Here is a 110774-nt window from a genome sequence, read left to right as displayed (position 1 = left end):
AGAACTCGATGACAGGAACACGTGGACAGTTTTCAGCAAGTCGCAACCTTGAATACAGAAATAAACACTTTTCAAAAAAAACGCTCTAAATCATGTGAAAACAGAAAAAAACTTTTAAAACAAGCTCAATCATGTTGAAATACAGAAATAATCACTTTTCCATAAACAAGCTCTAAATCATGTTTGATGCACTCTGTAAGTGGACATTTTTGCAGTACTGTTAGAACTCGATGACAGGAACACTGTGGACAGTTTTCAGCAAGCTGCAACTGAATTACAGAAAAAACACTTTTCCAAAACAAGCTCTAAATCATGTTGAAAAACTGAAAAACACTTTTATAAACAAGCTCTAATCATGTTGAAAAACAGAAATAACACTTTTCAAAAACAAGCTCCAAATCATGTGAAATACAGAAATAATCACTTTTCCATAAACAAGCTCTAAATCATGTTGATGCACTTGTAAGTGACATTTTTGCAGTACTGTTAGAACTCGATGACAGGAACACTGTGGACAGTTTTCAGCAACTGCAACCTTGAATTACAGAAATAAACACTTTTCCAAAACAAGACTCTAAATCATGTTGAAAACTGAAAAAACACTTTTTCAAACAAGCTCTAAATCATGTTGAAAACAGAAAATAAAAACACTTTTTCAAAAACAGCTCCAAATCATGTTGAAAAACAGAAATAAACACTTTTCAAAACAAGCTCTAAACATGTTTGATGCACTCTGAAAGTGATTTTTGCAGTACTGTTAGAACTCGATGACAGGAACACTGTGGACAGTTTTCAGCAATCTGCAACTGAATTACAGAAATAAACACTTTTCAAAAACAAGCTCTAAATCATGTTGAAAACTGAAAAAACACTTTTCAAAACAAGCTCTAAATCATGTTGAAAACAGAAATAAACACTTTTTCAAAAACCGACCCAAATCATGTTGAAATACAGAAATAATCACTTTTCCATAAAACAAGCTCAAATCAGTTTGATGCACTCTGTAAGTGAATTTTGCAGTACTGTTAGAACTCGATTGACAGGAACACTGTGGACAGTTTTCAGCAAGCTGCAAGAATTACAGAAATAAACACTTTTCAAAACAACTCTAAATCATGTTAAACGAAAAAACATTTCATAAAAAGCTCAAATCATGTTGAAAAACAGAAATAAACACTTTTTCAAAAACCAGCTCCAAATCATGTTGAAATACAGAAATAATCACTTTTCATAAACAAGCTCCTAAATCAGTTTGATGCACTCTGTAAGTGACATTTTTGCAGTACTGTTAGAACTCGATGAAGGAACACTGTGGACAGTTTTCAGCAAGCTGCACCTTGATTACAGAAATAAACACTTTTCCACAAACAAGCTCTAAATCATGTTGAAAAACTGAAAAAACACTTTTTCAAAAACAAGCTCTAAATCATGTTGAAAAACAGAAATAAACACTTTTTCAAAAACAGCTCCAAATCATGTTGAAATACAGAAATAATCACTTTCCATAAACAAGCTCTAAATCATGTTTGATGCACTCTGTAAGTGACATTTTTGCAGTACTGTTAGAACTCGATGACAGGAACACTGTGGACAGTTTTCAGCAATCGCAACCTTGAATTACAGAAATAACACTTTTCCAAAAACAAGCTCTAAATCATGTTGAAAAACTGAAAAAACATTTTTCAAAAACAAGCTCTAAATCATGTGAAAAACAGAAAAAAAAACACTTTTTCAAAAAACAGCTCCAAATCTGTTGAAATACAGAATAACACTTTTCCATAAACAAGCTCTAAATCATGTTTGATGCACTCTGTAAGTGACATTTTGCAGTACTGTTAGAACTCGATGACAGGAACACTGTGGACAGTTTTTAGCAAGCTGCAACCTTATTACAGAAATAACACTTTTCAAAAAACAAGCTCTAAATCATGTTGAAAAACTGAAAAAACACTTTTTCAAAAACAAGCTCTAAATCATGTTGAAAAACAGAAATAAACACTTTTTCAAAAACAAGCTCCAAATCATGTGAAATACAGAAATAATCACTTTTCATAAACAAGCTCTAATCATGTTTGATGCACTGTTTATGCAATCTGAGTGAATGAATTTTTGCAGTACTGTTAGAACTCGATGACAGGAAACACTGTGGACAGTTTTCAGAAGCTGCAACCTTGAATTACAGAAATAAACACTTTTCCAAAAACAAGCTCTAAATCATGTTGAAAAACTGAAAAACACTTTTCATAAACAAGCTTAAATCATGTTGAAAACAGAAAAAACACTTTTTCAAAACAAGTCTCAAATCATGTTGAATACAGAAATAATCACTTTTCCATAAACAAGCTCTAAATCAGTTGATGCACTCTGTAATGACATTTTGCAGTACTGTTAGAACTCGATGACAGGACACTGTGGACAGTTTTCGCAATGAACCTTACAGAAAACTTTTAAAAGCTCTAATCAGGACCTCTGATGATTCATTTTGAACTATGACAGAACACTGTGGACAGTTTTCAGCAAGCTGCAACTTAATTACAGAAATAAACACTTTTCCAAAAACAAGCTCTAAATCATGTTGAAAAACTGAAAAAACACTTTTTCAAAAACAAGCTCTAAATCATGTTGAAAAACAGAAATAAACACTTTTTCAAAAACAAGCTCCAAATCATGTTGAAATACAGAAATAATCACTTTTCCATAAACAAGCTCTAAATCATGTTTGATGCACTCTGTAAGTGACATTTTGCAGTACTGTTAGAACTCGATGACAGGAACACTGTGGACAGTTTTCAGCAAGCTGCAACCTTGAATTACAGAAATAAACACTTTTCCAAAAACAAGCTCTAAATCATGTTGAAAAACAGAAATAAAAACTTTTCAAAAAACCAAGCTCCAAATCATGTTGAAATACAGAAATAATCACTTTTCCATAAACAAGCTCTAAATCATGTTTGATGCACTCTGTAAGTGAAATTTTGCAGTACTGTTATAGAACTCGATGACAGGAACACTGTGGACAATTTCAGCAAGCTGCAACCTTGAATTACAGAAATAAACTTTCCAAAAACAAGCTCTAAATCATGTTGAAAACTGAAAAAACACTTTTTCAAAACAAGTCTAAATCATGTGAAAACAGAAATAAACACTTTTTCAAAAACCAGCTCCAAATCATGTTGAAATACAGAAATAATCACTTTCCCTAAACAAGCTTAAATCAGTTTGATGCACTCTGTAAGTGAAATTTTGCAGACTGTTAGAAACTCGATGACAGGAACACTGTGGACAGTTTTCAGCAAGCTGCAACCTTGAATTACCGAAATAAACACTTTTCCAAAAACAAGCTCTAAATCATGTGAAAAACTGAAAAAAACACTTTTCATAAACAAGCTCTAAATCATGTTGAAAAACAGAAATAAACACTTTTTCAAAAAACAGCTCCAAATCATGTTGAAATACAGAAATAATCACTTTTCCATAAACAAGCTCTAAATCATGTTTGATGCACTCTGTAAGTGACATTTTTGCAGTACTGTTAGAACTCGATGACAGGAACACTGTGGACAGTTTTCAGCAAGCTGCAACCTTGAATTACAGAAATAAACACTTTTCCAAAAACAAGCTCTAAATCATGTTTGATGCTCTCTGTAAGTGAAATTTTTGCAGTACTGTTAGAACTCGATGACAGGAACACTGTGGACAGTTTTCAGCAATCTGCAACCTTGAATACAGAATAAACACTTTCCAAAACAAGTCTAATCATGTTGAAAACTGAAAAAAACACTTTTTCATAAACAAGCTCTAAATCATGTTGAAAAACAGAAATAACACTTTTTCAAAAACAACTCCAATCATGTTGAAATACAGAAATAATCACTTTCCATAAACAAGCTCTAAATCATGTTTGATGCACTCTGTAAGTGACATTTTGCAGTACTGTTAGAACTCGATGACAGGAACACTGTGGACAGTTTTCAGCAAGCTGCAACCTGAATTACAGAAATAAACACTTTTCCAAAAACATCAAGCTTAAATCATGTTGAAAAACAGAAATAAAAACTTTTCAAAAACAGCTCCAAATCATGTTGAAATACAGAAATAATCACTTTTCCATAAACAAGCTCTAAATCATGTTTGATGCACTCTGTAAGTGACAATTTTGCAGTACTGTTAGAAAACTCGATGACAGGAACACTGTGGACAGTTTTCAGCAAGCTGCAACCTTGAATTACAGAATAAACACTTTTCCAAAAACAAGCTCTAAATCATGTGAAAAACTGAAAAAACACTTTTTCATAAACAAGCTCTAAATCATGTTGAAAAACAGAAATAAACACTTTTTCAAAAACAGCTCCAAATCATGTTGAAATACAGAAATAATCACTTTTCCATAAACAAGCTCTAAATCATGTTTGATGCACTCTGTAGTGACATTTTGCGACTGTTAGAACTCGAGACAGGAACACTGTGGACAGTTTTCAGCAAGCTGCAACCTTGAATTACAGAAATAAACACTTTTCAGAAACAAAGCTCTTAATCATGTTGAAAAACTGAAAAAACACTTTTTCATAAACAAGCTCTAATCATTGAAAAACAGAAATAAACTTTTCAAAACCAGCTCCAAATCATGTTGAAATACAGAAATAATCACTTTTCCATAAACAAGCTCTAAATCCTGTTTGATGCACTCTGTAAGTGAATTTTGCAGTACTGTTAGAACTCGATGACAGGAACACTGTGACAGTTTTCAGCAACTGCAACTGAATTACAGAAATAAACACTTTTCCAAAACAAGCGCTAAATCATGTTGAAAACTGAAAAAACACTTTTCAAAAACAAGCTCTAAATCATGTTGAAAACAGAAATAAACACTTTCAAAAACAGCTCAAATCATGTTGAAATACAGAAATAATCACTTTTCCATAAACAAGCTCTAAATCATGTTTGATGCACTCTGAAGTGACTTTTTTGCAGTACTGTTAGAACTCGATGACAGGAACACTGTGGACAGTTTTCAGCAAGCTGCAACCTTGAATTACAGAAATAAACACTTTTCCAAAAACAAGCTCTAAATCATGTTGAAAAACTGAAAAAAACACTTTTTCAAAAACAAGCTCTAAATCATGTTGAAAAACAGAAATAAACACTTTTTCAAAAACCAGCTCCAAATCATGTTGAAAACAGAAATAATCACTTTTCCATAAACAAGCTCTAATCATGTTTGATGCACTCTGTAAGTGACATTTTTGCAGAACTGTTAGAACTCGATGACAGGAACACTCTGGACAGTTTTCAGCAAGCTGCAACCTTGAATTACAGAAATAAACACTTTTCCAAAAACAAGCTCTAAATCATGTTGAAAACTGAAAAAACACTTTTTCATAAACAAGCTCTAAATCATGGTGAAAACAGAAATAAACACTTTTTCAAAAACAGCTCCAAATCATGTTGAAATACAGAAATAATCACTTTTCATAAACAAGCTCTAAATCATGTTTGATGCACTCTGTAAAGTGAATTTTGCAGTACTGTTAGAACTCGATGACAGGAACACTGTGGACAGTTTTCAGCAACTGCACCTTGAATTACAGAAATAAACACTTTTCCAAAAACAAGCTCTAAATCATGTTGAAAAACAGAAAAAAACACTTTTTCAAAAACAGCTCCAAATCATGTTGAAATACAGAATAATCACTTTTCCATAAACAAGCTCTAAATCATGTTTGATGCACTCTGTAAGTGACATTTTGCAGTACTGTTAGAACTCGATGACAGGAACACTGTGGACAGTTTTCAGCAAGCTGCAACCTTGAATTACAGAAATAAAAACTTTTCCAACTTAAATCGTGAAAACTGAAAAAAACTTTAACCAGCTCTAAATCATGTTGAAAAACAGAAATAAACACTTTTTCAAAAACAAGCTCCAAATCATGTTGAAATACAGAAATAATCACTTTTCCATAAACAAGCTCTAAATCATGTTTGATGCACTCTGTAAGTGAATTTTTTCCGTATCGTTAGAACTCGATGAAGGAACACTGTGGACAGTTTCAGCAGCTGCAAACCTTGAATTACAGAAATAAACACTTTTCCAAAAACAAGCTCTAAATCTGTTGAAAAACTGAAAAAACACTTTTTCAAAACAAGCTCTAAATCATGTTGAAAAACAGAAATAAAACACTTTTCAAAAACCAGCTCCAAATCACTGTTGAAAAAACAGAAATAATCACTTTTCCATAAACAAGCTCTAAATCATGTTTGATGCACTCTGTAAGTGAATTTTGCAGTATACGTTAGAAACTCGATGACAGGAACACTGTGGACAGTTTTCAGCAAGCTGCAACCTTGAATTACAGAAATAAACACTTTCCAAAACAAGCTCTAAATCAGTGAAACTGAACTTTTCAAAACAGTCTAATTGAAAACCGAAATAAACACTTTTTCAAAAACAAGCTCCAAATCATGTTGAAATACAGAAATAATCACTTTTCCAAAAACAAGCTCTAAATCACGTTTGATGCACTCTGTAAGTGACATTTTTGAGTACTGTTAGAAAACTCGATGACAGGAACACTGTGGACAGTTTTCAGCAAGCTGCAACCTTGAATTACAGAAATAAACACTTTTCAAAAACAAGCTCTAAATCATGTTGAAAAACTGAAAAAAAACACTTTTTCATAAACAAGCCCTAAATCATGTTGAAAACAGAAATAAACACTTTTTCAAAAACAGCTCCAAATCATGTTGAAATACAGAAATAATCACTTTTCCATAAACAAGCTCTAAATCAGTTTGATGCACTCTGTAAGTGAATTTTGCAGTACTGTTAGAACTCGATGACAGGAACATGTGGACAGTTTTCACAAGCTGCAACCTTGAATTACAGAAATAAACACTTTTCCAAAAAACAAGCTCTAAATCAGTTGATGCCTCTGTAAGGAAATTTTTGCAGTACTGTTAGAACTCGATGACAGGAACACTGTGGATAGTTTTCAGCAATGCTGCAACCTTGAATACAGAAATAAACACTTTTCCAAAAACAAGCTCTAAATCATGTTGAAAAACTGAAAAAACCACTTTTCATAAACAAGCTCTAAATCATGTTGAAAACAGAAATAAACACTTTTTCAAAAACAAGCTCCAAATCATGTTGAAATACAGAGAATAATCACTTTTCCATAAAAAAGCTCTAAATCACTTTGATGCAATCTGTAAGTGAATTTTTGCAGTACTGTTAGAAACTCGATGACAGGAACACTGTGGACAGTTTTCAGCAATGCGCAACCTTGAATTACAGAAATAAACACTTTTCCAAAACAAGCTCTAAATCATGTTGAAAAAACAGAAATAAACACTTTTTCAAAAAACAGCTCAAATCATGTTGAATTGAAATACAGAAATAATCACTTTTCCATAAAAAAGCTCTAAAATCATGTTTGTGCACTCTGCTAAGTGAAATTTTTGCAGTACTGTTAGAACTCGATGACAGGAACACTGTGGACAGTTTTCAGGAAGCTGCAACCTTGAATTACAGAAAAAACACTTTTCCAAAAACAAGCTCTAAATCATGTTGAAAAACTGAAAAAACCTTTTTCATAAACAAGCTCTAAATCATGTTGAAAACAGAAATAAACACTTTTTCAAAAACAGCTCCAAATCATGTTGAATACAGAAATAATCACTTTTCCATAAACAGCTCTAAATCATGTTTGATGCACTCGTAAGTGACATTTTGCAGTACTGTTAGAACTCGATGACAGGAACACTGTGGACAGTTTTCAGCAACTGCAACTTGAATTACAGAAATAAAACACTTTTCAAAACAAGCTCTAAATATGTTGAAAAACAGAAATAAACACTTTTTCAAAAACAAGCTCCAATCATGTTGAATACAGAAATAATCACTTCCATAAACAAGCTCTAAATCACGTTTGATGCACTCTGTAAGTGAATTTTGCAGACTGTTAGAACTCGATGACAGGAACACTTGGACAGGTTTCAGCAAGCTGCAACCTTGAATTACAGAATAAACACTTTTCCAAAAACAAGCTCTAATCTTGTTGAGAAAACTGAAAAAACACTTTTTCATAACAAGCTCTAAATCATGTTGAAAACAGAAAAAAACTTTTCAAACCAGCTCCAAATCATGTTGAAATACAGAAAATCACTTTCCATAAACAAGTCTAAACACGTTTGATGCACTCTGTAAGTGACATTTTGCAGTACTGTTAGAACTCGATAAGGAACACTGTGGACAGTTTTCAGCATGCAACCTTGACTTACAGAATAAAACACTTTTCAAAACAAGCTCTAAATCAGTTGATGCTCTCTGTAGTGAAATTTTTGCAGTACTGTTAGAACTCGTGACAGGAACACTGTGGACAGTTTTCAGCAATCTGCAACCTTGAATTACAGAAATAAACCACTTTTCCAAAAACAAGCTCTAAATCATGTTGAAAAACTGAAAAAAAACACTTTTTCATAAACAAGCTCAATCATGTTGAAAAACAGAATAAACACTTTTTCAAAAAACAGCTCCAAATCATGTTGAAATACAGAAATAATCACTTTTCCATAAAAAAGCTCTAAATCATGTTTGATGCACTCTGTAAGGAATTTTTGCAGTACTGTTAGAAACTCGATGACAGGAACACTGTGGACAGTTTTCAGCAAGCTGCAACCTTGAATTACAGAAATAACACTTTTACAAAAACAAGCTCTAAATCAGTTTGAAAAAAACAGAAATAAACACTTTTTCAAAAACAGCTCCAAATCATGTTGAAAACAGAAATAATCACTTTTCCATAACAAGCTCTAAATCATGTTTGATGCACTCTGTAAGTGACATTTTTGCAGTACTGTTAGAACTCGATGACAGGAATGTGGACATTTTCAGCAAGCTGCAACCTTGAATTACAGAAATAAACACTTTTCCAAAAACAAGCTCTAAATCATGTTGAAAAACTGAAAAAAAACACTTTTCCAAAACAAGCTCTAAATCATGTTGAAAACAGAAATAAACACTTTTCAAAAACAGCTCCAAATCATGTTGAAATACAGAAATAATCACTTTTCCATAAACAAGCTCTAAATCAGTTTGATGCACTCTGTAAGTGACATTTTGCAGACTGTTTAGAACCGATGACAGACACCTGGGACAGTTTTCAGCAAGCTGCAACCTTGAATTACAGAATAAACACTTTTCAAAACAAGCTTTCTAAATCATGTGAAAACGAAAAACACTTTTTCATAAACAAGCTCTAAATCATGTTGAAAACAGAATAAACACTTTTTCAAAAACACAGCTCCAAATCATGTTGAATACAGAAATAAACACTTTTCCATAAACAAGCTCTAATCACGTTTGATGCACTCTGTAAGTAACATTTTTGCAGTACTGTTAGAACTCGATGACAGGAACACTGTGGACAGTTTTTCAGCAACTGCAACCTTGAATTACAGAATAAACACTTTTCCAAAACAAGCTCTAAATCATGTGAAAAACAGAAAAAAAAACACTTTTTCAAAAACAAGCTCCAAATCTGTTGAAATACAGAAATAATCACTTTTCCATATATAACAAGTCTAAATCAGTTTGATGCACTCGTAAGTGAATTTTGCAGTACTGTTAGAACTCGATGACAGGAACACTGTGGACAGTTTTCAGCAACTGCAACCTTGAATTACAGAAATAAACACTTTTCTCAAAAACAAGCTCTAAATCATGTTGAAAAACTCGAAAAAAAACACTTTTCATAAACAAGCTCTAAATCATGTTGAAAACAGAAATAAACACTTTTTCAAAAAACAGCTCCAAATCATGTTGAAATACAGAAATAATCACTTTTCCATAAACAAGCTCTAAATCAGTTTGATGCACTCTGTAAGTGACATTTTGCAGTACTGTTAGACTCGATGACAGGAACACTGTGGACCGTTTTCAGCAAACTGCAACCTGAATTACAGAAATAAACACTTTTCAAAAACAAGCTCTAAATCATGTTGAAAAACAGAAAAACACTTTTTCAAAAACAAGCTCCAATCATGTTGAAATACAGAAATAACACTTTTCCAAAACAAGTCTAAATCATGTTTGATGCACTCTGTAAGTGACATTTGCAGTACTGTTAGAACTCGATGACAGGAACACTGTGGACAGTTTTCAGCAAGCTGCAACCTTGAATTACGAAATAAACACTTTCCAAAAACAAGCTAAATCATGTTGAAAAAACGAAAAAACACTTTTTCATAAACAGCTCTAAATCATGTTGAAAAATCGAAATAAACACCCTTTTTCAAAAAACCAGCTCCACAATCATGTTTCTAACAGTACTGCAAAAATGTCACTTACAGAGTGCATCAAACATGATTTAGAGCTTGTTTATGGAAAAGTGATTATTTCTGTATTTCAACATGATTTGGAGCTGGTTTTTGAAAAAGTGTTTATTTCTGTTTTTCAACATGATTTAGAGCTTGTTTATGAAAAAGTGTTTTTTCAGTTTTTCAACATGATTTAGAGCTTGTTTTTGGAAAAGTGTTTATTTCTGTAATTCAAGGTTGCAGCTTGCTGAAAACTGTCCACAGTGTTCCTGTCATCGAGTTCTAACAGTACTGCAAAAATGTCACTTACAGAGTGCATCAAACATGATTTAGAGCTTGTTTATGGAAAAGTGATTATTTCTGTATTTCAACATGATTTGGAGCTTGTTTTTGAAAAAGTGTTTATTTCTGTTTTTCAACATGATTTAGAGCTTGTTTATGAAAAAGTGTTTTTTCAGTTTTTCAACATGATTTAGAGCTTGTTTTTGGAAAAGTGTTTATTTCTGTAATTCAAGGTTGCAGCTTGCTGAAAACTGTCCACAGTGTTCCTGTCATCGAGTTCTAACAGTACTGCAAAAATGTCACTTACAGAGTGCATCAAACATGATTTAGAGCTTGTTTATGGAAAAGTGATTATTTCTGTATTTCAACATGATTTGGAGCTTGTTTTTGAAAAAGTGTTTATTTCTGTTTTTCAACATGATTTAGAGCTTGTTTATGAAAAAGTGTTTTTTCAGTTTTTCAACATGATTTAGAGCTTGTTTTTGGAAAAGTGTTTATTTCTGTAATTCAAGGTTGCAGCTTGCTGAAAACTGTCCACAGTGTTCCTGTCATCGAGTTCTAACAGTACTGCAAAAATGTCACTTACAGAGTGCATCAAACATGATTTAGAGCTTGTTTATGGAAAAGTGATTATTTCTGTATTTCAACATGATTTGGAGCTGGTTTTTGAAAAAGTGTTTATTTCTGTTTTTCAACATGATTTAGAGCTTGTTTATGAAAAAGTGTTTTTTCAGTTTTTCAACATGATTTAGAGCTTGTTTTTGGAAAAGTGTTTATTTCTGTAATTCAAGGTTGCAGCTTGCTGAAAACTGTCCACAGTGTTCCTGTCATCGAGTTCTAACAGTACTGCAAAAATGTCACTTACAGAGTGCATCAAACATGATTTAGAGCTTGTTTATGGAAAAGTGATTATTTCTGTATTTCAACATGATTTGGAGCTGGTTTTTGAAAAAGTGTTTATTTCTGTTTTTCAACATGATTTAGAGCTTGTTTATGAAAAAGTGTTTTTTCAGTTTTTCAACATGATTTAGAGCTTGTTTTTGGAAAAGTGTTTATTTCTGTAATTCAAGGTTGCAGCTTGCTGAAAACTGTCCACAGTGTTCCTGTCATCGAGTTCTAACAGTACTGCAAAAATGTCACTTACAGAGTGCATCAAACATGATTTAGAGCTTGTTTATGGAAAAGTGATTATTTCTGTATTTCAACATGATTTGGAGCTGGTTTTTGAAAAAGTGTTTATTTCTGTTTTTCAACATGATTTAGAGCTTGTTTATGAAAAAGTGTTTTTTCAGTTTTTCAACATGATTTAGAGCTTGTTTTTGGAAAAGTGTTTATTTCTGTAATTCAAGGTTGCAGCTTGCTGAAAACTGTCCACAGTGTTCCTGTCATCGAGTTCTAACAGTACTGCAAAAATGTCACTTACAGAGTGCATCAAACATGATTTAGAGCTTGTTTATGGAAAAGTGATTATTTCTGTATTTCAACATGATTTGGAGCTGGTTTTTGAAAAAGTGTTTATTTCTGTTTTTCAACATGATTTAGAGCTTGTTTATGAAAAAGTGTTTTTTCAGTTTTTCAACATGATTTAGAGCTTGTTTTTGGAAAAGTGTTTATTTCTGTAATTCAAGGTTGCAGCTTGCTGAAAACTGTCCACAGTGTTCCTGTCATCGAGTTCTAACAGTACTGCAAAAATGTCACTTACAGAGTGCATCAAACATGATTTAGAGCTTGTTTATGGAAAAGTGATTATTTCTGTATTTCAACATGATTTGGAGCTGGTTTTTGAAAAAGTGTTTATTTCTGTTTTTCAACATGATTTAGAGCTTGTTTATGAAAAAGTGTTTTTTCAGTTTTTCAACATGATTTAGAGCTTGTTTTTGGAAAAGTGTTTATTTCTGTAATTCAAGGTTGCAGCTTGCTGAAAACTGTCCACAGTGTTCCTGTCATCGAGTTCTAACAGTACTGCAAAAATGTCACTTACAGAGTGCATCAAACATGATTTAGAGCTTGTTTATGGAAAAGTGATTATTTCTGTATTTCAACATGATTTGGAGCTTGTTTTTGAAAAAGTGTTTATTTCTGTTTTTCAACATGATTTAGAGCTTGTTTATGAAAAAGTGTTTTTTCAGTTTTTCAACATGATTTAGAGCTTGTTTTTGGAAAAGTGTTTATTTCTGTAATTCAAGGTTGCAGCTTGCTGAAAACTGTCCACAGTGTTCCTGTCATCGAGTTCTAACAGTACTGCAAAAATGTCACTTACAGAGTGCATCAAACATGATTTAGAGCTTGTTTATGGAAAAGTGATTATTTCTGTATTTCAACATGATTTGGAGCTTGTTTTTGAAAAAGTGTTTATTTCTGTTTTTCAACATGATTTAGAGCTTGTTTATGAAAAAGTGTTTTTTCAGTTTTTCAACATGATTTAGAGCTTGTTTTTGGAAAAGTGTTTATTTCTGTAATTCAAGGTTGCAGCTTGCTGAAAACTGTCCACAGTGTTCCTGTCATCGAGTTCTAACAGTACTGCAAAAATGTCACTTACAGAGTGCATCAAACATGATTTAGAGCTTGTTTATGGAAAAGTGATTATTTCTGTATTTCAACATGATTTGGAGCTGGTTTTTGAAAAAGTGTTTATTTCTGTTTTTCAACATGATTTAGAGCTTGTTTATGAAAAAGTGTTTTTTCAGTTTTTCAACATGATTTAGAGCTTGTTTTTGGAAAAGTGTTTATTTCTGTAATTCAAGGTTGCAGCTTGCTGAAAACTGTCCACAGTGTTCCTGTCATCGAGTTCTAACAGTACTGCAAAAATGTCACTTACAGAGTGCATCAAACATGATTTAGAGCTTGTTTATGGAAAAGTGATTATTTCTGTATTTCAACATGATTTGGAGCTGGTTTTTGAAAAAGTGTTTATTTCTGTTTTTCAACATGATTTAGAGCTTGTTTATGAAAAAGTGTTTTTTCAGTTTTTCAACATGATTTAGAGCTTGTTTTTGGAAAAGTGTTTATTTCTGTAATTCAAGGTTGCAGCTTGCTGAAAACTGTCCACAGTGTTCCTGTCATCGAGTTCTAACAGTACTGCAAAAATGTCACTTACAGAGTGCATCAAACATGATTTAGAGCTTGTTTATGGAAAAGTGATTATTTCTGTATTTCAACATGATTTGGAGCTGGTTTTTGAAAAAGTGTTTATTTCTGTTTTTCAACATGATTTAGAGCTTGTTTATGAAAAAGTGTTTTTTCAGTTTTTCAACATGATTTAGAGCTTGTTTTTGGAAAAGTGTTTATTTCTGTAATTCAAGGTTGCAGCTTGCTGAAAACTGTCCACAGTGTTCCTGTCATCGAGTTCTAACAGTACTGCAAAAATGTCACTTACAGAGTGCATCAAACATGATTTAGAGCTTGTTTATGGAAAAGTGATTATTTCTGTATTTCAACATGATTTGGAGCTTGTTTTTGAAAAAGTGTTTATTTCTGTTTTTCAACATGATTTAGAGCTTGTTTATGAAAAAGTGTTTTTTCAGTTTTTCAACATGATTTAGAGCTTGTTTTTGGAAAAGTGTTTATTTCTGTAATTCAAGGTTGCAGCTTGCTGAAAACTGTCCACAGTGTTCCTGTCATCGAGTTCTAACAGTACTGCAAAAATGTCACTTACAGAGTGCATCAAACATGATTTAGAGCTTGTTTATGGAAAAGTGATTATTTCTGTATTTCAACATGATTTGGAGCTTGTTTTTGAAAAAGTGTTTATTTCTGTTTTTCAACATGATTTAGAGCTTGTTTATGAAAAAGTGTTTTTTCAGTTTTTCAACATGATTTAGAGCTTGTTTTTGGAAAAGTGTTTATTTCTGTAATTCAAGGTTGCAGCTTGCTGAAAACTGTCCACAGTGTTCCTGTCATCGAGTTCTAACAGTACTGCAAAAATGTCACTTACAGAGTGCATCAAACATGATTTAGAGCTTGTTTATGGAAAAGTGATTATTTCTGTATTTCAACATGATTTGGAGCTTGTTTTTGAAAAAGTGTTTATTTCTGTTTTTCAACATGATTTAGAGCTTGTTTATGAAAAAGTGTTTTTTCAGTTTTTCAACATGATTTAGAGCTTGTTTTTGGAAAAGTGTTTATTTCTGTAATTCAAGGTTGCAGCTTGCTGAAAACTGTCCACAGTGTTCCTGTCATCGAGTTCTAACAGTACTGCAAAAATGTCACTTACAGAGTGCATCAAACATGATTTAGAGCTTGTTTATGGAAAAGTGATTATTTCTGTATTTCAACATGATTTGGAGCTTGTTTTTGAAAAAGTGTTTATTTCTGTTTTTCAACATGATTTAGAGCTTGTTTATGAAAAAGTGTTTTTTCAGTTTTTCAACATGATTTAGAGCTTGTTTTTGGAAAAGTGTTTATTTCTGTAATTCAAGGTTGCAGCTTGCTGAAAACTGTCCACAGTGTTCCTGTCATCGAGTTCTAACAGTACTGCAAAAATGTCACTTACAGAGTGCATCAAACATGATTTAGAGCTTGTTTATGGAAAAGTGATTATTTCTGTATTTCAACATGATTTGGAGCTTGTTTTTGAAAAAGTGTTTATTTCTGTTTTTCAACATGATTTAGAGCTTGTTTTTGGAAAAGTGTTTATTTCTGTAATTCAAGGTTGCAGCTTGCTGAAAACTGTCCACAGTGTTCCTGTCATCGAGTTCTAACAGTACTGCAAAAATTTCACTTACAGAGTGCATCAAACATGATTTAGAGCTTGTTTATGGAAAAGTGATTATTTCTGTATTTCAACATGATTTGGAGCTTGTTTTTGAAAAAGTGTTTATTTCTGTTTTTCAACATGATTTAGAGCTTGTTTATGAAAAAGTGTTTTTTCAGTTTTTCAACATGATTTAGAGCTTGTTTTTGGAAAAGTGTTTATTTCTGTAATTCAAGGTTGCAGCTTGCTGAAAACTGTCCACAGTGTTCCTGTCATCGAGTTCTAACAGTACTGCAAAAATGTCACTTACAGAGTGCATCAAACATGATTTAGAGCTTGTTTATGGAAAAGTGATTATTTCTGTATTTCAACATGATTTGGAGCTTGTTTTTGAAAAAGTGTTTATTTCTGTTTTTCAACATGATTTAGAGCTTGTTTATGAAAAAGTGTTTTTTCAGTTTTTCAACATGATTTAGAGCTTGTTTTTGGAAAAGTGTTTATTTCTGTAATTCAAGGTTGCAGCTTGCTGAAAACTGTCCACAGTGTTCCTGTCATCGAGTTCTAACAGTACTGCAAAAATGTCACTTACAGAGTGCATCAAACATGATTTAGAGCTTGTTTATGGAAAAGTGATTATTTCTGTATTTCAACATGATTTGGAGCTTGTTTTTGAAAAAGTGTTTATTTCTGTTTTTCAACATGATTTAGAGCTTGTTTATGAAAAAGTGTTTTTTCAGTTTTTCAACATGATTTAGAGCTTGTTTTTGGAAAAGTGTTTATTTCTGTAATTCAAGGTTGCAGCTTGCTGAAAACTGTCCACAGTGTTCCTGTCATCGAGTTCTAACAGTACTGCAAAAATGTCACTTACAGAGTGCATCAAACATGATTTAGAGCTTGTTTATGGAAAAGTGATTATTTCTGTATTTCAACATGATTTGGAGCTTGTTTTTGAAAAAGTGTTTATTTCTGTTTTTCAACATGATTTAGAGCTTGTTTATGAAAAAGTGTTTTTTCAGTTTTTCAACATGATTTAGAGCTTGTTTTTGGAAAAGTGTTTATTTCTGTAATTCAAGGTTGCAGCTTGCTGAAAACTGTCCACAGTGTTCCTGTCATCGAGTTCTAACAGTACTGCAAAAATGTCACTTACAGAGTGCATCAAACATGATTTAGAGCTTGTTTATGGAAAAGTGATTATTTCTGTATTTCAACATGATTTGGAGCTGGTTTTTGAAAAAGTGTTTATTTCTGTTTTTCAACATGATTTAGAGCTTGTTTATGAAAAAGTGTTTTTTCAGTTTTTCAACATGATTTAGAGCTTGTTTTTGGAAAAGTGTTTATTTCTGTAATTCAAGGTTGCAGCTTGCTGAAAACTGTCCACAGTGTTCCTGTCATCGAGTTCTAACAGTACTGCAAAAATGTCACTTACAGAGTGCATCAAACATGATTTAGAGCTTGTTTATGGAAAAGTGATTATTTCTGTATTTCAACATGATTTGGAGCTGGTTTTTGAAAAAGTGTTTATTTCTGTTTTTCAACATGATTTAGAGCTTGTTTATGAAAAGTGTTTTTCAGTTTTCAACATGATTTAGAGCTTGTTTTTGGAAAAGTGTTTATTTCTGTAATTCAAGGTTGCAGCTTGCTGAAAACTGTCCACAGTGTTCCTGTCATCGAGTTCTAACAGTACTGCAAAAATTTCACTTACAGAGTGCATCAAACATGATTTAGAGCTTGTTTATGGAAAAGTGATTATTTCTGTATTTCAACATGATTTGGAGCTTGTTTTTGAAAAAGTGTTTATTTCTGTTTTTCAACATGATTTAGAGCTTGTTTATGAAAAAGTGTTTTTTCAGTTTTTCAACATGATTTAGAGCTTGTTTTTGGAAAAGTGTTTATTTCTGTAATTCAAGGTTGCAGCTTGCTGAAAACTGTCCACAGTGTTCCTGTCATCGAGTTCTAACAGTACTGCAAAAATTTCACTTACAGAGTGCATCAAACATGATTTAGAGCTTGTTTATGGAAAAGTGATTATTTCTGTATTTCAACATGATTTGGAGCTTGTTTTTGAAAAAGTGTTTATTTCTGTTTTTCAACATGATTTAGAGCTTGTTTATGAAAAAGTGTTTTTTCAGTTTTTCAACATGATTTAGAGCTTGTTTTTGGAAAAGTGTTTATTTCTGTAATTCAAGGTTGTAGCTTGCTGAAAACTGTCCACAGTGTTCCTGTCATCGAGTTCTAACAGTACTGCAAAAATGTCACTTACAGAGTGCATCAAACATGATTTAGAGCTTGTTTATGGAAAAGTGATTATTTCTGTATTTCAACATGATTTGGAGCTGGTTTTTGAAAAAGTGTTTTTTCAGTTTTTCAACATGATTTAGAGCTTGTTTATGAAAAAGTGTTTTTTCAGTTTTTCAACATGATTTAGAGCTTGTTTTTGGAAAAGTGTTTATTTCTGTAATTCAAGGTTGCAGCTTGCTGAAAACTGTCCACAGTGTTCCTGTCATCGAGTTCTAACAGTACTGCAAAAATTTCACTTACAGAGTGCATCAAACATGATTTAGAGCTTGTTTATGGAAAAGTGATTATTTCTGTATTTCAACATGATTTGGAGCTGGTTTTTGAAAAAGTGTTTATTTCTGTTTTTCAACATGATTTAGAGCTTGTTTATGAAAAAGTGTTTTTTCAGTTTTTCAACATGATTTAGAGCTTGTTTTTGGAAAAGTGTTTATTTCTGTAATTCAAGGTTGCAGCTTGCTGAAAACTGTCCACAGTGTTCCTGTCATCGAGTTCTAACAGTACTGCAAAAATGTCACTTACAGAGTGCATCAAACATGATTTAGAGCTTGTTTATGGAAAAGTGATTATTTCTGTATTTCAACATGATTTGGAGCTTGTTTTTGAAAAAGTGTTTATTTCTGTTTTTCAACATGATTTAGAGCTTGTTTATGAAAAAGTGTTTTTTCAGTTTTTCAACATGATTTAGAGCTTGTTTTTGGAAAAGTGTTTATTTCTGTAATTCAAGGTTGCAGCTTGCTGAAAACTGTCCACAGTGTTCCTGTCATCGAGTTCTAACAGTACTGCAAAAATTTCACTTACAGAGTGCATCAAACATGATTTAGAGCTTGTTTATGGAAAAGTGATTATTTCTGTATTTCAACATGATTTGGAGCTTGTTTTTGAAAAAGTGTTTATTTCTGTTTTTCAACATGATTTAGAGCTTGTTTATGAAAAAGTGTTTTTTCAGTTTTTCAACATGATTTAGAGCTTGTTTTTGGAAAAGTGTTTATTTCTGTAATTCAAGGTTGCTAGCTTGCTGAAAACTGTCCACAGTGTTCCTGTCATCGAGTTCTAACAGTACTGCAAAAATGTCACTTACAGAGTGCATCAAACATGATTTAGAGCTTGTTTATGGAAAAGTGATTATTTCTGTATTTCAACATGATTTGGAGCTTGTTTTTGAAAAAGTGTTTATTTCTGTTTTTCAACATGATTTAGAGCTTGTTTATGAAAAAGTGTTTTTTCAGTTTTTCAACATGATTTAGAGCTTGTTTTTGGAAAAGTGTTTATTTCTGTAATTCAAGGTTGCAGCTTGCTGAAAACTGTCCACAGTGTTCCTGTCATCGAGTTCTAACAGTACTGCAAAAATGTCACTTACAGAGTGCATCAAACATGATTTAGAGCTTGTTTATGGAAAAGTGATTATTTCTGTATTTCAACATGATTTGGAGCTTGTTTTTGAAAAAGTGTTTATTTCTGTTTTTCAACATGATTTAGAGCTTGTTTTTGGAAAAGTGTTTATTTCTGTAATTCAAGGTTGCAGCTTGCCGAAAACTGTCCACAGTGTTCCTGTCATCGAGTTCTAACAGTACTGCAAAAATTTCACTTACAGAGTGCATCAAACATGATTTAGAGCTTGTTTATGGAAAAGTGATTATTTCTGTATTTCAACATGATTTGGAGCTTGTTTTTGGAAAAGTGTTTATTTCTGTAATTCAAGGTTGCAGCTTGCTGAAAACTGTCCACAGTGTTCCTGTCATCGAGTTCTAACAGTACTGCAAAAATTTCACTTACAGAGTGCATCAAACATGATTTAGAGCTTGTTTATGGAAAAGTGATTATTTCTGTATTTCAACATGATTTGGAGCTGGTTTTTGAAAAAGTGTTTATTTCTGTTTTTCAACATGATTTAGAGCTTGTTTATGAAAAAGTGTTTTTTCAGTTTTTCAACATGATTTGGAGCTTGTTTTTGGAAAAGTGTTTATTTCTGTAATTCAAGGTTGCAGCTTGCTGAAAACTGTCCACAGTGTTCCTGTCATCGAGTTCTAACAGTACTGCAAAAATGTCACTTACAGAGTGCATCAAACATGATTTAGAGCTTGTTTATGGAAAAGTGATTATTTCTGTATTTCAACATGATTTGGAGCTTGTTTTTGAAAAAGTGTTTATTTCTGTTTTTCAACATGATTTAGAGCTTGTTTTTGGAAAAGTGTTTATTTCTGTAATTCAAGGTTGCAGCTTGCCGAAAACTGTCCACAGTGTTCCTGTCATCGAGTTCTAACAGTACTGCAAAAATTTCACTTACAGAGTGCATCAAACATGATTTAGAGCTTGTTTATGGAAAAGTGATTATTTCTGTATTTCAACATGATTTGGAGCTTGTTTTTGGAAAAGTGTTTATTTCTGTAATTCAAGGTTGCAGCTTGCTGAAAACTGTCCACAGTGTTCCTGTCATCGAGTTCTAACAGTACTGCAAAAATTTCACTTACAGAGTGCATCAAACATGATTTAGAGCTTGTTTATGGAAAAGTGATTATTTCTGTATTTCAACATGATTTGGAGCTGGTTTTTGAAAAAGTGTTTATTTCTGTTTTTCAACATGATTTAGAGCTTGTTTATGAAAAAGTGTTTTTTCAGTTTTTCAACATGATTTGGAGCTTGTTTTTGGAAAAGTGTTTATTTCTGTAATTCAAGGTTGCAGCTTGCTGAAAACTGTCCACAGTGTTCCTGTCATCGAGTTCTAACAGTACTGCAAAAATGTCACTTACAGAGTGCATCAAACATGATTTAGAGCTTGTTTATGGAAAAGTGATTATTTCTGTATTTCAACATGATTTGGAGCTTGTTTTTGAAAAAGTGTTTATTTCTGTTTTTCAACATGATTTAGAGCTTGTTTTTGGAAAAGTGTTTATTTCTGTAATTCAAGGTTGCAGCTTGCCGAAAACTGTCCACAGTGTTCCTGTCATCGAGTTCTAACAGTACTGCAAAAATTTCACTTACAGAGTGCATCAAACATGATTTAGAGCTTGTTTATGGAAAAGTGATTATTTCTGTATTTCAACATGATTTGGAGCTGGTTTTTGAAAAAGTGTTTATTTCTGTTTTTCAACATACCTTAAGGGAAGTGTGAGACGGGAGACATATGATCGGTGAAGATTCTCCCATTGCGAATGTACGGTCCCTTACTAGACGTCCGACTTCGTCTCAGAAAATCGCGGACGGCGTCGGGCCGAGGGCGGGGGGGAGCTCTTTCAGGAAGTCATCGAAGAAATCGTCTCGGACGTTCAGTCACCGTTTTATAAAAATAACAAATTTTTGACTTGGACTCTGCATTCTCGAAAATTCCCACCAGGGGGCAAATAAATCATATTGCAGGCGCACGAACACGGGGCAAACGAGCGCGGCCTTTTCTCCTAAACGGAAAATATTTCGAAGCCGAAACTCGGCGAGCGTAGGTTTGGAGTAAAGGGAAGTTGGCCCCGAACAAGATGGCGTCGAGGCCTCTGCGCTTTTTGAGTTATGGCCATTTTTCTGGGATTAAAGGTCAAAAACGCAAAGTAGGGTGCAATTTGACCGCTTCACGTCAAAGTACATAAGCATACGGTGTCAGGAAAAAAAGAACCAGCCGTTTATCTATCGTAATTTAAGAGAAATCGTACATTGTCCATTTGGTGATGTTCACGAAGAGGAATTTTTTTTTCAAAAAATTCACAGATCCAGTTGCAGTTTGTTCACACGAACATTTTTAAAGTGGGTCTCGAAGCTCTGCGAGAATTCTGTGATTTTATGTGATTTTATGAAGTAACACACACTCATTTAACCCTCTGTTAATAAGTCAGTTCTTAACATAAAGACTTAAAACTCAATATTAAATAAGAGCCTACCCCAAGGAGGGTATGTGTTCACGTTCAGCTTCCTATGTCAACTGGAAGTACCTTAAAATGGTGCATAGGGTCAGGTTTGAAGGGTAATAAAGGTCAGATCTTTTCAAAACTTCACTTGTGTGATTAGACAACCCTCATGAAGTGTAATCAGTCATTTTTCCCAACAGATGTCAAAGAAAAGCTCTCTCACACAAACACACACACACACAAAAAGGAAGGATGGAGTGAAAAAGTACGGTGCTTAAAGACACACAAAGCCTGCAATGGCATGACTATTATCTCCAGGCCGTGCCGAGTTCAACGAGATGTCCCGCTTGACCGTAGCTCGCTCGGTCTGAGCGCAGCGACCGTTACAAGAAAATGGACCCAAATGACCTTTTGACCTCATGTCAATTTTATTTGCTTTTGGGAGACAGAGAGAGAACCGTTAAGGTTAGAAGCACAATTTCACCTCAGGAATGTTCTTAAGGTCCTCCCGATCTGTGCAAGCCTAACCTTGACCTTGTGGCATTAACCCTTAACAGTTAAAAGCTGGTGTTTACATCAAACAATTTACAATGACATGTCGCCCCATAGGAATACATTGACTGCACCTCTCAATTCAACCTGAAGCCTATGTGGGTTATGAATGTCTTATGAACCTGTCTTTGATGTCAGTCCATCAGGCCACCATGAGGTCTACCTGTGTCGATTCTAAGCTTCCTGGAGCAACCGGAAGTGGTTAAATCACCCTAAAAGTGTTTGCCATAGCCAACCTGCAGTTTGAGAGAAATAGTGCATTCAGCCCTATGTAAATCAGTCAATTTTTAACATACAGACTTAAAACTCAGGATTCTGTAACAGCCTACTCCAGTGATGATATGTGTTTATTTATAGCTTCCTGTGACAACCGGAAGTGCCATAACTGGTGTCAAATGGGCTGTTTCGAAGGGTTAAAAATGTCAAATCTTTCCAAAACTTCATATATGTGAATAGACAACCCTCATGAACTGTAAATCAGTCCTTCATCCCATCAGATTTCAAAAATAAAAAATACACACCGACACAGAAATGATGGAGGGACACACTGAGGGGCTAAGAGGCAGACAGTGCCTGCAGTAGTTACTTTTGTTCCAACTTTTAAAGAACCGTCAGACCTAGAGTTCTGAAAATTTACAAACCTGTTCTAGACCTCAGGTCGATTGTGCACGGTGAATTATATGGCTCTAGAAGGTTCTCGGATCGATAAAAAGCATCGTGTATTTGCCATGTTTTCAATTCATTTTGACCTCAACGAAACGGACGACATTTAGAAAAGTCCCAGAGTCTCAAGACTAGGTGCGTTGAAACCGGCTCGGCCCATAGAGACAGACCCCAACGAGCCTGTTTGATTGCTCATTCAAGGACCCCGTAGCAAGGCAATGAAAAAAGTGGCATTTCAGCACCAATTAGGGTTTTGCTCGGGCACCGAATGACCTATCGAGCCGAAACTTGGGATTCGAGGTCGCTTCACATAGGGCTAAACATAATGTGTGAACTGGACCCGCAGCTAGAACATAACTACGTATTATTTGTTTTATTATGGTTTAAATAGAAGGCGCTGTGAATTTTGGGCCTGCTCTGAAATATGTTATAGTTGGCTTCTAAAGGAGTTGGAAAAAGTGAGTTTGGAGTCAGATGGTATCAGTTTGGTGTCTGAAAATATCTATTTGACTGATGGACACTGACTTGCTCGTTGACTTTTGTACATTTGCAATATGTTTCAACGGGGAGGTACCATGAGGAAAAAGCGACATGATGAAATTTCACGAAACGAGCGATGGAGAGGAACCACTATCACTGCCCGGCCATCCTGAGGTCATCAGACCGTTGACTTTTGCATTTCTAAAGTATTTAAGAGAATGTACGTTACATTTGCAATATGATTCAACATCACATCATATTGCAAATGCACGTTACATTTGCAATATGATGTGCTGTTGAATCATATTGCAAATGTAACGTGCATTCTTTAAATACTTTAGAAATACAAAAGTCAACGTCCTGATGACCTCAGGATGGCCGGGCAGTGATAGTGGTTCCTCTCCAACGCTCGTTGCGTGAAATTTCATCATGTCGCTTTTTCCTCATGGTACCTCCCCGTTGAAACATATTGCAAATGTACAAAAGTCGACTAGCAAGTCAACTAGCAAGTGTCAACAAAAGTCAACTAGCAAGTGTCCATCAGTCAATTGGATATTTTCAGACACCAAACTGATACCATCTGACTCCAAACTCACTTTTTACAACTCCTTTAGAAGCCAACTATCACATATTTCAGAGCAGGCCCAAAATTCACAGCGCCTTCCATGAATGCACCAAAATAGCATTCTGAAATCACCACTAAAATGACATTGCCATATTCTCCAGGCCGTGCCGAGTTCAACGGGATGCCCCGCTTGACCGTAGCTCGCTCGTTCTGAGCGCAGCGACCGTTACAAGAGAACGGACACGAATGACCTTTTGACCTCAATGTCAATTTCATTTGCTTTTGGGAGACAGAGAGAGAACCGTTAAGGTTAGAAGCACAATTTCACCTCAGGAACAATCCTAAGGTCCTCCCGATCTGTGCAAGCCTAACCTTGACCTTGTGGCATTAACCCTTCACAGTTAAAAGAAGGCGTTTACATCAAACATTTTACAATGACATTTCGCCCCATAGGAATACATTGACTGCTCCTCTAAATTCAACCTGAAGCCTATGTGGGTTATGAATGTCTTATGAACCTGTCTTTGATAACAATCCATCAGGCTACTATGAGGTCTACCTGTGTTGATTTTAAGCTACCTGGAGCAACCGGAAGTGGTTAAAATCACCCTAAAAAGTGTCCAGATATACATGACTTGCAATTTTGAAAATCACTGCATTCAACCCTATGTAGATCAGTCAATTCTTAACGTATAGACTTAAAACTCAGGATTCTGTAACAGCATACCCCAGTCAAGATATGTGTTTACCTATAGCTTCCTGTGCCAACCGGAAGTGCCTTAAAATGGTGTCATGGTGCTGTTTCGAAGGGTTAAAAAGGTCAGAACTTTTCAAAACTTCATTTGTGTGATTAGACAAGCCTCATGAACTGTAAATCAGTCATTTCTCTAAGCAGATGTCAAAGGAAAGCTCTCTCTCACACAAAAACACACACACAAAGCAATGATGGAGTGAAAAAGTACGGTGATTAAAGACACACAAAGCCGGCAATGGCATTCCCATTATCCCTAGGCCGTGCCGAGTTCAACGAGATGCCCCGCTTGACCGTAGCTCACTCGGTCTGAGAGCAGCGACCGTTACAAGAGAACGGACACGAATGACCTTTTGACCTCAATGTCAATTTTATTTGCTTTTGGGAGACAGAGAGAGAACCGTTAAGGTTAGAAGCACAATTTCACCTCAGGAACAATCCTAAGGTCCTCCCGATCTGTGCAAGCCTAACTTTGACCTTGTGGCATTAACCCTTCACAGTTAAAAGAAGGTGTTTACATCAAACAGTTTACAATGACATTTCGCCCCATAGGAATACATTGACTGCTCCCCTAAATTCAACCTGAAGCCTATGTGGGTTATGAATGTCTTATGAACCTGTCTTTGATGACAGTCCATTAGGCCACCATGAGGTCTACCTGTGTCGATTCTAAGCTTCCTGGAGCAACCGGAAGTGGTTAAAATCACCCTAAAAGTGTTTGCAATAAGCACCCTGCAATTTGAGAGAAATAGTGCATTCAGCCCTATGTAAATCAGTCAATTTTTAACATATAGACTTAAAACTCAGGATTCTGTAACATCATACTCCAGTGAGTATATGTCTTTACTTTCAGCTTCCTGTGCCAACCGGAAGTGCCATAATTGGTGTCAAATGGGCTGTTTTGAATGGTTAAAAATGTCAAATCTTTCCAAAACTTCATATTTGTGATTAGGCAACCCTCCTGAACTGTAAATCAGTCATTAGTCCCATCAGATTTCAAAGAAAAATTTACACACCCAAACAGAAATGATGGAGGGACACACTGAGGGGCTAAGAGGCAGACAGTGCCTGTGGTAGTTACTTTTGTTCCAACTTTTAAAGAACCGTCAGACCTAGAGTTCTGAAAATTTACAAACCTGTTCTAGACCTCAGGTCGATTGTGCACGGTGAGTTATGTGGCTCTAGAAGGTTCTCAGACCGATAAACAGCCTCGTGTATTTGCTATGTTTTCAATTCATTTTCAGCTCAACGAAACGGACGACATTTAGAAAAGTCCCAGAGTCTCAAGACTAGGTGCATTGAAACCGGCTCGGCCCATAGAGATGGACCTCAACGATTCTGTCCGATTGCTCATTCAAGCACCCCGTAGCAAGGCATGGAAAAAAGTGGATTTTCAGCACCAATTAGGGTTTTGCTCGGGTACCGAATGACCTATCGAGCCGAAACTTGGGATTCCAGGTCGCCTCACATAGGGCTAAACATAATGTGAATATTGGACCCACAGCTAGAACATAACTACGTATTATTTGTTTTATTATGGTTTAAATGGAAGGCGCTGTGAATTTTGGGCCTGCTCTGAAATATGTGATAGTTGGCTTCTAAAGGAGTTGGTAAAAGTGAGTTTGGTGTCAGATGGTATCAGTTTGGTGTCTGAATATATCTAATTGACTGATGGACACCGACTTGCTACTTGACTTTTGTACATTTGCAATATGTTTCAACGGGGGGGTACCATCACAAAAAGCGACATGATGAAATTTAACACAACGAGCGATGGAGAGGAACCACTATCACTGCCCGGCCATCCTGAGGTCATCAGACCGTTGACTTTTGCATTTCTAAAGTATTTAAGAGAATGTACGTTACATTTGCAATATGATTCAACATCACATCATATTGCAAATGCACGTTAGATTTGCAATATGATTCAACACATCATATTGCAAATGTAACAGTGTGTGTTATGTTTGCAATATGATTCAACACATCATATTGCAAACGTAACAGTGTGTGTTATGTTTGCAATATGATTCAACACATCATATTGCAAATGTAACAGTGTGTGTTATGTTTGCAATATGATCCAACACATCATATTGCAAACGTAACAGTGTGTGTTATGTTTGCAATATGATTCAACACATCATATTGCAAATGTAACAGTGTGTGTTTGCAATATGATTCAACAGTGTGTTATGTTTGCAATATGATGTGATGTTTTTCACTGTTGAATCATATGCAAATGTAACGTGCATTCTTTAAATAAACCCTATGTGGGTTATGAATGTCTTATGAACCTGTCTTCAATGACAATCCATCAAGCCACTATGAGGTCTACCTGTGTTGATTCTAAGCTTCCTGGAGCAACCGGAAGTGATAAAATCACCCTAAAAGGGTTTTGCCATACCCAACCAGCAGTTTGTGATATATAGTGCATTCAACCCTGTGTAAATCAGTCAGTTCTTAACGTATAGACTTAAAACTCAGGATTCTGTAAAAGCATACCCCGATCAGGATAGGTATTTACTTATAGCTTCCTGTGCCAACCGGAAGTGCCTTAAAATGGGGTCATAGGTGCTGTTTCAAAGGGTTAAAAAAGTCAGATCTTTCCAAAACTTTAAGTGTGTGATTAGGCAACCCTCATGAAGTGTAAATCAGTCATTTCTCTAAACAGATGTCAAAGAAAAGCTCACACACACACACACAAGTCCAAACTGTTCGTGCACCTGGTATTTTTTTGGGGTTACCAGGTGCCAAGTTTCAAGATGGTTGAAATTGCGTTTAGGGGCATCCAGACCTCCATACCCGCTCTGGGAGCACTATTCTACGGCCAAAAATCAATGGGTCCTGGCCTGAGTGATTTATGGAGGTTTGGGGGGTGATACGTTTTTTCTAATTTATTCACATTTTTGACTTCGTATTAAATCAGATTGCAAATGCACAAAACATATTCCTTAAGTACAAGTAAACATTTATAAAAAATTATGATAGTAAAATGTGACTAAAGTATTTTCATACAGTTCTTATATATGTGTAATTGACGTAAAAATCGAAAGAATTTCAAAAAACGGTCCAGAAAGCACTTTTTTAAATGGAATATACGTTTTTTCCACATTTTTAACATTTTTGACTTGTAACTTTTGACTTTTGACTTCCTATGAAATCACATTCCAAATGCATAAAACATATTCCTTAAGTACAAGTAAACATTTATAAAAAATGATGACAGTAAAATGTGACTAAAGTATTTTCATACAGTTCTTATACATGTGTAATTGACATAAAAATCGAAAGAATTTCAAAAAACGGTCCAGAAAGCACTTTTTTAAAGGGGGTGATACATTTTTTCCAAATATTTGACATTTTTGACTTTTGACTTTTGACTTCCTATGAAATCACATTCCAAATGCACAAAACATATTCCTTAAGTCCAAATAAAAATGTCCAAAAAATTATGTTAATAAAATTTGACAAAAGTATTTTCATACAGTTCTTACACATGTGTAATTGACATAAAAATCGAAAGAATTTCGAAAAACGGTCCAGAAAGCACTTTTTTAAAGGGGGTGATACGTTTTTTCCAAATTTTTGACATTTTTGACTTTTGACTTTTGACTTCCTAAGAAATCACATTCCAAATGCACAAAACATATTCCTTAAGTCCAAATAAAAATGTAAAAAAAATTATGTTAATAAAATTTGACAAAAGTATTTTCATACAGTTCTTACACATGTGTAATTGACATAAAAATCGAAAGAATTTCGAAAAACGGTCCAGAAAGCACTTTTTTAAGGGGGTGATAAGTTTTTGCCAAAACTTTCAATATTTCAAAATTTCAAAATATGACTCTTGGGTCTTGACTTGCGTTACAGTAAGCCTATGAAAAATTAAGATGGAACACACTCGCCCACTATAGGATTTTTGGGGTGTTACACAGCTCATTTACAATATGGCATTTGTCATCAACTTTGGACGAAACAGCGCCGGATGTAATATGAAATCCCACACAATCCCATCGTGTATATGGTCCGCTCGGTGCCAATAAGTTGCCATGTTATTTTGTACAATTGAGGGGGGACTTCCCTTACATCATAAATGTTTTCTTACTTTTGCTGAGCTTCCATCAGAATGTTGTACAAGGAGTCCTTGGTCCAGAATAAATCGTTGTTTGGTTTTGGAATGTCCATTTCTTCTGTCGAATTCGCGCCACAATGCTAGCCAAGGTTGCTAACATTTCCATCCTCTCTTGGCGCAAAGAACGGAAAACTCCAAAAGTCCCAATAAACGTTGAATAAACTGATAAAACTCGGTTGAAAAAACCTACTTTATGATGTTATTATCATATGTATCAAATAAAATCAGAGCCGGAGATATTCGCCGTGTATACCGAACGCATTTCAGAAGACAATGTCGAGGTCCATCGCGCGCCGTCGAAGACAAAGAAATACCAGACCTGTCACTCCAAAAGCTCTTGTTCGGCCTCAGATCAAGCTAGACACCCCATTCCACCTTCCACTGCCTGTTGACATCTAGTGGAAGGCGTATGAAGTGCAAACAGATCGATAAATAAAAGCCAGTTGAATAGGCAGGCCCTGAAACAGAGCCTCGTTTTCAGATTTTTCACTTTCTGTATGGAAGTTTGCTGCCAAATTAGTTCTGCTTCACTCACAGATATAATTCAAACAGTTTTAGAAACTTGAGAGTGTTTTCTATCCAATAGTAATAATAATATGCATATTGTATGATCTAGAGCAGAGTACGAGGCCATTTCATTTGGGCACGATTTTTTCCAAAGTGAAAACAGCGCCCCCGTATTGACAAGAATTAAGGAGAGGTTTATCTAAAGTTCCATGTATAATAGTTGTATATTTTATCAATGTTCATTATGAGTATTACTGTAAATTGATGTGGCTCTCTGCAAAATCACCAGATGTTTTGGAGGCAAAACATTACTGAACATAATGCGCCAATGTAAACTGAGATATTTGGATATAAATATGAACTTTATCGAACAAAACATACATGTATTGTGTAACATGAAGTCCTATGAGTGTCATCTGATGAAGATCATCAAAGGTTAGGGATTAATCTTAACTCTATTTCTGCTTTTTGTGACTCCTCTGGAAAAATGGCTGTGTTTTTCTGTGAATAGGTGCTGACCTAACATAATGATATGTTGTGCTTTCGTCATAAAGCTTTTTTGAAATCGGACACTGTGGCTGGATTAACAACAAGTTTATCTTAAAAATGGTGTAAAATACTTGTATGTATGAGGAATTTTAAGTATGAGATTTCTGTTGTTTTGAATTTGGCGCCCTGCACTTTCACTGGCTGTCGTCATATCGATCCCGTTAATGGGATCCCAGCCATAAATAGTTAATTAATAAGGTCCCCAGAACCAGTGGAAGAAACTAGCACCATAACATTTTGCATTTATTAAGGATCCCCATTAGTTCCTGCCAAGGCAGCAGCTACTCTTCCTGTGAACCAGCAACATTAAGGTGGTTATATATAATAACAAATGTTACATGACATTACATTTCATAGCCCTTTTTACAACACCGGAACCCAACACTGCTCCTCTGGACCATACCCCTCCCAGTCCACCAGGTACTGGAGCCGACCGACACTACGTCAGGAGTCCAGGAGGGATCTGACAGCATAGGCGGGACCTCCCTCGACATCCAGGGGAGGCAGAGGGGTGTAGTGGGGGACAGCTTCAGCCAGGGAACCAGGAACCACGGGCCTGAGGAGGGAGACATGAAAAGAGGGTGAGATTCGGTAGTTAGTGGAGAGCTGTAATCTATTTGTCACCTCGTTAACCCTCCGGAGAACCGGCCCCAAAAACTGGGTGCTCAGCTTTTTACAGTGCAGGCGGAGTGGGAAGATCCTGATGGAGAGCTAGGATGGAACACGGGAGCCTCACTGCGGTGGCGATCCGCCTGCTCCTTCTAGCAGAGGACGCCGTGCTGAAGCCTTACGTGGGCATTGTTCCAAACGTCTTCTTTGCGCCTGAACCACTCGTCCACCACATGAGCTTCGGTCTGGCTCAGGGGCCATGGAGCCAGGGATGGCTGATAACCCAGAACACGCTGGAAGAGAGTCAGCCCGGTGAGGAGTGATGCAATAAATTCGGGGAATACTCCTACCAGGGAAGGAATCCGGCCCAATCCCCCTGCCGGACCTGGCAGTGACTCCTCAGGAACCTCCCCAGCTCCTGCTTCATCCTTTTTACCTGCCCGTTAGACTGAGGCCGGTACCCAGAAGTGAGACTGACCGTGACCTCCAGATTCTCCATAAAGGCTTTCCATATCCGTGACATGAATTGGGGGCCATGGTCGGAGACGATGTCCTCTAGAAGGCCATAGTGCAGGAAGACCTGCTGGAACCGTGCCCCAGCGAATTGAGAGAATCTGCACACAACAACCAAAATGGTGGTGAAATCCATCAGAGGGGAGAAAAGTAATAATGTCTATGGACAGATGTGACCAAGGCTGCTGAGGCACAGGAAGGGGAAGTAGTTTCTCTGCTGGAGCATGCTGGGGAGTTTTTGTATTGAGTATATACTGAGCATGAGTTGACATAGTAGGCAATGTCCTGCGCCAAAGTGGGCCACCAGTATTTATCACAAAGGGAGTGGTTTCTTTGTGATGGCCAGGAGTGCCACCGGCTACAGTGTCCTTTAGCAGTGGTTTCTTTTCAGCAATTCGACCATAAAAGTCTGATTCACGCAGTCTCCTCTGAACAGTTGATGTTGAGATGTGTCTGTTACTTAAGAACAAGTGTATCTTTAATTCTGTGTAAAACATGTATCTTTCATCAAAGTTTTTGATGAGTATTTCTGTTATTTGACGTGGCTCTCTGCAATTACTCCGGATATTTTAGAGGCATTTCTGAACATGGCGCCAATGTAAACCGAGATTTGTGGATATAAATATGCACATTATCGAACAAAACATAAATGTATTGTGTAACATGATGTCCTATGAGTGTCATCTGATGAAGATCATCAAAGGTTAGTGATTAATTTGATCTCTATTTCATCTTTTTGTGAGTACTATCTTTTGCTGGGAAAACGGCTGTTTTTTTGTGGCTATGTACTGAGCTAACATAATTGTTTGGTGTGCTTTCCCCATGAATCCTTTTTGAAATCAGACATGTTGGCTGGATTCACAACATGTGTAGCTTTAATTTGGTGTCTTTCATGTGTGATTACATGAAAGATTGATTTTTATAGTAATATATTTGAATTTGGCGCGCTACATATTTTCTGGATTTTGGCCAAGTGGGACGCTACTGTCCCACCTATCCCAGAGAAATTAATGCAACCGCTTTGTCAGATTTCAAAAAAGCTTTACGGAAAAGCAAACCATGCAATAATCTGAATACGGCGCTCAGAGACCAAAACAAGCCAAACATATACCCGCCATGTTGCGGAATCAACCGAAGTTAGAAATAGCATTATAAATATTCACCTACCTTGGATGATCTTCATCAGAATCCACTCCCAGGAATCCCAGTTCCACAATAAATGTTTGATTAGTTCGATAAAGTCCATAATTTATGTCCAAATACCTCCTTGTTGATCGCGCCTTCATTTCACAATTCCAAATTCATGACGCGCGATCACTAGGTCCAGACGGAAATCCAAAAAGTTCCGTTACAGTCCGTAGAAACATGTCAAACGATGTATAGAATCAATCTTTAGGATGTTTAACATAAATCTTCAATAATGTTCCAACCGGATAATTCCTTTGTCTTTAGAATTGCAATGGAACGCAAGTTGCTCTCACGTGAATGCGCATGGTCAGCTCATGCCACTCTGGCAGACCTCTGACTCATTCAGCTCCCATTCCGCCCTCCTTTACAGTAGAAGCATCAAACAAGGTTCTAAAGACTGTTGACATCTAGTGGAAGCCTTAGGAAGTGCAATATGACCCAATAGACACTGTATATTTGATAGGCGACGAGTTGAAAAATTACAAACCTCAGATTTCCCACTTCCTGGTTGGGTTTTCTCAGGTTTTCACCTGCCATATGAGTTCTGTTACTCACAGACATCATTCAAACAGTTTTAGAAACTTCAGAGTGTTTTCTATCCAAATCTACTAATAATATGCATATTTTAGCAACTGGGCCTGAGTAGCAGGTAGTTTACTCTGGGCACGCTTTTCATCCAAACATGAAAATGCTGCCCCAAATCCCAAACAGGTTACCCTCACTAGGGTATGTGGGACTAGCGTCCCACCTCGTCAACAGCCAGTGAAACTGCAGTGCTGGCTGTTGACAATACACTTGTTTTACAAGTATTTTACACCATTTTAAAGATACACTTGTTGTAAATCCAGCCACAGTGTCCGATTTCAAAAAGGCTTTACGATGAAAGCATACCAAATTATTATGTTAGGTCAGAGCCAAGTCACAGAAAAACAGCCATTTTTCCAGCCAAAGAGAGGAGTCACAAAAAGCAGAAATAGAGATTAACTTCTTATGGCTGCAGGGGCAGTATTGAGTAGCTTGGATGAAAGGTGCACAGAGGTGCCCAGAGTAAACGGCCTGCTCCTCTGTCATAGTTGCTAATGTATGCATATATTATTAGTATTGGATAGAAAACACTCTGAAGTTTCTAAAACTGTTTGAATTATGTCTGTGAGTATAACTAAACTCATATGGCAGGCAAAAACCTGAGAAAAAATCCAAACAGGAAGTGGAAATTTTCAACCAAGATCCTATTGAAATCACAGCGAGATATGGATGAGTTTGCACTTCCTACGGCTTCCACTAGATATCAACAGTCTGTAGAACCTTGTCTGATGCCTCTACTGTGAAGGGGGGCCAAATGAGAGGGGAATTAGTCAGGTCTGCCATGACCTGACCATTCTTTGACCATGCGCGTTCACATGAGGGAGCTCTGTTCCATCGCTCATCTGAAGTCAATGTAATTCTCCAGTTGGAACGTTATTCAAGATTTATGTTAAAAACATTCTAAAGAATGATTCAATACATCGTTTGACATGTTTCTACTGACTGTTACGGAACTTTTGGATATTTCGTCAGCTTTTAGTGAACGCGCTTCCTGACGTGGGATTTGTTTACCAAACACGCTACAAAAATAGCTATTTGGACATAACTGATGGACATTACCGAACAAAACAAACATTTCTTGTGGAAGTGGGAGTCCTGGGAGTGCATTCCGACAAAGATCAGCAAAGGTAAGTGAAGATTTATAATACTTTTAATCAGTTTTGTTGACTGCACAATTTGGCGGGTAACTGTATGGCTTGCTTTTGTGGCTGAACGCTGTTTTCAGATTATTGAATATTGTGTTTTGCCGTAAAGATTCTTGAAATCTGACACAGCGGTTGCATTAAATTAATCACTAACCTTTGATGATCTTCATCAGATGACACTCATAGGACTTCATGTTACACAATACATGAATGTTTTGTTCGGTAAAGTTCATATTATATAAAAAAAAAATCTGTTTATATTGGCGCGTTGTGGTCAGAAATGCATTGTCTCAAACAAACATCCGTTGAAAGTGCAAAGAGCCACATAAAATTACAGAAATACTCATCATAAACATTGATAAACTATACAAGTGTTATTCATGGAAATATAGATAAACTACTCCTTAATGCAACCGCTGTTTCAGATTTCAAAAATGCTTCACGGCGAAAGCCCACTTTGCGATTATGTTAGCTAGCCACAGAAACGCATACAGCTATTTTAGCCATTCTAGCCAAGGAGTGTCACAAAAGTCAGAAATAGCATTAAAATGAATCACATACCTTTGATGATATTCATCTGGTGGCACTCCCAGGTCTCCATGTTAGACAATAAATGTTTGTTTTGTTCGATAATGTCCCTCTTTATGAGCAAAAACCTCCTCTTTATTCGCATTTTTCCAGTAATTCGAATGCAGAAGGCACATGCACTAATTCCAGGATGAAAAGTTTTTAAAAAGTACAATAAAAGTTAGTAGAAACATGCCAAACGATGTTTAAAATCAATCCTCTGGTTGTTTTTGTCATAAATAATCAATAATATTTCAACCGGACAAAAGCTTTGTCAATAGGAAAGGAGAAACAAGAAAGGCGCGTTCATGATCAGGGCGCATGGCTGATGAATGTAAATTTCCACTGGTCACTGATTGAAAGTGGTGTATCTCCCTCATTTTTCAGAGTAAAAGCCTGAAACAATGCCTAAAGACTGGTCACATGTAGAGGAAGGTACAGAGCTCGTGAACTGGGTCCTAAGTCTTTGTATGGTGGATAGGCTTTCAATGGAAAAACAGCCTTTCAAAATAATAGTACTTCCTGGTTGGATTTTCCTCGGGTTTTCGCCTGCCATATCAGTTCTGTTATACTCACAGACATTTTTTTAACAGTTTTGGAAACTTTAGAGTTTTCTATCCAAATCTACTAATTATATGCATATCCTATATTCTGGGAATGAGTAGCAGACAGTTTAATTTTGGCAGGCTTTTCATCCAAAATTCCGAATGCTGCCCCATACCCTAGTGAAGTTAATTGAGGACCTTGAGGCTGAGGAATGTAACTGTTTTTCATAAATGTTGTGTTTTGTATTGATTGCTGTTTTGTTTTTCAATGTACTGGTTGTTGTATAGTTCTGATCAGGGCACCCTTGGAAATGAGACCATGGTGTGCTAAGCCAATCACACAGATGTACTTTTTTTGCTTACTCACCCGTTGTTGTACTCTGGCTGATGAGACCTGAAGTGATGAAGGAAACGGATGCATACAGGTCACGAAGAATTCACACTACACAACACTAATATTTATGAAGATAATGTTTGGTCTTTGGGATTCTATGTTAATATATATATATATATATATATATATATATATATATATATATATATATATATATATATATATATATTCTACACACAATAACCCATAATGACAAAGCAAAACAGGTTTTTAGAAATGTTAACAAATTTATCAAATAAAAAAAAACAGAAATATCACATTTACATAAGTATTCAGACCCTTTACTCAGAACTTTGTTGAAGGACCTTTGGCAGCAATAACAGCCTCAAGTCTTCTTGTGTATGTCGCTACAACCTTGGCACACCTGCATTTGGGGTGTTTCTCCTCTCAAGCAGATCCTCTCAAGCTCTGTCAGGTTGGAAGGGGAGCGTTGCTGCACAGCTGTTTTCAGGTCTCTCCAGAGATGTTAGATCAGGTTCAAGTCCGGACTCTGGCTGGGCCACTCAAGGACATTAAGAGACTTGTCCCGAAGCCACTCCTGTGTTGTCTAGGCAGTGTGCTTAGGGTTGTTGTCCTGTTGGAAAGCGAACCTTCGCCCCTGTCTGAGGTCCTGAGCCCTCTGGAGCAGGTTTTCATCAAGGATCTCTCTGTACTTTGCTCCGTTCATATTTTCCTCGATCCTGACTTGTCTCCCAGTCCCTACCGCTGAAAAACATCCCCACAGCATGATGCTGCCACCACCATGCTTCACCGTAGGGATGGTGCCATGTTTCCTCCAGACGTGACGTTTGGCATTCAGGCCAAAGAGTTCAATCTTGGTTTCATCAGACCAGAACATCTTGTTTCTCATGGTCTGAGAGTCTTTAGGTGCCTTTTGGCAAACTCCAAGAGGGTTATCATCTGCTTTCTACTGAGTAGTGGCTTCCGTTTGTCCACTCTACCATATAGACGTGATTGGTGGACTGCTGCAGAGACGGTTGTCCTTTTGGAAGGTTCTCCCATCTCTACAGAGGAACTCTGGAGCTCTGTCAAAGTGACCATCGGGTTCTTGGTCACCTCCCTGACCAAGGCCCTTCTCCCCCAATTGCTCAGTTTGGCCGGGTGGCCAGCTCTGACATGCACTGTCAACTTTGGGACCTTATATAGACAGTTTTGTGCCTTTTCAAATCATGTCCAATCAATTGAATTTACCACAGGTGGACTCCAATCAAGTTGTAGAAACATCAAGGATGGAATCAGGATGTACTTGAGCTGAATTTGGAGTCTCATAGCAAAGGGTCTGAATACTTATGTATACTTTCTGAATGCACTGTATGCTGTGCAGCTGAGAGTTGACCTGATGAGACTTTCCCAGCTAGCTAGTTTATGCTGAACAACAGCAGGATGGCACTAGTTAAAACTTGTAAAATAACTTTAGCGTCATCCTGATAAGCCCTTCCCAGCTAGCTAGTTCATGCTGGTTAAAATTTGTAAAAGAAAGTTATTTTTTTTGGTTGGATGAGTAATTGGCTCCCTCCCAGTTAGGGGGAGTGATGAGCTCTAAAGCAGAGTCTCACAAATGATATGATAGCATTTGTAGATAATTGGCACTCTTTCTGGGACTCACCCACAAACAGGACCAAGCCTGGCCTGTTGAGGAGTGACGGACTCCATCCTAGCTGGAGGGGTGCTCTCATCTTATCTACGAACACAGACAGGGCTCTAACTCCCCAAGCTCCACAATGAAATAGGGTGCAGGCCAGGCAGCAGGCTGTTAGCCAGCCTGCCAGCTTGGTGGAGTCTGCCACTAGCACAGTCAGTGTAGTCAGCTCAGATATCCCCATTGAGACCGTGTCTGTGCCTCGACCTAGGTTGGGCAAAACTAAACATGGCAGTGTTTGCCTTAGCAATCTCACTGGAATAAAGACCTCCTCCATTCCTGCCATTATTGAAAGAGATTGTGAAACCTCACATCTCAAAATAGGGCTACTTAATGTTAGATCCCTCACTTCAAAGGCAGTTATAGTCAATTAACTAATCACTGATCAAAATCTTGATGTGATTGGCCTGACTGAAAGATAGTTTAAGCCTGATGCATTTACTGTGTTAAATGAGACCTCACCTCCTGATTACACTAGTGACCATATCCCCCGCGCATCCCGCAAAGGTGGAGGTGTTGCTAACATTTATGATAACAAATTTCAATTTATGAAACGTTTTCGTTTTCGTCTTTTGAGCTTCTAGTCATGAAATCTATGCAGCTTACTCATTTTTTATTTTTATAGCTACTGTTTACAGGCCTCCTGGGCCCTATACAGCGTAGCCTGACAGCGTAGCCTGACTGCCATTAGGTACCGAGATGAGATCCTCAGACCCCTTGTGAGACCATATGCTGACACATTTACATTTGTGGCCTGCTGGAGGTCATTTTGCAGGGCTCTGGCAGTGCTCCTCCTTGCACAAAGGCGGAGGTAGCGGTCCTGCTGCTGGGTTGTTGCCCTCCTACGGCCTCCTCCACGTCTCCTGATGTACTGGCCTGTCTCCTGGTAGCGCCTCCATGCTCTGGACACTACGCTGACAGACACAGCAAACCTTCTTGCCACAGCTCGCATTGATGTGCCATCCTGGATGAGCTGCACTACCTGAGCCACTTGTGTGGGTTGTAGACTCCGTCTTATGCTACCACTAGAGTGAAAGCACCGCCAGCATTCAAAAGTGACCAAAACATCAGCCAGGAAGCATAGGAACTGAGAAGTGGTCTGTGGTCACCACCTGCAGAACCACTCCTTTATTGGGGGTGTCTTGCTAATTGCCTATAATTTCCACCTTTTGTCTAATCCATTTGCACAACAGCATGTGAAATTTATTGTCAATCAGTGTTGCTTCCTAAGTGGACAGTTTGATTTCACAGAAGTGTGATTGACTTGGAGTTACATTGTGTTGTTTAAGTGTTCCCTTTATTTTTTTGAGCAGTGTATAAAAAAACTATCGGCCTATATCGAATTTCAAATTCCTCAAATTTTTATTTTGAAAATGCTGTTGCGCAGCAACTCACTGCCTTCCTGAAGACAAACAATGTATATAAAATGCTTCAGTCTGGTGTTAGACCCCATCATAGCACTGAGGCTGCACTTGTGAAGGTGGTAAATGACCTTTTAACTTCTCTGGGATATGTGGGACGGTAGCGTCCCACTTGGCAAAAACAGAGAAAAAATGTAGCGCGCCAAATTCAAATATATTACTATAAAAATCAATCTTTCATGAAATCACACATGAAAGACACCAAATTAAAGCTACACATGTTGTGAATCCGGCCAACATGTCTGATTTCAAAAAGGATTTACGGCGAAAGCAAACCAAACGACTATGTTAGCTCAGTACATAGCCACAGAAAAACACAGCCATTTTCCCAGCAAAAGATAGTAGTCACAAAAAGATGAAATAGAGATTAAATTAATCACTAACCTTTGATGATCTTCATCAGACGACACTCATAGGACATCATGTTACACAATACATTTATGTTTTGTTCGATAATGTGCATATTTATATCCACAAATCTCGGTTTACATTGGCGCCATGTTCAGAAATGCCTCCAAAATATCCGGAGAAATTGCATAGAGCCACGTCAAATAACAGAAATACTCATCAAAAACTTTGATGAAAGATACATGTTTTACATATAATTAAAGATACACTTGTTCTTAATGCAAACGCTGTGTCAGATTTCAAAAAAACTTTACGTAAAAAGCACATTATGCAATAATCTGAGACGGCGCTCAAAAATAACAACATTTCTCCGCCATGTTGGAGTCAACAGAAATACGAAATTACATCATAAATATTCCCTTACCGTTGATCATCTTCATCAGAATGCACTCCCAGGAATCCTAGTTCCACAATAAATTGTTGTTTTGTTCGATAATGTCCATTACTTATGTCTAAGTAGCTACTTTTGCTAGCATGTTTAGTGCACATGTCCAAACGCTCGCGCAGATGCAGGCGAACTCGGACGAAAACTTCAAAAAGTTATATAACAGGTCGAATAAACTGGTCAAACTAAGTAGAGAATCAATCTTCAGGATGTTGTTATCATATATATCCAATAACGTTCCAGCCGGAGCATTCCTTCCTGTCTGTAGAAGTTATGGAACGCAAGGCGATATCATGAGGAAAGCGCGTGAGCAAGAACTGGCAATCTACCAGACCACTGACTCCTTCCCCTCTCATTCGGCCCCACAACACAGCATAAGCTTCATTCCACGTTCTACAGACTGTTGACATCTAGTGGAAGGCGTAGGAAGTGCAAACAGATCCATATCTTACATGGAATTGAATAGGCGATGAGTTGAACGTTGACAAGTCTCAGAATTCTCACTTCCTGTTTGGATTTTTTCGCAGGTTTTTGCCTGCCATATCAGTTCTGTTATACTCAGACATCATTCAAACAGTTTTAGAAACTTCAGAGTGTTTTATATCCAATAGTATTAATAATATGCATATATTAGTATCTAGGACAGAGTAGGAGGCAGTTCACTAGGGGCACGCAATTCATCCAAAAGTGAAAATACTGCCCCCTATATCAAAGAAGTTAATGGCGTCAGACCGAGGCTCTGCATCTGTCCTCGTGCTCCTAGACCTTAGTGCTGTTTTTGATACCATTGATCACCACATTCTTTTGGAGAGATTGGAAAAACAAATTGGTCTACACGGACAAGTTCTGGCCTGGTTTAGATCTTATCTGTTGGAAAGATATCAGTTTGTCTCTGTGAATGGTTTGTCCTCTGACAAATCAACTGTAAATTTCGGTGTTCCTCAAGGTTCCGTTTTAGGACCACTATTGTTTTCACTATATATTTTACCTCTTGTTGATGTCATTCGGAAACATAATGTTAACTTTCACTGCTTTGCAGATGACACACAAATGTACATTTTGACGAAACATGGTGAAGCCCCAACATTGCCATCGCTGGAAGTGTGTTTTTCAGACATAAGGAAGTGGATGGCGGCAAATTTTAAACTCGGACAAAACAGAGATGCTTGTTCTAGGTCCCAAGAAACAAACAGATCTTCTGCTGAATCTGACAATTAATCCTGATGGTTGTACAGTCGTCTCAAAAAAAACTATGAAGGACCTCGGCGTTACTCTGGACCCTGATCTCTCTTTTGACGAACATATCTAGACTGTTTCAAGGACAGCTTTTTTCCATCTACGTAACATTGCAAAAATCAGACACTTTCTGTACAAAAATGATGCATAAAAATTAAGCAATGCTTTTGTCACTTCTAGGTTAGACTACTGCAATGCTCTACTTAAATCTACCCGGATAAAGCACTTAATAAACTTCAGTTAGTGCAAAATAAGGCTGCTAGAATCTTGGCTAAAACCAAAAAATGTGATCATATTACTCCAGTGCTAGCCTCTACACTGGCTTCCTGTTAAAGGCAAGGGCTAATTTCAAGGTTTTACTGCTAACCTACAAAGCATTACATGGGCTTGCTCCTACCTATCTTTCCAATTTGGTTCTGCAGTACATATCTACATGTACGCTAAGGTCACAAAACGCAGGCCTCCTAATTGTCCCTAGAATTTCTAAGCAAATAGCTGGAGGCAGGGCTTTCTCCTATAGAGCTCAATTTTTATGAAATGGTCTGCCTACCCATATGAAAGACGCAGACTCGGTCTCAACTTTTAAGTCTTTATTGAAGACTCATCTCTTCAGTAGGTCCTATGATTGAGTGTAGTCTGGCCGAGGAGTGTGAAGGTGAACAGAAAGGCTCTGGAGCAACGCATCGCCCTTGCTGTCTCTCCCTGGCCGGTTCCCCTCTCTCCACTGGGATTCTCTGCCTCTAACCCTATTACAGGGGCTGAGTCACTGAAGTGATCTTCCTGTCTGGGTTGGCGCCCCCCCTTGGGTTGTGCCGTGGCAGAGATCTTTGTGGGCTATACTCGGCCTTGTCTCAGGATGGTAAGTTGGTGGAGGAAGATATCCCTCTACTGGTGTTGGGACTGTGCTTTGGCAAAGTGGGTGGGGTTATATCCTGCCTGTTTGGCCCTGTCCAGGGGTATCGTCGGACGGGGCCACAGTGTCTCCCGACACCCTCTTGGCTCAGCCTCCAGTATTTATGCTGCAGTGGTTTATGTGTCGATGGGCTAGGGTCAGTCTGTTATATCTGGAGTATTTCTCCTGTCTTATCCGGTGTCCTGTGTGAATTTAAGTATGCTCTCTCTAATTCTTTCTTTCTCTCTCTCGGAGGACCTGAGCCCTAGGATCATGCCGCAGGACTCCCTGGCCTGATGACTCCTTGCTGTCCCCAGTCCACCTGGCCGTGCTGCTGCTCCAGTTTCAACTGTTCTGCCTGCGGCTATGGAACCCTGACCTGTTCACCGGACGTGCTACCTGTCCACGACCTGCTGTTTCAACTTTCTAGAGACAGCAGGAGCGTTAGAAATACTCTGAATGATCGGCTATGAAAATCCAACTGACATTTGCACCCCCTTACAACCACTGTGATTATTATTATATGACCCTGCTGGTCATCTATGAACATTTGAACATCTTGGCCATGTTCTGTTATAATCTCTACCTGGCACAGCCAGAAGAGGACTGGCCACCCCTCATAGCCTGGTTCCTCTCTAGGTTAATCCCTAGGTTCTGACCTTTCTAGGGAGTTTTTCCTAGCCGTGCTTCTGACTGTGCTTCTACACCTGCATTGCTTGCTGTTTGGGGTTTTAGGCTGGGTTTCTGTACATTACTTTTAGATATCAGCTGATGTAAGAAGGGCTTCATAAATCAATTTCATTTGATGACGCTGGAGGAAACACGTATAAATGTATCTGTATCCACAGTAAACAAGTCCTATTTCGACAAGGCTCAGCAAGGAAAAAGCCACTGCTCCAAAACCTCCATATAAAGCAAGACTACGGTTTGCAACTGCACATGGGGACAAAGACTGTACTTTTTTGAGAAATGTCCTCTGAACTCATTAAACAAAAATAGAACTGTTTGGCCATAATGACCATCAAAATGTTTGGAGGAAAAAGGGGGAGGCTTACAAGCCGGAGAACACCATCCCAACCGTGAAGCACGGGGTGGCAGCATCATGTTGTGGGGGTGCTTTGCTGCAGGAGGGACTGGTGCACTACACAAAATAGATGGCATCATGAGGATGGAAAATTATGTGGATATATTGAAGCAACATCTCAAGACATCAGTCAGGAAGATAAAGCTTGATCGCAAATGGGTCTTCCAAATGGACAATGACCCCAAGCACACTTCCAAAGTTGTTGCAAAATGGCTTAAGGACAACAAAGTAAAGGTATTGGAGAGGCCATCACAAAGCCCTGACCTCAATCCTATAGAAAATTTGTGGGCAAAACTGAAAAAGCGTGTGCGAGCAAGGAGGCCTACAAACCTGACTCAGTTACACCAGCTCTGTCAGGAGGAATGGGCCAAAATTCACCCAACTTATTGTGGGAAGCTTGTGGAAGGCTACCCGAAACATTTGACCCAAGTTAAACAATTTAAAGGTAATGCTACCAAATACTAATTGAGTGTATGCAAACTTCTGACCGACTGGGAATGTGATGAAAGTAACAAAAGCTGAAATAAATCATTCTCTCTACTATTATTCTGACATTTCACATTCTTAAAATAAAGTGGTGATCCTAACTGACCTAAGACAGGGAATTTTTAATAGGATTAAATGTCAGGAATTGTGAAAAACTGAGCTTAAATGTATTTGGCTAAGGTGTATCTAAACTTCCGACTTCAACTGTATCATCAGTTTTGGCCACCAGACGTGTCCGTATAACTTCTCCCTATCAAACATTGTGACAACCAACCACATACTCTGTGAAATCCAACTTTGCGATGGGGCTGGTTGTCACAAGTGGACAGCATTTGTTTGATTGCATATAACTCCATGTTGGAATAAGATATAATGATAAGAAGGGTTCCCATTTCAACGTAAGACCTTGGTCCTTCTCCAAATATTGAACAGAGTCTTGTAAGATATACTGGTGCTGAGAAATACACACAAGAGTAAAAAGTGTGACAACCCGGTGCAAATATCTACCCCCTCTGTCTTTTAAAAGGCTGACCATAGTGTTGTAGCCTGACCAAGTTAATATTTATGGGTATGTGAGGCAATGAAAACATCAAAATGGTAGCTTTGAGGTGTTGGTCCTGTTTCATGTTGTGAGATGCTTTTCCACATCTAATCGCCTGCCATATTGAGAGATGAAACTGTGAAAAATGAATGAATGAGAATTGCTGGAGCCTAGATAGAGATGACAATCTGGATATGTGAATAACTTCTATTTGCCACCCTGGGGTTTTAACCAACAATTTGATTATTGCCGTTCATTCATATTTAAGGAATACTAGCTTTTTCATACAGAAATTTGCTTCCTGTAGCTCTAACTCCAAAATGTTTTGGGACACTGTAAAGTCCATGGAGAACAAGAGCACCTCCTCCAAGCTGCCCACTGCACTGAGGCTATGTAACACTGTCACCACCGATAAATCCACGATAATCAAGAATTTCAATAAGCATTTCTCAACAGCTGGCTATGCTTTCCTCCTGGCTACCCCAACTCCGACCAACAGCTCCGTACCCCCTGCAGCTACTTGCCCAAGCCTCCCAAGCTTCTCCTTCACCAAAATCGAGATAGCAGATGTTCTGAAAGAGCTGCAAAACCAGGACCCATACAAATCAGCTGGGCCAGACAATCTGGAACCTCTCTTTCTACAATTATCCGCCGCCATTGTTGCAACCCCTATTACCAGTCTGTTCAACCTCTTTCGTATCGTCTGAGATCCCTAAAGATTGGAAAGCTACCGCCGTCATCCCCCTCTTCAAAGGGGGTGACACTCTAGACCCAAACTGTTATAGACCTATATCCATCCTGCCCTGCCTTTCTAAAGTCTTCGAAAGCCAAGTTAATAAACAGATCACTGACCATTTCGACTCCCACCACACCTTCTCCGCTGTGAAATCCGGTTTTCGAGCTGGTCACGGGTGCACCTCAGCCACGCTCAAGGTACTAAACGATATCATAAAACTTAAAAATAAAGGAGCCACACACTCTAGGAGCTCAGATGCAAAAATTGAATTACCAACGTTTCGACAGCCAAGCTGTCTTCATCAGGGTATAATCACAAACACTGCAGGATGACTCGTTTATATAGTGTCAGAAGACACACAGGTGTCTGTAATCATGGCCAAGAGTGGCCTAATATCATTGGTTAATTCTCAAATATTAAAATGGCATACAAAGAGCAGCATACAAAAAACAAATGGATAGCATATGATCATAGATTCATTTTATACTACACAAGCTTACAAACAATTACAATGGCAAAGTCACAATAATCACAAGAATGGCTTCAGATCAAAGTTTACGTTGAGACCGAAGGGAGCAAGGGTCTTTAAGTTAAAAATCCAAGCAGCCTCTCATTTTAACAATAAATTATCACGGTCACCCCCTCTTCTAGGGAGGGTGACATGTTCGATGCCAAAATAACGCAGAGACGAAATCGAGTGGCCTGCCTCCAAAAAGTGAGCCGCAACTGGGTAAGTCAAGTTTTTGCACCTACTGGTGCTACGATGCTCTGAGATACATACTTTTAATTCGCGCTTTGTTTTACCCACATCATTTTTACCACAAGGACAAGTTATAAGATAAATAACTGCCTTAGTGGAGCACGTAATAACCCCTTTGATTGGGATCGATTTCCCTGTTTGTGGGTGTTTGAAGGATCTGCATTTATAAGTGCCATTACATTGAGCACACTTGTAATTTCCATCCAGTAGAGGCGAAATAGACGTTGTTCAGGAATATCTTGGGGTGGTAAATCAGAGTGTACCTGAGATTTGGTCTCTGAGATTTCTGCCCCGCGAAAATACGACCAATCTGCGTTTGGTGTCACAGCCTGCAGTGTTGAAAAATGCTACTCTCTTTGTTTACTCTTATGCTATCATAAGATAATAGCATCTTATGCTTTCGCCGAAAAGCCCTTTTGAAATCTGACATGTTGGCTGGATTCACAACGAGTGTAGCTTTAATTTGGTATCTTACATGTGTGATTTAACTTCTTCTGGCTGCAGCCCGGTGTCGGTACACTTATGACAACAGCCAGCTCAAGTGCAGGGCGCGAAATTCAAAATATATATTTTTTAAATATTTAACTTTCACACATTAACAAGTCCAATACAGCAAATGAAAGGTACACATCTTGTGAATCCAGCCAACATGTCCGATTTTTTAAATATTTTACAGCGAAAACAGCACGTATATTTATGTTAGCTCACCACCAAATACAAAAAAGGACAGACATTTTTCACAGCACAGGTAGCACGCACAAAGCCAACCAAACTAACCAAGAACCAACCAAACTAACCAAGAAACAACTTCATCAGATGACAGTCTTATAACATGTTATACAATAAATCTATGTTTTGTTCGAAAAATGTGCATATTTCAGGTATAAATCATAGTTTACATTGCAGCTACAATCAGAAATTGCACCGAAAGCAGCCAGAATAATTACAGACACCAACGTCAAATACCTAATTACGCATCATAAAACATTTCTGAAAAATACATAGTGTACAGCAAATGAAAGACAGGCATCTTGTGATTCCAGCCAATATTTCCGATTTATTAAGTGTTTTACAGCAAAAACACAATATAGTGTTATATTAGCTTACCACAATAGCCAGAAACACAAGCCATTTCCCAGCAGTAAAAGTTAGCGATCGTGACAAACCAGTAAAAGATATATAATTTTTGACTAACCTTGATATTCTTCATCAGATGACAGTCCTATAACATCAGGTTATACATACACTTATGTTTTGTTCGAAAATGTGCATAGTTAGAGCTGAAATCAGTGGTTATACATTGTGCTAACTTAGCTACTTTTTCCCACAACGTCCGGATTTTTTTCTGACACTTTTTCTGACACACATATTCTGACCAAATAGCTATTCATAAACATAACTAAAAAATACATGTTGTATAGGAAATGATAGATCCATTAGTTCTTAATGAAATCGCCGTGTTAGAATTCTAAAAATATCTTCATTACGACATACAGCGTTGGGTATAGATAGAGTACCCAAATGCTGGGCGCCGACGACTAGTTCACATGTACGACAGATATATGAAATAGCATCATAAAATGTTTCCTACTTTTGCTGATCTTCCATCAGAATGTTGTACAAGGTGTCCTTTGTCAAGAACAATTGTTGTTTGGATTTAGAACGGCCTCTTTCCCTCTCGATTTAGCAAGCACACTAGCCAAGTGGCACGAATCTCTCCATGTCAACAAACGGAAGAGAACGGAACACGGCAAAACTCCCGAAAAAAATTCAATAATCTGATTAAACTATATTGAAAAAACATACTTTACGATGATATGGTCACATGTATCAAATAAAATCAAAGCCGAAGATAGTAGTCGCCTATAACGGCAGCTAAACAGAAGGCAAATCCAGGTCTCGTCTACGCAGACGACACCATTCTGTATACTTCTGGCGCTTCTTTGGACACTGTGTTAACTAACCTCCAAATGAGCTTCAATGCCATACAATACTCATTCCGTGGCCTCCAACTGCTCTTAAACGCTAGTAAAACCAAATGCATGCTTTTCAACCATTCGCTGCCCGCACCCGCCCGCCCGACTAGCATCCCTACTCTGGACGGTTCTGACTTAGAATATGTGGACAACTACAAATACCTAGAAAACTCTCCTTCCAGACTCATATTAAACATCTCCAATCCAAAATTAAATATAGAATCCGCTTCCTATTTCATAACAAAGCCTCCTTCACTCACGCCGCCAAACATACCCTCGTAAAACTGACTATCCTACTGATCCTCGACTTCGGCAATGTCATTTACAAAATAGCCTCCAACACTCTACTCAGCAAACTGGATGCAGTCTATCACAGTGCCATCCGTTTTGTCACCAAAGCCCCATATACCACCCACCACTGCGACCTGTATGCTCTAGTCGTCTGGCCCTCGCTACATATTCGTCGCCAGACCCTCTGGCCCAAGGTCATCTACAAGTCTATGCTAGGTAAAGCTCCGCCTTATCTTAGCTCACTGGTCACGATAACAACACCCACGCATAGCACGCGCTCCAGCAGGTATATTTCACTGGTCATCCCCAAAGCCAACACCCTCTTTGGCCGCCTTTCCCTCCAGTTCTCTGCTGCCAATGACTGGAACGAATTGCAAAAATCGCTGAAGCTGGAGACTTATATTTCCCTCACTAACATTAAACATCGGCTGTCTGAGCAGCTAACCGATCGCTGCAGCTGTACATAGCTCATCTGTAAATAGCCCACCCAATCTACCTACCTCATCCCCATATTGTTTTCATTTACTTTTCTGCTCTTTTGCACACCAGTATTTCTGCTTGCACATCACCATCTGCTCATCTATCACTCCATTGTTAATTTGATAAATAGTAATTACTTTGCTACTATGGCCTATTTATTGCCTTACCTCCTTACGCCATTTGCACACACTCTATATAGACTTTCTTTTTTTTCTATTGCTGTCACGTTCCTGACCTGTTTTCGCTTGTTTTGTATTTATTTAGTATGGTCAGGGCATGAGTTGGATGGGTTGTCTATGTGTGATTTTCTATGTTGGATATTTTGTGTTCGGCCTGGTATGATTCTCAATCAGAGGCAGCTGTCAATCGTTGTCCCTGATTGAGAATCATACTTAGGCAGCCGGGGTTTCACGTGTGGTTTGTGGGTGTTTGTTGCCGTGTTAGTGTTTTTTCACCACACGGTACTGTTTCGGTTTTCTGCACATCGTTTATTGTTTTTGTATTTCAGTGTTCAGTTCGGTTAATAAATCATCATGAGCACTTACCACTCTGCATATTGGTCCGATCCTTCTCGCCTCTCCTCGTCCGATGAGGAGGACGAAATAGACAATCGTTACAATTGCGTTATTGACTGCACGCTTGTTTATTCAATGTGTAACTCTGTGTTGTTGTTTGTGTTGCACTGCTTTGCTTTATCTTGACCAGGTTGCAGTTGTAAATGAGAACTTGTTCTCAACTAGTTTACCTATTTAAATAAAAGTGAAATAAAATATAAAAATACTCTCTCTCACACAACCGCCTTAAGAGCTCCCTGAACCAAAGTGTAGAAAAGGGAAGTTTGGTTATTGGGACTGACTCCTGAATGTTTCTGCCACTGTCTCTGCAACCTTCACTGTACTTCACCTGCATCACCTGTACACAACACTGGAATGAAAGGCCTAGAACATTGAATAAGGATAGCACTCGTACTGTATATCTTGGATATGATCGGATGACCTAACCAATAAACTATTGTCCACGGATGATTGGGCATGAGCGGAGAACATAGTTAGGTAGATTTTGGATCCAATATGGACTTACTAAGATAGGTAAGGTAAGAAGGACACACGGACACACACACACACACACCCACACACATTACAGGTTCATCTATACGGATGTGAGTTAAAGCTCCAAAGAGAGAATAGTCTGGCAACATTAACCAGCTATCAATTTTTGTGGTGTGTGTTTTTCATCACCTGAATTACCCTTCATGGATAATAATGGACCACTTGACTTGTGTGTCATCCAGCATAAGAATTAATGAGCTCTTTATACCAAACTATGAGGGAGAGGGGGGGGCGGTTTCTCGGACACAGATTAAACCTAGTTCTGGATTTAAAATATTTTTAATGGATATTCCCTATGGATATTGATCTTGCTTTTAAGACCAGGATTAGGTGACATTGGCCCTATCAATACAGGAAAAAACATACAATTGAGATATAGGAATACAATATGTCACTGATGGGGAGGCAAACTCATGAACTAGCTAACATAATGACCAATTGAGTAATGAGAACAAGTGTGAGTTTTGTTTTAGCCAATTTCCTAACCTTAATTCAGAGTTGAGCAAAAACGTAATACCTAGAACTCCGCACCCACAGAAGAGGTCCTTTCTGCACTTTGTCTATATGGCTCACATTATCTAGCCCTGCACATACAGTGCTGTCCATATGGAACATAGGACACTAGGGACTTTCTAATCCCATAAAAAATACTGTGAGGCCTTTTCCTCTCCCCATGTGGGAGCCTGAGAGCAGGAGTCAAAGTTGAGACATCAGGGGGACAGGTGGTGGCTTGCTGCCCCAGAGAGGATACCAGGGAAGGCCAGCAGAGATGTGTTGATGGAGGAAGGCTGGACACAAAGCGTGAAAAGACCTGGGCCCACTGCTGGCAAGAGAGAAAGAGCTGCTCAGTCAGCGCGCTGCACCCACTCCGTAGGCCGATGAAAAGATAATTCCCCCAGCACGGACCTCATGCGGCGTCAAACCGTTTGTGTGCGCTGACAGAGCAAGATCAAGCAGAAAGGATATGAGTGGGAAACTTCAAAACCTGCTCATGTTTCTGGCTCTGTGAAAGGATTTGTATAACACATTCAGATTTGATGGACTTTCCCATGTTCTCCTGGACAGCCCTTTTTTTGTTGACGTGTTCAAATAATGAATCTCTTATGTGGCCGGGCTCTTTTCCCCCCTGACCCACACCATGTTTCTAGTTGTGGTGTAGGGATGCTGTGCGGATCATTCCATCACATGCAGCAGTCCCGAGCATATGGAGAACCGCTGATTTGTCGACTTCCAAGGACCAGGGTGAGTAGCACTGGGGCTGTTTTTTACCTTGACAACCTTGAACAACTCAACTCCACTGATAGCCAGGGAAGCTCAACAAGCATTGACCAAGGGAACCCAGCTGCTTGAAAAGTTGCTGTTTCTCCACAACAAAAACCCTTATCTGATCATCATAAGATACCATATGTATATTATCATCATCTGATAAAAGTGTTTTAGACGTTGAGAAAACAAAGACAGCACTTTGAGAAATCAGCTGATGTAAGAAGGGCTATATAAATACATTTGATTTGATTTGACAAGACTTAGCCCATTGTGCTTAGTAATGTTGCGGTGACAACCAAGCCAGTTGATTATATCAATATTTGTCTGTTTTGTCCATGGTTTTACCAAATAATAGTATCTTAACGAGTCTGTATTTGAAATAGATAATGTTCAGACTCCAAAAGGCTAGCAATATAATTATCTTTATGTTTTTAACCCTATTGCTGTTGGCAAAAACTAGGATTTACAAGGTAACCCTTTTTTAATTAGATTGAAGGTGGATTTCTTGCACCTTATTATTCATAGAAGTTAAGGTTTGTCTCACTGTGATTTCTGAAATAACTAACAAAATCATGTTACTTTTTTATTCCCATGATGTACACTCAACTGTAGCTCTTATTAAAAAATATGTATGATATGGAAGATGGCAAAGACTGATGAAAAACATTGTTTTTCTCCAGGTGCTGAAATGGAACAAATATGTTTGATCCTTTTGCTTATAAGTAAGGCATTATCAGTTGGAGCACAATTCAATGGATACAACTGTGATGCCAACTTCCACAGCCGCTTCCCTGGTGAGAAAATAAATACATTATATTCATTTAAATTCAATACAACTTCAATGCAGGTTATTCATATAACTTTATGAATATAACATAGAACTTTAACTTAACTCTTATTGGACTGATGCATGTAACATATTTAGGATAGTTAATAGTTGCTATTTCTTATTTTTTCAGGAAGTTTACATGGTTTACAAGTTCTGTCTTCAGAAAAACAGTGGAACCTTTATTTACACTTATAATCAAATACAATTTTTTGTTAGCTGTTCAAATGTCTGACGGCCTGGTGGTAGAAGCTGTCTTGGAGCCTTTGGTCCAAGACCCGATGATACGATACTGCTTGCTAGATGGTAACAGGGTTAACAGTCCATGGTCCGGGTGATTGTAGTCCTTGACGACCTTCAGGTCTTCCTCAAGCATCGCCTGCTGTAGATGTCTTGGATGGCAGGGAGCTCGCCCCAAGTGAACTATTGGGCCATCTGCACCACCCTCTGTAGAGCTTTGCGGTTGTGGGCGGTGCAGTTGCCATACCAGGCGGTGATGCAACCCATCAAGATGCTCTTGATATAGACATTTCCAAATAAAGCTCAAATCAATAAAATTATCAGTGTTTTATTTTCAACGCCAGTGTGAGCCTTCTTTAGTCTTTTTCTTTAGCCTTGTTTAATTATCCCTCTTTGGAAAAAAAATGCATGTAAGGCCATAATATGATTTTGTGCTGTGATAATAACTGTTGTTGTTTTCTCTGCTCTCTCCCAGCGGAGCGGGACATAAGTGTGTACTGTGGGGTGCAGACAATCACCCTCAAGATCAACTTTTGTCCGGTTCTCTTCTCCGGCTACACCGACACTGACCTGGCCCTCAACGGTCGCCATGGAGATGCCCACTGCCGTGGTTTCATCAATAACAACACCTTCCCCACCGTGGTCCTCTTCAGCATTAGCCTTGCCACCCTGGAGACATGTGGCAATGCCCTGGTGGTAAGTTGCCCATGCTTATTCCAACCACCTGTTTATAATGCCTTCTATCACACCTATGGGTCAGTTTCCTGGAAACAGATTCAGTTCTGGCCTAAAAAGCACTTTCGATGGAGATTTATTTATTGAGCATGTCTTGAAGTCCAGGACTAAGGTTAATCTGTATCCGGAAAACCCTAAAAGAGTCCATGACAGATCATGGCTCCTCTTACCGTGGCTCCAACCACAGAGTACTTACATCACGCCCAACGCTTCAATTCTTCTAAAAGGCAGCAAAAACAAAAGGAGATGAACAACTAAATAAAATGTCCTACTATTAGGAATCATCTGAAAAATGTACACACAGTCATCTACAGTGTCTATGTTTTGATGTTGACAATCTATATTTTAGTATCCAACAGTGGTTCAGTAATTGTAGTGGTGGTTGGGGTTGGGAGAATGGAAGCGGTGAGAGGTGACTGCTTGTTCCTAGAAACAGCGGGAGAGATTCGCGAGGAGCCTTTACTAAGGTTGCTTTCTTCCACATTTTGTTGTTTTGATTGTAGGGTGGTTCCTGGGCCGCTGATGCTGTGATAAAGGGAATTGAGTTAGGGATTAGCACGATGAGGGGGCATTAGCTTAATAGTATGGTTGATGTTATCACCACTGGCCCTCTCTACTGATGGGACATTGACTCCCATAATGGTGGGGATGGGATGGGGCAGGCATTCACCACTGATTTTGTGTTGCAGGTTTCCACGGCTCAGGGGCCTAATGCTTATGGGAACCTCTCACTGGTGCAGATTGGGAACATATCCGGGTACATCGATACACCAGATCCCCCGACTATCATTAGCTACCTGCCAGGTCTGCTCTACAAATTCAGCTGTAGCTACCCTCTGGAATACCTGGTGAACAATACACAGCTGGCTTCGTAAGTGCTGTGAAATAATCCCTCAAGTTTCTATGATGATTTTTATCCATTCACATGTCTACAATTCCTCTAAATTCATAATCAAATTAATAATAGAGATAATTCAAAGTCAGTGAAAAGTCATATGAATGTGTCAAAATTGTGTTGTCAATGGACTTAATGGATTACCATTTTAGATATACTGTACATAGGGATGCAGTAAACTGAAAATGACAAATGAAAAATTATTGGAGAGCACAATGAAGATATCACATGATTTGAGAAGGTCATAGAATCTAAGTTTTATGTTAAAAGAGAATGATGTATCACACTGACATATGGTCCATTTATCAAGATATCTGAAAGTATACTAAGATAAACAATATGCAAATGTGACTCAATGTTGGTATATAAACCAGGCAATAAAACATGTTTAGCATAACTTTAATTTTCATGTTTATTCAAGGTCAGCTGCTGCAATATCAGTGAAGGACAGCAATGGTACTTTTGTCAGTACTTTGAGTCTACTGCTTTACAATGTAAGTACATTTTACAAATTACACAATTGCATTTTCGCTATGATACACTTTCACTGCTAGATTTACTAACCATATTATACGTGCAAAGTTTGCACCCGGGAATAAAATGTGCATAGAGTGCCTTCAGAAACTATTCACACCCCTTGACCTTTTCCACATTTTGTTGTATTACAAGGTGGTATACAAATGGTTTTAATTGTACTCTGTAATGTCAAAGTGGAAGAAACATTCTAACATTTGTAAAAAATAATAATAATAATAATAATAACATGTCTTGATTAGATACTGTACACCTTCAACCCCCTGAGTCAATACATGTTAGAATAACCTTTGGCAGCAATTACAGCTGTGAGTCTCTCTGGATAAGTCTCTCAGAGCTTTCCACACCACCTGGATTGTACAACATACACCCATTATTATTTTCAAAATTCTTCAAGCTCTGTAAAATTGGTTGTTGATCATCGCTAGACAACCATTTTCAGGTCTTTCCATAGATTTTCAAGCAGATTTAAGTCAAAACTTTAACTCGGCCACACAGGAACATTCGTTGTCTTCTTGGTAAGCAACTCCAGTGTAGATTTGCCCTTGTGTTTTAGGTTATTGTCCTGCTGAAAGGTAAATTCATATCCCAGTGTCTGGTGGAAAGCAGAATGAACCAGGTTTTCCACTAGGATTTTGCCTGTGCTTAGCTCCATTCCATACATTTTTTATCCTGAAAAACTACCCTGTCATTAATAATGACAAACATACCCATAACATTATGCAGCCACCACTATGCTTGAAAGTATGGAGAGTGGTACTCAGTAATGTGTTGAATTGAATTTGCACCAAACATCATTATTCTGGATAAAAAGTGAATTAATTTGCCACATTTTTTGCAGTATTACTTTAGTGCAAATAGGATGCATGTTTATGGATATTTTATATTCTGTACAGGCTTACTTCTTTTCACTCTGTCAATTAGGTTAGTATTGTGGAGTAACTACAATGTTGGTGATCCATCCTCAGTTTTCTCCTATCACAGTCATTAAACTCTGTAATAGTTTTGGAGTCAGCATTGGTCAGCATAGTGAAATCACTGAGCGGTTTCCTTCCTCTCCGGTAATTGAGTTAGGAGGGATGCCTGTATCTTTGTAGTTACTGGGTGTATTGATACACATCCAAAGTGTAATTAATTACTTCACCACCCTCAAAGGGATATCCAATGTCAGATTTTTTATTTATACCCATCTACCAATAGGTGCCCTTCTTTGCGAGGCATTGGAAAACCTCCTTGTCTTTGTGGTTGAATTTGTGTTTGAAATTCACTGCTCGACCTTACAGATAATTGTATGCGTGGGGTACAGAGATGAGGTAGTCATTCAAAAATCATGTTAAACGCTATTATTGCACACAGAGTGAGTCCATGCATGTTATTATGTGACTCGTCAAGCAAATAATTGGTCCTGAACTTATTTAGGCTTGCCATAACTAAGGGGTTGAATATTTATTGACTCAAGATATTTCAGCTTTTCATTTTTTATTAATTTATTCAATAAAATACGAAAAACATAATTTCAATTAGACATTATAGGGTATGGTGTGTAGGCCAGTAACAAACAATCTCAATTTAATCAAATTCAGGCTGTAACACAACAAAATGCGGAAAAAGTCAATGGGTTTGAATATTTTCTGAAGGCACTGTAGAGCAAAATGGTCAAATAAAAGTCAATCATAAACAATGTACCACAAATATATAACCATAAAGACACTATATTCATTTTATCTCCTTCTGAAATGCAAATCAAAGTTATGTCATATCTTAATAGAAGTTCTATCACATCCAGACGAAGGAAGTATTGAGTAGTTTTCATGACTGGGAATTTTACAGTGAATAGGAAATACAGGGGTAGTGTAGCTATTATACATTTACAGGTTAAATAACTGTGCATACAGATTATTCCAGTAATGAAGGTTTGTGCCAATTTACCCTACATTTATTGCAAAAATGAATAATAATAATAATAATAATAATGAAAAAAGGGTATTTTTTTCGAACTCAGATTACAAATCCAGTGCAATTCATGAATCCTGTCCTCATCTAAATGTTAATATGAAGGATTAAAACAATTGTGAATTGTTGATTTCTTTGTGTGTTTGTCTCTGTAAAGGACTCGTCATACGTTCAGCAGCTGTCAATCCCTATGGCGGGGCTCACACTGAAGACACGTGTGTTTGCAGCAGTCAAAGCTACCAACTTGGACAGGAGGTAACCAATACTTTAATTTCATCAAGAACTTCCAAGAGCCATATAACACATGTCTGCAGACCCTTCTTGAACTTCAGACAATTATGGAATGTACATTAGGGACTTTAACATTTGATTGGTGGGAAAGTGACAACCACGGCAGCGGCAAAAATGTTACCAGTGCAAACGTATGTATTGTCAGAGTAGGACTGCTGATCTAGGATCAGGTCTCTTCATGTCCATGTGAATCTTGTTTATTATGATCCAAAAGTTAAAATTGATCTTAGATCAGCATTCTGACTCTGAGATGCTTTATGAATACTGGCCCTGAACTGTATGTTCCACCTTAGTGAGTGTACTTTTTTTTTTACTTTTAGAGTTAAACAATACTATAATATTACTTAGCAGGTACGTAAAAAAGACACATTTTCACTACACACAATGTGAATCATTATCCCACTGCCCTACATACAGCTCTGCCGTAGATCAGATTTGCTGTGAATGCGAAAGAAATTCACACCTCTATAGGCGTGGTGCTACAGTAGCTAGCGGAGTAGAAGGCTTCTATACAGTTTCTACCCCCAAGCCATAACACTTCTGAACATCTAGTCAAATGGCTACCCAGACCATTTCCAGTGCACCCCCCACCCCCTCTTTACACCACTGCTACTCTCTGTTGTCATCTATGCATAGTCACTTTAATAACTCTACCTACATGTACATACTACCACATTGACTCTGTATCGGTACCCCCCTGTATATAGTCTCGCTATTGTTATTTTACTGCTGCTCTTTAATCACTTGCTACTTTAATCTGTTATTCTTATCCATATTTTTTTTTAACTGCATTGTTGGTTAGAGCCTGTAAGTAAGCATTTCACTGTAGGTCTACATCTGTTGTATTCAGCGCATGTGACTAATAACATTTTATTTTATTTGAACACTTGAAAAATAAAAGGAGATCCTCACACTCTAGGAGCTCAGATGCAATAATTAAATAACCAACATTTCGACAGCCAAGCTGTCTTCATAATACCCTGATGAAGACAGCTTGGCTGTCGAAATGTTGTTTAGAAAATTATTGCATCTCAGCTCCAAGAGTGTATGGCTCTCCTACTCTTTTCCAGATTTTACTTTTTTTTAAAGTATATACAGTTAAAGTCGGAAGTTTACATACACTTAGGTTGGAGTCATTAAAACTCGTTTTTCAACCACTCCACAAATGTCTTGATAGCAAACAATAGTTTTGGCAAGTCGGTTAGGACATCTACTTTGTGCATGACACAAGTAATTTTTCCAACAACTGTTTACAGACAGATCATTTCACTTATAATTCGCTGTATCACAATTCCAGTGGGTCAGAAGTTTACATACACTAAGTTGACTGTGCTTTTCAACAGCTTGGAAAATTCCAGAAAATTATGTCATGGCTGATAGGCTAATTGACATAATTTGAGTCAATTGGAGGTGTACTTGTGGATGTATTTCAAGGCCTACCTTCGAACTCAGTGTCTCTTTGCTTGACTGGGACATGGGAAAATCAAAAGAAATCAGCCAAGATCTCAGAAAAAAATGTGTGGACCTCCACAAGTCTGGTTCATCCTTGGGAGCAATTTCCAAATGCCTGAAGGTACCACGTTCATCTGTACAAACAATAGTACGCAAGAATAAACACCATGGGACCATGCAGCCGTCATACCGCTCAGGAAGGAAGGTGTTCTGAGGAAAAAAAGGGGGGATGAAACTCTATTATTATATTTATCAATCTAGTTTATGAGTTTTAAATTTCTACTTCTTCAGATGGAAGGAATTCCAACCAAAAGTTAAGTGTGAAAATGGAGCATAATTCAGTTTTAATACACTTTTCTCTCTGCAAGTATTCTGACCTTGAACGTAAGCATGAGAACAGCATGCTACTCGCCTGCTATTTGTTTGGGGTGGAGATCAAAGATATTAAGGTGTGGTAGAGGTGTGTTTACAGATACTGTACGCCGTATTTGGACCTTTACTTCATTCCCTCATAATTCCACCACTTTCACGCACAGTGAAACAATGATAAGGTTGAAGTGGAACAACCTCTTTATTTTTTCCGATGAAAATAACATTATCCATGCACTGTAATTTACAAATTGATACGCGTTATTGATAAGAGCTAGGTAAATGAGTAAGCTGTTTGGATAAAGGGATTGTACATATACATGACAATTGTTTTAGATCTATTTTACCTTATGATTGCTGGAGACAAAGTTTAGGAAATGCTGTCTTTATAACTTGCAGATATGAAATGTGGAGAGCGAAGTTATAGGCTTCTGTAGCCATGCGCAAATGTAACCCACCAAGTTGATTTATGACTTCTAGAGTATTTTAGTTATATGCCCCAACTTTTCACTATTTCTCTACCATCTATATTGTGTTAAATATTGTCCACTATCGGTAGACAATGTTATTTATACCAGCATACATTTATTTCTGTCACTTCCATTTAAGTTTCCTTACATTTTGTATCATTCCATTACATTGTTAGTTTACCTTTCTTTCCTCTGTCATGTTCGTGTGGTTGTTCCTGAGGATCGCTAGCAATAGTGAATCATATTAGGCTAACAAATTCAAAGTTGTGCAGTAGTTTGGAACTTGTAACCTACTTGAATCATTATGGAATGCAGACCACAAAAGGCAGTTTAAACCTTGAGCCTGGTGACTGGACAGTTGAGCTGTTGTCAGAGTTCCATGATTATTAGGGTATATTTATAGGACTACTGTTCAACCCCTATTGTACACTTTTCTCATCTTCCAATATTTAATGGATTAAACAATTTAAAATGGCAACTTTCAGAATGAATCAAAACACTGTATTTTTGATTCCCCAATACTGTATGTGTTGTGTGTAAAGGCTCTCCAAAGCTGTTTTTTATTATTCACAAATACTTTCCTATCCCTAAATAATATACAAGATCAAAGTATCTTTAAATCTACCAATTAGTGCTGAAAAGGAGACAATATGTATGTATTTACATGGCTTTCTTTCATTGATCCTTAAAATTGTAAACCGTTCTATCTATATATTCTAGTGAATATTATTTAACATACAGTACCAGTCAAAGGTTTGGACTCATTCAAGGATTTTTCTTTAGTTTGACTATTTTGTATATTGTAGAATAATATTGAAGACATCATGTTATTTCATAGTTTCATGTGGAGTCATGTAGTAACCATAAAAGTGTTAACTTCTTATGGCTGCAAGGCAAAGTGTTGAGTAGCCAGTGAAATCGTGCCCATTTCAAACGGCCTCCTACTCAAATCTTGCTCGTACAATATGAATATTATTATTCTTTTTGGATAGAAAACCCTTTCTAGTTTCTAAAAGAGTTGGAATTATTTCTCTGAGTGAAACAGAAGTCCTTCTGCAGCACTTTTCCTGACCAGGAAGTAAAATGTCAGAAATCGATGCTCTTTTCAATTTGATGCCTATACATGGTCTTAACACTTAGGAGTCTGCTGACAATCTATACGCCTTCCTATTGGTGTAAAGAGGATGTCAGAGAAGAATTTATTTTGCTCCTCTTGGTCTGTGGTGGAAAAAAAACTATTTCTTTGTCCTGACCGTCCACTTCCGGTACTCTGGAGGAAGTGGGATGGACTTCTGTTTTGCCTTGGTATTGAACGGCTAACGTCTCCTGCTCGAATTTTTTTTGCTACATGTGACCATATCATCGTAATGTATGTTTTTTCAATATAGTTTAATCAGATTATTGAAACTTTATTCGGGAGTTTTGCCGTGTTCCGTCATCTGACTGTGTTTACGTTGGAGAAATTTATGCCACTACGCTAGTGCCAATGCTAATTGAAGAGGGACATTTGCCATTCTGAATCGAAACGACTCATCTGGACAGAGTACACGTTCTTCAACATTCTGATGAAAGATCAGCAAAAGTAAGACCCATTTTATGATGTTATTTCATATATCTGTCGCGCATGTGAATTGGCCGTGGGCGCCCAATTATTTCTGTCTATTGTAGCTACGCTAATATAGCGATACATTTTGTTTGCGCTGTAAAACATTTAATAAATCGGAAATATTGTTTGGAATCACAAGATGCCTGTCTTTCAATTGCTGCAGACTATGTATTTTTCAGAAATGTTTTATGATGAGTAATTAGCTATTTGACGTTGGTGTCTGTAAATATTATGGCTGCTTTTGGTGCAATTTCGGATTGTAGCTGAAATGTAAACTATGGTTTATACATGAAATATGCACATTTTTCGAACAAAACATATGCTATACAATAAATATGTTATCAGACTGTCATCTGATGAATTTGTTTCTTGGTTAGTGGCTATTTATATCTTTATTTGGTCGAATTTGTGATAGCACCTGATGGAGTAAAACTGATGGAGTTAGAAAAAGTTGTGTCTTTTGCTAACGTGGTTAGCTAATAGATTTACATATTTTGTCTTCCCTGTAAAACATTTTAAAAATCGGACATGTTGGCTTGATTCACAAGATGTGCACCTTTCATCTGGTGTCTTGGACTTGTTAATGTGTTAAAGTTAAATATTAAAAAAAAATAGATTTTGAATTTCGCGCCGTGCATTTTGAGCTGGATGTTGTCATAAGTGTACCGGTGTCGGGCTGCCCCCGTAAAAGGTTAAACAAATAAAAATATTTGAGATTCTTCAAAGTAGACACCCTTTGCCTTTATGACAGCTTTGCACACTCTTAGCATTCTCTCAAACGGCTCCACCTGGAATTATTTTCCAACACTCTTGAAGGACTTCTCACATACGCTGAGCACTTGTTGGCTGCTTTTCCTTCAATCTGCGGTCAAACTCATCCCAAACCATCTCAATTGGGTTGAGGTCGGGTGATTGTGGAGGCCAGATCATCTGATGCAGCACTCCATCACTCTCCTTCTTGGTTAAATAGCCCTTACACAGCCTGGTGGTGTGTTTGGGTCATTGTCTAGTTGAAAAACAAATGATGGTCCCACTAAGCACAAACCAGATGGGATGGCGTATCGCTGCAGAATGCTGTGGTAGCCATGCTTCTTTAGCGTGCCTTGAATTCTAAATAAATCACAGACAGTGTCACCAGCAAAGCACCCCCACACCATCACACCTCCTCCATGCTTCACGGTGGGAACCAAAATTGCGGAGATAATCCGTTCACCTACTCTGTATCTCACAAAGATATGGGGGTTGGAACCAAAAATCTCACATTTGGACTCATCAGACTAAAGGACAGATTTCCACCAGTCTAATGTCCATTGATCGTGTTTCTTGGCTCAAGCAAGTATCTTCTTCTTATTGGTGTCCTTTAGTAGTGGTTTCTTTGCAGAAATTTGACCATGAAGGCCTATTTGTGAAGCATTTATTTGGGCCGCAATGTGAGGTGCAGTCAACTCTAATGAACTTGTCCTCTGCAGCAGAGGTAACGCTGGGTCTTCCTTTCCTGTGGCGATCCTCATGAGAGCCAGTTTCATCATAGCTCTTGATGATTTTTGCCACTGCACTTGAAGTAACTTTCAAAGTTCTTGACATTTTCCAGATTAAGACATGAAGGTCTGTCAAAGTGATACTGTCATTTATCTTTGCTTATTTGAGCTGATCTTGCAATAATAAGGACTTGGTCTTTTACCAAATAGGGCTATTTGTATATTATACCACCCCTATCTTATCACAACACAACTGATTGGCTCAAATGCATTAAGAAGGAAAGAAATTCCACAAACAAACTTTTAACCTCTAATTCCTCCCAAACCCGGATCCGGGAGCACCCCCATCAGTAAAAAAGCTGACTAGCATAGCCTAGCATAGCGTCACAAGTAAATACTAGCATCTAAATATCATTAAATCACAAGTCCAAGACACCAAATAAAAGATACACATCTTGTGAATCCAGCCATCATTTCTGATTTTTAAAATGTTTTACAGGGAAGACACAATATGTAAATCTATTAGCTAACCATGTTAGCAAAAGACACCACTTTTTTTACTCCACCCTTTTCTTACTGCATCAGTAGCTATCACAAATTCGACCAAATAAAGATATAAATAGCCACTAACCAAGAAACACTTTCATCAGATGACAGTCTGATAACATATGCTATACAATAAATATGTTTTGTTAGAAAAATGTGCATATTTCAGGTATAAATCATAGTTTACCATTGCAGCCACCATCACAACTTTCACCAAAGCAACTAGAATAACTACAGAGACCATCGTGAATTAGCTAATTACTCATCATAAAACATTTCTTAAAAATACACAGCGTACAGCAAATGAAAGACACAGATCTTGTGAATCCAGCCAATATTTCAGATTTTCTAAGTGTTTTACAGCGAAAACACAATATAGCGTTATATTAGCTTACCACAATAGCAACCATCACAACAGCATTGATTCAAGCCAAAATAGCGATAACGTATAAACCACCAAAATATATTAATTTTTTCACTAACCTTCTCAGAATTCTTCAGATGACAGTCCTATAAGATCATATTACACAATGCATATAGAGTTTGTTCGAAAATGTGCATATTTAGCACCACAAATCGTGGTTATACAATGAGAAAAGTAGCAAAGCTGCCCAGAAAATGTCAGGAGAAATCTTTGGAGAGGCACCTATTCTAATCAATAAATAATCATAAACTTGACTAAAAAATACAGGTTGGACAGCAATTGAAAGACAAATTAGTTCTTAACTTCTTGTCAATAGGGGGTGCTGTTAGCACTTTGTAATAATTACGTTCCCAAATTAAACTGCCTCGTACTCAATTCTTGCTCGTACAATATGCATATTATTATTACTATTGGATAGAAAACACTCTCTAGTTTCTAAAACCGTTTGAATTATATCTGTGAGTGAAACAGAACTGGACTTAGAGCAATTTTCCTATGTGTATGTGAGAATGCCAAATTTTGCTAGCTGCTCTGAGACCTGTGTATAAATCTGCCTGTCTTCTATTGGTTGAGATGCACTGCATACGCCTTCCCCTGGATGTTAGCGAATAGGGATACTTGAAATGGAGTCTCTACGTAGATCTCAAAGGTTATAAATCACTTGGCAAAGACGTGTCTGTTCTTTTCCCTCTTCGCTCTGACGCACTGAGGACCTTGGCATATTGTACTAGAACCATCGGTTATAGATCTTAGAAATTTCCGGCTGTGTTTTTATTCGATGTAGGCTTTAAAGACATCATAATCTTGTTATTTTAAACCGAATTATATCAGTTTATGTCAGTATATTGCGATTTTCGGGTATTTCATTTCCTGGCGTTCTAGGGGGTTGGGTATCTCTCTCTCTCATGCTAATGTTTACTGCTAATTGCAACGTTGAAGAGGACGTTATACAACCTAGCAACGATTATTTTGGACAAAGGACACCTTTCCCAAGATTCTGATGAGAGTTCATCAAAAAGTAAGAACTATTTATGCTGATAATTCGTTGTTCTGTTGAAAAATGTCAAATGCATAAGCAGCCATTAATTGCAGTGCAGCCTCGCTTTATCGCACGCTGTATTTTGAAGTAACGTTAATTTTAAAAATGTAACCCAGCGATTGCATTAACCTTTCATTGATACCCATCCCGGATCCGGTAGCATCCTCATCAAAAAAGCTGACTAGCATAGCCTAGCCTAACGGGACAGGGATATCATATAATATAATTTTCATGAAATCACAAGTCCAGTACAGCAAATGAAAGATACATATCTTGTGAATCCAGCCATCATTTCCGATTTTTTTTATGTTTTACTGCGAAAACACAATATGTATTTCTATTAGCTAACCACAATAGCCAAACACACAACCTCATATTTTCACCATGTTTCCACCGCATAGGTAGCTTTCACAAAACCGACAAAATAGAGATATAATTAGTCACTAACCAAGAAACAACTTCATCAGATGACAGTCTTATAACATGTTATACAATACATTTGTTTTGTTCGAAAATGTGCATATTTGAGGTATAAATCATAGTTTTACATTGCAGCTACCATCAAAAATAGCACCAAAGCAGCCAGAATAATTACAGAGAGCAACGTGAAATACATAAATACTCATCATAAAACATTTATGAAAAATACATGGTGTACAGCAAATGAAAGATAAACATCTTGTGAATCCAGCCAATATTTCCGATTTTTTAAGTGTTTTACAGCGAAAACACAATATATATTTCTATTAGCTCACTACAGTAGCCAAACACACAACGCAATTTACTCCCCGCAAAAATAGCTTGCACAAAACCGACAAAATAGAGTTAACCTGTTAGGGGGGCAGCCCGACACCGGTACACTTATAACAACATCCAGCTCAAAGTGTAGGGCGCGAAATTCAAAAGATATTTTTTTTAAATATTTAACTTTCACACATTAACAAGTCCAAGACACCAGATGAAAGGTGCACATCTTGTGAATCAAGCCAACATGTCCGATTTTTAAAATGTTTTACAGGGAAGACAAAATATGTAAATCAATTAGCTAACCACGTTAGCAAAAGACACAACTTTTCTAACTCCATCAGTTTCTTACTCCATCAGGTGCTATCACAAATTCGACCAAATAAAGATATAAATAGCCACTAACCAAGAAACAAATTCATCAGATGACAGTCTGATAACATATTTATTGTATAGCATATGTTTTGTTCGAAAAATTTGCATATTTCATGTATAAACCATAGTTTACATTTCAGCTACAATCCGAAATTGCACCGAAAGCAGCCATAATATTTACAGACACCAACGTCAAATAGCTAATTACTCATCATAAAAAATTTCTGAAAAATACATAGTCTGCAGCAATTGAAAGACAGGCATCTTGTGATTCCAAACAATATTTCCGATTTATTAAATGTTTTACAGCGAAAACAAAATGTATCGCTATTTTAGCGTAGCTACAATAGACAGACACAATTGGGCGCCCACGGCCAGTTCACATGCACGACAGATATATGAAATAACATCATAAAATGGGTCTTACTTTTGCTGATCTTTCATCAGAATGTTGAAGAAGGTGTCCTCTGTCCAGATGAGTCGTTGTTTGGATTCAGAATGGCAAATTTCCCTTTTCAATTAGCATTGGCACTAGCCGAGTGGCACAAATTTCTCCAACGTAAACACAGTCAGAGGACGAAACACGGCAAAACTCCCGAAAAAAGTTTCAATAATCTGATTAAACTATATTGAAAAAACATACATTACGATGATATGGTCACATGTATCAAAAAAAATTCGAGCCGGAGATGTTAGCCGTTCGTTACGAAGGCAAAACAGAAGTCAATCCCACTTCCTTCAGAGTACCGGAAGTGGACGGTCACGTCAAAGAAATAGGTTTTTTTCCACCACAGAACAAGATGAGCACAAAAATGTCTTCTCTCACATCCTCTTTACACCAATAGGAAGGCGTATAGAGTGTAAGTAGACTCCTAAGTGTCAAGACCATGTATAGGCATCAAGTTGAAAAGAGCATCGATTTCTGACATTTCACTTCCTGGTCAGGAAAAGTGCTGCAGAAGGACTTCTGTTTCACTCAGAGAAATAATTCCAACTCTTTTAGAAACTAGAAAGTGTTTTCTATCCAAAAAGAATAATAATATTCATATTGTACGAGCAAGATTTGAGTATGAGGCCGTTTGAAATGGGCACGATTTCACTGGCTACTCAACACTTTGCCTTGCAGCCATAAGAAGATAAAATTAATCACTAACCTTGAACAAATTCATCAGATGACAGTCTTATAACATCATGTTATACAATACAATTATGTTTTGTTCGAAAATGTGCATATTTAGAGCTACAAATCCTGATTATACATTGTGAATACGTAGCATCGATTCACCAGAATCTCCGGAGATATTTTGGACACTCACCTAATCTGACCAAAGAACTCATCATAAACTTTACATAAAAATACTTGTTGTATGGCAAATGAACTGTACTCATCTCACAGCACTGACAAATCTGGTGCCGTCCATGAGGAGGAGATACACTGCAGTACTTAATGCAGCTGGTGGCCACACCAGATACTGACTGTAACTTTTGATTTCGAACACCCCTTTGTTCAGGGACACATTATTCAATTTCTGTTAGTCACATGTCTGTGTTAGTCACAGTTGACAGTGAAGACGTTTCTTTTTTGCCGAGTTTACATTATGGCCTTTCTCTTGCATTTAAAAAAAATGGTACAAAAAATATATTTCACCAGATCTAATGTGTTATATTCTCCTACATTAATTTCCCATTTCCACAAACTTCAAAGTGTTTCCTTTAAGAATAAGATGTGCCTGAGAAGAATTCTGACATTTAATGTTCCTATCCAATTGTGTTTTTTGTTCATTTCTTTGCGTTGTTTGTACATTTATACATAATGTTGCTGCTACCGTCTCTAATGTCCGAAAATAATTTCTGAACATCAGAACTGTGATTACTCACCACAAACTGGCAGAAACCTTTTTTTTCCTTTAAAGAGTCCGACGAGGCCGACGTGAATGACATACTGCTTTCCCGGGAACAGGCCCAGATCCCCGTCATTTGCGTGAAGAGAAGGCGGAGAAAAAGGGGACGGAGGGCAGGCTGCCTTCTGAGAACTCGTAGGCGATCGAATAAACCCCCACTGCCTTCCATTCTGCTAGCAAAAGTGCAATCTTTGGAAAATAAAATCGATGACCTACGCAGAAGATTAAACTACCAACGGGACATTCAAAACTTTAATGTCTTATGCTTCATGGAGTCATGGCTGAACGACGATATTATCAACATACAGCTGGCTGGTTATACACTGTATCGGCAGGATAGAACAGCGGCGTCTGATAAGACGAGGGGCGGCGGACTATTTATTTTTGTAAATAACAGCTGGTGGAAGATATTTAAGGAAGTCTTGAGGTTTTGCGCGCCTGAGGTAGAGTATCTCATGATAAGCTGTAGACCACACTATCTACGTTGAGAGTGCTCATCTGTATTTTTCCACCACAGACTGAGGCTGGCACTAAGGCCACACTCAATGAGCTGTATTCCACCATAAGCAAACAGGAAAACGCTCACCCAGAGGCGGCACTCCTAGTGGCCGGGGACTTTAATGCAGGGAAACTTAAAATCGGTCTTACCAAATTTCTATCAGCATGTTAAATGTGCAACCAGAGGAGGAAAAAATTAATAAAAACTAAATAAAACTCTGGTCCACCTTTACTCCACACACAGAGATGCATACAAAGCTCTCCCTCGCCCTCCATTTGGTAAATCTGACCATAATTCTATCCTCCTGATTCCTGCTTACAAGCAAACATTTAAGCAGGAAGCACCAGCGACTCGATCAATAAAAAAAGCCAGATGAAGCAGATGCTAAGCTACAGGACTGTTTTGCTAGCACAGACTGTAATATGTTCCTGGATTCCTCCGATGGCATTGAGGAGTACACCACAACAGTCATTGGCTTCATCAATAAGTGCATCGATGACGTCACCCCCATAGTGACCACACGTACATAACCCAACCAGAAGCCATGGATAGAGCTGCCGCTTTCAAGGAGCGGGACTCTAACCCGGAAGCTTATAAGAAATCCCGCTATGCCTTTTGACGAATAGGCATCGTACTACACCGCCTCGGACATTTGTCGGATGTGCCAGGACTTGCACAGCTTAGAGAGCTGCCCAGTGACAAGCCTACCAGGCGAGCTAAACTACTTCTATGCTCGCTTCGAGGCAAAAAACACTGAAACATGCATGAGATCACCAGCTGTTCCGGATGACTGTGTGATCATGCTCTCCGCAGCCTATGTGAGTAAGACCTTTAAACAGGACAACATTCACAAGGCCACAGGGCCAGAAGGATTACCAGGACGTGTACTGTGAGCATGCGCTGACCAACTGGCAAGTGTCTTCACTGACATTTTCAACCTGTCCCTGACTGAGTCTGTAATATCAAAATGTTTCAAGCAGACCACCCTGTGCCCAAGAACACTAAAGGTAACCTCCCTAAATGACTACCGATCCGTAGCACTCACGTCTGCAGCCATGAAGTGCTTTGAAAGGCTGGTCATGGCTCACAACACCATTATCCCAGAAACCCTAGACCCACTCCAATTTGCATATCTCCCTAACAGATCCACAGTTGATGCATTCTCTATTGCACTCCACACTGCCCTTTCCCACCTGGACAAAATCAACACCTACATATGTGAGCATGCTATTCATTGACTACAGCTCAGTCTTCAACACCATAGTACCATCAAACCTCATCCCTAAGCTAAGGATCTTGGGACTAAACACCTCCCTCTGCAACTGGATCCTGGACTTCCTGATGGGCCGCCCCCCAGGTGGTAAAGGTAGGTAACATCTGCCATGCTGATCCTCAACACAGGGGCCCCTCAGGGGTGCGTGCTCAGTCCTCTCCTTTTCACTCATGACTGCATGGCCAGCCACGACTCCAACACCATCATTAAGTTTGCCGATGACAACAGTGGTAGGCCTGATCACTGACAATGGCGAGACAGCCTATAGGGAGATGGTCAGAGACCTGGCAACGTGGTGCCAGGACAACAATCTCTCCCTCAACATGATTAAGGCAATGGAGATGATTGTGGACTACCGGAAAAAGAGGACCGAGCACGCCCCCATTCTCATCGACGGGGCTGTAGTGGAGCAGGTTGAGATCGTCAAGTTCCTTGGTGTCCACATTACCAACAAACTAACATGGTCCAAACACACCAAGACAGTTGTGAAGAGGACACGACAAAACCTATTCTCCCTCAGGAGACTGAAAAGATTTGGCATGGGTTACTGCTGCTCTTTAATTAGTTGTTACTTTTTTCTTATTCATATTCTTTTCCTGCATTGCTAGGTTAGGGGCTTGTAAGTAAGCATTTCACTATAAGGTTGCATTCGGCGCATGTGACTAATAACATTTGATTTGATTTCAAATGGTATCAAGACTGCATATCCTTGCTTCAGGTCCTGAGCTACAGGCAGTTCGATTTTTTTAAGCACAGACCATATCACAACATGTTGCAGAACTCATGAGCAGCATGGTTTTCCATGTTTCAAGCGGGCCTATAGGCCTATTTATTTGTCAAAACAGCTGTGCATGGCTGCATATCACTGTAGTAGGCTTAATTAAGGCTGTGTTTTGGTTATTTGGATCTCCATTTGTTATTTTATGTTAACTAGCCTCAATATAGATTGTGTCATGCATTTTATTTATTTTACCCATATTTTATCAGTTAAGTTTACTGAGTACACATAATTTACAGCAACCTGGGGAATAGTTACAGGGGAGAGGGGGGGATGAATGATCCAATTGAAAGCTGGGGAAGATTAGGTGGCCATGATGGTATGAGGGCCAGATTGGGAATTTAGCCAGGACACCAGGGTTAACACCTCTACTCTTACAATAAGTGCCATGGGATCTTTAGTGACCACAGAGAGTCAGGACACCCATTTGACGTCCCATCCGAAAGACAGCACTCTACAGAAAGCAATGTCCCCAATCACTGCCCTGGGGCATTATGATATTTTCTTTTTTAGACCAGCGGAAAGAGTTCCTCCTACTGGCCCTCCAAAACCATTTCCAGCAGCATCTGGCCTCCCATCCAGGGACTGACCAGGACCAAGCCTCCGATAGGCTTAGGTACAGGCAGAGAATAGTCACAGTTAGCGAGGCAGGCAAAAACTACCATACACAGGAGGATTAAATTACAGGTTAACACAGAGCTCCGACTAGAAGTGTGTCACAAAACAAACAATACCTCACAATGATGGGGTGCAAAGAACTGAACTAAATGTGTGATAATGACATACAGGTGTGTGAACAGGTGATTAGAATTCAGGTGATTGGGATCTGGAGAGTGAGCTGCGTTCAGGGGATCTACGTGTTTGAGATTTCTATAATTTAATGTGTTTTGTTTGTCTATCTTTTCTGTCTTTGTCTACATGTTTATCTCGGTTTACAACAAACAAGGGGAAGAAATCAGAACAGGGACATTGGGAAATAATAACATATTGTATAGGATACATTTGTACTGTAGTGAAGCTGTCTATAGTAGAGGTAGGCCAATTATGATTTTTCAACACTGATACCGATTATTGGAGGACCAAAAGCCGATGCCGATTAAAATCGACCGATTTTTTTTATATATGTATTTGTAATAATGACAATTACAACAATACTGAATGAACACTTATTTTAACTTAATATAATACATCAAAAAATTATATTTAGTCTCAAATAATGAAACATGTTCAATTTGGTTTATGCAAAAACAAAGTGTTGGATAAGAAAGTAAAAGTGCAATATGTGCCATGTAAAAAAGCTAACGTTTAAGTTCCTTGCTCAGAACATAAGAACATATGAAAGCTGGTGGTTCCTTTTAACATGAGTCTTCAATATTCCCAGGTAAGAAGTTTTAGGTTGTAGTTATTACAGGACTATTTCTCTCTATACCATTTGTATTTCGTATACCTTTGACTATTGGATGTTCTAATAGGTACTAGTATTGCCAGCCTAATCTCGGGAGTTGATAGGCCTGAAGTCATAAACAGCGCAATGCTTGAAGCAAAGAAAAGAGCTGCTGGCAAATGCAGGAAAGTGCTGTTTGAATGAATGCTTACAAGCCTGCTGCTGCATACCACCGCTCAGTCAGACTGCTCTATCATATCATAGACTTAATTATAATATAATAACACAACACACTGAAATACGAACCTTAGGTCATTAATATGGTCAAATACAGAAACTAACATTTCAAAAACAAAACGTTTATTCTTTCAGTGAAATACGGAACTGTTCCGTATTTTATTTAACGGATGGCATCCATAAGTCTAAACATTGCTGTTACATTGCACAACCTTCAATGTTATGTCATAATTATGTAAAGTTCTGGCAAATTAATTACGGTCTTTGTTAGGAAGAAATGGTCTTCACACAGTTCGCAATGAGCCAGGCGGCCCAAACTGCTAGATACCCTGACTCTGCTTGCACAGAACGCAAGAGAAGTGACACAATTTCCCTAGTTAAAAGAAATTCATGTTAGCAGGCAATATTAACTAAATATGCAGTTTAAAAAAATATATTATTGTGTATTGATTTTAAGCAAGGCATTGATTTTTATGGTTAGGTACACATTGGTGCAACGACAGTGCTTTTTTTCACGAATGCGCTTGTTAAATCACCCGTTTGGCGAAGTAGGCTGTGATTCACTGATAAATTAACAGGCACTGCATCGATTATATGCAACGCAGGACAAGCTAGATCAACCATGTGTAGTTAACTAGTGATTATATTAAGATTGATTGTTTTTATAAGTTAGTTTAATGCTAGCTAGTATCTTACCTTGGCTCCTTGCTGCACTCGCATAACAGGTAGTCAGCCTGCCACGCAGTCTCCTTGTGGAGTGCAATGTAATCGGCCATATTCGGTGTCCAAAAATGCAGATTACCGATTGTTATGGAAACTGGAAATCGGCCCCAATTAATCAGCCATTCCGATTAATTGGTCGACCTCTAGTCTATAGTAATGCAAGGTCTTTTTCATGATCATGTGAAACGTCAATTGTTATGGAAATGCTGGGATATGTTTTTCTATTAAAATTATGTTAAAAGGTTATGATGCAACTATGATGGTGATACGATATGGATTACATTTATCATCCTGAATATTAAGGCTATACTCACTTCCTGTTACACACATGCATATTGGCTGGGTTATTATTTATTTGGACATCAGACATTATAGTTTTACTCTTATACAGACATCGTACACACACTATATCACATCCAATATCATACACATCAACCTACTCAGATTTACTACACACATAATAGCTTATAACTACATTTTCTGACATCTGTGGCATTGGCTCACAGGCAAGGGAATAAAACAAATATTTCTAGAACCTGTTTATTTAATTTGAAATATCAGACATTTCTCTAATTTTGACCATCATAATACCTCTTATGTCAGTAACTTTACAAGCACTAATTATGGTCAATTTAGACTGAGAATAGTATCTAGTTATGATAAGGGGTGAAATTAGTATAGCCAGTTATAATTGTAATGGTTTAGCAGATTATAAAAAAAATATGATCGGTCTTTACGTGGCTAAAAGAAAAGGAATATAACATATACTGTTTACAGTAAACTCACTCTACATCCTTAGATGAAGTTGTGTGGGAAAAAGAATGGGGTGGTGAAATAATTTTCTGTCATGGACAAAGGAACTCAAAAGGTGTGATGATATTAATTAACAAAAATGTTCATCTGAATGTGCAAAATAGTTAAGAATGATTCGCAAGGAAGGTGGATCTTTTTGAATATGAAAGTGGATGAAAAAGAGATTTGGCTCGTTAATCTATATGGTCCAAATCAGGATGATCCATACTTCTTTGAAAATATTGATACCAATTTCTTGAACTTACAGGCAACAACTTATCAAATCATTATGGTAGGAGACTATAACACAGTGTTAAGTACCTCAATGGACCGTAAAGGAAATCACTCTACAAACTATCACTGTGCCCTTAAGGAAATCACAAATTTTATGGACACATTAGAAATAGTGGCTATTTATAGACTGAAAACCCCTGACCTAGTGAGATATACACGGAGGAGACTTGACTACTTTCTTGCCTCTTTCTCTCTTGCATCAAATGTTAAAAAAGTTTTAATATTTGACAGAATGTGATTGGATCATCATCCTTATTGAATTTCAATATGGACGGGGATATTGGAAATTGGAAATTGAATCAAAGTTTACTGAAGGACAAATTGTTTGTAACTAAAACAAAATAATTTATAACTGAATTTTTCCAGTACAATATAGGTTCAGCAAATCCCATATTGTTTGGGATACCTTTAAAATGCACCTTCAGATGTCATTCAATGCAATATTCATCAATAATAAAAAAGCAGTTTCTGGCTAAAGAGACAAAACTAACAAGGGAAATACATTAACTAATAGTACAGGTAGATAGCAATAAAAACAATACTACAGATATACAAAATAAGTTAGAGGGAAAACAAAACAAATTGGAGGAACTTATTTAAGAACAATCAAATATAATCTATTACAAAAATAAAGCAAACTGGATGGAATATGGAGAAAATTGCATCAAATTCCCCCTGAATCTCCAACACAGGAACTAATAATTTGCAGAAACTCGTTACTGAAGACGGAGTCTAGAGGAAGCTAAATATTTTGAGCAGATGTTTTCTTTTCCGTCTCATCCTCACCCACTTAATGACAATTACTGTAAGGAAATATTTAACTGCTGTGTGTTGTACCATGGACAATATGGACACGATATGAACTGATATGCCAGAGGTATATTTATATTATAGCAAACAATAAAAAATAAAAAAGTGTTTAATATGATTTTTGTGATTACCACATCGCTATACCCCATACATACAGATAATTGTAAGGTCCCTCAGTCGAGCTGTCACACCCTGATCTGTTTCACCTGTCTTGTGCTCGTCTCCACCCCCACACCAGGTGTCTCCCATTTCCCCCTATTATCTCCTGTGTATTTATACCTGCGTTTTCTGTTTGTCTGTTGCCAGTTTGTCTTGTCAGGTCGTACCAGCGTGTTTTTCAGTTTTTTCTTTGCCTGCCCCCTGTGTCAAAGTAAATATCTGCGTTTCGAGCTATCCACCTCCTGTGTCTGCATCTGGGTCTCATCCTGAGTTGTGATACGAGCAGTACATTTCAAACACAGATTCAACCACAAAGACCATGGAATTTTTTAAATGCCTCACGAAGAAGGGCACCTGTTAAGTAAACAAAATAAAAGCAGACATTGAATATCCCTTTGAGCATAATAACACATTGGATGGTGTGTCAATATACCCAGCCACTACAATATACCCAGCCACTACTACCATGAGGCCAATGGTGACTTTAAAACAGTTAGAGTTTAATGGCTGTGAAAGGAGAGAACTGAGGATGGATCAAGAACATTGTACTTACTTAACAATACTAAGAATAAGTCTGTACATAATGGAAATATTTCCATACATGCATCCTGTTTGCAACAAGGCACTAAAGTAATATTGCAAAACATTTGGCAAAGCAGTTCACTTTTTGTCCTGAATACAAAGTGTTGTGTTTTTATTTGATTTGCCCTGAACATATTACTGAGTACCGCTCTCCATATTTTCAAGCATAGTGAACAGCTAAAATTAACAGAACAGCTAAAATTAGCTAGCTCTAGCTAAGCTGCTAGCTCAGCTGTTAAATAACATCCTCTGTGTTCTATTAGACAGGCAACTCTTTATCCACAATATAGCAGGGGGTGTAAAGCCATAACACATACGTTTCTCTAGCAAGACACAATGAATTCTAACAAAACAGCCCCCAGAATCTTTTTATTTTTAATTTCTCTCAGCCAATCATCAGTCATTTGTGTAAGTGCTGTGCTTGTTGAATGTCCTTCCCTATAAGCATGCTAAAAGTATTTTGTCAATTTGTTTACTGTAAAATAGCATTGTATCTGGTCATACAGAATTTTTCTAAAAGTTTACTAAGGGTTGGTAACAGGCTGATTGGTAGGCTATTTGAGCCATTAAATGGGGCTTTACTATTCTTGGGTAGTGGAATTACTTTTGCTTCCCTCCAGGCCTGAGGGCAAAACACTTTCTAGTAGGCTTAAATTGAAGATGTGGCAAATAGGAGTGGTAATATCATCCACTATTATCCTTAGTAATTTTCCATCCGGGTTTCCAGACACCAGTGGCTTGCACTGTACGGAATTCAAAAGTACAATGCTTGTCATTCATAATTTGGTCAGATAAATTTGAATATATATATAATGTAAGTGTTTGTTGCTGGCATGTCACGTCTAAGTTTGTTAATCTTGCCAATGAAAAAAATCATTAAAGTAGTTGGCAATATCAGTGGGTATTGTGATGAGACATCTGATTCAATGAAGGCTGGAGCCGAATTAAAAAAAAAAAGTAATTTAAGGCGCTCCCAAACTTTTTACTATCATTCTTTATATAACTTATTCTTGTTTCATAGTATAGATTAGTTTTCTTTTGATTTACAGTAGTTTAGTCACATGATTTCTCAATTGCGGTACATTTTCCAATTTTGCTGCCAGACTTATATGCCATACCTTTTGCCTCATCCCACTCAACCATATAATCCAAGGGGATTTAACAATTTGTACAGTAATTTTCTTAACCAGGTTGCTGGCACTGGTTACAGTTGAGGGATTATCTGAGCTTGGATCACTGAACCACTGAATCAGTCATTGTCTCAAATCGGCCTTGAAATGTGATTTGAATGGTCTTGTCATTCCTGTAGAAAATCTTCTGTTTCCAAAAGGTGATGGGCTTCCCAAAGTCAAAGAAGCCACGTTCACCATTGACCGCTGCCTTCATTTCGGGGCAGGAGGTAGCCTAGCAGTTAAGAGCGTTGGCCCAGTAACTGAAAAGTCGCTGGTTCAAATCCCTAAACTGACTAGATGAAAAATCTACCAATGTGCCCTTGAGCAAGGCGCTTAACTTATTGTGGGCAGGGGCCAGCATTTTCACTTTCGGAAAAATAGCATGCAAAAATTCAACTGCCTGCTACTCATCCCCAGAATATAAGATATGCATATCATTAGTAGATTTGGATAGAAAACACTCTGAAGTTTCTAAAACTGTTTGAATCATATCTGTGAGAATAACAGAACGTATGTAGCAGGCAAAACCCTGAGGACAAACCATTCAGAATTTGTATTTTTTTGATGTCACTGTCTTTTCAATTGGTTTTTTAGAGACACCAGATTTCTAATGGACTTGCTTGCAGTTCCTACCGCTTCCACTGGATGTCACCAGTCCTTGGAAATTGGTTGAGGTTATTCCTTTGTGTACTGAAGAAGTAGGGTTATTGTAAATGAGGGTCACATGAAGAATTTTTTTTGAGAGAGCCACGTTACGAAAAAAGTTGCGTCAGTTTGTTTTCTTTTGTATTGGACACAGATCATCCCGTCTTCAAATTGATCGATTAGTAACGTTTAAAAATACCTAACGTTGTATTACAAAATTAGTTTGAAATGTTTTGGTAAAGTTTACATGTAACTTTTGATATATTTTGTAGAGAAGTGGCGATAGTTGGAAGCTGTGTTTTTCTGGATGAAACGGTCCAAATAAATTTACATTTTGGATATATATCGACGGATTTAATCGAACAAAGGACCATTTGTGATGTTTATGGGACATATTGGAGTGCCAACAAAAGAATTTCGTCAAAGGTAAGGCATGATTTATATTTTATTTCTGCGTTTTGTGTCGTGCTTGCAGTGTTGAAATATGCTACTCTGTTTGTTTACTGTTGTGCGGTCATCAGATAATAGCATCTTATGCTTTCGCCGAAAAGCCTTTTTGAAATCTGACATGTTGGCTGGATTCACAACGAGAGTAGCTTTAATTTGGTATCTTACATGTGTGATTTAATGAAAGTTTGATTTTTATATCATGTTATTTGAATATGGCGCGCTGTATTTTCCCTGGCTATTGGCCGGACGTTCGCGTCCCACCTGCCCCAGAGAGGTTAAATGTAATTCATCCTCTGGAAGCATCAGTCCTGTTACATTTTCCACAGGCGGAGGTGACTTCCCCGGTGAGAGGTCCCTGAGGTCCCAATCAGTGGTGACAGGGCATTTATACTCTCACCATATCAGAACTATGTCAAGCCTGAGGTGTAGAGAAGGAGGTAGGTGACCGTGGTCTACCCAGCAAATTGTGCAACAGAGAGATTTGCTTGCTTAAGGTAGAGAGCTCGGTCCTCCGCAAGTAGGCAGTTGTTGCAAATCCGGTCGGTTCAGTGTCCCGGAAAAGAGCATATTAAACTCCTGTAAAACAAGAAGCGCTCATCTCTTCCTCTGAAAAGGGAGGCCTCCATGATAAAGAGGTAATCCAAATTGGGAAAAAATCCAAGCAGCTATTTTCATTATTTTCACTGCCTGTAGCTCAGGCCCTGAAGCAAGGATATGCATTTGAATGGAAACACTTTGCAGTTTGTGGGAATGTAGGAGAATATAACACAATAGATTTTGTAAAAGATAATACAAAGAAAAAAACAAATATTCTTTTGTATTTTTTTGCAGCATCATCTTTGAAATGCAAGAGAAAGGCCATAATGTATTATTCCAGCCCAGGTGCAAATTAGATTTTGTCCACATGATGGCAGAAGTGTATGTGCACATTTTTAGACTGATCCAATGAGCCATTACATTTCTGTTCAAAATGTTGTATGAAGACTTCCCAAATGTGCCCAATTTGTTTATTAATAACTTTTCATGTTCAGAATTGTGCACATAAACAATAGCATGGTATTCTTTCACTGTAAGAGCTACTGTAAATTGGACAGTGCAGTTAGATGAACAATAATTTAATCTTTCTGCCAATATCAGATATGTCTATGTCCTGGGAAATGTTCTTGTTACTTACAACCTCATGCTAATCGCATTAGCCTACGTTAGCTCAACCGTCCCATGGAAGGGACACCGATTCCAAATAAGTTTTAACTTAACCTCTCTGGGATATGTGGGACGCCTGGCCAACATACACTGAAAATGCAGAGCGCCAAATTCAAATAAATTACTATAAAAATTAAACTTTCATGAAATCACACATTCAATAAACCAAATTAAATCTACACTTGTTGTGAATCCAGCAAACGTGTCAGATTTCAAAAATGCTTTACGGCGAAAGCAAACAATGCTATTATCTGAGGATGGCACTCCAGCTAACAATCACAGACCATCATATTTCACCCCTCCCGGCATGAGACAAAACACAGAAATAAAGATATAATTCATGCCTTACCTTTGACGAGCTTCTTCTGTTGGCACTCCAATATGTCCCATAAACATCACAAATGGTCCTTTTGTTCGATTAATTCCGTCGATATATATCCAAAATGTCCATTTATTTGGCGCGTTTGATCCAGAAAAACACAGGTTCCAACTTGCTCAAACGTGACGACAAAATAGCTCAAAGGTTACCTGTAAACTTTGCCCCAAAAATTCAAACTACTTTTGTAATACAACTTTAGGTATTTTTTAACGTTAATAATCGATCAAATTGAAGACGGGATGATCTGTGTTCAATACAGGATTAAAACCAAATGTAGCATGCCTTCTGGTCATGCGCTTCAATCAAACAGGACACCTAGAGTGACTCGACTTCAAGATGGCCGTATTTCTTCATTACACAAAGGAATAACCTCAACCAATTTCTCAGGACTGTTGACATCCAGTGGAAGCCGTAGGAACTGCAAGCAATTCGCTTAGAAATCTGGTTTCCCAATGAAATACCACTGAAAAGAGTGACCTCAAAAAACAAAAAATCGGAATGGTTTGTCCTCGGGGTTTCGCATGCTAAATAAGTGCTGATATACTCACAGACATGATTCAAACAGTTTTAGAAACTTCAGATGGTTTTCTATATAAATCTACTAATAATATGCATATCTTATCTTCTGGGGATGAGTAGCTGGCAGTTGAATTTGGGAATGCTTTTCATCCAAACGTGAAAATGCTGCCCCCTACCCTAGAGAAGTTAATGACCGTTCCACAGGTACATGTTCATTAATTGTTTATGGTTCATTCAACAAGCATGGGAAACAGTGTTTTAAACCCTATACACTGAAGATCTGTGAAGTTATTTGGATTTAAAAAAATTATATTTGAAAGACATGAAAACGGGATGTTTCCTTTTTTGCTGAGTTTATTATTCTAGCCCAGGCTGAATTTAGATTTTGACCACTAGATGGCAGCTGTGTATGCAAGGTTTAAGACTGATCCAATGAGCCATTGCATGTCCGTTCAAAATGTTGTATCAAGACTGCCCAAATATGCCTAATTTGTTTATTAATGCATTTTCAAGTTCAAAATTGTGCACTCTCCTCAAACAATAGCAAGGTATTATTTCACTCTTAATAGCTACTGTAAATTGGACAGTGCAGTTAGATTATCAATAATTTAAGCTTTCTGTCCATATCAGATAGGTCTATGTCCTGGGAATTTTTTTTGTTACTTACAACCTCATGCTAATCACATTAGCCTAGTTAGCTCAACTGTCCCATAGAGTTTAATTTTAACTGGATCCTACTGGAACAGGAGGATCTCTTTTTTCCATTTTGGACTGTTTTGTTCCGGAACCTATTTGGCCAGATCCTGTACCTCTCCTGGCATGAGAAATTATTTGAAATGTAAAAATTCTAATAAAAGCGTTCAAAGTTCATTCGAGTTGTCTATTATTTAATTATCCTGCCCCCACAAAACAGCGTAATGTTAAAAAATAGATTTTTAGCCTGGGCCTAACATTCTAAGAGTTGATTTGGGTTGGCCCGGGTTTATGCTTTCTAACTTTTTAACTTTCTATGATCTTGCTCTCTCTCTACTCTGATAGACATGAGCCTGCATTGCACTACATCATTTATTTCCTTATAGAATCATAGCCACATGAAGGGTTCTGAATGAACTGCAGCACCCCTGATCAATTGAAATACATTTGCCAAAGTTATAGAATTACTGCTTTCTGTTCAGAAATGAATAATAATTCAGAATACCCTATTACACAATGAGAAGGCCTATTATTTAGCGACAGAGGATCAATAGCTGTGGATTGTAGCCTAATAACATGGACTAGCCTACAGTCAGGAGCATAAACTAAATCTGGCAGTGAAAAAACAGCATGCAGACAAAACAGGCCTTTTGCAATATTTCAAATACAATCGAGCGAAAATACAGGTTGGAAAACAAATGGCTTCTGCTGAAAAGAGAAGACTATGCTGTAGGCTACCAAAATATTTGATCAACTTTCAAATATTGTTGAGACAGACTCTCTTTTGGCACGAGGGCATCGGCCATGCCATCACCAGCAAGTGAGCTGCGCTTCATTGGGTGAGCCATTGAAACTGGAAAGCATTTTTAGGGCTATAATTTCCTCCCCGTATTGTAGCATACGGAAACCCAAAGGAGTCATACCTAACCGCCCAGTTGCTTTCTATAGCACTCCTGCTGCAAACGCCATGCTCTACCAACTGACAGACCTGGCGTCAGGGTAAAGTGACTAAGGGGGCAGTTGAATTCTACATTTTGGGGGGGGGTTCTTGCATTGGAATTATATTGAATTCCGCTTATATAATCACACTATACAACAATAAACATGAAGCTTTTGAAATCTGGTATCAGCATTTTGTATTCTGTACATAAATCCGAGACCCTGCATTTAGTATGATATGTTACGTTTTGTATGGTATGTATTATTTTAGAATGTCCATCCATTTTTGTATATGTTGCGAATTTGCTAAAAGTACAATATGTTATGAATTTGCAAAACGTACAAAATTTAACTTTTTGGGCGATCCGACCAAATTCATATATAAATGTTAAGTTAGAGATCAATCACTCATTGAAAGAAAGTCTAAGAAGTAATAGATCTGTTCTATGTGCACTATTCTATGCTTACCGTTAAGTTTTGTTTTGAAAATACAATATTTTTGGTTATGGAAAATGTATTTCACAGCGGTTTAGATGGTACAATGATTCTCTACAGAATGGCAGCTTTTTTTTGTCACAGACTGAAATTATTCAATTTTAGCAATCAGGAAATGGCGGCGCGACTTCTGCATATTGTACCTATAAGTAACCTTCTGCTTTATGTAACGTTACCAAAAGTAACATATCATACTAAATTAAGTGTCCTGGATTTACATTTACTAAGTTTACTATGTCTAGTCGATGAAACCAGGCTGCCTTCTGTTAGGGTTCGTTCCTTACGTCCTTTGTCAATCATTGGTTCATTGGTGAAATTAGCATTATGACAATATCTTTAATTAAATCATTCAAAAACCTTTATTAATGCAATTGCAGACAGAAGTTGACAAACAGGAACATAGCACGCATGTTTCTGAGTAAGTTCTGCATCAAACAAAAGGTCTCCAGTGGTTTTATTAAACCCTAAATCGCGCCCTGGTGATGTCACTGCCTATATCATCATCCTCTACTCCTGGGACCAAAACTATGCCTACAAAGCTGTATAAACAGGGCCTTTATTGTTAGCTAAACACTTAGCAGTAAATGTCCCCTTCCCCCAAAGTTGACCTATTGTGGAATGTTTACCTAGTCTTATCTCCTTCACTCCCCTGCAGAGTTCTGTCTAAGGGCCTCTTTATAATGAGGCAGAGAGAGAGAACTAAAATACAAATGTAGAACAATACTAAACTTCTACAATGAATATATCTATTGTTAATCAGTAGTCTAAAACCCTGTAACTGTAAGGAGGGAGGGGTCTTTTAACCCCTCCCCTTCTATTAATAAAACATAAGCATAATATATTATTCTAATACACCAAACATTTGGGTACAACCCTTTTTATGACCCCTAGGTGAACCCGACACTTCACACACCGCAGAGCGCCCTGTCCATAATGCTGACACAGTGCTGCGGAGATAGATTTTTTTGGGCGCCAACCTGTCACTCAATAATTTAAAACTTTTTAGCTATTTTTAAATAGGAACATAAAACTAAAACTGAGGGGGCTAAAGTTTGAATCTTTAGCCCCCTCGTGGTGCAGGCCTGCCAACTGAGATACAGAGGACCATGGGATAATTATACAGGCTCATTACATTTTTATCTCTTCTTGACCAAATAAAGAACTAAAACAAAAATCTAAGGGAAATTCAAGAGGAGTGGCCCATAATACTATTAACTGTGTCACTACTGTGTCAATTAAGAAACGCCCCACAAACATCACCCCATTGGCCCCATGTGGGTATTCGGTGGATAAGGTTTGCATGGGCTAGCCCACACCAGCCCAACACGGGCCAATGTGGGCATGTTGCTGGGAAAATATGGCCTTTTTTCAGGCAAAGTGAGGGCTGCCTTTCCATATGGGCTGCCCACACTGGGAAACAAAGGGCAAATGCCTTGGTGGCCAATGTTTAGTCAATGATCAAAGGCTCATTGGCCCAAATGTTGGCAGCCTACATGGGGACAATATTTTAGCCCACATCGTGCCAATGGGGACTTGTTTGCATGGGCCCCTCTGTCACTGACCTAGTATCCCTGCCGATAACTCATGGTAGGACAGACGCCATGACTGAAAGGGACGGAGCCTAATCCTCAGTGACTCAATGCTAACCTTGCTGGAGAAAGGAAGGCCCTTGTCCTGAGGTGATAAGACCAGACCCCTCTTTCAGATTGTTTGATCCTAGTTGCGCAATCATACCTATTTTAATGACCATTTACCATATTTTTCCTTCTCCCTGCTAAAATAGATGGAATGTTCTGATGGACTACTGTTACACCACTGCCTCTGGGAATCCAAATGATGAACTTCGCTATGACCTCTTCTTTAGGTAATTCTTATGCATGTCTCTCTGAAGCAATTTCCTTGAACAGTGCGGTTGTGTGGTTTTTCCGATCTGTTTTGTTGTTTTGCCTTTGTTTCTGAACCAGCTGTGACAAAGACCCACAGACAACTGTGTTTGAGAATGGGAAGAGTCAAATGGGCCGTTTTGCCTTTGAAGTGTTTCGCTTTGTCAAGCACAAGAACCAGAAAATGTCTACCGTCTTCCTGCACTGCGTTACCAAGCTGTGTCGAGCCGATGACTGCCCCATGCTCATGCCGGTAAGGTTCTGAGGGTGACCTCTGGCAATATTAGTCCAAAAGGCAATCACACCAAGATGAGAAACAAAGCAATGACTTGGTACCTTTAGTAACATGCAGGTAATTTGAACTCAAAGCAAAAATATTTGGATTAAAGCCACATATCCCTGTCTTGTCTCCACAGATCTGTGGTAGTAGAAAGAAGCGGGACGTCTCAGAGAGGACGGAATCAAACTCTGCATCAGGAAACGCTATCATTACTGCTGGGCCAATAATCACAAGGAGCGGTACGCCTCGCCACTGTCCACCTCCTCCCTCCTCCGCAATCATCCACCCCTGGCACATGCCCTATTCCAAATCCACACCTGTACTAAAGTGTTGAATGAACAGGAGAGAATGCAGACCTATCCAACGCAAGATCAAATTCAAATTTTTGGCTCCCGAGTGGCCCAGCGGTCTAAGGCACTGCATTTCAGTGCTAGAGGTGTCATTACAGACACCCTGGTTCGAATCCAGGCTGTATCACATCCGGCTGTGATTGGGAGGGGCGGTGCACAATTGGTGTAGGATGTCATTGTATATAAGGATTTGTTCTAAACTGACTTGCCTAGTTAAATAAATGTTTTTCATGTACTCTTTGAGGTATATACTACTTACTATATGTGACCCGATTCAGGAAACTAGGCATGCGTCGCAAGTCATCACTTCACAGGAGAGCAGTTTGAACGTAAACATTTTTTTTTTTAATCTAATGCGTTTTTTGGCAGAAATGCCTAATCGAACATGTGAACTTTCATGTGCGTTAATAACAAACTTGTATGCCATCTGTAAATATGAATAAAGTTGTTCAATTACGAGCCTTGTTGGTTAAGCCACAGAAAAACTTAGCAACCTTCCCACTAACCATGATTGGCTGAGATAATGTGGGCTGGACATGCCGAGAGAGGAGTTTGGATTGGTCTGCCATAAAGAAAGCGTCTGACTATTTGAGCTCGTCAGTCTGTGTTGGTAATCCTGTCAAACGCGGCTTTTTTATAAACGTATTGTGTAGTGGAGCTGCATAAGTGTTGCTCTCCATTTTCTGGAGGATCAAGTTTTGAAATCAGTGGAATTAGAGTATGATAGCTAAAGAGATGGAGAAAACACCTGTCTCCGGATTACGTCTTCAAACTAACACGGAACCCAAACCGGCTGTGCGCGTGTGTAACAGTATAACTTTACGTCGTCCCCTCGCCCCGACACGGGCGCGAACCAGGGACCCTCTGCACACATCAACAACGGTCGCCCACGAAGCATCGTTACCCATCGCACCACAAAGGCCGCGGCCCTTGCAGAGCAAGGGGCAACACTACTTAAGTCTCAGAGCAAGTGACGTAACTGATTGAAATGCTACTAGCGCGTACCCGCTAACTAGCTAGCCATTTCACATCCGTTACACGTGCGCCATCGTGCATAAATGTATTTTGCCCCCACACCAAACGCGATCACGACATGCAGGTTAAAATATCAAAACAAACTCTGAACCGATGACATTAATTTGGGGACAGGTCGAAAAGTATTAAACATGTATGGCAATTTAGCTAGTTAGCTTGCACCTGCTAGCTAACGTTAATTTGCCCTATTTAGCTAGCTTGCTGTTGCTAGATAATTTGTCCTGGGATATAAACATTAAGTTGTTATTTTACCTGAAATGCACAAGGACCTCTACTCCGACAATGAATCCACACATAAAACGGCCAACCGAATCGTTTCTAGTCATCTCTCCTTCTTCCAGGCTTTTTCATCGTTTAATTTATATGGTGATTGCATCTAAACTTTCATTGTATTACCACGACTACCGGCAAAACAGTTCGTCTTTCATTCACCCATGTGGGTATAACCAATGAGGAGATGGCACGTGGGTACCTGCTTCTATAAACCAATGAGGAGATGGGAGAGGCAGGACTTGCAGCGCGATCTGCGTCAAAAATAGGAATGAGTTCTATTTTAGCCCTTGGCGTCACAGACGCTCGTTGGCGCGCGCAATAATTGAATAACAACGATTTCTACATTTATTTTGCAACGCACGTGACGTGTCCGGTCTGGTCAGCATGTAAGGATGGCATTCCTGACAGGGAGATGTGTCCATGATGCATGTTGATAGTCTAGCGTTAGGTAGCTACATTCTCATATATTACAGATCTCAAATTTTTACAAAGTGGTTTCATTTCAAGCTAAAGTGTACTGTTAGCTAGCTAACTAACGTTAACTGGCTGGCTCCCTATCTGACGTTATTTGTGTCCCAGAGCCATTTGCTTTTCTAGTTTGTCTAATGTTAGCTAGCTAACATTGGACCTGGTTGGTTAGCTCCCAGCACTGTGGCATTGTTGCCACTTTGTTAATTGTTTAACTGGCTAACGTTAGCTGGCTGGCTCATTAGCTAACATGACGTGCGTGTGATCTTAAACGTTGTTTACCTAGCTAGTTTCATTGTTTAGCTAGCTAGCTATATGTCTTAATCTAAAGTGTACTGTTAGCTAGCTAGCTAACATTAGCTAGCTGGCTCCCTAGAGGATGTTATTATTTGTTTCCCAGAGCTGTTTGCTTTTCTAGTTAGAACCTAATGTTAGGCAGTGTTAGCACCTTGTTCACTGTTGTTTAACTAGCTTACTTTGATGGAGACGAGCTTAGTCCGGCACACGTAAGATTCTCAATTTGGCTTGTTATCAGAAAGGCTCTGTGGGGCAATAGATAGCGCATTGGCCTTCTAGGTGAAATTGGTAAAAAGATTCAAATGTTGTGGGTTCGAGTCCCACTAGAGTCAAATGTAACATTTTGTCTCCTCCTTTCCTGGACAATGGAATGGAAAGAGTGATATTTTACAAAATAGCAAATGGTCTAATCCTTGGGTTCCTAACCTTATTCACCCGGTGACCTATATTTCACACCTAAACTCAGCAAAAAAAGAAACACCCTCTCACTGTCAACTGCGTTAATGTTCAGCAAACTTAACATGTATAAATATTTGTATGAACATAAGATTCAAACTGAGACAAACTGAACAAGTTCCACAGACATGTGACTAACAGAAATTTAATAATGTGTCCCTGAACAAAAGCAAAAGGGGGGGGGGGGGGGGCAAAAGAAACAGTCAGTATCTGGTGTGGCCACCAGCTGCATTAAGTACTGCAGTGCATCTCTTCCTCATGGACGGCACCAGATTTGTCAGTGCTGTGAGATATTACCCCACTCTTCCACCAAGGCACCTGCAAGTTCCCGGATATTTCTGGGGGGAATGGCCCTAGCCCTCACCCTCCGATTCAACAGGTCCCAGACGTGCTCAATGGGATTGAGATCCGGGCTCTTCGCTGGCTATGGCAGAACACTGACATTCCTGTCTTGCAGGCAATAATGCACAGAATGAGCAGTATGGCTGGTGGCATTGTCATGCTGAAGGGTCATGTCAGGATGAGCCTGCAGGAAGGGTACCACATGAGGGAGGAGGATGTCTTCCCTGTAATGCACAGCACTGAGATTGCCTGCAATGACAATGGTTTGTGCCCATAGGTGACGTTGTTGCCAGTGATGTCTGGTGAGGACCTGCCCTATTTCAAATACAATCGAGGGAAAATACAGGTTGGAAAGCAAATGGCTTCTGGTGAAAAGAGAAGACTATGCTGTGGGCTACCAAAATATTTGATCAACTTTCAAGTATTGTTGAGAGAGACTCTCTTTTGGCACGACCGCATCGGCCATCACCAGAGAGTGAGCTGTGCATCATTGGGTGAGCCATTGAAACTGGAAAGCAATTTTAGGGCTATAATTTCCTCCTTGTATTGTAGCATACAATATGTGTCTCCACAGACCTAGGCTATTGATGGATTCAAGACCATGTCGTTTTTATTGCTCTCAGATTCTGTTTGTCATTGTCAAAGTAGCCTCCAGTCTCCAGTCAAATGATGTAGAATTGCATGAAATACGTTTATAAAAGGCCAACATTTTCCCTGGCCCCTAGGCTAAATTGTTGTTTAACTAGCTAACATTAGCTGGCTGGCTCGTTAGTTAACGTTACATGACATGTATACAACACCCGTTGAATATGGCCGGTGTCAGTAAACGTCTGGAAAAAAGCGTAATGGATTTGTTGCCAGCAGCGATGGTTAGGCTGTTTTCATGTTATCCAGAGGTAAACAAATCATCAGCCAAAGCGTCAACTGTGCACTCCGAGTGAAATGAGGTGGGTGGGGCGAAAGCTTACGAGGTTGTGAACGATGCTGAATGGGTGTAGACAAAGAGCTCTTCACGAGATACCAAAACATTCAAAGGCAATTTTCTCAAAAGTGAGTTTACAAGTTGATCAACTTTCAAAGCCCAATTATTTTCCCATTGTTGCTCAAATGCAGTGTATGATATACCATTTTGTAGCTCTGTGGCTCTGCTTTTATCGATGTAAAAAACACTTTCACATTTTGCTACATTAGACCGAATCCAGGTGGTGAGTCACATATACAGTGCCTTCAGAAAGTATCCATTCCCCTTGACCTATTCCACATTTTGTTGTTACAGCCTGAATTCAAAATGTATTCAGGCTGTAAATTATTACACACAATACCCCATAATGATAAAGTGAAAACCTGTTTTTAGAAATGTTTACAGAATTGTTGAAAATGAAATACAGAAATATATAATTTTACCCTTGTAATTACTGACTCAAGTAATTATACCCTTGAGTCAGTATACTCTTGAGTCAGTATATGTTAGAATCCCCTTTGGCAGGGATTACAGCTGTGAGTCTTTCTGGGTTAGTTGCTAACAGCTTTGCTCACATGGATTGTACAATCTTTGAAAAGAACAATGGTTATTTTCAAAATTCTGACAAATTGGTTGTTGATCATTGCTAGACAACCATTTTCAAGTCTTGCCATAGATTTTCAAGCAGATTTAAGTCAAAAGTGTAACTTGGCCACTCAGGAACATTCACTGTCTTCTTGGTAAGCAACTCCGGTGTAGATTTGGCCTTGTGTTTTAGGTTATTGTCCTGCTGAAAGGTAAATTCATCTCCCAGTGTCTAGTGAAAAGCAAACTGAACCAAGTTTTCCTCTAGAATTTTGCCTGTGCTTAGCTTCATTCCGTAATTTTTTTTTTTTATCCTGAAAAACTCCCCAGTCCTTAACAATTACAAGCATACCAATGACATTATGCAGCCACCACTATGCTTGAAAATACAGACTGTGGTAATCCGTAATGTGCCGCATTGGATTGTCCCCCAAACACTTTGTTTTCAGAACTAAAGTGAATTGCTTTGCAACATTTTTGCAGTATTACTTTAGTGCCGTGTTGCAAACAGGATGCATGATTTGGAATATTTTTTTCTGTGCAGGCTTCCTTCTTTTTAACTCTGTCAATTAGGTTAATATTGTGGAGTAACTACAATGTTGTTGATCCATCCTCAGTTTTCTTCTATCACAGCCATTTTAAACTCTGTTTTAACCTGTTTGGCGTGCAAGCCCGACGTCGGTACACTTATGACAACAGCCAGCTCAAAGTGCAGGGCGCGAAATTCAAAATATATATTTTTTAAATATTTAACTTTCACACATTAACAAGTCCAATACAGCATATGAAAGGTACACATCTTGTGAATCAAGCCAACATGTCCGATTTTTAAAATGTTTTACAGGGAAGACACAATATGTAAATCTATTAGCTAACCACGTTAGCAAAAGACACCACTTTTCTTACTCCATCAGTGTTTTACTCCATCAGTAGCTATCACAAATTCGACCAAATAAAGATATAAATAGCCACTAACCAAGAAACAACTTCATCAGATGACAGTCTGATAACATATTTATTGTATAGCATATGTTTTGTTAGAAAAATGTGCATATTTCAGGTATAAATCATAGTTTACATTGCAGCTACAGTCAGAAATTGCACCGAAAGCAGACAGAAAAATTACAGACACCAACGCCAAATAACTAAATACTCATCATAAAACATTTCTGAAAAATACATAGTGTACAGCAATTGAAAGACAGGCATCTTGTGATTCCAGACAATATTTCCGATTTATCAAGTGTTTTACAGCGAAAACACAATATAGCGTTATATTAGCGTAGCCACAATAGCCAGAAACACTTGGGCGCCGACGACCAGTTCACATGCACGACAGATATTAGAAATAGCATCATAAAATGTTTCTTACTTTTGGTGATCTTCCGTCAGAATGTTGGACAAGGTATCCTTTGTCCAGAACAGTCGTTGTTTGGATCTGGAACGGCAAATTTCCCTCTTGATTTAGCATGGGCACTTGCCAAGTGGCACGGATCTCTCCAACGTCAACAAAGTCAGAGAACGGAACACGGCAAAACTCCCGAAAAAATTTCAATAATCTGATTAAACTATATTGAAAAAACATACTTTACGATGATATGGTCACATGTATCAAATAAAATCTAAACCGGAGATGTTAGTCGTCCATAACGACAGCTAAACAGAAGGCAAATCCATGTCCCCTTTCGCGCGCTCCAGAAACAGGAAATGGACGGTCACGTCATACAAAGAGCTTTAATTCCACCTCAGACCAAGATAAACACGAAATTTCTTCTCTCACCGCCTCTTGACAACCAGGGGAAGGTGTATGAAGTGTACGTAGACTCTTACGTATCATGCCCATGTATAGGCAGGAAGTTGAACAGAGCATCGATTTCTGACATTCCACTTCCTGGTCAGGAAATGTGCTGCAGAATGAGTTCTGTTTCACTCAGAGAAATAATTCAAACGGTTTTAGAAACTAGAGAGTGTTTTCTATCCAATAGTAATAATAATATGCATATTGTACGAGCAAGAATTGAGTACGAGGCCGTTTGAAATGGGCACGATTTAACTGGCTACTCAATACTGCCCCTTGCAGCCATAAGAAGTTAAAGTCACCATTGGCCTGACGGTAAAATCCCTGAGCGGTTTCCTTCATCTCCAGCAACTGAGTTTAGAAGGATGCCTGTATATTTTTGTAGTGACTTGGTGTATTGATACACCATCCAAAGTGTCATTAATAACTTGACCATGCTCAAAGTGATATTCAATGTCTGATTTTCTACCAATTGTTGCCCTTCTTTGGAAGGACCATTCCTCCATGCAGAACCTTTCCAGATCCTTGATATCCTTAATCTACATATAATATAACTATAAACCGTCTAAGGCACTGCATCGCACAATTGGCCCAGCGTTGTCCGGGTTAGGGGATGGTTTGTCTGGGGGGGGCTTTACTTGGCTCATTGCGCTCTAGCGATTCCTTGTGGTGGGCCGGGCGCCTGCAGGCTGAACTCGGTCGTCATGTGAACGATGTTTCCTCCTACACTTTGGTGCGGCTGGCTTCCGGGTTAAGCGGGCGGGTGTTAAGAAGCATGGTTTGGCAGGTCATGTTTCGGAGGACGCATGACTCTACCTCCACCTCCCGATGCAAAATTGTGGAGAAAAAGGGGTTAAAATACAAAAACATTTAAAATAAATTATTGAGCATAGCTCATAATATTGATTTTAGTCTTTTTTTGCTCATCTTTATCAAGGGTGCCAATTCTCTTGGATCTGACTGTATATGGTATAACTGGTGTCTTTGCCACGTTAGAAAATGTGTTATTTGTTGTCAGTGTTGGTTAAAAAGCGTTTTTTTCAGTCATATTCAACCTGGTCTAAAATGGGAAATCATTGCCGATCTGTAGATGGGGTTAGTTAACTACTATGTAAAGAAATATAGGTGGAGAGTAATACAAACAAGTAACATCTGACATCGACCTGTGGTCCCCTACTGTATCTCCTGTTCATTTAAACTTATTGGTATAACCAATATGGTAATACCTTCACACTGCCATACGGCCATAGAACCTTCACCATACAGTACCAGTCAAAAGTTTGGACACACTTACTCATTCAAGGGTTTTTATTTTTAATATTTTCTACATTGTAGAATAATAGAAGACATCAAAACTATGAAATAACACAAATGGAATGATGTAGTAACGAAAAAAGTGTTAAACAAATCTAAATATATTTTAGAATGCTCAAAGTAGCCACCGTTTGCCTTGACAGCTTTGTACACTCTTGACATTCTCTCAACCAGCTTCACCTGGAATTCTTTTCCAACAGTCTGAAGTAATTCCCACATATGCTGAGCACTTGTTGGCTGCTTTTCACTATGCGGTCCAACTCATCCCAAACCATCTCAATTGGGTTGAGGTCTGTTGATTGTGGAGGCCAGGTCATCTGATGCAGCACTCCATCACTCTCCTTCTTGTTCAAATATCCCTTACACAGCCTGTAGGTGTGTTGGGTCATTGTCCTGTTGAAAAACAAATTATAGTTCCACTAAGCGCAAACCAGATGGGATGGCGTATCGGTGCAGAATGCTGTGGTAGCCATGCTGGTTAAGTGTGCCTTGAATTAAAAATAAATCAGTGTCACCAGCAAAGCACCCCCACACCATCACACCTCGTCCTCCATGCTTCATGGTGGGAACTACACGAGAGACAGTTTCATCATAGTGCATGATGGTGTTTGCCACTGCACTTGAAGGAACTTACAAAGTTCTTGACATTTTCCAGATTGACTTTCATGTCTTAAAGTAATGATGGACTGTTGTTTCTCTTTGCTTATTTGAGCTGTTCTTGCAATAATATGAACTTGGTCTTATACCAAAGAGGTTGATCTACTGTATACCACCCCTTCCTTGTCACAACACAACTGATTGGCGCAAATGCATTAGGAAGGAAAGAAATTCAACAAATGTATTTTTAACAAGGCACACCTGTTAATTGAAATGCATTCCAGGTGACTACCTCATGAAGCTGGTTGAGAGAATGCCAAGAGTGTGCAAAGCTTTCATCAAGGCAAAGGTTGGCTGTAAAATCACCTAAACAAACAGCACTATCAATTTAGATGTCTACAATCTCACCATGTTCAACCTGCAGATCAATGTGCCTCACAGAGTGGAATATAACATTCGCAACAGCAGATATACTTTGAGGAGATGGGAAATGTTGCCCATGCTATGTCGAAGAGCCGCGCGGTACATTCTGGGACAAGGAGCGCAATCCATCAAGGAGTGAATGGGAGTCTATTGGGCCCTAGCTAAAAAATAACATTAGCATGAATTTCGTCAACAAGAATTACAACATTACAAATATTTTTCAAGATGTGAGATAATTACCTTGCTGTCTGTAGTATCGTATAGATTTGGAATCGTGACACGTTTCTTGACATATTCAGTCAGTAGTGCTGAAGATCCACGCTGTAGCGCGATTAAAATGTATAGGCAATGTTCCCACATTCAGAGACTGTATTTACAGTAAACGCTGCATATGTCAGCTCAGTAGGTTACTATCTTTAGATTTCAACCGCGCCACGGCACTGATCTTCAGCGCAACGGATTAAAATCTAGGCCCTGCTAATGTATTTAGACAACTTGAATTGTCTCCCATTTACACCAATTTATGTCTGAGTTTTGTGTGCAGATCTTAAGTCTGAATGCATGCAAGTTTATTGTTCTGCCCCTGAACAAGGCAGTTAACCCACTGTTCCTAGGCCATTATTGAAAATAAGAATTTGTTATTAAAACCTCTTGGCGCACAGATCCCTTTAGCCGGATCATTTTCATCAACAACAGCTGAATTGCAGAGCGCTAAAAATATTTAATTTCATGAAATCACAAGTGCAATAAACACAGCTTAGCTTTTTGTTAATCCACCTGTCGTGTCAGATTTTGAAAATATGCTTTACAGCGAAAGCAATTCAAGCATTTGTGTGAGTTTATCGATCACTAGACAAAACATTACAAACACCTAGCAGCAATGTAGATTGGTCACGAAAGTCAGAAAAGCAATAAAATGAATTGCTTTCCTTTGATGATCTTCTGATATTTGCACTCACGAGATTCCCAGTTACACAATTTTTGTTCGATGAAGATTATGTTTATATAAAAAAAACTCCATTTGTTTGGCGCGTTATGTTCAGTATTCCACAGCTTTAGGCAGGTCATGAAGGGCAGATTAAAATTCCAAATAGTATCCGTAAAGTTCATAGAAACATGTCAAACATTTTTTATAATCAATCCTCAGGTTGTTTTTAACATAAATAATCAATATTTTTTAACCGGACGGTAAACTATTCAATACAATAGAGAAAGAAAATGTCTACCACTTTCGAGCGCAAGAACTAATCAAAGGACATCTGGCTATCCACTGACGCGATTTGATAAATCTCGCTCTAATTTCAGAATAAAAGCTTGAAACTATGTCTAAAGCCTGTTCACAACCTGTGGAAGCCATTGGAAAATGAATCTGGTTGATATCCTTTTAAATGGAGGAAAGGCAGGCAATGGAACAGGGATTTTTCAAAATAAGAGACACTTCCGGGTTGGATTTCATCAGGTTTTCGCCTGCAAAATCAGTTCTGTTATACTTACAGACAATATTTTGACACTTTTGGAAACTTTAGAGTGTTTTCTATCCTAATCTGTCAATTATATGCATATTCTAGCATCTGGGCCTGAGAAATAGGCTGCTTACATTGGGAACGTTATTTTTCCAAACATAAAAATACTGCCCTCTAGCTTCAAGAGGTTTTAACTGACTTGCCTAGTTAAAATAAAAAAGTTGTGGGGTATAGTTAATTCAAATCAAATCACATTTTGTTTGTCACATACACATATTTAGCAGATGTTTATTGCGGGTGTAGCGAAATAATTGTGTCCCTTGCGCCAACAGTAACATCTAACAATTCATAACAATACACACAAATCTAAAGGTAAAATAATGGAATTAAGAAATGAATAAATATTTGGATGATCAATGTCCGAGTGGCATTGGCTAAAATACAGTAGAATAGAATACAGTATATACATATGAAAGGAGTAAAGTGCTATGTAAACATTATTAAAGTGACCGAAGTTGCTTAGTTAGGAGCTAGAAGCAGAGCTGCCATGTCTGTCAGTGCCATTTTATCATCACCCCTAATTTTAGGTCTATATCAGATACTTTCAAACACCTGATGTGCGCTTGATTTAATTTCACAGATACAATGGACCCAATAAAGAAGTCCTTACATTGCAAACTCAAAACTAAATGAAGCACACTATAATAATTGTATGTGTGTTTGACCCAGGTCTGGTACATGTGGAGAAGTGTTAAATTGCCTTTTTATGTTCCACAGATGACACTCCAATGAACAACTCACAACTAGGTAAGCCCTTCATATTTAGTTCCTGATAATCTACCAAAACTCTTGTTCCTTCTGATTCCCTTCCAAAATGAATATTAGAATTTTTTTGAACTTCATGTCCAAATCATCTTAAAGTAACTTGATTTCGCTACACAATATATTTTACATAATGAAATATGATTTGGACATGAAATGCGCATTTGGAATTGGCCAGGTAAACAAATCCTGGCCAATATGGATTGCTGTCATACCTTTTCAATAGACTGCTTACAGAGTGAAGAAACCGATATTTGTAATTTGAATGAACTATCCCTTTAACATTACAGCGCAGAAAAAAAGTATCAATAACATTGTAATAGTATGGTAATAAGTTGGGTTGAAGTATGTGTAAGCTTGTTCGGATTTCTGTTTAGCGTTGCGCATTAAAAGATACTAATAGGATTTTTGCATTGTTGCGACTAGTCTTCCTTTAACTACTTTTGATGCAAGAAATTCAAAAGAAATACTGAAATAGCAATGTCCCTGTAATTTTTATTCTTAGATTTTAGCAGGCATTATCATTATTCTCATAATAATCAACTGCCCTATTGCTTTCATTGGTCTCTTTTTTTTGTAGCTCAACTAAACAGCCCAGTGTTTCGGATGAACACGGTTACCAGCGCACTTATCTCAGGCATCATCATCCTTGGTGTAATGAGCCTGTGTTTCTTCATCTTATCCCTTACCCTCCTCAAGGGCAAGAGGGGCCCACCGACCATCTTGTCGGGGGCTCGCAACCCAGCTTTCAACTAACTCCAGCAATCACCCCTGCTCCCAAGATCTTGCCTTCCCCCTTCCCTTGAGGCCACTACATAGAAGGAGAGAGTGGGACTCACATGTACACATTTACAGTAGAGTGAAAAGCCCAAATTGTTCATTTATATGAATGTAAACTGTACTGTATAATTCATGTTAGCATAGGTATAGTTGACATCTCGAGAATGTATATTTCTTTGTAAGTATTGTACTTATATTGTTTCAACCCAGTGACAGTCCGGTTACTGTTAGGCGTTTCATTTGCAAAGTGGATTTCAGTTCAATTTAATACCTCAGCTACTCGGTATCCTATTGCAGGGTAAAGGATAATTTACAAGAAATACATATAGTGTAGAATAAACTGCTCTAACACCAAATTCTTGTTAAGTTGGTATGTTTACAGGGAGAAATGTAAACAGTGTCCCTGAAATGGATATAAAATGAGTGACCTCTAAACAACATCCTATGCAATAATTAAAAAACTCAGAAAAGAGCCTGGGGTTGGATTTCGTTAATTTCCTGAAAAGACTTAGACCACTGTGTAAGGGTTGTAATGAATGAAAAGCTAACAAAAAATGTACCAGTTACATTTTATATCCATTATGTTATTAATATTGCTGATAAGTACCATAGTTAGTATAATGATTATAATACATTACTTGATAGGTCATTACTCATGAATGCTAGGTAAATGCTCTACCTAAATTAATGCAATCTTCAAATTGTTTAACTAGTTTAAATTACATTTTGGACTGTCATTAGGCTTTTTAGTCAAATGTGTATGAAGAGTTTCATTCCAAAACGCTATAATATACATTTTCAGAAATGTTGGTTATATTAGCTTTTCTTGTATAAATATATTATGAAAGGGATTGGTCTGCTTGTTTGAAATCTACCAAAAATGGTTTCATTTCAAAGAGAAAAATAATCATGTTTTGTTGCAAAATGCTATATATCCGCCTCCCTTTCAGATAAAAAAGTAGCACAGCTAGGTTTTATGAAGTCAAATGTGACATAACTACATTTTTTTTAATAAATAACTGTACAAATTATACCTTTGTGACATCAATATATAATGACAAAAATGTTTATATATATATATATATATATATATATATATATATATATATATATATATATATATATATATATATATATATATACACAAAAAATTATTCAATGCAGTAATATGAGATCTGTATGTAAAATATTTACAAAAATTGTCATTTAGCAGACGCTGATATCCAGAGTGACTTACAGTTAGTGCATTTATCTCGTAGCTAGGTGGGACAACCACATATCAGTCAAATATACAGTGAATTCGGAAAGTATTCAGACCCCTTCCCTTTTTCCACATTTTGTTACATTACAGCCTTATAACATTAAAAAAATATAAATACTCAACAATCAACAAACAATACTCTATAATGACAAAGTGAAAACAGGTTTTGAGAAAGTTTTGCAAATGTATTAAATAAAAACAGCTATACCTTATTTAAATAAGTATTCAGACACTTTACTTTGAGACTCAATATTGAGCTCAGGTGCATCCTGTTTCTGTTGATCATCCTTGAGATGTTTATACAACTTGATTGGAGTCCACCTGTGGTAAATGCAATTGATTGGACATGATTTGGAAAGGCACACAACTGTCTATATTGCAAAACCAAGCTATGGTTTTCAAAGCAAAACATAGCTATGAGGTCAAAGGAATTATATATACAGCTCCCCGACATGCTACACCTGGTACCATCTCTACGATGAAGCATTGTGCTGGCAGCATCATGCTGTGGGGATGTTTTTCAGTGGCAGGGACTGGGACACTAGTTAAGATTGAGGGAAAGATGAACGGAGCAAAGTACAGAAAGATCCTTGATGAAAACCTGCTCCAGAGCTCTTAAGACCTCAGACTGGGGTGAAGGTTAACCTTCCAACAGGACAACAACCCTAAGCACACAGCCAAGACAACTCAGGAGTGGCTTCGGGACAAGTCTCTGAATGTCCCTTCAGTGGTCAAGCCAGAGCCCGGACTTGAACCTGATCGAACATCTCTGGAGAGACCTGAAAATAGCTGTGCAGCGACGCTCCCCTTCCAACCTGACAGAGCTTGAGAGGATCTGCAGAGAAGAATGGAAGAAACTCCCCAAATACAGGTGTGGCAAGCTTTTAGCATCATACCCAAGAAGACTCAAGGCAGTAATCACTGCCAAAGGTGCTTCAACAAAGTACTGAGTAAAGGGTCTGAATACTTATGTAAAAGTGATATTTCAGTTTTTTAATAGCAATAAATGTGCTAAAAGTCTATAAACCTGTTTTTGCTGTGTCATTATGGGGTATTCTGTGCAGATTGATGAGGAACAAAAACAATTTAATCCATTTTAGAATTAGGCTGTAATGCATCAAAATGTGGAAAAAGTGAAGGGGTCTTAATATTTTCCGAATACGCTGTAGGTCATTATCAGTAAAACATCACAATACATCACAGAATGTTAAATTTGGCTTCTGGGGGAAAACGAGACCCCCAGCTCCGCCTAAACTATTGACAACTGCTTGCAGTTTTCAAGGGATTGATCAATAAATGTTAACTATTTGGTTGTTATAGCATCACCTCTTGAAGAGCATAGTCAGAACAAAAAATTGTCAATCATTCCATGCAAAACAATTGCGCTTTATCATCAAAGTTATAGAGCAAGGAACTGCATGCCTTTCATGATCAGCAAACATCAATTGCTCATGTAATTTCAGATACGTGAGGGTAGCCTCATCTCTCAATATTGGCCACCATTAATTTAATATTTGAGTATTATAAAAGTGAACTATACGTGAAAAGTATGAGTGGTTTAGGTTAATTTCCCATCATTTGTGGGCTCTGCCTGGCAAGCAGCAGAAGGTTGCATTTGTCAATATACTTTTAGCTGATCATTTTTACATTGCAAGCTACCAGTAGAAACTTTGTACAGTTTCTATATGTACAGTACGGTTTCTAAATGTACCTTTTTATCCAAAGAGGTAGGTAGGCCTAGCTAACAAATTGGCTAACATTATCCCCTTTTCAACAATTGAAATAACATTATCCCCAAATCAGTCAATTGAAATAAATTCATTAATGTAAAAATCTTGTCACTATTTTTGTTGATAAAATTGATCAAATGCAATTGTGTTCCTTGTCCACAGCTTGTCCACAGCTTCACAGCTTAACCCACCGCCACCATGGGGCTCTCAATTCTCACAAACAAGGATGTAAACAAATTTGTGCACAAAACTTTAGAGAAGTAAGGTTTTTGTGTGTATGGAACATTTCTGGGATCTTTTATTTCAGCTCATAAAACATGGGACCAACACTTTACATGTTGAATTGATATTTTTGTTTAGTGCAAACGGCTATATATGAATTTTGTTTGATTTCCTTGCCATCTATAGTGGTGATGACAGTAGTCCGACTGACAACTTTACCAGGATGAAGACTTGGCAATGTCAAGCTCGCGGTCGTAGCCGTGTCATAACAGCTAACATAACTTGTCATAACCTGTCATAATATGGTTATAACACTGTCATGACCCCATATATTTACACCTGTTGTGACATATATTGCGTTATTTTATGGCTGGTTATGACAACTACATAAGAGTTTTAAAACCCACATTTATTCAAACTAGTTTTTCCCTGCCAAAAAGTGTAGTTCTAATGAATTCTTTACGTTCTTTACATGTTTTTTTTAATCATATTATAAATAACTTGTAGAAAATACACTTTGACACTGTCATGAAACATTATGACCATCCTGTGTCACTTTACTTGGACTAAGAAAATACACTTTATGACACCGTCATGAAGCATTATGACCATCATAACCATATTAGCCAGATGGGCATATCACGTACATGACCTTATATCAGTCATCAGTCAAAAATCCTTCTCCTTCTCCTGTCCTTCTCCTGAAACCTGCTCCTGCATTCATCCCAGTCATCAGCAACAGAGCATTGGGTAGGTGCATGTCTGACATCAATGTGTGCGCAATTACAATGCTAATCTAATAGGGTCAATAAAATAAAATACAACAAACATACTGTTGACATGTAGGCTACGGTGTAAAGGAATGTTTTGCCTTGTGTGGTAGGTTTTTACACTCTCTTTTGTAGGTGTAATAACCAGCCATAAAATAACGCAGTATATGTCACAACAGGTATAAATATCTGTCATGACAGTGTTATGACCATAATATAACAAGTTATGACACGTTATGTCAGCTGTTATGACATGGGTGTGACTGTTTAGTACTCACATGTTTCAGTTTTTTCAATCCCTTTGGTACATTTCAAAACTCTAAGCACAAAAATGTAAAAAGATCACCATAACTGCTCATCTTCCAAAACTCTAAGCACATTTTTTATTGACTGAGTAGAACAAAATATTCACAAAGTCACTTGTTCACTGCCCCAAATCCCTCAAATTTGGATACATATTCAGTCTAAGTATCTGCTTTTCAAAATGCAATATTTACATTCTTTTTGGTATGATTTTCTTGTACATTGTTAGCAAAACATTTAACTATCACTTAATCAAACTTCTCAAAACTACTGAAGCAAAATAAAATAGTGTGTTACACCTAGTTATCATATATAGTTTGATAACTGCTGAACACAGTAGAATTCCATATATTGACATCTTAAATGGATCAATTGACATCAATCTATGTTGGAACATAAAACCAAATAATATCTGGATGTGGCTGTAAATGCTACATTCTATGTGTAACCATTTGGAATTATAGTGTAGTGTGTTTTGTAAACAGTCCCTTCAGAAAGTATTCACAACCCTTGACTTTTTTACACATTTTGTTGTGTTACAACCTAAATTTAAAAAGGAATACATTGAAATGTTGTGTCACTGGCATATACACAATACCCCATAATGTCAAATTGGAATCATAATTTTCAAAATGTGTAAAAATGTATACAAAAATTAAAAGTTGAAATGTCTTGAGTCAATAAGCATTAAACCCCTTTGTTATGGCAAGCCTAAATAAGTTCATGAGTAAAAATGTCCTTAACAAGTTGCATAGTAAGTTGCATGGACTCACTCTATGTGCAGTAATAGTGTTTAACATGATTGTTGAATGACTACCTCATCTCTGTACCCCACACATACAATTATTTGTAAGATCTTTCAGTTAAGCAGTCACTTTCAAACACAGATTCAACAACAAAGACCAGTGAGGTTTTCCAATTCCTCACAAAGAAGTGCACCTATTGGTAGATGGAAAAAATAAGAAAAAGCAGACATTGAATATCCCTTTAAGCATGGTGTAGAAATGAATTACACATTGGATGGTGTATAATACACCCAGTCACTACAACCTTCCTAACTCAGTTGCCGGAGAGGAAGGAAACCGCTCAGGGATTTTGCCATGAGGCCAATGGTGACTTAAAACATTTACCGAGTTTAATGGCTGTGACAGGAGAAAACTGAGAATGGATCAACAACATTGTAGTTACTCCACAATACTAGCCTAATTGACTGAGTAAAAAGAAGGAAGCTTGTACAGAATCAAAATATTCGAAAACATGCATCATGCTTGCAACAAGGCACTAAAGTAATATTGCAAAAAATGTGGCAAAGCAATTCACTTTTTGTCCTGAATACAAAGCGTTATGTTTTGGGCAAACCCTGCACAACACATTACTTAGTACCACTCACTGTCACGCCCTGATCTGTTTCACCTATTCCTGTGATTGTCTCCACCCCCTCTAGGTGTCGCTTATTTTCCCCAGTGTATTTATCCCTACGGGTGGGTGCTGCTATGGTGACCAGCGAGCAGAGATAAGGCGCGACTTTACCTAGCAGGGTCTTGTAGATGACCTGGAGCCAGTGGGTTTGGCGATGAGTATGAAGCGAGGGCCAGCCAACGAGAGCGTACAGGTCGCAGTGGTGGGTAGTATATGGGGCTATGGTGACAAAACGGATGGCACTGTGATAGACTGCATCCAATTTGTTGAGTAGGGTGTTGGAGGCTATTTCGTAAATGACATCGACGAAGTCGAGGATCGGTAAGATGGTCAGTTTTACGAGGGTATGTTTGGCAGCATGAGTGAAGGATGCTTTGCTGCGAAATAGGAAGCCAATTCTAGATTTAACTTTGGATTGGAGATGTTTTACGTGAGTCTGGAAGGAGAGTTTACAGTCTAACCAGACACCTAGGTATTTATAGTTGTCCACATATTCTAAGGCAGAACCGTACAGAGTAGTGATGCTGGATGGGCGGGCAGGTGCAGGCAGCGATCGGTTGAAGAGCATGCATTTAGTTTTACTTGTATTTAAAAAACACTTAAAGTTGTATTGCAAAAGTAGTTTGAAATGTTTGGACAAAGCTTACAGGTAACTTTTGAGATATTTTGTAGTCACGTTGTGCAAGTTGGAACCAGTGTTTTTCTGGATCAAACGCGCCAAATAAATTGACATTTTGGATATATATCGACGGAATTAATCGAACAAAAGGACCATTTGTGATGTTTATGGGACATATTGGAGTGCCAACAGAAGAAGCTCGTCAAAGGTAAGGCATGAATTATATCTTTATTTCTGCATTTTGTGTCGCGCCGGGAGTGTTGAAATATGATGGACTGTGATTGTTAGCTGGGGTGCTATCCTCAGATAATAGCGTTGTTTGCTTTCACCGTAAAGCATTTTTGAAATCTGACACGTTGGCTGGATTCACAACAAGTCAAGCTTTAATTTGATATATTGAATGTGTGATTTCATGAAAGTTAAATTTTTATAGTAATTTATTTGAATTTGGCGCTCTGCATTTTCTCTGGCTTTTGGCCAAGTGAGACAGTAGCATCCCGCCTAAACTCAGATTTTTGGATATAAATATGAACTTTACCGAACAAAACATACATGTATTGTATAACATGAAGTCCTATGAGTTTCATCTGATGAAGATCATCAAAGGTTAGTGATTCATTTTATCTCTATTTCTGCTTTTTGTTACTCCTCTCTTTGGCTGGAAAACTGGCTGTGTTTTTCTGCGGCTACGTACTGACCTAACGTAATCACTTGGTGTGCTTTCGCCGTAAATCTTTTTTGAAATCAGACATGTTGTCTGGATTCACAACAAGTGTAGCTTTAATTTGATGTCTTTCATGTGTGATTTCATGAAAGTTGGATTTTTATAGTAATTTATTTGAATTTGGCGCTCTGCATTTTTACTGGCTTTTGGCCATATCCCAGAGAAGTTAAGTGTGGGGATGTGTCGGTTCAAATCCCACCGTTGAGGTTGCCTTGGTAAAGCTATTCTTCAATACCTGAATCTTATCAGTCGCTCTAGGATTGTGCAGGGATTCTATATTCATGTGGGGCCATGCAAGAGAAGTAATAACATCTGTTTCGCGAAGGTGTTGGTGTTCCAATCCACACATGTAGTTCATCGCCTTCACCACTCAGATACCAAGTCCTGTGCTCTCCCGGTGGCAGTCGGTCATCTTACCAGTGTTTGCGAAAGTCGAAATCTTCCAGTGCCATAAAAAAGTACAGATTTTTTTTGGGGGGGATGCTCGATGAGGATGGGATTCAAACCCATGCAAGCAGAGCATGATGGATTAGCAGACCATCGTCTCAACCACTCGGCTGCAGAGATAGCTTGCAAAGTTCTGTCATACTTTCCAGGTCTATGCCCAAACAGTTCGGGCATTTAAAAAAAAAATAATCTCTCCAGAAATAAGTCTCACTGTTGCCGCCTGTTATAGACCCCCCTCAGCTCCCAGCTGTGCCCTGGACACCATATGTGAATTGATTGCCCCCCATCTATCTTCAGAGTTTGTTCTGTTAGGTGACTTAAACTGGGATACGCTTAACACCCCAGCATTCCTACAATCTAAGCTAGATGCCCTCAATGTCACACAAATTATCAAGGAAACCACCAGGTACAACCCTAAATCTGGAAACATGGGCACCCTCATAGATATTATCCTGACCAACTTGCCCTCCAAATACACCTCTGCTGTTTTCAATTTGGATCTCAGCGATCACTGCCTCATTGCCTGCATCTGCTATGGGTTCGCTGTCAAACGACCACCCCTCATCACTGTCAAATAAAACACTTCTGCGAGGAGGCCTTTATAATCGACCTGGCTCAGGTATCCTGGAAGGACATTGACCTCATCCCGTCAGTCGAGGATGCCTGATCGTTCTTTAAAAGTAATTTCCTCACCATCTTAATTAATTAAGCATGCCCCTTTCAAAAAATGTAGAACTAAGAACAGATATAGCCCTTGGTTCACTCCAGACCTGACTGCCCTTGACCAGCACAAAAACATCCTGTGGTGGATTGCAATAGCATCGAATAGTCCCTGCGATATGCAACTGTTCAGGGAAGTCATGAACCAATACACAGTCAGTCAGGAAAGCAAAGGCTAGCTTTTTCAAACAGAAATTTGCATCCTGTAGCTCTAACTCCAAAAAGTTCAGGGACACTGTAAAGTCCATGGAGAACAAGAGCACCTCCTCCCAGCTGCCCACTCCCCTTAGGCTAGGCGACACGGTCACCACCGATAAATCCATGATAATCAAAAATTTCAATAAGCATTTCTCTACGGCTGGCCATGCTTTCCTCCTGGTTACTCCAACCCCAGCCAACAGCTCCGCACCCCTTGCAGCTACATGCCCGAGCCTCCTCAGCTTCTCCTTCACCCAAATCCAGATCGCAGATGTTCTGAAAGAGCTGCATATTCTGGACCCGTACAAATCAGCTGGGCTAGACAATCTGGACCCTCTCTTTCTAAAATTATCCGCCGCCATTGTTGCAACCCCTATTACCATCTGCTCATCATCTGCTCATCTATCACTCCAGTGTTAATCTGCTAAATTGTAATTACTTTGCTAGTATAGCCTACTTATTACCATACCCCCTCATGCCATTTAAACACACTGTATATAGACTTTCTTTTTTTTCTATTGTGTTGACTGTACGCTTGTTTATTCCATATAACTTTGAGTTGTTGTTACTGTCGCGCTGCTTTGCTTTATCTTGGCCAGGTCGCAGTTGTAAATGAGAACTTGTTCACTACTAGCTTACCTGGTAAAATAAAGGTAAAATAAAATTTAAAATGTAAAACTCGGCCACCTCATCATGTAGCCTATTTGTGGCAGTTGCCCCCACAAACTGAAGTTGCTGTATGTAAACCCTTGAATGAAATCAATGAAAAATACATAGCAATGGCAGGGCCATGTGTCGATCCCATCGAGAAATTTAACAAATGTGTTGTCAGGCCGAGTGGTCTAAAGTGCTTGATTAAGTGTGTGGGGGTGTCGGATCAAATCCCACCGTTGAGGTTGCCTTTGGTAAAGCTATTCTTCAATACCTGAATATTATCAGTCACTCTAGGATTGTGCAGGGATTCTATATTCATGTGGAGCCATGCAAGAGAAGAAATATCAACTGTTTTGCGAAGATGTTGGTTTTCCAATCCACACATGTAGTTCATCACCTTCCCCACTCAGATGCCAAGTCCTGTGCTCTCGCAGTGCTAGCGAAAGTCAAAATCTTCCAGTGCCATTAAGTAGTATTGTTTTTTTGGGGTGCTCGATTCCATTCCATTGTTCAGGGAAGGAGGAGACAAAAAAATTATGTTTGACTCTAGTGGGACTCAAACCCACAACCTTTGAATCTCTTCAACAATCTCTCCTAGAAGTCCAATGCGCTATCCATTGCGCCACAGAGCCATTTTGCAAACAAACCAAATTGACCATTTTTCGTGTGCGGGACATAGCACGGCTCTGTCAAAATAACTTTCTAAAGTTAGATGGCGGGCTGGAAATCAGTGAAAACACCAAAGCTGCCATTTTAAAACCACTGTGGGTTACAAAACCAGGAACTCCACTTTACTAGAGAGGTACTTCAACCAACTAAGACATGGTGCCAGGCAACATGCAAAGACAAGTTCAGAAACTTGGCCCCCGGTTCAGACAGCTGAGGGAAAAGCTGAACAAAAAGAAGGTTGGACTTGGGTGTGCTCATACCACCAACTTTTGGTTGACTGGCCTAATGGGCTAACCGAAAGGCACCAGAGAAAGGTGGTAGAGATAAGTTACGGACTCCAAACAAAATTTACACGTCAGACAATTATGTAGGTGTGAAAAATAGGTCCCTTGGTGAATAGGGTTGGAAACTCAAGGATTACACCATTTGCTATTTTGTATCAGATCACTCTTTCCATTCCATTGTTCAGGGAAGGAGGAGACAAACAAATTAGGTTTGACTCTAGTGGGACTCAAACCCACAACCTTTGAATCTCTTCAACAATCTCTCCTAGAAGTCCAATGCGCTATCCATTGCGCCACAGAGCCATTTTGAAAACAAACCAAATTGACCATTTTTCGTGTGCGGGACATAGCCGGGCTCTGTCAAAGTAACTTTCTAAAGTTAGATGGCGGGCTGGAAATCAGTGAAAACACCAAAGCTGCCATTTTAAAACCACTGTGGGTTACAAAACCAGGAACTCCACTTTACTAGAGAGGTACTTCAACCAACTAAGACATGGTGCCAAGCAACATGCAAAGACAAGTTCAGAAACTTGGCCCCCGGTTCAGACAGCTGAGGGAAAAGCTGAACAAAAAGAAGGTTGGACTTGGGTGTGCTCATACCACCAACTTTTGGTTGACTGGCCTAATGGGCTAACCGAAAGGCACCAGAGAAAGGTGGTAGAGATAAGTTACGGACTAAAAACAAAATTTACACGTCAGACAATTATGTAGGTGTGAAAAATAGGTCCCTTGGTGAATAGGGTTGGGAACTCAAGGATTAGACCATTTGCTATTTTGTATCAGATCACTCTTTCCATTCCATTGTTCAGTGAAGGAGGAGACAAAAAAAAATATGTTTGACTGTAGTGGGACTTGAACCCACAACCTTTGATTCTCTTCAACAATCTCTCCTAGAAGTCCAATGCGCTTTCCATTGCGCCACAGAGCCATTTTACTAACAAGCCAAATTGACCATTTTTCGTGTGCGGGACATAGCCCGGCTCTGTCAAAGTAACTTTCAAAAGTTAGATGGCGGTTTGGAAATCAGTGAAAACACCAAAGCTGCCATTTTAAAACCACTGTGGGTTACAAAACCAGGAACTCCACTTTACTAGAGAGGTACTTCAACCAACTAAGACATGGTGCCAGGCAACATGCAAAGACAAGTTCAGAAACTTGGCCCCCGGTTCAGACAGCTGAGGGAAAAGCTGAACAATAAGAAGGTTGGACTTGGGTGTGCTCATACCACCAACTTTTGGTTGACTGGCCTAATGCGCTAACCGAAAGGCACCAGAGAAAGGTGATAGAGATAGTTACGGACTCCAACAAAGTTGACACGTCAGACAATTATGTAGGTGTGAAATATAGGTCCCTTGGTGAATAGGTTTGGGAACTCAAGGATTACACCATTTGCTTTTTTGTATCAGATCACTCTTTCCATTCCATTGTTCAGGGAAGGAGGAGACAAAAATATTATGTTTGACTCTAGTGGGGCTCAAACCCACAACCTTTGAATCTCTTCAACAATCTCTCCCAGAAGTCCAATGCCCAATCCAATGCGCCACAGAGCCATTTTGCAAACAAAACAAATTGACAATTTTTCGTGTGCGGGACATAGCCCGGCTCTGTCAAAGTAACTTTCAAAAGTTAGATGGCGGACTGGAAATCAGTGAGAACACCAAAGCTGCCATTTTAAAACCACTGTGGGTTACAAAACCAGGAACTCCACTTTACTAGAGAGGTACTTCAACCAACTAAGACATGGTGCCAGGCAACATGCAAAGACAAGTTCAGAAACTTGGCCCCTGGTTCAGACAGCTGAGGGAAAATCTGAACAAAAAGAAGGTTGGACTTGGGTGTGCTCATACCACCAACTTTTGGTTGACTGGCCTAATGGGCTAACCGAAAGGCACCAGAGAAAGGTGGTAGAGATAAGTTACGGACTAAAAACAAAATTTACACGTCAGACAATTATGTAGGTGTGAAAAATAGGTCCCTTGGTGAATAGGGTTGGGAACTCAAGGATTACACCATTTGCTTTTTTGTATCAGATCACTCTTTCCATTCCATTGTTCAGGGAAGGAGGAGACAAAAAAATTATGTTTGACTCTAGTGGGGCTCAAACCCACAACCTTTGAATCTCTTCAACAATCTATCCCAGAAGTCCAATGCCGTATCCATTGCGCCACAGAGCCATTTCACTAACAAACCAAATTGACAATTTTTCGTGTGCGGGACATAGCCCGGCTCTGTCAAAGTAACTTTCTAAAGTTAGATGGCGGGCTGGAAATCAGTGAAAACACCAAAGCTGCCATTTTAAAACCACTGTGGGATACAAAACCAGGAACTCCACTTTACTAGAGAGGTACTTCAACCAACTAAGACATGGTGCCAGGCAACATGCAAAGACAAGTTCAGAAACTTGGCCCCCGGTTCAGACAGCTGAGGGAAAAGCTGAACAAAAAGAAGGTTGGACTTGGGTGTGCTCATACCACCAACTTTTGGTTGACTGGCCTAATGGGCTAACCGAAAGGCACCAGAGAAAGGTGGTAGAGATAAGTTACGGACTCCAAAAAAATTTACACGTCAGACAATTATGTAGGTGTGAAATATAGGTCCCTTGGTGAATAGGGTTGGGAACTCAAGGATTACACCATTTGCTATTTTGTATCAGATCACTCTTTCCATTCCATTGTTCAGGGAAGGAGGAGACAAAAACATTATGTTTGACTCTAGTGGTGCTCAAACCCACAACCTTTGAATCTCTTCAACAAATTCTCCCAGAAGTCCCATGCCCTATCCATTGCGCCACAGAGCCATTTTGCCAACAAACCAAATTGACCATTTTTCGTGTGCGGGACATAGCCCGGCTCTGTCAAAGTAACTTTCAAAAGTTAGATGGCGGGCTGGAAATCAGTGAAAACACCAAAGCTGCCATTTTAAAACCACTGTGGGTTACAAAACCAGGAACTCCACTTTACTAGAGAGGTACTTCAACCAACTAAGACATGGTGCCAGGCAACATGCAAAGACAAGTTCAGAAACTTGGCCCCCGGTTCAGACAGCTGAGGGAAAAGCTGAACAATAAGAAGGTTGGACTTGGGCGTGCTCATACCACCAACTTTTGGTTGACTGGCCTAATGCGCTAACCGAAAGGCACCAGAGAAAGGTGATAGAGATAGTTACGGACTCCAACAAAATTGACACATGTCAGACAATTATGTAGGTGTGAAATATAGGTCCCTTGGTGAATAGGTTTGGGAACTCAAGGATTACACCATTTGCTTTTTTGTATCAGATCACTCTTTCCATTCCATTGTTCAGGGAAGGAGGAGACAAAAAAATTATGTTTGACTCTAGTGGGGCTCAAACCCACAACCTTTGAAACTCTTCAACAATCTCTCCCAGAAGTCCAATGCCCTATCCATTGCGCCACAGAGCCATTTTGCAAACAAACCAAATTGACAATTTTTCGTGTGCGGGACATAGCCCGGCTCTGTCAAAGTAACTTTCAAAAGTTAGATGGCGGGCTGGAAATCAGTGAAAACACCAAAGCTGCCATTTTAAAACCACTGTGGGTTACAAAACCAGGAACTCCACTTTACTAGAGAGGTACTTCAACCAACTAAGACATGGTGCCAGGCAACATGCAAAGACAAGTTCAGAAACTTGGCCCCCGGTTCAGACAGCTGAGGGAAAAGCTGAACAATAAGAAGGTTGGACTTGGGCGTGCTCATACCACCAACTTTTGGTTGACTGGCCTAATGCGCTAACCGAAAGGCACCAGAGAAAGGTGATAGAGATAGTTACGGACTCCAACAAAATTGACACATGTCAGACAATTATGTAGGTGTGAAATATAGGTCCCTTGGTGAATAGGTTTGGGAACTCAAGGATTACACCATTTGCTTTTTTGTATCAGATCACTCTTTCCATTCCATTGTTCAGGGAAGGAGGAGACAAAAAAATTATGTTTGACTCTAGTGGGGCTCAAACCCACAACCTTTGAAACTCTTCAACAATCTCTCCCAGAAGTCCAATGCCCTATCCATTGCGCCACAGAGCCATTTTGCAAACAAACCAAATTGACAATTTTTCGTGTGCGGGACATAGCCCGGCTCTGTCAAAGTAACTTTCAAAAGTTAGATGGCGGGCTGGAAATCAGTGAAAACACCAAAGCTGCCATTTTAAAACCACTGTGGGTTACAAAACCAGGAACTCCACTTTACTAGAGAGGTACTTCAACCAACTAAGACATGGTGCCAGGCAACATGCAAAGACAAGTTCAGAAACTTGGCCCCCGGTTCAGACAGCTGAGGGAAAAGCTGAACAAAAAGAAGGTTGGACTTGGGTGTGCTCATACCACCAACTTTTGGTTGACTGGCCTAATGCGCTAACCGAAAGGCACCAGAGAAAGGTGGTAGAGATAAGTTACGGACTCCACCAAAATTGACACGTCAGACAATTATGTAGGTGTGAAATATAGGTCCCTTGGTGAATAGGTTTGGGAACTCAAGGATTACACCATTTGCTTTTTTGTATCAGATCACTCTTTCCATTCCATTGTTCAGGGAAGGAGAAGACAAACAAATTTGGTTTGACTCTAGTGGGGCTCGAATCCACAACCTTTGAAACTCTTCAACAATCTATTCCAGAAGTCCAATGCCGTATCCATTGCGCCACAGAGCCATTTCGCTAACAAACCAAATTGACAATTTTTCGTGTGCGGGACATAGCCCGGCTCTGTCAAAGTAACTTTGTAAAGTTAGATGGCGGGCTGGAAATCAGTGAAAACACCAAAGCTGCCATGTTATAACCACTGTGGGTTACAAAACCAGGAACTCCACTTTACTAGAGAGGTACTTCAACCAACTAAGACATGGTGCCAGGCAACATGCAAAGACAAGTTCAGAAACTTGGCCCCCGGTTCAGACAGCTGAGGGAAAAGCTGAACAAAAAGAAGGTTGGACTTGGGTGTGCTCATACCACCAACTTTTGGTTGACTGGCCTAATGGGCTAACCGAAAGGCACCAGAGAAAGGTGGTAGAGATAAGTTACGGACTCCAAACAAAATTTACACGTCAGACAATTATGTAGGTGTGAAATATAGGTCCCTTGGTGAATAGGGTTGGGAACTCAAGGATTACACCATTTGCTATTTTGTATCAGATCACTATTTCCATTCCATTGTTCAGGGAAGGAGGAGACAAAAAAATTATGTTTGACTCTAGTGGGGCTCAAACCCACAACCTTTGAATCTCTTCAACAAATTTTCCCAGAAGTCCAATGCCCTATCCATTGCGCCACAGAGCCATTTTGCCAACAAACCAAATTGACCATTTTTCGTGTGCGGGACATAGCCCGGCTCTGTCAAAGTAACTTTCAAAAGTTAGATGGAAATCAGTGAAAACACCAAAGCTGCCATTTTAAAACCACTGTGGGTTACAAAACCAGGAACTCCACTTTACTAGAGAGGTACTTCAACCAACTAAGACATGGTGCCAGGCAACATGCAAAGACAAGTTCAGAAACTTGGCCCCCGGTTCAGACAGCTGAGGGAAAAGCTGAACAATAAGAAGGTTGGACTTGGGCGTGCTCATACCACCAACTTTTGGTTGACTGGCCTAATGCGCTAACCGAAAGGCACCAGAGAAAGGTGATAGAGATAGTTACGGACTCCAACAAAATTGACACATGTCAGACAATTATGTAGGTGTGAAATATAGGTCCCTTGGTGAATAGGTTTGGGAACTCAAGGATTACACCATTTGCTTTTTTGTATCAGATCACTCTTTCCATTCCATTGTTCAGGGAAGGAGGAGACAAAAAAATTATGTTTGACTCTAGTGGGGCTCAAACCCACAACCTTTGAAACTCTTCAACAATCTCTCCCAGAAGTCCAATGCCCTATCCATTGCACCACAGAGCCATTTTGCAAACAAACCAAATTGACAATTTTTCGTGTGCGGGACATAGCCCGGCTCTGTCAAAGTAACTTTCAAAAGTTAGATGGCGGGCTGGAAATCAGTGAAAACACCAAAGCTGCCATTTTAAAACCACTGTGGGTTACAAAACCAGGAACTCCACTTTACTAGAGAGGTACTTCAACCAACTAAGACATGGTGCCAGGCAACATGCAAAGACAAGTTCAGAAACTTGGCCCCCGGTTCAGACAGCTGAGGGAAAAGCTGAACAAAAAGAAGGTTGGACTTGGGTGTGCTCATACCACCAACTTTTGGTTGAATGGCCTAATGCGCTAACCGAAAGGCACCAGAGAAAGGTGGTAGAGATAAGTTACAGACTCCACCAAAATTGACACATGTCAGACAATTATGTAGGTGTGAAATATAGGTCCCTTGGTGAATAGGTTTGGGAACTCAAGGATTACACAATTTGCTTTTTTGTATCAGATCACTCTTTCCATTCCATTGTTCAGGGAAGGAGGAGACAAACAAATTTGGTTTGACTCTAGTGGGGCTCGAATCCACAGCCTTTGAATCTCTTCAACAATCTATTCCAGAAGTCCAATGCCGTATCCATTGCGCCACAGAGCCATTTCGCTAACAAACCAAATTGACCATTTTTCGTGTGCGGGACATAGCCCGGCTCTGTCAAAGTAACTTTCTAAAGTTAGATGGCGGGCTGGAAATCAGTGAAAACACCAAAGCTGCCATTTTAAAACCACTGTGGGATACAAAACCAGGAACTCCACTTTACTAGAGAGGTACTTCAACCAACTAAGACATGGTGCCAGGCAACATGCAAAGACAAGTTCAGAAACTTGGCCCCCGGTGCAGACAGGTGAGGGAAAAGCTGAACAAAAGAAGGTTGACTTGGGTGTGCTCATACCACAACTTTTGGTTGAC

General features: G+C 38.6%; 1 protein-coding gene across 1 annotated transcript; it reads left to right on the top strand.

Annotated features, from left to right (window-relative positions):
* The first annotated feature begins 49775 nt into the window (after positions 1–49775).
* Positions 49776–95382, top strand: LOC120043070 (zona pellucida-like domain-containing protein 1). The gene is made up of 11 exons (XM_038987794.1): positions 49776–49854; positions 50559–50672; positions 51420–51640; positions 52369–52550; positions 52996–53068; positions 55219–55316; positions 81566–81646; positions 81747–81918; positions 82082–82184; positions 93085–93114; positions 93710–95382. The coding sequence occupies exons 2-11, from the start codon at positions 50567–50569 to the stop codon at positions 93883–93885; spliced, it is 1242 nt and encodes a 413-aa protein (XP_038843722.1). The 5' UTR covers positions 49776–49854; positions 50559–50566; the 3' UTR covers positions 93886–95382.
* Positions 95383–110774: the final 15392 nt, after the last annotated feature.

The sequence above is a fragment of the Salvelinus namaycush genome, unplaced genomic scaffold (genome assembly GCF_016432855.1).
Source record: "Salvelinus namaycush isolate Seneca unplaced genomic scaffold, SaNama_1.0 Scaffold854, whole genome shotgun sequence".
In the NCBI taxonomy this organism is placed as follows: domain Eukaryota; kingdom Metazoa; phylum Chordata; class Actinopteri; order Salmoniformes; family Salmonidae; genus Salvelinus; species Salvelinus namaycush.
Note: the sequence above shows the minus strand (reverse complement) of the source record. Positions and strands in the feature narration are given on the sequence as shown.

Bases quoted from the DNA above. Each gene is read 5' to 3' on its own strand.
- LOC120043070 (XM_038987794.1), top strand. From the start codon at position 50,567: ATGGAACAAATATGTTTGATCCTTTTGCTTATAAGTAAGGCATTATCA. The intron at 55,317-81,565 runs GTAACCAATACT...CTGCTAAAATAG, and splicing joins GCTACCAACTTGGACAGGAG to ATGGAATGTTCTGATGGACT. The intron at 82,185-93,084 runs GTACGCCTCGCC...TATGTTCCACAG, and splicing joins GCCAATAATCACAAGGAGCG to ATGACACTCCAATGAACAAC.